This window comes from Hermetia illucens, chromosome 2 (assembly GCF_905115235.1).
Source record: "Hermetia illucens chromosome 2, iHerIll2.2.curated.20191125, whole genome shotgun sequence".
NCBI lineage: Eukaryota > Metazoa > Arthropoda > Insecta > Diptera > Stratiomyidae > Hermetia > Hermetia illucens.
In genome coordinates this window covers 111,446,941-111,591,119 of record NC_051850.1, presented here as the reverse complement: position 1 = coordinate 111,591,119, position 144,179 = coordinate 111,446,941, and the positions used below count along the sequence as shown (strand labels likewise).

The following is a 144,179-nucleotide window of genomic DNA, read 5'->3' as shown; positions in this document are numbered from 1 at the left end:
CGTACAGTCTGTTGCATACAATGCAAATGCAACGAAATATGATAACACAAAACCCTTCCTGAGGGCGAAAAACAAAAGAAACTCTATTTCCGTATCCAAAATTGAAACCTGGACAGTGCCAAAGAATCGTACTAATAACATTAAAAACTCAACAGGTATGAAAGGTTTTGTGTATTTCTCATATAAAAACATTTGAGTGTGCATTTGCCCCATATTATGTGAGAGTATCCAATTTCGGGTGATATTGACATTCATATGTAGTCTTGAATTTGAAAAAAAACGGCAATTTTGACCTTTCATAACTTTGTTAGTAATAATACGATTTAAACCCAATTTGGTAGGATCATGCTCTATGTTATAGCTTACATTATTTCGTCGTACTACGGTGAACTTAAGGGGGGTTTTGCAGCCAATGACTAAAAATAATAGCAATGTACTATTATTAACTTTATTTGAAGGGATATCGGTATGGAAGGTATTTCAGAGCCTAGGCACCATATAGTGGCAGCTTCTTGATCTTTTTCAGATTTTTCGGTTTGGTGGTTTCTGAGAATGGGCCCGTTAAATAAATGATCACTTTCGACCCCCTGCACCCCCCACCTTTCCAACAAATGTCAAAACTAAGACAAGCTTCGAAAAGTATTAACCGAGACTTTTCTTTGATACTCCATATGACTATAAAAAAATGTACACACCCCTTTGGCATGTATGAGAATGTACATAACTCACTATATGCGTGTATATTCACAGTTCCCACCTTTCCAAGAAATTTGTTGTGACTCGCTATAAACGTCTCCGACAGACAGGCAGACAGACACAATTTTAAAAAGGTTTTGTTTTACATAAAACCTTAAAAAGTTTTTTCGAAAACAACGCATTAAAATTTTTCATTTTGTATGCACGTCAACATGCCTCGTGCTCCTCTATTCGCTGCAACTTGGTAAACATTTTAAATTTCGGGTTGAAATTTCCGCCGTATACTCCCAACATATCCTGCTTTCAAAATATATATAAACAAGTCGGGAAACCGGAAGCTAAACGCTTCAGGTACGAAAGGTTTTGTGTATTTCTTTGTACGTAGCACGTAATATATCCATATATTATGTGAGAGTATCCACTTTCGGGTGATATTGACATTCATAGTCTTCAATTTTCAAAGAAGCAAGAAATTTGAGGTATTATAACTTTGTTAGTAATGGTGGGATTTCCACCAAACTTGGTAAGATCATGCTCTATATTATAGCCTATATCACTGCAAAATTTAATGGTACTAGAATGAACTTAAGGGGGGTTTCTAGCCAATTACAAAAAATGGTAGTAATATACTATTATTAACTTTATTTAAACAGATATCGGCATGGAAGGTATTTCGGAGCCCAGGCACCATATAGTGGCAGCCTCTTGATTTTTTTCAGATTTTTCGGTTTAGTGGTTTCTGAGAATGGCCCCCTTAGAGAAGTGATCACTTTCAACCCCCCGCGCTCCCCACTCTTCCACCGAATGGCAAAACTAAGATCGGCTTTGAAAAGTACTAATCGAGACCTTTAATTTGATACCCCACATGACTATATTTGATGAAAAAAAATTGTACACACCCCCTTTGCATATATGGGGACCCCCCCTTAAATTCGACGTAAAAGGATGTAATTCACTGCATGCGTGAGCGTTCACAGTTCCCACCTTTCTACCAAATTTGGTGTCAATCACTATAACCGTCTCCGAGAAAAATGCGTGTGACGGACAGACAGACAGACAGACAGACAGACAGACAGACAGACAGACAGACAGACAGACAGACAGACAGTAAACCGATTTTAATAAGGTTTTGTGTTTACACAAAACCTTAAAAAAAGCAATTACAGGAAATCGTTATATTGAAAAACCCCCTTAAATTCTGTTGTTTTTGTCACATCAGTCATTGAGGTTCTCCTTACATTTCAGCATTATATGTATGATATATCGCAACTCCATGTTCAATACATTTGACTGTGTTCATGATTTCGAACTATTACAATGTTAAAAATAGAATTGAATTTGCAATAACGATATCATATTCAATTTTGCGATAAAAAAATCGACCGCTCACTCCGACCCAGCACATATTCATCAAACGAATCATAACTGGAAACGAGGTATCGATTTAAGCGTACGGGGATTCTGTATCCCGATGAAATTTTTAAGACTAGGCTGACCGTGACTAATGTGCTAGGGCAAATAAAGACAGCAGGACCACTCTCGAGATCATTGGAAATCAACAGCGATCCAAGACAAGGAGATGCCCCCCTCCCCCTAACTTAGCCCCGGGAAAAATGATTCGTGATGCTGCGCTAAATGCGGGTGGTATCATCCTCTTTAAGTCCACCGTCATTGGAAGAACAACTCAAGACGTACAATCTACCTTCTTTCAGATCGAGATGGCGGCGCGAGAGCTTGGGCTTCACATTAAGGAAGGCAAGACGAAGCACATGGTGGCAACGTTAGCACCAAAAACCAAAGAGGAAAAACATCAATAACGCATTGGCTGACAGCATTGACTCGAGATATTTAAATCGCTCAGTGTTGTCAGCTTCAGTAACCTGCCCAGAACTGAGCGAATTAAATATCTCGTGTCAATGCTATGCGCCAATCGAGAATTGCCTAATAAACCTGGATGAAGTGGCGTTCCACAACTGGTGTTCTTTGTGACCGCCGTATCGGCGAACGTCTCAAATCTTAAATTTACCGTAATGTCGTTCGTCCTATCATACTCTAGAGTTCTGAGTATTGGAAGACTATAAAAGACAATGAACGGCGTCTTGTGGTAATGGAGACGAAAATGTTGCGTTGGACTAGTGTCGAGACCCGTTGTGATCACATCCGAAATGAGGATATCCGCGATCGTTATGGGGTTGCACCGATGGTGGAAAAACTATGAGAGAGGCGTCTTCGATGGTATGGTCACGTAATTCGCGCCAACGAGAATTCACTTGCCAAGATTGGTCTGAACATCGAAGTCAACGGTAAGCGATCAAAAGGCCGGCCAAAACAACGGTGGCTTGATACGCTGGATGGGCATTTAAAAGCCTCGTGATTACATACAGATCAGGCATTTGCTAAAATAAAATGGCGAAACCGATCACGGCGAGCCGACCTCACTTGTCAACGGGACAAAGGATAAAGAAGAAGATGTGAGGAACGATGAGTGCATGACAGTTCCGTGTCACATGATTAAAAATTCCATTGCCCTCCATTTTTTAGAAAGCGATTTAAAGAAATCATTTAATGGAAAGTCCTGTATTGATAATAGTCAACATCATACGCTTCACACGAAGAATTTAATCCACAACAGATACAAAAAAGGGCCGGGGAGAATGAATGAATGAAATTTTAATACTTCATTCGAATGTCAATTCTTTTCATAAATGATGATGTCAGCATCTTATTTGTATGGCTTAGGATGCGATAAATTTGCACGAAATTGATAAGTTTGAACTGTTATAACTTTGACTAGGAACTAACATGTAATTTCAGAGGACTGTCCCCTATGCCAGTGCAAAATGTAGTACCCCTAGGATGAACTTAAGGGGGGTTTTCAGTCAATTTCTAAAAGTTAATAATATATTATTAGTAAGTTTATTTGAGCAGTTATCGGAATGGGGGTTTTTCAGTAAATTTGAGGCCTAGATTTCATCTAAGTGCACTTTCCTCTTTTTTTCGGATTTTTAGGTTGGGTAGTTTACGAAAATGAGTCCTATCTCAACTTAATTGTATGCATCTTGACTCCTTACTCGCGCACGTTGTAATTCACGCCAAAATTAATATTAGTTTCGGAAAGTACTAACTGAGAACTTGGTTACCCCACACGACAACATCCGGTGAAAATTTATTTTAAATCCCCCCTTTGCATGTATGGGGAGCCCCCCTTTCAACTCCACCTAAATTTATGTCACTCGCTGCATGCGTGAGATTTCATTTCCCATCTGTCCATCAAATTTCTTTCGGATCAGTTTAGACGTTTTGGAGAAAAGTGCGTGTGACAAACAGACAAACAGTGAATCCATTTTAATAAGGTTTTAATTTACACAAAACCTTAAAAATGACTAGTTAATACTCCGTATGGAGACTTTTAGCATCATATACATCCTTAACTGGGGCTCGGCTGGAATGTTTCTCTATTATTCGAGAAGATGTCTCATCAAGTTTTTTTTGTTCGAAATGAAACCTTCGCGAAGCAGGTTCCCAACAATATTGTAGTCCGTGGATTGTGGAGAGATTTTGAGTAGCTTTGAACAGTTGAACGTTAGCACATGCATGTTTTTAACTCTCTATGTTTGGAATTACTGTTTTAGCATATTTTGAATATTTGACAAATATCTAATTTCTCTGCGCAGGCAAGCACATTTTTATAAAATATCCATGCACATATTCGCATTCAAATACCTCATTACAAAAACCACATTACCCACACCGTCCGCCCACTTTACTGTGATTTTCGGATTTTTCGGCTAAAGTCTTGGCTTAGTTAGTTAGTTAGGCTTTCTCTGCGCTTCTCTTTTCCATTGCAGGAGAATACATCAAATTTAGACTCATTGGCAAAGAGTACATCATCCCAAAACATTTGGTCTTGAAAAGGGTAGTTCTGGCCAAACTCAAATCACTTTACTTGATTCACTTCATTAACATGAGTTTTATTTCGTGTCATATGTAAAACACATAGCGAGGGAAGGACTATGGTGGGCTGGCTGTTGCGGGCCGGACGGCGTAGGCAATGTGGTATTCGTGGAGGCGAATATAGATGCGAATTTGTACATCGATATTTTAAAAAAATATTGTCCGTCGCTAGCTACAACTTTTTTCATTTTGCTAGGAGAGTTCGAATACCGTTACGATAAAAGTATTCGCCTCTTGAGGCTTTCCACGAATCAAGTCATTTTTCGATTACTTCGTATGAGCGGAACTGCTGATCAGCCAAACCATGAATGGAACAAGTAATGATCGGACGGCACAACATCTGGGGAATATAGCGGGTGGGGTAGGACTTCCCACATGGGCGTTTCTGTGTGAGTTTTAATGGTTTTGGTAACATGAGGTGGCGCATTGTCATACAGTGGAATCACTTTTGGTCGCTTTTGCAGCTCATAATAGATCATACTGACCTGGTTCCACTAAACACACAACAAATTTTCGGGTTTATTCAGCCGAAGCAACGACATAGTAGCATGATCCAGCAGCCCCCATTACTTTCTTTTCTTTGGGTTGCTGTAATGGATCCATTTTTCATCAGTCATCTCAATGTGATAAAGAAAACCCTTCCTCCTTCGCCGCTGCAACAGTTATTCACAGGTGAAGAAGCGACGCTTAACGCTCTTTGGCTTCAAGTCATGAGGAGTCCAAGCTCCTTGCTTTCGAATCACTATCAACGCTTACAATTGCTTGAAAATGGCTTAGCGGGTAAGTCATAATACTCAAACAAGGTGTTTCTGCATTTGTCATGAATCCTCATCGATCACTTTCTTCCCATCTTAGAATGTTTTTGGCCTTCCTTTACAACATCGAAAGCGGCGAAACTAATCACGGCACGGTGTGTCACCTAGAGCAGCATTTCCATAAACTTTTTGTAACTCTTCAGCCTCCGTTTTTTTTTAATGAAATAAGAAAAGTAACACTTCCCGCAATGACAATTATTTGGCATATCAGACATTTTCACAAAACTGAAAATATGCGGTGTTCGGAGCTGAGTGGTTAGAGTACAAGGCTGTCGTACGGAAGATCATGGTTCAAATCTCACTGGTGGAATTGGGATTTGTGTCAGACGAGGGCAAAGCTGACCACGTTCCCTCCTATAGAGTACTGTAATCCTGTAGTGTACCGTTACGGTCTTGAATGAAGTGCTCTAACACAGTTCAATGCCCTGATCTAATATGGATTGTTCCGCCAACGATTATTAATAAAATTACTATATATGATACCACAATAAAATCACTGACACGTTAAAACGGCTTGCGGTTTGGTTCATGACATTTTAGATATATAAAAATCGACCAGCATTTATTGCTGGAGCCATCTATTAACAAACAGTCGGAAAACCGCTGGATGCTTCAGGTATGACAGTTTTGCTGATTTCTATGTAAGAATATTTGGCTGCACGATAATACCACTTATATATAGCTCGTAGTGTATATACGTTGAATATACTCAACATTCGATTCTAGGTGATACTGACATTATATCTCGTAAGGAGTAGTAACTTAACGTGAAGGGGACCAAACTTTCCAGTATGATGCCTCAGAAGTACAAATCGAAACTTTGCAGTTGATAGCACAGATGACTAAGAGGGGGGACCCAAAAAAAACGGGAATTTCGTCATAACTTCTTTATTTCTCAATATTTTCACACCCAGTTTTTATCACCTTCAAAGTATCCGCCTGTGACTACAACACACTTCTCCAAACGATTCTTCCATTGTTCAAAACATTTTTTAAATTCACTCATCGGGATGTCCTTTAAGACTTCCAGCGATTTTTGTTTCACCTCCTCCACAGTGGCAAAACGCTTTCTCTTCATATTCCTTTTGAGTCGTATCCATAGCACCACAATTCATCACCAATTCAGGGTTCTCTTCGAGCTGACTTTGAAGCTCAAAACATGCCTGAAGTCGACGCTCCCTTTTCTCATCTGTGAGAAGGCGCGAGGCGAATCTGGTTGCAACCTTTTCCATGTGCAAATCTCTGAATTGAACTCCATGACATTCCCGACATCTCACAGAGTTGATCAATGGTTCGGCGACGGTCTTCACGAACGAGGGCATTGATTTTGTCGACATTTTTATTAGTTCTTGACGTTGAGGGGCGTCCTGAACGAAGTTGGTCTTCAATAGACATTTCTCCATTTTTAAAACGTGAAAACCAATCGTAAACTCTGGTTTTACTTAAGGCAGCATCCCCATAAGCAGTCTTAAGAATTACAATAGTTTCCGAGGCCGATTTCCCCAACAGGAAACGAAATTTCACAGCCGCGCGTTGTTCTCGACAATCGTTTTCGCCGAACCGATGCACTCACAGCGACACAACTTTGCACACTGACGCAGGTGGCGTAACACTAACGGACATGTGATCAAGCAATAGGTTCCACCACTCTCCCTCCCCACCACAGCGTAATTCCCAGAACTTATGGGTCTCCGCTCGTATATTCGGAGAAAACAAATTTTTGGCGACCCCTCTCCGCCTTAAACTTAACGTAGAACGATGTTACCCACTGAATGCAAAGGGATTCACAGTTCTCATCTTTCCACCAAATTTCGTATTAATAGGAGGTGGGGAAATGGATGTGACAGGCCGATAAACAGACGGACAGACAGACGATTTAAATAGGGTTTTGTTTCCAACAAGACCTTAAAAAAGTTGATTATTTGTACAATGCATACGTGTCGAAATTAATTTTAGATTCAAATGTACTCCTACCAAAAATCTTGAAAGCTTCGACTAACTTCATAATTTTTTATTCAATCATTATATTCCAGTTCGGAATAATTTGCAAATGAGTTTGCTAGAAAGTGGGAACCTTATTTCATATTGGGCATATTTTCTGAGTTAAATGTTAAACATTTCAACCAGGTAATTTTGTGATTTTTCAAGTAAAAATTATTTTTGCACATTGATATTCTGGACATATGTTATATATTTTTAGGAAAACTGTTTAGCACTGATTTGGAAAGTACCTCGGTGTATGCATTGTATCATCTACATACGGTTTACGGATGATAACATTCATTCTTGGAAGCAGAATTGAAATGTTAAGAGCGATTAATATATTTATGTATATTCAAGTCAATATTTACGTATGCAAGTAACATGTATACATGAACAGAAGTGACAGCTTGTTTATTTGAAATCGATTGCTGGTCAAATATCTGCAGTCGATGAGGAGAAGCGAGAATAATGAAGTTCGATTTAATTTACTTGTACCTTATTAAATAAGATAACGGTTAGCAGTTCCGACATAATATAGTTAAAATGATATATTATGAGTAATAACATGGTTTCGTGTCATCTATACTTTTATTGATAAATGTGTGTAAAGATGACTAGACACCTAAAATGCCGGAGGCTAATCAGTGGGACTTTTCCTCATGGCACCCTCCAATAGTGCCGATTAAGAACGTTCGCTTTCAGCGTAACATATGACCATGACATACATAGGGTTCTCCCAATACTCTCATTCGATTAAGAATAAATTGTCTAGTTAGCGCTGACAAGCAGAAGTATAATAATAATGCTTTTAACGCTGTGGAACATCAAAGGTGGGTCAATAGGAGCCGTAAAAATAATTTGGTTATGTCCCACATAGCAATTATAGAAAGTGACTAATCACTTTTCAAGAAAAATGAAATCATATTGATTACCACCACTCTCAAAAAAGTAAAGCTGGTGAATTTCACCGCCCCTTTCCCAAAATATTTTCAGCTAGCTCTCCTTTTTCCCAGAAACCTGGAATATGAATACACAAAACGCCATTGCTAGGAAAAATAAAGGGTAATATCTGAAAAGTAATGGATACGCTGTTGATGGATACATAGTACAAAGATAATTTTTGAACGTATCAAAAAACACTTCAAAACCTTAGACGATGAATAATAGACTGACTTTCGTGAAGGAATCCCATGGGCCGACCACTACATAATATCACTAAATGCAATGGGAAGCATTTCGGGAAAGATTTTCTTCAGTGAAAATATATCAATAGTACCCTGTGAACGATGGTCACTCTTGATAAGTTATATGCCAGAAAGAAAAAGAAAAAAATAAGGGGATTGAACTAAGGATAAATATGAACCTTACGATGTAAATGTCACATAGAGCCAAAACCCTAAAAAAATTAAATTTTACTTACTTACTTACTTACAAATAGTGTCGAATTTCGTTATAAGTAAACCATATCCTTGCTTTTCATACAAATTATTAACACAATCAGTGCTAATTCGATTCCAGAATTGTGCACGTTGCTTTTCGTTGGGCCCAATATTAACGAATGTTACCGATCATTAGAGTCATATCTGCTTCGCATTTATCATTTCCGTAAAAATGGGAGCGGCGAGTGGTTAATGAATATAGAATAAAGTTTAGCAGCCACCTAAATTTGTCTTATATACGTTAATTCGGAATTGTGTGTAAGAAGAGAACCCCGATAGTTAAAACTTAATCGACACAAACACGAAACCATTTTTCTTCGCCAACGCCAGGCAAGAAAACAGAAAATCATAACACTAACAAATTCGTGAAAGACGAACCGCTACCGACACTGTACTGGGAAATATTGTGTGATATATCGAACAACACATTACAATACGCCTCTGTGATGTGTGATGTAATATTCCATCAGCACAGATATTAAAAAACATTGCTTATCACAAAAGTACTATAGCTATCCATTGGTTGATGTTGCGATATTTGCAACATATACAAGTGATGTGATATTTGATGAAGTTTGGGTTGCGTACGGTGGTGGTTCTGTGATATTGCACTGTAATATGATATTACTTTCGTGATGTTACAAATCTCAGCTACTCATCTCCAGTCAGACTGCTTTCCACTTCGATATTTGCCAAAATAAAATTAATAAGAGAATATAACCATAACATATTTTGTAAATTTACAAAAGTTTTAAGTTTATCCTAGAATCATATTAGGCCAGTTTGGTGAAAACCATACTGCCATTAACATGGTGTAGTAGGCCGAAATTCATTTCTGAATAGAAAAACGTCTTGTTTCGTTGATTCTAATTTTTTGGTAAGCTTATAATTATTCGACGAGCTAAATAAACTAAAGAAATCAGAAGGAGCTGAACCCAGACTTGTGAGGATGGAAATTGGCCAAGAACAATAGAACCGACTGCTAAGATATTGTCGTACTAGGGCAGTATTTCACGGAAATTACTTGCCGTGCATACTCTCTAGGGAATTCCAAGCTACGCCAAACCCAAGCGGAAAGCTAGGATTGGATAACACCCACTAAAGGAACCTCCGGCATAGCGGGCATTCGCATGAAAACGAAAACATCGTCCTGCTACCATCAAATTTTACAGTATTATACTTTATGGTATTGCTTATAAGCGTGTCATTTTCTTCTTCTACGTTAAACTTTAGAGGGGTTTTCCTTCAAATTTAGTAACATTAACTTTATTTGGCCAGAGTACCGAGATAGAATGTATTTTGAGGCCTCTTTACGAGTCTCACATTTTAAGTCTCGGCTCCTACGTTTTTCAACCGAAATTAAAATCAGTTTCGAATAACACTTAAGTAAAAAATTGAGCCCCCGGTCAGGACTTTGAGAAGGTCAGGTTAGTTTCGCAAGTTGGTTGTCATTTGGCCAATTCTGAACAAACTTGTGCTTAGGAACCCTATTCTGTGAGAAGACCCAGTATTTTCCCATCTTGTCATCAGCATGTAATAACATGTGCTTTCCCAAAACGTCACAATACATTGGTGATTTCATAACTACTCAACTTGAATCAATGGACCAACACCGTCTCAAAAAATGCGCCCTACAATAAATGTTGTTAGTGCCGAAAATTTCACACAAAACTGATAGCAGCCTCAGATCATTATGTTTCCATCCCCATGCTTTTTATAGGTACTTGGTACTAGGGACCGTTGCAGGCTCCACTTGGATGGCGAAAATATCTAATTCCATCAGTACCAAAAAGATTAAGCTTGCTTTCGTTGCTCCACAAAACGCGACCCTAATCGCAAAAGAACCTGAGCAGCTGGTCGATATTTGAACATTGTAAAATTCAGCAGCTCCTTTCGAACAAGTGTACATTTTTGTGCAGATTGTCTAACACAGCGTTAACCAAGGATATGCGCATTGATTTCATTAAGTTAGTTAGGCATCCATCTCCTTTTGAACGATCTACCGTACCCCTTTGCTTCCGTTTTTTATGGACTCTCGATAGCGCAGATTTTGTAACACCAAAAAGCACTCCGACTTCTCATAACCGAAACAATCACAAAAATAATCGAATATCGGAACCCGTCTGCCAAATCAAACAAGCCAATGTGGTAACAATGGTGTGCTTTGTACGTAGCCGATAATGTGTACGCATTTTCTATTTAACAAACATGAAACCGTAAGTCGTCTTCATCCTTCATTGTCCCTGAATGTATATGCATTTACATGTTAAGCTATTAACTTCTGTGTGATATTTATATTTAGTGTTTTAAGTTGTAATAACTTTACACAGAAAAAACAACTTTGAACTCCTATAACTTTGTCAATAATGGTGCGATTTGAGCAGATGTCGGCAACGATTGTATTTTAAAGCCTGGACACTGTGTAAAGGTGGTAGTTTCTGAAAATGCGCTTTCACAGTTCCCATCTTCCTACCAAATTTTGTGTCAATTGGTACAGCCGTTTCTGAGGAAAGTACGAACGATGGAGAAACCCAGAAAGACTTCAGACTGGTCTGTAAAAGCTTTTGATGAACAGACCTTCATAAAGGTGTATTTAGACTAGCCAGATATAGCAGACGCCTCTTCGGAAAGAGGTTTCCATGCTGCACAATGCATCCCCAAGGCATATGACGCGTCCAGACCTAGGAGGCGCTCATTCTTCAGTAGAAAACCAAACTTTCTGTGGAATAGTGAACTGGCCAGCCTTCGATAAGCCTGCTAGAAGAGCGCAGAGGACGGAAGGTGCAAAACCCACAATCTCTCCATTCAACGGAGGAAGAGGGAATGTTTTAAGGAGCTCTGTTCGGAAGCGGACGTAAGCCCATGGGGGAGCGTCTGTAAAATCATGATAGAGTGATTCATAGGCTGTTTATCTCCGCAGATGACATGCACTACCCTCTTGTCAAAAATCATCCACTTGCCGAGGGTTAGAGAGCCTTTCGGATCGGCAGTAGGGGTTCCGTAAAGTCAGACCAATCTTTCATGCCATCCAGTCAGTTTCTGGCGATTGGTAGTATATTTGCGTCGCAACCTGGACGTGAGAAATGCATTCAATTGAGCCAACTCTAACATAATACAAAAATCCCTAGCGAAGATTGGTATTTCCGCCTGATAATAATCGTTGGCGCAACAATCCATATTGGATCTGGGCCTTGAAATATGTTAGAGCACCTCATTCAAGACCGTAACGGTACACTACAGGATTACAGTACACTGTAGGAGGCAATGTGGTCAGCAATGTGCTCGCCCGAGATTATTACCTTGATTTGACTCAGGTACTCATTCACAGCTGAGTCGACTGGTCTCCGACGTCAAATCACGATACAAATTTAACTGACAACAGTGAGATTTGAACCGCGACCTCCCGTACGACAACCTTGTGCTCTCACCACTCAGCTATCCGGACAGCTGCTATTACCCACAGCTATTTACAAGAACGGAAACTCTCGTATGACAACCATGGCAGACAAAGGAGTACGTGTCCTACAGGACTCCGTAGTGGGCCCACTGCTGTGGATCGTCATGTACAGCAATATTCTTAATCTTGCGGTTCCAGAAGAGCCATGGTGACGGGTTACCCCAAGGATATAGTACTGGTTATGGTCACAAAACATTTCGAGTATGTACAGTGTTGGCTAGAGAGTTCTGGTCTGATGCTTTCGAAGACAAAAACGGAAGCGGTCCACATCACCAACCGCCATAAAGAAATGGGAAACACATGATCACTTCCAAGCCTGCCGTCAAATACACCAAATAGGAGAAATGCCAGGGTAGTTGAGGTTTTTTGAGTTCAAGGGATTTTGCCCCTGTACTGAATGAGCCCTGGGTCAGAGTCTTAGACGCCTCAGACGGGTGTTTTAGCCGATAGTTTGTCTAAGACAGGAGTCCGGCGCTTTGTGCGTAAATACATTTTACCTCAAATACTTCTGAGTGGTGATAGAAGCGAAACTCAGCTACAATGAATAGCCAGCACTTCAAATCTTGCTGCGTTCATAATCTCCGATTGATAACCTGGCAAAGTTTACATTATTAAAATGAAAAAAAAAAAATTAATAAATCCAAATTTCAACAATTAATTGGTTAAATACAATTTCACCATCAAAGGATTCACATTCTACCATATGAAATATCCTGAAGAAAAGGCTCATGATGGTACAGCTTTCCTTATGAAATCGCGTCTCCAGCATTATTTGCTTCAAAACTATTGTAACAATTACCTGCAAACGACACCTACTCGAGTAACAGAGATGTCCGAGGAAATACCTATATCATCAATTTATTGCCTTCCAAAATTCAAAATTAGCTCCAAACAATTTGGGGACTTTTTCGACTTTGGGCAATAGCCGCGGGAGATGACAACTCGAAACATGCTCACTTGGTCTCTAGGCCAGCCAAGATAAGGACCTTTGGAATGTTTTGAGTGGCACCAAGGAATAGGATTTCATTTCATCGGGCCGCAAAGTCGCCGTCGAGAAACGATTTCAGCTGAACCACGTTTCCAACTCTCATCCGATTACTCTCCTGTCATCACATACATGTTCGGATAGCGTTCCAGAGGAAGCGAAACGCAAACTCTAACAAGCAAATCTGCAAACTGGTTGAAATATTAGAGATACAAAGGTTCTTACTTAGCTAATGGATTACGTCTAAATACGAAGTTTCACCGACGTTCTGTATATGGTTGCACGACACAAAACCAAAGGATAACCAACCAATACAAGTCTATCCTAGAGACAATCCACAAAAAAAGGAAATCTGAGGCGTTCATGGCAAATACATTGTTCTCCTACGAAAAGCTCTGAACGATACGAACCAGCAGAATGTGCAAAATTACCTCAGAAGTTTAACTTCGACAGCGGGCATACACTATTCTCTTTGAAAAACTTGTAGAAATCTGAAAAGACCAAAACAACATTCACCAAAATTGCGCCTACGCCCGAAGTGGTGCTGAAAAAGGTGCGGTATTCCAACCCAGTGAAAATCAAAGTTCAAATTCCGCGATGCTCACCTCCGCTTCAGAGTTAACAAGTGGGGAAACCGGAAGCTAGACGCTATAGGTATGAACGGTTTTGTGTATTTCTTTTATAAAGAGATTTGAGTGTGCATTTGTCCCATTAGCATGTAGCACGTAAAATATGCTTATATTATGTGAACATTTCCACTTTCAAGTGATATTAATATTGGTAGTCTTGAATTTGCAGAGAAGCGACAGTTTTGACCTAGTATAACTTTGTTATTAATAGTGTGATTTTCACCAAATTTGACAGGATCATGCTCTATGCTGTAGCCTAAATTGCTGCAATTTTGTGATTCTAGGGTGAACTTAAGGGGGGTTTTCCTGTCAATTAATAATAATTATACTATAGTAATATACTACTATTAACTTTATTTGAACAGGTATCGGTATGTAGGGTATTTCGGAGCCTAGGCACCATATAGTAGCAGCCCCCTGATTTTTTTCAGATTTTTCGGTCTGGCAGTTCCTGAGAATGGGTTCGTTAAAAAAATAACCACTTTCAACCCCCCGCACTCCCCACCTTTTCAACGAAATTCAAAACTAAGACCGGCTTCGAAAAGTACTAACCGAGACCTTTGATACCCCACATGGCTATATTTGATAAAAAAAAATTTACACCCCCTTTTTGCATGTATGGGGACCCCCTTAAATTGGTCGTAAAAGAATGTAACTCACTATATGCGTGAGCGTTCACAGTTCCCACCTTTCTACCAAATTTGGTGTCAATCGCTATAACCGTCTCCGAGAAAAATGTGTGTGACGGACAGACAGACAGACAGGCAGACGGACAGACAGACAGTAAACCGATTTTAATAAGGTTTTGTGTTTACACAAAACCTTAATAATTGTGCCTGCATCATCAGAGAACTAGATTCAAAGAAAACACGTGACCACGTTGACACGAATTGGTTATTTCCCGAACATGTAGAGAACTTCTGTTATAGTTACGGTTGCCAAACCGGGAAAAGATCCGACACAAGTAGCATCATCCCGAACAGGTTCACTGTACCGTTTCGGCAATAAGACAAACTTTCAGCCATCTTTCTCTATATGGCCCAACCATTCGACAGAGTGCTACACTAATTATGCACGATAAGAAAAATCTATCTTTCAGCAAATATGTTATGATAACATGAAGTTCTACATATATAAAAGGTCGATAGTTCCGAGTAATATACAAAAGTTGCACATCCGCACTAGGGCCATTATTGTATCTGATATATATCCCCGATCTGTCAGTTGACCATAATCTGATTATATCTACGTTTAGGGACGACACGGTGATCCTTAGCTCTCGTAAAAATTCTGAGGATGCCTTCAAATCCCTGGAATTTTATTTGGTAAAACTTGAAAAATGGCTAATGATGGAAAATTCGTGCGAACGAGAACGAAAGCTGTCGTGTTACGTTTATTCTGAATCGGACCCGACCATTTCATCAATTTACTTATGATATACTTACTCAACTAATAAATATCGAGAAAGCCTGAAAGACCACTCAAATGTTTTTGATAGGAATTTATTAAATAATCCCCATCGAAATAGTCAAAATTAATCTATTCTTCACCTTAGAATACTGCTAAAGCCAGTCTTTTAACAATCATAAATTCCAAACGTTACCAAAGAAAGGGAGGGGAGGGAAGTTTCTTTTAGTCAATACACTTCGAATAGATATTGTTTGTTCTGCAAAAAGTGGAAGATACAATAATAAATGGAATTGGAAAAAAATAAAATCCTGGCAGATTAGATGACGAACATATACAACAAATCAAGAAGTGGTTGGAGAGACGATACGGAGAGATTAATTATAATCATTTTCTCACGAAGCATGGAGGATAACGCTAGTCCCTGCGCAGGTCACTGGATACCTCACTCGATTGCCCAAACTAGGAGAGAGTCCCAGAGGACCCAGAGCACGTACTTTTCTACTGTCCCAGATTTGTGGGAGAAAGTAAGAACCTAAGACAAACTCTAGGAGAGATGCTGGTATCTGAAAATATGGTGCCAAGAATGATACCATGCTGCAGTCCCCTTTATGCAATGCGATCAACTTCATGGTCAGGCAGACAGACATTGAACCGATTTTAATAAGGTTTTGTCTTAGACAGAACCTTGAAAACAGCTGACAAAAAAACGCAAGTAAACCTCTAAAGAGCTTTTGGAGCGCTTCAAACTCAAAGCGACGATTTGCTTCGCTCCGTTGTTGCTGGAGGGAACCTTAAACTAAAAGATAGTTACAAAATTGACGTCACATCTTTTCACCCTCCGCCAAAAAATTCTACAAGTACCTAGGAATTCTGCAAGGAACCCATGCTCGAATTGGTGATCTGAAGGATGCTCTGCTGTCCGAATTCCTGCGACGTGTAAACCTGGTGCTGAAATCGCATCTCTCGGGGTAGAGTAAAATAAGCGCGTTGAACGTATTTGCTATCCCTTCATCCCTTATGGCTAATGCATTCGGAATATTGTCGTAGACGAAGACCGATCTGGAAAACGTCCAGCGGCGGATACGGACAACTATGTCCCAATTCCGAATGCATCATCCATCGGAGGTAGGGTCGTGGTTGACGTGGCGGCACAACATCATCGCCAAGTCGACTCGCTGCGCGCTTATTTTTACCGCAAAGAACAGGCGAGTCCCTTGCATGCGGCTGTCTGTAAGGCAGACTGTGGGCTGACTCCACTTAATTTGAAGGATCGATCTTTCAATCCTCTGAGTGGGGTGAAGTCAGACCAAGAGCGGATCGATGAATGGAAGTCGAAGGTAATACCCGGTAAACACGTGAATTTTCTTTGCAGCCATTTGTCAATTTGCATTTGTCGAACAGATAGCTGTGTGCTGGGGAGCTCTTTGCTGAGATGGAGGGGTTCATGTGTGCCATTCAGGATGCGTGGTCGCCACCCGTGCTTATAAAAAGCTCATCTTGAAAGGAGGGGGAGAACGACCAGTGCAGAATGTGTGGTTCGGCGTTAGAAACGTCATCTCATTTCTGGCTGTACTGTTATGGCACCAGCCATAATGCTATATGTAAGGTTATCCATGAAAACCTTGCATACAACCATGGGCTGATCACGGGAGCATGTCCGGTTTACCGATATGAGCCGCAAGCAGTATTTGATAGTTCTGCTTACAGCATGTATTGGGACCGGCCAGTTCTGACTGATCGCCATACTCCACACAATAAGCCTGATGTACTGTTAGTTGACAAGACGGGTCGCTCCGCGTATATTATTGATGTTGCTATCCCCCATAATAGCAACATTGAGCGGAAAGAAGAAGGTGAACTATGAGCCATTGGCTCGAGAAATCAAATAAATTTGGCGTCTCGAGTGGTTGTAATTCCCATAATATTGTCAGCTACAGGTATTGTACCTAAATCCCTCACGGCTTCCCTTGATGTCCTGGGAAGTTCGCACAGTCTGGTTCAAACCATGCAGAAGTGCACCATTCTGCATACGTGCTCGATGTTGCGGGGAGTACTTGACGGATTCTCCCACTGACCTACCACCGGACACCATCACCAACGTCCCTTTAGTTTTTAATTAGGTAGGATCGTCCGAGCCTAAATGTTTGGCACTTAGTGCTAGTATTAGGTAAAATTCGGCATCTGCCGAAATTGTGATAACGATTATCAGTTGGCGCAACAATCCATATTGGGCCTTGAAGTATGTTAGAGCACTTCATTCAAGACCGTAACGGTATACTACAGAATACTGTAGGAAGCAATGTGGTCAGCATTGCGCTCGCCCGAGATTATTACCCTGATTTGACTCAGGACTGGTATCCGCCGTCAAGTCACGATACAAATCCCACTGCCACCAGCGATATTTGAACCGCGGCCTTCCTATGATAACCCAGTGCTCTAACCACTGAGCTATCCGGACACATCGGTATTTAGGGAGCATAAATATATGATGACTAAATGTTTGGCTTGCGGGGAGAGGTGGGATGAAGGGCAGGCAACCAAAACCACGAACCAACATCTGTATTCATTAGAATAAATGTTTTGAGTTGTCTCCACCTCTGGCAGTCCCCTAACCAGGCGCCTTTTCATAAGCTCTTATTTTAAATCATTAAAATATGGAGGTAAGGAGATCGTTTTCTAAACTAGGGACAAATCCGGAATATTTATGCTAATTTCAATATTTAGTGAGCCTCTCTCAGTGCTTATTAAATTCGTAATTTCTAGAGATAGTTCGACATGTACCCCGGCTACGTTCTCAAACATTTTGATTATGGTGGGGAGGCAACTGCTAACAAAGGGGGTCAACTGAACATCTGAAACAAGGATCAGTGTATGGTTTGGATGTGAGTAATTCTCAATGGCAACGGGATAATAGGTTTTTGGTGTGATATCCAAGGTTTAGATGTCCGCATGGCTCAAGTGGTTAGAGAGCTGGGTTGTCGTAGCGGAAGGTCGCGGTTAAAGTCTCACTGGTGGCAGAGAGATTTGTTATCGTGACTGGATTACAGATACCAGTCCACTCAGCTGTGAATGAGTACCAGAATCAATTCACGGTAGTAATCTCGTGCGAGCGCAATGCTGACCACATTGTAGTGTACCGTTACGGTCTTGAATGAAATGCTCTAACACACTTCGCGACACTGATTCAATATGGATTGTTGCACCAACGGTTATTATTATCTAAGGTTTAAATTCAGATTCACTCTGTTGTTCTTGCTTTTAGTAGGAGAGCACGGAGAGGATGTGTGTTCTATGTGGTGGGTATTTACGCGATTTATTTAACAGGAAGTTCATCAAAATATACTTGCTGAGGACTAAACGTTCCTCCAGTTGATGTAGGTCGTCAGAAGTTCAATAGGCCCCCCCACATTTGGAGCTTACATTTTAGTATAAATAGGAAGAGGGAAAAAAGAGAAGTGCAGAGGGAAAGTTAAGCAACAAATGCTTAGGGGTGGTATGTGGTTCGTTATTACTGTCGTTTATTTATTGGTCATAGTTAAACAGTACTTGATATTCGTATGGAAATCAACGTACCAGAATTTTGAAGATTTATGAGATAATTGTGGCATGATCTTTCGGGAAAACATAAATAGGGGTAGACGAGATTATAAGCGATTCAGACTTGAGTTATGTAGGCCCTTTTATTGAATCCTTTCTGTATTCTTCCGTAAGTAAATGTATACGATTTTGGAGGGTTGCGAATGATTTGGAAAGCTGTGCAATGCTTTATGGTGGGGGCTGAGATAATTTATCTTGTAATTGACAAGGAAAAGCATGAATAGTGAAAAATGATGAAAGCTAGTACGATGAAAATTGACAAATTGTGTTTGGTAATAGAGAAACCAACAATAGTCCGGGGTTGTACATGGATAGATTAGAGTGCATTCTTTATTTGTAGGTTTTCACGTCCACCGTTATCATTCCTGCAACTTGGTAAGTGCCGCTGTGTGCAAATGATGTTGTGGGGGAGTGATTTAGAAAAATGTTACCTGTTTGTATCCATAATTACCATTTGCCCAGCTGTATTCAATATGGTTGGGTGAGAAAAGGTTCACAATTAGTAACTCATGGTTTTATGGTGCTTGTGGTTTGTATTTGCCTTACTTTATATGTTAATCTAAGAACGATGTTTATAGCGTGGTGATGTGGGCCTAACGTAAGGCTTTCTGTTTTTACACCAGCAGAATTATCATTGTATGTTTGCAGGTTGTTGGTTTTTATTTTCTCATAGTGACTCACATTTAGACATGATTTATCTTAAGTTTATGATTAGCTAAAAAAACTGCATTAACTTCTTTGAAATGGGTGGCTATTATATTTGTTTGTCTAGCCCCCGTATTAATGGTGCGAGAAGGATTCAAACTAACTTAACCTAACATGATTTCCTAAAAACTATTTTCCATAATTAGTACATTACAATACATTAGTACATTTCCTGCGCTCATCCCCTATGTACTTCCACCAGGCAAGAAGCTTTAAAGCGGGAGAGGATCTGGGATTTAATGGTGGAATTCACTATTTGGCAGGGCCGAAGAAATCTGGCCAATGGAGTTGTTTTTCCTGGCGATGTAGTCTTCTAATGTTAGGATTTGGGTGGTTTTCCATTCTTCCGATGAACCTTTGCATGAGATTGATAACGAATCCTCTAAGTGATGTGACTTTTGCTCTCCGATATACATCGGCTTTCGTCCCGCACTTTTTAGTCTGGTTTAGTCAATTGTAAGACAATCCAGTGCAGTGTCTAATATTCGGCGTTCGAAGCCCATACACTTTCCATGGCTTCCGATGAGCATGTTGCATGGGTTATATAAAGAATCAATTTGGTTGTGGTACTTATGTAGGCCTACCTTGTTACGAAGAAGAAAGTAGATCCTACTCAATGCACCGCATACTTTACTAATAGCGAGCTTAGGGTGAGGGTTGAAATTTAGAAATTCATTGAGTTGGATTCTTAGGTACGATTCTGAACTGCTCATCGATTCCCGACTTTGACCTTTGGATGGATCTGAAACTAGGCTATCAAGATTTTCTCCGCAGACTTGGTCTTTGCCTTGTTCATTTTTATTTCCCATTTCTGGTAGTATTTGTAGAGAACTTTAACTGCCCAGTTGGACCAGAAATATGAAGAATAAACCAGATTCCAGGGGCACAACGTCAGCCGCGAAAATGAATGAATCCTTTCCGCACTCCAGATGTTACCGATAAGAGATCGAAAATTTCATTTCCGACGCTGACATAGAAGTTTCGATCTTCGAAAAAACTGATAGCAAATTATTTTCAATGTCAAGAGCGGAGGCTACCCTAGGTTGGTTTTTGATTTTTAGCCGGGTATTGACAGTATTGTGAAGCTAGCTTAGAACGTGTTGGGTAGAGTCTTTGAATCGGAATCCAAACTAATGGTTAGGAATAATGCTAATGAGATCACAATGCTGAACCTATTCGATTGTCTATGCTCTCTCAAATAGTTTACCGAAGTTAGCTAGTAAGGAAATTGGCCTATAACTCTCTGGTTCGCTAGAGACACCCTTTTTCCTAATGCTAATAATTTTTCCAAACGGATGGAAAATAACCGTTATTTATGTAGTTGTTTTAGACTGCACGTAGGAACTTGAGCTGATATAAATTCCCCATGGATTATTGCTTTCTTAGCATCATCGCAGATATGTTCCCTGCCAAAAAGAAGTTGTGGGATTTGTGCTTCCCGGGTTACCCTATTTTCCTATAATATTTGAACATATTAGCTCGAAAATAAGGTATTTAGACTTTTACTTGAGATTATTCAAGGCTTCCTTCCATCTATACAGAGGGATGCGGCCAATATCCGCCTATTATCCACTATCGCCCCCGCAGCGGAAAAAGTGAGCAGGCTATCAATGGCGACTTTCTCAAAATGATAGTCTTCCCTGACTAAAAGATCAGCGCCAGTCCTATTGCCATTCCGGATAATATTATATCTGGCAAATTGAACATTGTGGACATTGAGGATATAAGATCAGGAACGCAGAGTTGAGAGTTACGATGTTTTACTCCCCAGGTTGAGAATTACTTTAATAGCAGCGAATTGACGCGCCCATTTTTGGGGGCAGAAGCAAGCGCTTCAGCCTTGGTGGGTGGACAGCACTGAATTTGTTCAATTGACTTTACTTGTCTCGGTGGCTACGAATCATTAAGTACTGTGTCCTTAATAAAGAAGAGGTGCATGATGTGGCATTCAGCCGTAGCTCTTTAGTAAAAGTGAAAATCTTTCCATGGTCCATACCCTCATGTTTTTAGGGTTATTTTAAATCCTTTTTGCTTCAAAACCCACAATAGTTACGGTACATTCAAATTATACCCGATGCTTTTCGGAAAAGCGGCCTGATTCGAAATAGACTGGGAAGGGGATGGTGCAGCACTTACACTACTACTTCTTAGTTCTCTTTCTGCGAACTGCTACAAAGTAGAATGGGTCCTCATTCGTTGGTTCATACCCGTCTAGGACTACTTTTAGGGAAATTTTTTCTGCTGCTCCTTTTTCCGCGTCGATGTTAGATAATGCCGCTTGCTGCTGCTGCTACTGTTCTGGTCGCTCACGCTTTTCATGTTGGTAGCACTGCTGCTACAATTAAGCCTTATCTTCTCTGATGATTCGTAACTCCTCTTGAAGTTCAAGGATGAGTGTCTGCTGGTACTCAACTGGTGGGCCATGAAGATTTGTGGCTTCTTCGGCTCTTGAATATGACATAGGAGCCCTGAGTTCCCCTCCAACTTTTTTGCGGGGCCCTAACTCACCTCCTCCGACGACAACTTTGTCCTTTGTCTCTTAGCGGGCAATGTAATTTATGTCGATCAACATAAATCCGCTCGTTTCGACTCCTCAGAGCGAACTGTGTATGTTTGCATAGATGAATGAGTGCAATGTTCACAATATTTTAGCGGAGCATTGCTTTCCAAAAAATGTATTATTATTGTCTAAAATCTATTTATCCACTAATTCATATTATGGGCTTAACGATAATTGCACCTATGTAAGTAAATAGTGCAGCGTCAGCAATATTTTCCGAAGTATCCGATAGAATTATACCCCGCCATCCACATTCGGTTTGACCGGTCAGTTACGCCAGAGGAACCCGCAATGAACCTGGCCATCAGATGAACTGAAAGCACCATCCACGTACCGGCAACCCGCTACATCATTAGTTCAACTCTGGACAGGAAAGCCTTGAGGCGAGAAATTGAGATAATTTGATGTGTGAGCATTTATCAAAAATTTTCCCCATTGATAAAGATGACCATAAAATTCTCGTTTACAGCCTAAACAAATGTGTCTGGCGGGTTGGCCAAAACATTTTTCATCCTATGGCGGTCAACGATCGATTGAACAATCAAAATTGAAGACCAACTGAATCCCATTCATGTTGCGGCCACCGATCAGTTGTGAAATCTTCAGGCGTAACTGATACGCCACACTGGACGTGGATGTTGGAATATATATTAACTGACGACGGATTTAAGCCAAGACGCACTGTGGAATGAAAACGAAAGTAAATATCAATACGATATTTTTCAGCATTATTATATATTATGTAAACTGTAACACTAGAATAACTCCCTTAAATCAAAACCTCGGTTTCCCTAGCCAGGGAGAATTCGACTTAAAAAGCTTTACTCTATCTGGTTTTCTTTAACAATATTGCTGCTATTGTTATCTGCATCATTTTTAATGTGTTGTGTGAACACAAAACCTTATTAAAATCGGTTTACTGTCTGTCTGTCTGTCTGTCCGTCGCACGTATTTTTCTCGGAGACGGTTGTAGCGATTGGCACCAAATTTAGTAGGAAGGTGGGAACTGTGAACGCTCACGCATATAGTGAGTTACACCCTTTTACGTCGAATTTAAAGAGGGGTCCCCATACATGCAAAGAGGGGGGTGTAAATTTTTTTTCATCAAATATAGTCATGTGAGGTATCAAATTAAAGGCCTCAGTTATTATTTTTCGAAGCCGGTCTTAATTTTGATATCTGTTGAAAAGGAGAGGAGTGCGGGGGGTTGAAAGTGACGATTTTTTTAACAAACCCATTTTCAGGAACTACCCAACCGAAAAATTTGAAAAAAAATCAGGGGACTACCACTATATGGTACCTAGGCTCCGAAATACCCTCCATACCGATACATGTTCAAATAAAGTTAATAATAGTACATTAATATAATTTTTAGTAATTGGCAGGAAAACCCCCCTTAAGTTCACCCCAGAATCACAAAATTTCCTCCTCATTGCCCCACTGATACACACGCAAGCCAGCCTTTGGAGCTTATGTAATTCCCTGACTCGTGTGCTGAGTTCGGTTCTTTCTGCCCAGATTACCGCTCCATAGGTAATCATTGGCCTTACTATTGCAGTATATATACAAAGTAGTATCTTCGGGCTGCAACCCCATATTTTTCCTGCTATGGATTTGCAGGTCATCAGAGCCCTCGTGGCTTTCCGACAAGTGTTTCCGACATGTGTCTTACAGAGTAATTTTTGGTCTAGCGTAATTCCCAAATATTTGACCTCTGTTTCTCGTTTCACCTCCATATCATGTTATGTTATGTTATGGCTCTCAGGTGATGAAGCCTATGCCTCCTAGTGAATGGTACTATGATGGTTTTAGCTGGGTTGATCCGCAGTCCCACCTTCCTGCACCAGGCACTAGTAACTCTTAGTCCAGTTTGGATTCTATCACATAGGGTATCTTCATATTTGCCCCTACAGATTAAAACAATGTCGTCCGCGTAACTCCGGACTTGTATTCCAGTATTTGTTAACACGTCCAGGAGTTCATCTACTACCATACTCCACATCAGTGGCGATAGTACCCCACCCTGCATATGCATATATTATGTGAAAATATCCACTTTTAAGTGATATTGACATTTATAGTCTTGAATTTGCGGAAGAGCGACAGTTTTGACCTAGTATAACTTTGTTAGTAATAGTGAGATTTTCCGTTAATCTGGCAGCCCAACGGCATCCCTGGAGGTCCATCTGGGATTAACCCCTCTCCATCTGAACATACAGATGCAGGCAAGGAAATCAATATTCAGGATGGCCGGTAGTATGAGGGAGGCGGGGAGCTGCCTAAATCGAAGGAATATTGATATTCTTTCTAGGCGGTATCCCGAATTACTGATACCAAGGGATAACATGACAACGAGGTTTCACTTCGATAAGAAGTTTGGAACACGTTGGAGTAACAAGGCAAACTGCTTAAACCAGCAACTGATTACTTGGTACACTGACGGATCCCTCATAGCAGAGAGAGCGGGTGTCGGTGTCATTGGTCCAAGGAAAATGTACTTTGAGCCAATGGGCAGGTACACTAGCATATTCCAGGCGGAAATATAAGCCATAGACAAATGTGCAAAACATGGCTATTCTCACCGATAGCCAAAAAGCAATCAAGGCACTTAAGTCCAACCAAGTGAACTCTAAACTGGTATGGGAATGCCTTGAAAGACTGAATACACTCGGCTCGTCCAACAAGGTCTGGATACTTTGGGTTCCAGGCCATGCTGGGTTGGAAGGCAACGAGGCAGCAGACGAACTAACCAAGAAGGAGGCAGGAACCCTTCTGTGGAATCGGAAACGGTTTCATGGCTATGAATCTAAGAAATGAAGAGGAACGGTTGAGGGAACTGTACTGGGCGGGCCTACCAGGGATGGAGCAGTCCAGGGTGCTTATTGGGGGATACGAACCCATGCGCACAAAGGATTGCTTAAACCTCACCAAAAAGAACCTCCAAATCATAGTGGGAATTCTCACTGGTCATTGTCGGCTGAACTATCATCTAGGGAAGCTAGGGATATCTATGGACACTGCCTGCAGGTTTTGTGAGGAGGACGAAACCTCTATACACGTCCTGGGACAGCGTTCGGGACTTGTGCAAAGTAGTTCGAGGCATCTGGGAGAACCTTAATACCAGATGCAAAGCTGAAACATCTGGAAGTAGCGAACATACTAAAGTTCCTAACGGTTACAAGCCTGCTTGAGATACTATGATCGATAGGTACACTATAACCAGTAAAAGGGGCACAATAGTTCTTCAAGAACGCGGTGCGACTTTCCCTTAACAGAATAATAATGCATATTTTACGTGCTACATGCTAATGGGACAAATCACACTCAAATCTCTTTATATAAGAAATGCACAAAACCTTTCATACCTAAAGCGCCTATTAATAAGCTTTTACAGTGGATCTATAATAAGTAGGTTCTAAGCCCCTTGGTATGCTGCGGGGAGGCCTGTTTTTCAACATTACTGCCTTCGGCTTATTAGGTTTTCTTTCCTGAATGGTGAAAAAAGCATGAGCGGAATCATGTTGATCATTAACAAAACTTTCGTTTAGAGCGTCTAAGTAAAGTTTTGTTGACATAAAATGGAAAATCTAAAACAGTTTCCTTTTTACTTTTCTAAAAAATGTTTATTAATTTGCAAATATGCAATCCACACCTAAGCACCGAGGAAGGCGACAAATAGTCGCCAAAATATGCATATTTGCAAATTAATAAAAAAACGTTTAGTAAAGTAAAAAGGATGATGTTGATCATTTTTTAAGGTTTTGTGTAAAATAATACCTTATTAAAATCGGTTTACTGTCTGTCTATACGTCTGTCTCTCTGTCCGTCTGTCTGTCTGCCTGTCTGTCTGGCCATCACACGTATTTTTCTCGGCGAGTGTTATAGGGATTGAAACCAAATTTGGTAGAAAGGTGGGAACTGTGAACGCTCACGGATACAGTGAGTTACATTCTGTTACGTCGAATTGAAAGGAGTTCTCCATACATGCCAAAAGGAAGTGTAAATTTTTTTTCATAAAATATAGTCATGTGGCTACTAAAATAAAGGTAAGGATACTTTTCGAAGCTAGTCTTAGTTTTAACATTTCTTGGGAAGATGGGGAGTGTGGGGGTTGAAAGTGATCATTTATTTAACGGGGTCATTCCCAGAAACTGCTCAACCGCAAAATCTGAAAAAAATCAAGAGGTCACCACTATATGGTGGCTACGCTCCGAAATACCTTCCATACCGATATCTCTTCAAATAAAGTTAATAATAGTATATTACTATAATTTGCAGTAATTTTCTGGAGAACCCCCCTTAAGTTCATCCTATCCGGCACTATGGGCTATAATATAAAGCTTGATCCTACCAAGTTTGGTGTGAATCGCACTATTACTAACAAAGTTATAATAGGTAAAAATTGTCACTTCTTTGTAAATTCAAGATTTTGAATTTCAATATCACCTAAATGTGGATAATCTCACATAATATATACGTGTTACGTACTAGTAGGACAAATTCATACTCAAATGTCTTTATAAAAAAATATACAAAACCTTTCATACCTGAAGCATTCAGCTTCCGGTTTCTCGACTTGTTTGTATATAAATGAAAATGCAGACGTTTGTGGTCGTATAGGCTCTACTGGAAGCCATGTGTTGCTTTATTCAGGGCTCCTGCTCAGGGTTCCAAGGTGAAAGGTACATACTGATGCTAAACCCTCACTCTAAATATTGATGTAAGGTTCTGCACGTTGTGCCAAACTCCGGCGACACCAAGCTTTTCTCGAACTAAGTCATCGCAGAAGGGACTAATAATAGCTGGTACAACGTAGTATCTGCGAATCTCCCCGCGTTATGAATCAGCCTAAAAATTTGGAGGATCAAGCCAGAAATTTCGAAACATGAATGGAAATCTTTCAACAAAGAAGAAGCCGGAATAGCCGTCATATGAATTATGGCGAATTAACAGCGCCAGGTGTTAATTAAAGTTGTTCTAATTGATTTATTCAAAAGTGTGTCATACCCGATGACTAGTTGGTGAATTTGGTTTGAGCTTTAAAAAATAGTTAAATGATGTTGGACGTTAATTTTAGTGTCAGTTTTACGGAGTATTTTGTATTCTTTCTCCCATCAATATTTTCAAACGGATATCACGAGATTCCGATTCATGTCCGCGATTTATTTAAGCATTTCTAAATACGTTTGAAGGTCACGCAAGAGGCGAGCGAAACATGACTGCAACTTATCCAATTTTTCAATCAGAGAATGCTCACAAACTAAATTCCATGCAATTCAAGATCAAATTATTTCATATCGCAAAGGAAAACAAATCGTCAATAAAATTGGGGCAACGACTCGAATCTCAAAACATTCTAATTTCATCGCATCCGCCACGCAGGGTCCCAGTTGCTGAAAATACAATTGGCAATCATGATCTCAGTGCACGTAAATATGTAGCAGGGAACTGTAAGTGCTTTGGTCATACAAATCAATTCTGCTAAAATGAGATTAAATGTTTAATCATACCCACATAATGTATATAAATTTATACATAATCTCTTACCACGCTTCGCCTCGAAATCATACCCCCTGTTCCGGTGTCAATATCATCATTCCATCATGTTTACGTATATATGTACGTACTTAACTCGTTATCTAAGCAAACAGATTGTCTTGGCGTTACATTTACTTGATGGTGGCACACTCCCAGTGACAATCCGATTTTATCTTAAAATTTATGTAATCATTTGGCTGAGCTAAAACTTTTTCTTTCGGAACAATAACTCATACCTGGGCTAGAAAAAAGCAGTTAAGAACATTTACATCCTCACCTCCGTGGCTTTTGTTGAATGGAATTTTTCGGCAATTATGTGCGTCTATTTAAATTTGAAATAATAATCTGAACAAGTTCTCGTACGTCTGCTGAATTTTCAAAAATTAGATGTATGTTAGCTGAGAGTCCAAAGATGCAAATAGTAGTGAAGAGGAGGAAAAACCGAGCGTGGTAGATCACCGACGTACCCATAAAGTGCTATTACAAAAGATTATATCTGATCTTAGTATCTTTAACACCATGAGGCTATGTGTAGATAAATTTGTTCTGACAGCGTCTAGAAATCCATGCAAATTGGATGAAGTTATTTTAGACGAAAAAACTACTCTAGACCACTTTTTCCAATGAAGCATTGTATGTATATACAGGAGCCTCTCTCAACAATCGAATGGTGGAAAGTCCATCATGTGCCTTCTCCGCATACAATATAATCTCGAACCTGCCTATAACAAGCACCTGTACTTTTTGACTATCAAAGGTTGCAGCGGTTAGTTCATAAAAACTTGCAACAAATCGTCGTAAACATTTTTTAGTTGAAAAACTTGCTTAGTGCACCTACGTTACGTTAAACCGTGACGTTAAACCCTGAATTGGATTGTCATGCAATACAAAGGTCAAGTAAGGACGAATGAATTTTTTAATCAAAGTATGTATGGATCAAAATCCAGAATGGATCTCTATTCCGTTGATTTACAGTCGCATTTTTGAACTTTGGAATGTGAAACTCTGGTTCGTTTACAAAAACAAAGTCTAGAATTTGTTAGCTTGAGAAAAATATATAGTTAAAGTAATTAAAAGGGTTTCCCATCTTTTGGCCTCAAAAAACAAGCTTATTTTGTGATTTTTTTAGTGATATGCAACGACTCCTTTTGGGTTACGATTATACTCGTACATTCTTACACATTCATTTTTATTAATATTTCCATGTCAGTAATTAATTATAAAGTTATAGAAAAAATGCTTTGAAGCATTGTAAAAATCTCCAGTTTGGATGATGTGGAAGCGGAAAATCAAAAAGATTTATGATTAGTAAGTAAATGGCTAACGCGCCTACTTTAATCAAATTTTGCATGCTAAAACGAAAAAATCAGGATAATCCGCTGTTTTCCTTCTACTCACTTTATTGCACAGAATTTGTAAATTTTATAATTTAACTTAGGGACAATAGCCAATAGTGGTCAAAGGGTAGTATAGGTCCTAGGGTGAAACGTGGTTTGGTACCCACGATGGAGCATAAAACTTGGGAAACGCCTGCTGAAACAACACCAACAGTTCCACTACCAAATTCTATCTCCACCCCCACGTGGTGACCGCCGGGAGCTGTTTCTTAACGAAAAGCTGCACGCGGAGAAGGATGAAGGCGAGTTTCCCGGGCCTAAAAACGGGACAAATTGTACCAACTGGTATTCCAAGTTAGGGGTTGGGTAGGGCCACAACACGAGCTTCGGACTGGACGGATGACACAAAGAAGAACACGGCAGCGACAAAGGAATAACGAGTTGCGCATTTTCTCATGGAACTTGCGCTCTCTGTATAGAGATGAAGCTGCTGAGCAGCTGGCCGATACCCTGCCTCAATATAGGGCTGATGTAACAGCGTTACAGGTGATGCTTTGGACAGGGACCGGTCTCCTGGAGAAGAGTCGCTACAACATATATTATAGTGGCCATCCAGTAAACCATGTGCTCGGATTAGGTTTCTTATTCAGCCAAAAAATGAAACCTGCAATTATCGGCTTTCAAAAGATAAGCGAACGACTGCGCTTGCGAGGCAAACATATAAGCGTCATTAACGTTCATGCCTCTACAGAGGAGACTGGAGAGTCAGAAAAGGGTACCTTCGACGAGGCAGTAGAACGAACCCTCGAAGCCTGTCCCAGATATGATAGCAAAATCATACTTGGGGATTTTAACAGCCAAGTAGGGAAGGAGCCCGTATTCAGGCGATACGTTGGCTCCCAAAGCGTACACCAAAATACAAATGATAACGGACTGCGGATCATTTAATTAGGAGAGTCACACGAAATGGTTTTTGGAAGTACCTGCTTGCGCGGAAAGCGGTCCACAAACATACATGGGCCTCCCCAGACGGGACCACTTTCAACCAAATTCACCACGTGTTCATCGAACGCCGCCGCCTCTCAGCCTTGATGAATATCAATAGGGGACAATATAAACTCGGATCACTATCTCGTTGGCATGGTTCTCCGAGCTTTAATAACATCACCCCCCAGAATCGCCTCTGACAACCAGGTGAGAGCTAACACTGAAGCCATCCACAACACAGCCCTCCGCAATACCTATAAGAGGATAAGGGAGCAACCGCACCAGGCGCGGAAGTTTTACCAACAAGTCAGCAGGATGAAGCCTTATACACCTCGATGCTCACCCTGCCGAGACAAAGAGGGAAATCTGATTTGCGATAGAATGGGCATATTGGAGCGATGGGTTCAGTACTTTGATGAACTACTGAACAAGCAGAAGATCGGCGAGTTGAAGGTCCCGCCAACTGAAGACGACGGACAAATACTGCCATCACCAACTATAGAAGTAACAGTCCATGCAATTCATCGGCTTAAAAATCATAAGTCGCCAGGGGCCGTTGGAATTACAGCCGAATTGGTTAAATATGGAGGCGACCAATTACACCAAGTGGTTCACCAACTTGTGCTCAAGGTGTGGGACAGCAAATCAATGCCTGACGATTGGCAAGGAGGCATTATCTGTCTCATACATAAAAAGGGAGATATCACACAGTTCAGCAATTATAGAGGTATCACGTAGCTGAGTGCCTTCTATAAGATACTCTCCGCTATCTTGCTAGGCCGGATAGCCCCATATGCCCAGAAAATCATTGGAGCATACCATAGAGGCTTCACTCCAGGCAAATCAGTAACAGATCAGATTTTCTCTCTGCAGCAAGCGATGGAAAAACTGTTGGAATATGGACATCAGTTGCACCACTTTAAAGCCGCCTATGATAGAATAGCCAGGGTAGAACTGTATAGGGCCATGAGAAAATTCGGTATCCCGACAAAATTCATAAGACTGATTAGGCTGACCCTGACCAATGTGTGCCAGATAAAAGCAGCAGGATCACTCTCAACACCATTCGACATCAACAACGGTCTACGACAAGGGGATGCCCTATCATGCGTCCTCTTTAATCTGGCCCTCGAGAAAGTGATCCGTGATTCTGAGGTCAATGCAAGAGGTACGGTCCTCTTTACGTACGAATGAGCGTCTATGAGCGATACCATGACCGTCAATTTGCGGATAAAATCCGGCTCAATAGGTTACAGTGGACGGGTCACTTAATCCATATGGATAAGGATGATCCAGCCTAGAAAGTCTATAAGGACAATATCTATTGTAGGAAGAGAAGATGAGGCAGACCCTCCCTGAAATGGAGCGATGGCGTATGTCACGACGCCAGACAGCTTTTAGGGATATCGAATTGGTGGACCTCGGCGCAAAACCGGGATGTCTGGAGTTCCTTATTAAGGCAGGCCTAGACCGGATACCGGTTGTTGCGTTGTTGATGATGATGATGATGAAAATAGCCACACATGTATAGAGTAGGTAGTGAAGCGAATCGCCCGATTAGTTCCGAAAAAAATTACAGCGGAACCTTCAAAAATATTGTTATCAGAAAAACCTGTTTAATTTTTTTTTTAAGAAAACCTTGGATAATTCCAACTTACACCAACTTACAACTTACGACAATGCTTACACCATGGAGCAAATCTTCTCATTTCCGAAAATTTCATGTTTGTGCATTGAGCCTTGCTACTTTTGAATAGTCAAAGCCAAATAGCTCACAGATGTATAATCAAAATAATCCTTGGCACGACAATCCAATTGGATCAGGGCATTGAAGTGTGTTAGGGCACTTCATTCAAGACCGTATCGATACATTACAGTACACTGTAGGAGGCAATGCGATCAGCATAGCGCTCGCCGGTAATTATTATCCTGATTTGATTCAGTTACTTATTCACAGCTGAGTCGACTGGTATCCGACATTCAGTCACGATACAAATCCTACTGCCGCTAGCGGGATTTGAACCGCGAGCTCCCGCTACGACAGTCTAGTGCTTAACCACCCAGACAGAACACCAATACAGACGGTTGTTAGAGTTATATCAGTACTATTCGGATTTTCATGAAATTTTAGCATAGTACATTCAAATGTTAACACTTTTGATAAATTGAAAATAAAAAAAAAATATTTTTAAAAAGTGGTAGAATGTGAATCGGTAATATACATGTTTATTGCCACTTTTCCATTAGTTATTATTTCCTCCAAAACATTTTCCATTTCAGTTTCCTCCACTTTAAATAAAAATTCCAGTGATTGATCCTTACGAGCGTTCTGGAATATTTCTCAGGGAAAGAACAAAGTTCAATGCCCGAGCTTCAATTTTAACAATTTTGACATCCCTTAGAAATATTCTCGCCACCGGATTGACTTTTATTAGAAGAAAAAGTCAGATATTTGGTGTAAGATTCTCAACACAGCCCAGAAGAAAATTTATAAAATGTAAAGTTAGGTCTTCAAATAGGTTACTTGAAAACTTTGATTTTTGAAACTCCCCCTTGTCTGATTACTGCGGACAAATTCTATTTTCTCTGCAGGTCCTCCATGTGCAGGGTTTGCCAGCAAGGGTTTTGTTTTTTTCATAGAATTTCCCATTCCGATGTATAGCAAAAACCTACGATTTGTTAAAATGTCTTAAATTTTCTTGGAAAATTGCACTAAAATAATGGAAATTTAGGAGCGGGAAGTAAGGGTGACTCCTTTCCTCTTTTTTCTTTTTTCTTCGGTTCGATTTTCAACACCTCGAAGAGACGAGGTATGCAGAAAAGAAAGAGGGCCCCTTCCCTAAAACCGTTGAAAATTGATAGCGGTCACTTCCTTTAAAAGGTGCGGATCCTTTATCTATCCCACCCCTCGAACTTGACAATTACACATTTTAGGCCATACAGCGGAGGGGCCGTTCAGAATATTAGATTTTATTAAATTAAAAATTAAAATAAATATAAGAATTCATTAAAATAAGTAGAAGGCACCGCCATCCGTATTTTTTCGACAATGAGGTTGGTTCTGCTTTGTGGTCATTGAAGTTCGTTGTAAGAATATGACAACTACTTTTCTATGACCCATTTAGGATGCAATGGATATGAAAGCTTGTGATATTAACAACATGGAACTCGGTGCCATGCAATACAGGAGACAATCGATTTGTTGAAAATCAAAATTAAGGGACACCTAATTTCACGGGGTACCCATATGGTTTAAGGGGTTAACTCCACTTATGATTTATAAGAAAATCGATTTTTCAGGTTTTGTGTAAAACAAAATCGATTCACTGTCTGTCTGTCTGTCTATCTGTCTGTCACACGCACTTTTCTCCAAAACGGCTTAACCGATCCGAACGAAATTTGGTGGACAGATGGGAACTATGAAATCCCACGCATACAGCGAGTGGCATAAATTTAGGTGGAGATTAAAGGAGCGCTCCCCATACATGCAAAGGAGAATTAAAAAAAAATTTTCACCGGATATAATGGTGTAGGATATCAAATGAAATGCCTCGATTAGTACTTTCCGCAACTGATGTTAGTTTAGTCGTGATTTGGAAAGTGCGCGAGGGAGAAGTCAAAATGAGTTAAAATGAGCCAGGATTCAAACTTAACAATTTCGAGCGATTAACTGCTTCCAAAGCCATGCAAATAAAATGCTGACGTCATAATTAACGGGAATAATTGACATTCCTGTAAAATATTAAAGTCGCATTTATGAAGAATCCACTTCTCTCCGAAGCCGTGCAAATAAGATGCTATATTACCAACTTTTAGAAATTTACTGAAAAACCCCCCTTAATTTCACTCTCGCATTGCTAAATTTGGCACCGACATAGAAGACTGACTGGTCAAAACACATGTAATATCTTATGGAAATCCGACTATTAGTGTCAAGGTTATAGCAGTTCAAACTTATCAATTTCCTGCAAATTTACTGCATCCTAAGCCGTACAAATAAGATGCTGGTGTCATAGTTAACGAGAATAATTGACATTCGAATGAAATATTAAAATTCCATTCATGAGGAATCTACTTCTCCCTGGCTTAAAAAGTTAAGGCTTTGTTTGCAAAACAAAACCTTATTAAAATCGATTCAATGTCTGTCTATCTCTCTGCATGTCTGTCCGTCACACGCACTTTTCTCAGAAACAGCTATACGGATTGACACGAAATTTGGTAAGAAGGTTGGAACTGTGAACGCCCAGAACGCCTTCTACGTTGAGATTTAGGGAGGTCCCCATACATGCAAAAGAGGGGTGAAAATTTTTTTTGACCGAATATGGGCACGGGTATCAGATGAAAGGTCTCGATTAGTACTTTTCGAAGCCGGTCTTAGTTTTGAGATTTGTTAAAAAGGCGGGGGGTGGGAGGGGTGGAAATTGATAATTTCTTTAACGGACCCATTCTCAGAAACTACTCAACCGAAAAATATGAAAAAATCATAAAGCTGCCTCTCTATGGTATCCAGCCCTCAAAATACTCTTCATATCGATATCTGTTCAAATTAAGTTAATAATAGTATATTACCATATTTTTTAAGAAATTGAGTAAAAACCCCCCTTAAGTTTATCCCAGAATTATAAAAATTTGCAGTAGTATAGAATATAATATAATGAATCATGTTATGCCCAAGGTTGATCTAAATCTTACTATTACTAACAAAGTTACAGTACCTCAAAGTTGACTTTACCGTGTAAATTTACTGCAAATAAATGTCAATATCACACTAAAGTGAGTAGTGTGACATGCTAATTGCAGATACATAACGGGCTACGTACAAATGGGATAGTTCTGCACTCAAATGTACTCACAGAAGAAGCAAACAAAACCTTTCATACGGAAGCGCCGACCTTCCGGTTTCCCGACTTGTTATTGCATTTTATGAAGTATAACTATCTGAGAATACGCCCTTCAAGTTTCAAGTCGATCCGAATAAAATGGACTGAGTAAACGACCTAAGTTGAAACTTTAAACGTGTTTGCTGTTTTTCTACAAATGTCATGTTTGAAACCGGTCACTAAAATTAATCGGAAACGCTTCAAATACGGGACACAGAAAACAAGTATACTCAATTTGTGTAGGCTTAAAAAAATTATTCAGAAAAAATATATGGTTAACCTCGTACGTATGTATTTTTCAACACAGTCGGCTTCCATTTCGAAGCAGATGGTCAGGCGAGATGTCAAATTTTTTCCATTGCGTTACTCTCTTCTTCACGTCCCTCTTTAATGCTTTGTTCATTAAATCCACCTTCCCTTCAGGCAAAGGAATAGATGGTAATCTGAAGGCAAGTGGTCAGGAAAATGCACCGAGCTGTTCAACACATTCCATCCAAACAAGTCCAGAAGTTATTTCATGGGATTGACCCGATCTCGAATTGATGCGCATCCATCCGTATTGATGGTATCCTCCTGAGCCAGATATTTAATCAAAATTATGCCTTTATGGTTCCAAAATACGGATGACGTATTTTTTTCGCTAAAATTGTGGTTTTGGTAGAAGCTTAATAGGTATGATACCATTGTTGAGACTATCTTTTAGTTTTAGACGTTTAGTGAGCAACCGTCATAGACAGTTTGAAAACAAAACGGCAGAAGAAATCAATATGGGAATACTTTAAATCCTATATGTCGTCCAATCTAAATGACGTATTCTATCCCCCCCCCCCCCCTTTGTTTATCCAACTTACAGCATGATACCATTTAGCGCATACGTCAGGGATCACAGTTTTGAAAGCCGCACCAGATTTCATATCAAGATAAATCGGATATAATAAACAAAGAAGCAGTCAGTGATTTTACTGAGCTTTACAAATCTTTGAAAGTAATATTAAAAATAAAAGCCCCCATATATATGGATTTTTAGTACCTCTGACTCTTCACTTTATTGTGGTACAGATATATATACATATATGCATGCATACCTTTTGATCCCAACAATCACTGCTTTCACAAACTATTCAAGAGTCGAGTATAGACGTGGTGGTAATCTGTGAATTATACCAAAATTAAGGTAGCCCAACCTGAGAGAATTATACCGCTGGTAATTTCATGATATGGGCATGTGGAAGACACGCCATAAAAGAAGCAATGACATTCTTGGGAGCCGACTTTGTCAGGGAAAAAATAATTGAATCTGTATCTACGGGTATTACTGTGTTAAACAGCTTAGTATTGGAGCCTGGAGACCACAACCCTAAAAAAATTGCCGACGATTTCAAAGTGTAGGACTAGGGAAGTCGAATGATGAACACCAGGGTCCAAATCCTCCTTTAAATTTTTATGGAGCTGGATATTGTACCAGCCAGCCCTAGCTTGGTGCCCACTCTCAGAGGTAGAGAGCTTAGCTCGACAATCGATCTCAGTACCTTATTTCTGAGAGCAATGATTTGGCGGTGAATACTTCAGTCAAGTGATGGAAAACGGAAGAAGCGATACCCAAAATCTCTGTGGAAGTGAAGAAGTCGAAAATCAGCTCAGCGCTTCAGACATTAAAGATTTTGTGCATTTTTGATATAAGAATACTTGCATACCGCTGGCCCGTTTGTAGGTAAATCGTAATGTATACGCATTTAGTATTTCAGACTATTCACGGTAGTGTGGTATTGATATTCACTATTTTAGGTTGCAGTAAAATTACACAAAGGAGAAAATTTTAACTCATTATGACTTTGTTAGTAACAGCAGGATTTTCACTAACCTTGTCAGTACAACGCGTAATGTCAAAGCCTATATTGCTGCAAAATTGTATGAATGTAGAATGAACTTAAGGAGGTTTCCAATCAATTTCCCGAAAATATAGTAGATTGCTTTTGTTAACTTTATTTGAGCAGATATCGATATGGTATTTTGAGACCTAGATATCGTATAGGGGCAGCTTTATAATTTTTCCGTTTGGTGGTTTCTGAGAATGGAACTGTGAAATAAGTGACAATTTTCCAGACCACATATTCCAACTTTTTACAATTGATGCCACAACTAACTCCACATTTAGCTCCTTTTGCATGTAAGAAGACCTCCTCCCCTGAAACTTATCTTGGAATGATGTCAATTTCTGCACGCTTGAGAACTTGCCCATAGAATTTCGTATCAATAGGTATAACCGTTTGTGTCCAACAGCAGACAGACAGATAGACAGTAAACCGATTTTAATAAGGTTTTGTTTTACACAAACCGTAATCTTGTCCTGACTGGGATGTGCATGATGTTCCTTGCAGTGTGCCCAGTATGGAGCCCTGTGACTACCCCACAGCGAAGCGTGCATCATACAGGATCCTCCTTCCTTCTAAGTAGCTATCGACAATAGAAACGAGACAGTTGGAAGTACCGATCGCCGCCAGGGACCTCTGTGTAAGGCTTCATTGCGTACCATTGAATGCGTTCTTTGCATTTAGGGTCAACATATCCGGGTGTCCGGATAGCTGAGTGGTTAGAGCACTAGGCTGTCGTACGGAAGGTCGCGGTTCAAATCTCACTGGTGCCAGTGGGATTTGTATCGTGATTTGACGTCGGACACCAGTCGACTCAGCTGTGAACGAGTACCTGAGTCAAATCAGGGTAATAAACTCGGACAAGCGCAATGGTGACCACATTGCCTCCTACGTTGTACTGTAGTGTACCGTTACGGTTTTGAATGAAGTGCTCTAGCACACTTCAAGGCCCTGATCCAATATGGATTGTTGCGCCAACGATTATTATTATTTCCGGGTGGTACCCTTTTCGTAAATTGTATTATCGGCCAAATAAATCACCAATTTAGTGGCGTCAATAATTGACTGGCTTTAGAGCAATCCAGGCCCCATACGTTGAAATCCCTCTTCTACTTAGTCATACTTGATGGTGCACAGCTACTATTCACATATTCGTTTCTAATAGACCGACTCACTCATGCTGCATTGTATGATGTCACCTCCACACGGGATATAACCACTCAATCAATCCAGCCTTGGTGATTTCTAAAGGCCTTCGAAAGGTCTTGCCAATTGAATTTTTAACCTTGTTGGTACCAGCTTTGCTCAGTATGTGGCATCACCTTGGAATTTCAGGTTTTATATTGTAGTTCGTTTTCGCATTATAAGAGGTGTGGACGAATATAAATGTATTTCATTTCTTTTACTTATCTGAAATGGATTTAAGTAGTCTCGCAAATCCTTCCCCCAAATAGTAGGAGCAAATCCACTATAATTATTGTCCAGCTTTCAGTTAGCAAAAGTCACAATTGGCATTTTATAACCAAATCTGTTGTTCCAAATTTGCTTTCTGCATAAATTCTTTTCCTCGTTGATCGCATATAAATTCTTTCTTCCACAAGACCTCAATCAATCTTTCCTTAATTACTTCCTGCTGTCTAAGGAAACAAGGCAAAGTTCTCAGTTGATCTCCGGTAAATCCCTGCCAAGTATGTCCGAACCCTATGCAGTGGAAGTCAAACTGGGATAAAGCAGTCGACGAAGTAATCATTCTGGTAATAGATACCATTAATACGGCTACACGCAGAAACACGAAGCTTATTAAAGTCGATGATTTCTAGTACAAATCACATCCCCACGACACCTGAAGACCAGACAGATTTGGGGCAAAAATCTTAAGCGAATGTTCCATAAGCACAGTGATAGAGTTAATGTTGAATATAAAGCATTACTCTGCCGGATCAACTGCCTCAGTAGGTTAATCTGCGAAATGGTAACGAATTTTTGTTACCAAAAGCGGATACCAGGCCCGGACCAAATATGTTCCAAGACATATATAGGCTAACCGGGAAACACAAACCCCGCAACTTTGTTCTGACTCAGAGCAGGAAACCAGAATCTTTTAAGCGACAGCTCAACGAAAAGACCCAACCCTCACCTGAACTTCGTCATAAGAAACCTCCCCGCGGTCTCAATCAAGTTCCTACTTGCATCTTTTGCAGAAAATCTAGATACCCTGATTCTAGATGCAGTCACAAGAATTTTAGACGCTTAAAGCTCAAAGTCGGGAATACTTGAGTGACTAGATCGAAATTGATCAAGTACTTAGGAATCCAACTTAATGAATTCCAAAAGTTCAATCCTCACCTTAAGCTCGCTATCAGTAAGGCACGCGGTGCATTAAGTCAAATCTACTCTCTTCTTCGTAACAAGGTAGGTCTAAGCACCAAAATCAAACAGATTCTATATAAAACTCTGGTGTATGTTACGGAGCTCCAACGTGAATCACTTGCTGAGTGGAAGCCAGGGAAAAGTCTATAGCCTACGGCTATGGTCGGATATTAAGACACTGCACTGGACTGTCTTACAAATGGAAGACTCAAAAGTGTGGCCGGTACACCGAAGTATATCGACGAGCAAATGTGAAGTCACCAAAACCAACCAAAAATATTAGAATACGGCACCTGCAAGATAAAATAACCCGCTTAGCCAGTTTTCTTCGATCCTGCCATGTAGTAAGTTCCACCCTTAAATCCTAAATTCTCTCCCTCTTTGAGACTCCTGGCCTGGTGGAAGTACGTAGAGGATAAGCGTAATGTAAAGTGCTAATTGTAGATAATAGTTTTTAAGTAATCATGTTAAGTTAAGTTAGATTAAGCAGTCTTTTCTGAATAGATAAATTTCTTTAAATAAAAAAATATTAAGTTTGATGCAACAAACACACAAAAAATAAAGCAAATTACAGAGGAGGTCGGGTTGGCGAAACAAATGTAATAACCACCCGAAGCCATTTGAAATAAGATAATTTTTTAAATAATAATAAATTAATATTGAGAATAATCATGTCTAGATGTAAGTCACTATCAGAAAATCAAAACCAAAACAAATTCTTTGAGGCCAGAATGTATCTTTGATCTGATTTTTGGTTCGGTTTGGTTCCCAATCATTTATCACAAACCTCCCATAAAAACATTTGCTCTTGCTCATGACTCCTTAAATCTGAATGCAAAGACACTGTATTCCTAAAAGCCTTCGGACAAATCGAGCACACGCAACATTACCCGCATTCTTATGTTCTTCATGGTGCTTCACTTCTATGGGCGGATTCAGCGGTTAGAGCGCTAGACTATTGATGGGGAAGGTCGCGGTTCATATAATCGGGGGCAGAGGGATTTGCGTCGTGACTGGATCTTAGATACCAGTCGACTCAGCTGTGAATGAGTACCTAAGTCGGACACTGGTGAATACGATGTTGACCACATTGCCTCCTACAGGGTGTAATCCCGTAGTGTACCGTTACGGTTTTGAATGAAGTTCTCTTACACACTTCATGGCCCATGCCAACGATTATTATTGGTATTTCATGGGCGGCTCCTCTGATATGCTTCCGCTGGATATTCCTTTTGAAGTTCAGAGCTTTGAAAAATGTTTTCGAAATTTCCTCATTAGATGAACTCCTCTTCAATAGGCACTACCGAATTGGGGGTAATCACCAAGTTGTCCGAAATGACACTCTTCTCGAGTCAGCTGACTACCGGTCCAACTTTCTCAGCTGCCCAATATCCTGCTAAGTTTGCTTCTAATAATATGCATCATGAGCAGCCAGCAGTAAAAGCAGCAACAAAAAGATTAATGATGATTTTCGGAATATTACAAAAATTGTTATATTTAAATGGATAAAAATTATCATTTTAAAATTTAATTTTTTTTATATAAAGGAACTTTGAGATGGGAATTTCTCATTAGCGTGACCCTGGATATAGCGAACGAAATGTTGCACATACCGAAGTGGCAGACACTACCCATCTCATGTAAGGTAGCTAAAAAGTACAAACTTGAAATTAACTCTGTGCTAGTAGCAGAGATAGCAGTGGGTGGATCATACACTGCCAAATGGTAACAATTTCATTGAAAGCTATGACATGCAAGAGACCTCGCTATCCCAGGATGAACAGCATGACCAGAGGTCGATAATAACGCTGATCGTACGTGCGAGGGCAACAGATCATTTAGAATTTCTCCCTTTCGTCGTATAATTCAGAATACTAACCAAACCGCAAAAACCTTCTGCATTGATATAGAAAGCAACAAATCGTCAAACAATAATTCTTTCAAGGTTAATGGTAGCGAATCACTGCTCAAAAGGCTTTGTAAGCGTTTATTTGGAAAAGAGTCTCGTCCGGAATTCATTAATATTGCTCAGTTCTCTACATATAAATTCCCCATAATTGAGTAGCGGTGGTCAAAGGGCAGTATAGGCTCCAGGGCGAAACGTGTATTGGTAACCACGATGGACCATAATAACCTGGAAAACCTGCTGAACCAACACATAGACTCGGATCACTACCTCGTTCGCATGGTGCATTCTTAAAGAACACGGGCACGCGACGAGACTTATCACAAACTCCGTCGAGCGGATAAACGACTTCACAAACGGAAAAAGGCAACTTAGGAGAACCAACGGGTCTCTGAACTCGAAAAGTTCAGTGAGCTACCTTACCAGGCCACGAAAGTTTTACCAACAAATCAGAAGGTTGAAGCTTTACACACCTCCATGCTCATCCTGCCGAGATAAAGAGGGAAACCTTATTTCCGATAGAATACGCATATTGGAGCGATGGGGTGAATATCTTGATGAACTGTTAAATAACCAGCACATCGATGAGTTGGAGGTCCGGCCAACTGAAGATGACAGAGAAATGCTACCACCAGCAAGTATAGTAGAAACAGTTCGTGTAATTCAGCGGCTTAAAAATCATAAGTCCCCAGGAGCGGAATTACAACTGAATTGGGTAAATATTGAGGCAGCCAACTACACCAAGCGGTTCATCAACTGATGCTCGAGGTGTAGGAGAGCGAATCAATGCCTAATGACTGGTAACACGGCATTATTTGTCCCATACATAAAAAGTAAGATATCACGCAGGCATCACGTTGCTAAGCACCATCTATAAGATATTCTCCACCATCTTGCTAAGGTAAATAGCCCTATACGCCCAGAACATCGTTGGCCCACACAAAAGAAGCTTCCCTTCAGACAAATCAACAACAGATAAGATTTTCTCTGTGCGGCAAGCGATGAAAAAATTGTTGGAATATGGACATCAGTTGCACCATCTTTTCATCGACTTTAAAATCGCCTATGATAGCATAGGAAGGGTAATGGTCGTGAGAGAAATCGGTACCCCGACGAAATTGATAAGACTAACTAGGCTGCCCTTGACCAATGTGCGAGGCCAGATAAAAGCAGCAGAATCATGCCCTATCATGGGTCTTCTTTTACCTGGCCCTGGAAAAAGTGATCCGTGATGCTGAAGTAAATGCGAGGAGCATGTTCCTCTTTAAGTCCACTTAACTTGCGGCCTACGCTGACAATGTCGACATCATTTGGGAAGAACAACCCAAGACGTACAAACTGCGCACATTCGGATCGAGCAGGCGGTGCCAGATCTTGGGCTGAACATCAATGAAGGCAAGACGAAATATATGGTGGCAACGTCAGTACCAAAAACCAACAGCATCAAATCGCATTAGTCCAACGAGATGAATAAAGATAGGAGACTACAACTTTGAGACTGTTGATAACTTATCCTATCTAGGGTCGAAAATTACGACCGACTACAACGATGATATCCGTGTACGGTTCTCGACTGCCAACAGAGCCTATTTCACCTTACAAAATCTATTCCACTCGGAATGTCTCACCATAGGGTCAAAGCTCTTACTGTACAAGAGTATGATGTTGCCAGTCCTCGTATATTCCTCGGAGACTTGGATTCTTAGGAAGAAAAATTGCGAACTTTTAGCCGCGTTCGAGAGAAGAATCCTTCCAAGAATCTTTGGCCCCCTACATGATGATGTACGATTCCGTAGTCTACATAATGGCGAAATCTATGAGCAATTTCATAACCATTAGGCTGCGGATAAAATCCGGCTCAATAGGTTACGGTGAGCGGGTCGCCTAATCCGTATGGATGAGGAAGATCCAGCCCGAAAAGTCTATAAGGGCTATGATAGGAAAAGAAGGCGAATTGGTGTACTTCGGGGCAAAGTCGGATGTCAGGAGTTCCTTATTAAAGCAGGCCTGGACCGGATACCGGCTGTTGCGCCGCTGATGATGATGATGATAATTGAATAGCACTAAATTTTTTATATTCTTCTATTATGATATTCCTTAATTTTGCAGATAGAAATTTAACCAGCTCTCTCCACTTGAAGGAACGAATAATGTGTGTCCCTTATAAGAAAGCAATTCACCTGACATATATTGCGTATATACAAAATACCAGCTGGGGCAGAAAAAATCACTCTATTAGAAAACGCTACAACTTTTGCAAATGGCGCCAACTGTCGCTCCGGTTTTGACATTTATAAAGTAAACAAACGTAGAATTTCGTCGCAGATTTCCTGGCCGTCAGATATCAACTGGACAAACACTACGGCGTTTGGCCACTCGCCTAGAAGAGACTGGGACAACACGAGATGTTCCCAAGGCAGACAGTTCATTAGCTTTTAGCTATTTACCGCTAAACGCGTCTAACCTACGCTCAAGCCATCCTGAATCTCAACGAAAGGGAGGACGATTTTTCATCGAAAATTATCATAAGTGATGAGGCTCATTTCCATCTTAGCAGTTACATGAATAAACAAAATAATCGTTTCTGAGGCCACGAAAATCCATGTATCACCCACGAGGAGCCACTACACTCGCTCAAAGTTACTCCTGTTTACGCTGAAGGAGTCATCGGGCCATTTGAGAAAGCCGCGTGTCAAATGACAACTGTGGGCGACGCTCAGAGAGTCATGATTACCGATTTTTTTCTTCCTGAACTGCATGAGTTGGGACTGGAGAACATGTGGTTTAGCCATAAAACAGGTGTCAATGGTCATCAACTCTGGCGGGTGCCAATGGTCATCAACTCTGGCGGCGGTCTCTTGGCTGATATAATTTTCTCGACTAGATGGAATGAATTCTAATGGAATAAACAAATTTCACAAGCAGAACCAAAGTTTTTCATTAAAAAAAATTACAGCAAAGAACATCAGGTGATTACTTCGGCCCACCTAGCTTCCGAAAAACAGGCAGTCATAGAGAAACCTCCTTAAAAAATTTGTTTAAGCCGAATCTATGAAATATGTTTACAAATTATTCTATAAAAAGGTGTTATGCGATCCATATGATCGAGATCATTATCAATCCAATAAATCAATGTCGGAGAAATGAATATGCTGTTCATGGTGTATTTTTGAGTATATGCAACATGGAAAGGCAAATATCTGACTCACACATAAAATTTTCAACCGCCATCGAATTAAAAAAAAATTGCAGCATAGCGTTAATTACAGAAAAAAAACTTCTTTGCAGTTCAAACTAGTTGAACCCAAATTATCCATAACAAAACTAGATAAAAAAGCTACTTAGAGAGTCCCCATCTATTCAGACATGTACGACTCAAGTAAATTAGAAAATGAGCATAAATCTTTTTTCACATTAACCTGTAACGAATACGGAAATGCAGAAGGGATTTCTCTTACCCTTTTTCCATTTCACCTCAACTAGCAATTTGAGCCACAATCACTAGCAACAGCTTGAAGTTCATTACTAAAGACCTACACGCTCAGGTAAGATGACCCCAACGTGTCATCACTTTATTTGGGCAACCACAGGCCAAATACGGAACCATAATAACAATAACACTTCGAGTATTCATACTTCATAGTATCAATTCATCCACTGGCAGTAAACTCTCCAGTCCATAAGTCCATACCTAGTTATCAAAGTAATTGAGTCTAGCAGAAATCATAGTGAGCCTCGTTTAGCAGACATAGCCGCGGATCTATGCCTGCTTACTCGCTGGCTCGAAACTGCGGTGAACAAAACCAACTGACCAAATGGCGGCTCCCTCAGTTCTTAATTGCAAGCCGCTGTGGAAGCTTCGAACATTGAGAAAGTTGGGGAATCTGTTAATGAAAGTGATACCTTCTTCAGTGGTCAATCCAAATTTGGATTAACAATTGGAAAAGAATTTTATTTAATTGCAACCGTCGCCACTCGACGTTATAATTGGGTGTTAAGTGTTGTTACCGCGGACGTGGTTGGATAGAGTGCGGTTGGAACCTTAGAGTAAAACCACTCGATAAGTCAAGAATTGAAAAGTGATTCCCAAAATAGGATTAATTGAAGATGTTGAACAGGAGAGGCCAACAGTTTTTAATCATCGCTCTGATATTAATCTCAGGTGAATACTAGATATGTTAAACTGCTTTGATGCATAGTACGAATATCAATGAGAAGGAAAAGTCCTCGAACTATCGTAATAGTGGAGAAGAGTGATTTAGAAGGATATCAGTATTCTCCACGGTATCATTGGCTCCCCACGTGTACTTATTGGAAAAATCATTTAGTTTTTCCTACCTTATATATAAGCTTTCATGTAAATTCCCCCGTGATTAGATACAAATCTTCGTTTCTATACCCCATTGAGAATTGGATTTTTTCAGGAATGTTTCTTATTAAACTGTCACAGATTGATTAGGCCGAATCTATTGAAATGACGAGTCAGTTGTTTTCCCCACTCCCCAAAATCATAATCCAGAACCCTCAGACGCTTTACATATGTGTAGAAGCAAATTTAGTCCTTGCCCAGGACAGTGTTCGTGTTAATGGGGCTGGAAAAAATTGTGCGGTGATCAGGATTATTGTCAATTAAATCAACGGAGTATCCTAAATATCGTACCTTTTCACCCCAAATATGATTTGTTAAGCACAACTTTCAGATATCTTTCTGTTCAAGGTGGGTTTTCTCGATTTTTTCAATCGTCTGTAACTTAAATGCTCAATTACTTAATGAAAAGTGAATTCACTGTAACGACAAATAATGAGCACTCACAAAGCGTTCTAACAACAATCGGATATGAATCGTTTGGATAACGAATGGGCCACGGCTAGAAGCTAACCTAGTGCTCCTCCATTTGCTATAAATAATTTTGATTGAACAAGTACCTAACCGACTGACACTCAAATAGATTGATTGTAAACATCCGTGTTTATGAATGGAAATTAGCAAATAGGTATTATCCACTATTCCCACTGATTCGTTTGTTTTACACTTAAGTGTTGCGATGAACTGCAAAATATTCGCTAATCCAATACTGGTAGCTTTTGTCTGACAAGGGAGTACTGCAGGTTTCCACACTCCAGGGTTTTAACACGTTACACGCTACTATCCAGCAACTAAATTTCTGTAACCTTCATCTAGATAGAGAGCACCACGTGCCTATCTTAAGTATTTATTTGTGGAAGTTTTCCGCTTTTAGGGAACAATCAAAAATGAAAAACATCTCAGGGGTTGAACCCATTCGTTGTTTGATTTTGAAATTTTAAAGGTGTTTAGCTAATTATTGCAAATTTGTTCATGGCCAGTCAATATATGAGAATGGGCATAACCGCAGAGAAGCCACTATTGCGTGTTTGGAGCCTATCATGCCCATTACAACAAGTAATGCTTATTGTAAGTAAGTAATGCTTATTGTTACATTAGAACTAATTGGATGACATTCCGCTGCGAACTACGTCAACTGATTTTATTACTCATATAATTCGGTTCATTCATGAGTTTTGTAATCACAGGGCAAACATATGTAAATTCAAGTGAGGTTCTATATGGAGTTTGGTATGGCTGCATGTTAAATGCCGTTAGCGGCGATGACTCCGACCCTAAATAGATGGTCTTCCCCTCTGCCAAGAAATAAAAGTGAACTCTCTTAATAATTTTTCATAGAACTCATCGGCGAACTATCTTATCTGTACTTTATAGAAGAGTTTATACATCACCCATTCGGTTTTCTGCAAGCAATACCATTTTAGTTGTAAGACTAAGTTCAAAATTTAAGTTTCTAACTTCTACTGTCAACCTGAAAGAATCTCTCCTTAAGCAGAGAAAGGAAACAGTAAATCTACCATCAACGAAATACGCTTCTTCTTCATTTTTGGTGATCCGGCTAGCTAAGGCGGCTAGTGTGAATCGGATTCACAAATTCTCTGGTTCATAGGCCTGGTCCTGCTGGATTTGAAAGATTCTCAAATCACGGTCTAACGTATCTTGCTCTTCCTGCGGGTGTTTGGGTCATTTCCCATCCACTTGCATGTTTCAGTTAATCTTAGCTAGCGAATTATCACCAACGCAGATTACAGATCATAGCGCCAAAAGTGTTGCATGATGGCATCAAGTTACATATGCTGAAGTCCATTGTTTGTTGGTTGCCCAGCAATTGGATAGAAAGAAGGTGACAGGGCCAACGACACAATGGTAGATTTTGCACCTTAAATGTAACTTGTGGGGTGTCACTTCATCCGTATCGTATCGGTTTCATTTAAGTCGGCCATCAGATGTTCTGTCTTCTTCAAATTTAATCGATCAAGCCAACCATCCGTTTATTGGTTAGAATGCTAGACAATTGCAATATAAGGTCGCGGTTCGAATGCCACTGGTGGAGGGATCTACATCTTGTTTGGATGTCGGGTACCAGTCGACCCAGCTGTAAATCGCAACTTAAGTCTAACTCCCAACGGGCACAATGTTGACCGCCGTTACTACACTTTTAACGATAATGTCTCTATTTCTTGATGGGTGCTTTTCTTAAGGGGTTCCAGAGTCTGCGACTTATTCAACTAAACCCATGAATTTGAAAACCACACCGACAGCAGTCTGGGACAGTTAAATCTGGCGAACAAAAAGGCGATATAGAATAACTTGGACAGGATGGAAATGGAAAACTCCACTTTCCTTTGGGACAACATGCCATCTTTTTTCTAGCTGAGGTATATACGCGATGCTAAAAGCAGTAACATGGATGATGGACAAGCATTTAAAGGGCAGACGCATTGCAATCTGCAGCGGTAGTAAAGCTACACTAAGGACGTTGGACGTCTGATCACTTCAAAAATGTTTCAGAAATGTAAAAACCGAGTAAACTCGGTGGAATTACTTTTGGTACCTGGTCGCTCAGATGCCTTAGCAAAAAAGTTTACACTTGCTCATACAAGCGCCGGAACTAGCAATTAAAGTACCAAAAGAAAGTTCCAATATGCCCAGAACCCAGAATATTCAAATTTCATCGCGCAAACCAAAGGTTTTAAGTTTATCAAGACGCTCCCATACCAGTTTAAAGTTCACTTAATTGAATTTAATTTCCTCAATGACCCACTTCCAATGCTCTGCTTCCAGCAGGTCTTTTGAAAAATCTTTATCTTTAACTTATGTTTCCCTTTGAAATACTTCAATGGCTTCCTTTGAAATACTCCATTGTGCCCACCTAGAAATAAGTAAGTTCACCTTTGGGCCAAAAGTAGGTATAGGAGTTTCTTCTTTCTATGCAAGGGACGCGTCCGCATGAGGGATATCATTTGTTAATTTATGTTCTCCGGCCCAGACGCACTCTTCTGCACCAGTTGCTAGTTTTAGTTCTAAGACTATATCATATATTTGCCCATATAAACAATACTATGTCATTAACATTAACTTCAACATTCTAGTATTTGTTAGTTCTTCCAGAAGTTAGTCCAATACGATAGTATCCCATTTGATTCCGGCTCATAAGTACTGATGCATTCACTGCACTTGTGCAACGATAATGAACGTTCTGTATTTCCACCGGCAATCACATATATATATGTAGATAAAAGACGTATAACACTGAAGAAAAAAACCAGTTGTCTACAAAAAACGGCATATATGAATAAAATTACCAATGAGTAACAAGAGCAATACTGCAATTTATTTTTTTAAATTTCTATACACGTTATATATGTCTTCAGCACAAATAATCTTCAACAAACTGGTTTTTAATATCAGGTATCCTATTTATCCAACTGGTATCCGGTCTAGGCCTGCCTTAATAAGGAACTCCAAACACCCCGGTTTTGCGCCGAGGTCCACCAATTTGATATCCCTAAAAGCTGTCTGGCGTCCTGTCCTATACCGTCGTTCCATCTCAGGCAGGGTCTGCCTCGTATTCTTTTTCTACCATAGATATTGCCCTTATAGACTTTCCGGGCCAGATCATCCTCATCCATACGGATTAAGAGACCCACCCATCGTAACCTATTGGTATCGCTCATAGATTTCTTCGTTATGGAGGCTACGAATAGTTCATCCTCATGTAGGGGCCAAAAATTCTTCGAAGGATTCTTCTCTTGAACGCAGCCAAGAATTCGCAATTTTTCTTGCTAAGAACCCAAGTCTCCGAGGAATACATGAGGACTGGCAAGATCATAGTCTTGTACAGTAAGAGCTTTGACCCTATGGTGAGACGTTTCGAGCGGAACAGCTTTTGTAAGCTGAAATAGCCTCTATTGGCTGTCAACAACCGTGCGCGGATTTCATCGTCATAGCTGCTATGGGTTGTAATTTTCGACCCTAGATAGGAGAAATTGTCAACGGTCTCAAAGTTGTAGTCTCCTATCTTCATTGTTTTCGTTTGACCAGTGCCATTCAATGTTGTTTCTTCTTTTGATTTTGGCGATGAAGTTACCACCATGTACTTCGTCTTGCACTTAATGTCGAGGCCAAGATCTCGCGCCGCCTGCTCGATCTAGATGAAGGTAGACTGTACATCTCGGGTTGTTCTTCCCATGATGTCGATATCGTCAACATAGGCCAGTAGTTGGGTGGACTTGAAGGGGATGCTGCCTCTCGCATTTACGTCGGCATCGCAAATCACTTTCTCCGGGGCGAGATTGAAGAGGACGCATAATAGGTCATCCCTTGTCTTTGACCGTTGTTGATGTCGAATGGTCTTGAGAGTGATCGTGCTGCTTTTATCTGGCCTCGGATATTGGTCAGGGTCAGTCTAGTCAGTCTTATTAATTTCGTTGGAATACCGAATTCTCTCATGGCCGTGTACAGTCTTACCCTGGCTATTCTGTCATAGGCGGCTTTATGTATGATTTTGATATCATACCTGAGACAGGCTTCAAGGGTCCGCTCAACTGCCTCGTAGAAAGTATCCTTTTCCAACTCTGCAGTCTCCTCTTTAGGGGCGTTTATTATTACCTGCTTATATTCCTCATACCGCCCCTAGTAATATCTCAACCTTGCACCAGCACTATAGCAATGTTGTAATTTCTACAGATGCAGCCTTTGCATGGTAGAAGTATATCGGCGCAATTCTAATGCTGGATTCAGTCCATTATAATTGGAAGCTTTCCTTCGAAGTCAAACTTCGTCCGTCCTCATCCGATATAATTGAGACTCACTGTTCTTGAGCCTTACGATACCAGCGACAAGGTTATCTATTTGTTCTTCCTCTCTAGGCAGCAGGTCTTTCTTTCTGCCTTTTCGATTTCTATTACCTTAATGATTTTTTTGGGATCTCGATAGCGTTTTTCCAAAAGCTTCTCTTTTCGGTTTCTACTGATAAACATACAATTGTAAGCAATTAGTCCTTTTCTTCCGCCTTGCATCCCAATCAATTAGAACAAGGTCTGGGGGCTTCTTTGTTCGTAACTTTGCTGTCTTAGGCAACACGTTTACTACTGGTAAGTCCCTTTTTCTTGGCAGTTTAGGAATAAGATTTTGAGAAATTATGATGCCTCCTCCAGAATACAGTCTGGCAGTATACCAAGTAACATTCGTGAGAAAGCACGCACTCGCCTTTATTGGAAATTAGATAAAAAAAAGTCGCGGTGAGTGACGTCACCTCGCTAAGCTACTCACGGCCTTACAATTAAGGCCCAAACAACGGAGTGACTGCGTGCGTGGGGAGTGAGAGAGCTGTTAAATGAAGTTCATTATACAGAATTGTATAAGGCAATATACAACAGGCCCGATCAGTGCTAACAAATCTTCATCAGTGCTAACAAATCTTAGCACTGATGAACGGAACATGTGTTTCCCGAAATATCGGTATTCACAAAATATAAATCAACACTTACGAATAGGAATATCAAGTTTTTATTATTTTAAATAATTTAATCGCTAGAAATTCCCGCGGAATGTCATGCAACATGGCGACGCTTTTCGTTTTTATTGTTGAATGTAATTAATTTGAATGAGTTCGTTTTGAGAACAGCGGAAGGCAGTATTTGCGTTGCAAGTGCTAATTATTAATGTAACTTCTATTAGTTCCGTAGTTACCATTCAAAAAAAATTAATTTAAGCCGGAGGTGGTATTGTATTGTGATATTGTATGAAAATATATTAAGATGCATACACTAATTATAGAAATTTGACAATCGACTTGAGTGCATATTTTATGTTATGAAAATCATACAATTAAATGCCACTAAGGGTGCACATACCTCCGGCTTAAATTCAATTTTTAAGAATGGAAGCGACAGGACTAATGCAAGTGACATTAATAATTAGTGCTTGCAAACCAAATAGTGCCTTCTGTTGTTCTCAAAACGAATTCATTCAAATAATTTATATTCAAAAGTAGAAACCGAAAACGAAGAGCGCCGCCAAATTGCAAATGGCCTAATCTGTCATCAGACTGAACCTTGCCGAAGTGGAGCGAACTTTGCCGCCCTGAAATCTTCATTGTACATTGAAAGTGTGTGCTTTCCGCGGCTTCTCTCTTTCGCATTCGGCACGCGTCGTAATTCTGTTTCCTGCTTTAGTCAATAACTTGTCGCACCGTTTAAAACGTTCTTTTTGATAAACATTCCCCATCAAAAGGGACTAAAAGTGCCGAACAGCTTTTTAAGGTTTTGTTTACAAAACAAAACCTTATTAAAATCGGTTCAATGTCTGTCTGTCTGTCCGTTTGCCTGTCTGTCTGTCTGTCTGTCACAGGCACTTTTCTCAGAAACGGCTAAACCGATTGACACGAAATTTGGTGAGAAGGTAAGACCTGTGGAATCCCAGACATGCAGTGATTAATATGCTTCTACGTTGAGATTTAGGGGGGTCCCCATACATGTAAACCGGGGTGTAAATTTTTTTTTTACCAAATATAGTTATGTGGGATATCAAATAAAAGATCTCGATTAGCACTTTTCGAAGCCAGTCTTAGTTTTGAGATTTGTTAAAAAGGCGGGGGTGGGAGGGGTGGAAAGTGATGACTTCTTTAACGGACCCATTCTCAGAAACTATTAAACCGAAAAATCAGGAAAAAAAATCATGAAGCTACCTCTATATGGTGCCCAGGCCTCAAAATACTCGCCATACCGATATCTGTTCAAATTAAGTTAATAATAGTATATTACCATATTTTTGGGAAAATTGAGTAAAACCCCCCTTAAGTTTATCTCAGGGTTATAAAAGTTGGTAGTAGTATAAAATATAATATGAAGCATATTATCCCCAAGTTTGATCAAAATCACACTGTTACTAACAAAGTTATAGTAGCTCAAAGTTGACTTCCCCTGTAAATTTACTGCAACTAAATATCAATATCACATTGGAGTGGGTAGTCAGACATGCTAAATGCAAATACATAACGGGCTACGTACAAATGGAATAGTTCTACACTTAAATATACTCACAGAAGAAGCAAACAAAACCTTTCATACCTGAAGCGCCCAGCTCCCGGTTTCCCGACTTGTTTTATATACGTCATGAAAAAAAATCTCAAAAAAATGTGTTTTTATCCTGAGTCCGTCAACTTGGAGGAAGACCAATTGGAAAGAAATTTTCTCCCATTTCAGCATAAAATTGAATATGTAACCAAATACCTGTGGGGAGAATCCGGAGCTGCTACGATATGCCCTGCGTAAAAGTTTTCTTCAACCTTGTGACCTTGCTGCAAATTTTTTTGCATGATTGGAATCTATACTTTTCAATCATTTCTCGCATGTGACTATGCAGCTCCGTCCTTTTTTAATTTCGTCTACTCGTCACAAACTATTCCTGGTTTTCCCTTGCTTTATAAGAACATACATTTTCCATGCTTTGATGCAATCCAGTGATAAGTGTGACGAAATCCCACCATAGCGGAAAGTAGATACTCGCATTAGCCAACCTACGCAACGCAATTTTCAACTACCTGGTTCATATTGGAGAAGTCGACTCTTCGTTAATCATGACGCTTCGATGGTCATTGCAGTCATATTTGCATCAATGTTTACAGACTTGGAAACTAAAATACATAAGAAAAATATTTACTACATTTTAGACAATAGAAGATACCCCTTTTAAAAAGTTCAACAACAATCAACTTCACATTTTAATTGCGTATGTATATTATTCATAGACATATAAAGTGACTATACGAAAGTTTGCCATCTTAAAGAAAGGTTTATGAACGGAAAAACCAAGTATCAAAAATTAACACTGTCGATTTGTAAATTGGTTGCAATAAAATGGCAAACCAACTAATCAAGTGAAGCCCCTTTTCTTAAAAAAAATTAGATACACTCTGGGAAGCAATATGTAACAAATTAAATTCACCTCTAGGTGCTTAGTGGGTACTCAATAAAAAGTCTAATGCTTCAATGTTTCCGCAAATGCACAATTATCGTCAATTAGACGGCTTGAAAAAACAATCTACTACGATAGAATGTGATAAATACTTTGCCAGCGACTTCTAAATGTATTGTCCAAGTTCATTCGCCCATGGCATGCAGAAATAAGCTTGAAGTGAAACCGAAAGATATTAAGATGAACATTGAGAGTTATGCTCTGGCTCGGAACGATTTTTTAGATTATTTTCACACTAAAATTAATAATTTGCACAAAATTTAGTAGACATTATAAATGCGATATCCATAAAAAGATGAAAATTTGTTGCATAATGTAACACTTTGTTTGCTCAGATTGCTACCACTTTCTTCAATGAACACTTCATAACCATTAACATAATCCTGAATTCAATTAAGTTTTTGATTTTTGGTACTCACTCAAAATCCTAATCAGAGTTGTTCCTTAATAATTTTCTACTCACCTATTTTTGCACCGATCGATGACCGCATTAAATTTTCTTGATTTCCTAACACGGTCTCTCGTATTTTGCGCACTCCCGTCATGAATTCGACACTAGTTGCTGGTCGAGGGAGTCAACTGGCTTGATTTTCAAGTTAAACGTCACTTTCCTGCTATCGCCCTGGCTTTGCAATCATTGCATAACATATAATGATGAAATCTCTCCTAGTATAATTCCTACATGCGGACATTTGTCTGACACAAGCACAGATATTTGTCTGACACAGAAATTTGTCTGAAACAATCATTTAGAAAAGACTGACATTTGTCTGCTACAGACATAGGCATTCGTCCGTCTGATGTCTGACGCATGCACAGACATTTGTCTGTCTGTTGTCTAAGGTGGCCGGCGACATTTGACTACTTTTCAATATGTAAGCCTTGCAAAACACTTTATCATGAACTAAAATAATATCCTTTATTTAGCACATTTTTACGCGATTTTCCAATATAAGATTCTATTCTAATGACCAGTAAGCTTTCGATATCTATCGTTAGTTTATTATCTTCTGCCTTCCATGATCACCGTCATGATGTATACTCTTCTTTCCTTTTTATTTTAACATTTTTCTTGGACCCTTCATGGCATTCGCTCTTGAATCCTTTCTTTTCAATTCTTTATGTCCACCTTCTGCCTTCTGTGCCATAATCTTCGTCACATTGAGAAGTACTGCTCACTTTGTTTCAAAGCGATGGATTCTAACTAACCATAGTTCGCTGGAATATGCCTACCCTAAACGTGTCAATCTCTTCTGCTACAAGGTCCTGCAGTGTCTCGCCAGCTCCTTATGCCCTGTACTTTGACTTTATTGTTAAAACTTGTTGTCTATGTTCCGCTCGCATTTTCCGCAAAGTACTGCTACGATCACTATATGATTATTTCGTTCCTCACTTGGAATCTTCTGAAATGCTTCGCTGCTGCACTTTTCAATTCGACTATCAATGCACCGGGACACAATGGTCAATTCAATGAATTTGTACAGTTTGAATTTCAAACTCATGTCAAAGGTGGAGATTTTAAATTTTGGTTCAAACCGTTCAAACTTTACTTCTACACTGTTATTTAATTTTGAAGGCTTATATATTCCATAAGGGAGACTGCCGCAATTTCCTTCCTTCAGCATGTTCTCCTCTTGTTGTCGTTTTACAAATTGCTTCTGTTCCTTTACATTTCACCTATACTTTTAGATCCTTCGCTCTCTCATCACACCAACTCTGTGACTTCTAATCCAGCTGAATTCAAAACTTTCAACATACTCATGTATTTTTTCACACTTAGAAAAATCAAAGTTATCTACGATGCTTTGCCGCTTCAGGTGCTGCCTTGTCCTGATGCTACGAGTTGTATGTATGATCGCAATCGTCCTATAGCGGTTTTGCATTGAGCTCATGGAATGTCCATAAATAAAACTGACTGAAATGACATAAGTGGGAAGTCCTCTCCATAAGTATCAATAAATGCCACTTTAGCGACCTCCGACTCCCAAGCTGCTTTGACAGTGGGCGACAGGCATATATTAATTAAACCTTTATTTTAGATGTGTACATCCAGTAAATGCAATATAATGAGATTCCCCAGTTTATCTGTAGGAGTCCGGAAGCACCGAATTTTGATATCGTAATTTTCACATTCATGAATATGATCAAACCAAATTCTCCTTCGGATACCGTCTTCTCAATTTTTGATACCAAATCGTGGAGTACTGTCTTCATAAACTTTTCTTTTAATAAGCGTGCTATCTGGAGTAAAATGGTCACCTGGAAGTAGTGTCACTCCTGTTCTTTTAGGCGTTATCTCAAACTTTAAAAGACACCATCTATAACAACGCCCGTCGAAAGAAGGGGGAAGGGGAGATTCCCAACAGGCCTAAAGCTTTCTCGGGAAGTCAGAATGAAAAATTAAATAACAAAATAGATGATTCATTTCTAACCTGGGCCGATTTTCCTCCTTACATCCCTACATATAACTGACCTCGTACTCTTTTCGAAGTTTCCTGAACTCCTTAGAATCAATTTCAGTGTTCTGTTGACTGACACTTTAGAGCTCCGTTAAGGATTAACTTTATATTTCTCCTGTGTTTAGCAAAGTCTGGTTTTCATCATTAGTAAGCCGAAGGGGCAAAGATTACCTCTGAGTTATTCCAATAATTCCATCACTGGATTTGATGCATTTCTCAGGAATCATGACGCAAGCGCTCGGTACAAATTTGTACGTCCCTCTATTAATCTCCCGTAAATTTCGGAATATGTAGCTAACCTTAACAGCTGAAGTTAGGAGGTTGTTTTTTAGCCTAAGATTAAACTATATTAACAGGTGGAGAAGGGTATTTTAAGTTGTGTCGTTAAAACAAATGTACTGCATTTCGGGAACCAACTGTCCCCTTCAGTGGAGAAAAGAGAGCATACTTGAATAGCACAGTTAATTGGTGTTATCTGCAATGCAGTACAAGGTCGTGAGTGTCCACAAAATCGACAAAATCGCGCCACCCTCATTGTGGCCTTCAAATCCTCCCCCCCTTTCCGAAGAGCTCTTGCGAATTCCTCGGTCTTTCCAGTGAAGGTGTCAGCATGTAGACACGGATCCCTTTTGCTCGAACTAACTTACTTTCTTTTGAGAATTGTGGGGTCCTAAGTCCACATCAACTTAATGCCGGACCGGACATATAAACGAGCATTTACCATCTGCGAGCTTCTCCGGTCACGTTGCTCCCAGGGCAGAGGTGAGGCAGCGTCGGACGATTTACCTCTGCCCTGGTAAGAAACCGTAAAGCCGTCATCGCCTGACATTTTTGTAATTTACTTTCATCCTAACGCCTTCCATGCGTCAGGAACCCTTGCCCCAGGATAAGGGCCCGTTCTGCCTCATCGACTGAAGCGGGCGCCCTAGCATCTCCCCCAGGCTAAAGATATCCCAACACTATGGTTTTGTTTTTAACAACATTGGATGCAATTTCTGCAGTGCACTATTAGACATCAGGTAGGATTTAGCAAGGTGGTGTAACCCCAACTATACTTTATTATATATTCAATATGGGTTCACGATGTTTCTAGCGAAAAGATTAAACAATTGAAACGCCACACTGCCTCCGGGGCTAGTAGTTGATTTTTTAATTTTGCAAATACCTATATTTCGGGAAAAACTTGTTCCTTTCTTCAGTGCCGGATGTCTACCTTATTTTATTTATCTCCTTCCTTCATCGCAGCACTTTATTTTGTTTTACTAAGGACTGTACAAAGTACGTTGCCTCAAATCCTCTCCATTTATCTCGGCTTGGGAGCAACATGCTATATAGATAACATGACAGATTTGTGCGTTGTTGCTTTTTATGCGTTTGGAGCCTTACTGAAGCAGATTTTGGATAAAAGTTTTGATTATTTCAGGAAGTAATCATGTTGGCAGTGATTCGCGTGTACGAAAGTGTTTCGAAAATTGGGATTTTGAAACTTGACGCAGTCGAAATAGTTTCTGTTCTCAGACTTTACTGACATTTAAAAAAAGTTGGTGATTGCTCGTATTCCTCTGGGCCATAAAATGCAGCTAGTGAAGGTACTCCAAATGTCATGCAACATAGTGCATAATGCGTCGAGAAGCATCTGTTTAGAGAAGGCGAATTGTCGTCTCAACTAACACAGGGCATAAAAGCTGCATCGCCTGCCGAATATGCCTCATAATCGCTTGATATCTCGATTTATTACTAACCTACTTAGATAAGAATAGTCTCTATATTATTTATCCAAGACAGATATTGCATGGGATTCCCATCGAAGACTTTGAGGTCCCATACAGAATTGGCAAGCTTGTAAATAGATTCTTAGTTTAGCGAGGGCAATTATTCACAAACTCCTCCCAATTAATAACATTCTAGAACTTCATAAAATTAAATAACATTACATTTATTATAAACCTGGTTCAAGGTTAATTCAGTAGGAGGTTAATGAATCTTAGAGATTTCCTGGACTTCCATAAGAATCCTTTTTGGTGCCGGTCATTGTTTGTTTGGTTGATCCAGTGCCTACTAAGTACGGGTCTGGTGACTCAAATTTCGGTTGCTTTCGGCTTTCCTTTGGATTATTACCGTTCACCATATTGTGATAATTTTCTTCCCTTTGAAGTACTTGAACATTGGTTACAATCTTTGTATTATACCAGTTACTAGATTAGACTCGTTCTATTTGGTGTGCTGCAACAATAAAACAATTATCCTCTGAAAATAGGCGATAACTTGCTTTTTGTTTAAGGATTGGTGGATCCTAAGTCCGCAGAATTTTTGGTTATTTAATTCTATTAATGTTACTCCTCTAATTAAGGTTGTCGAAGTTTCTAACAATACTCCAACGCTCCATGTTGGAACCCAGTTTTGAGACGGACAGTCAATTTTATAACAAAGATCTTTACTTGGTAAAATTTTAAATACAACCGGTGTTACCTCAACTTTTGTTGCTGATTTTAGTATATTTTATAATATTATGGGGGAAACAATGAAAAAATGTGGTGTTGCGGTTCAATCACTCATTCTGCATGTGATATAAAAAATGCTCAACTACCACCCGTTATAGTAAACGAGTGTTTGTTAAGATAAATATTCGCTCAGACTGCTACAAATATTTATCACAATATAAAAACAAACGTCTTGTTTTTGAACGAGAAAACACAAATCTTGATTGAAACATTTTTTTGATTTTCTTTTTTCTTTATTCGATTACCTTTAATTTTCTTCACCTTTTTTTCTTTTTTTCTTTTTCGATATGATAAAGTCCAACCCTGATAGTTAAAAAAATACTGTAAAAAAATGTAAATTACAAAGAAATTATAAGGAGGTTAAAATGCTCAAAACGGAGAGGGACGGTGGCTATATATTTCCGTCTTAAGGTATATACCATATGTAGAACAAGAAAAACTATGTAAGACATAGCACATAATCTTTCTTTAATGATCAACCCAATACCCCAAATTGTTTCAAGGTGTTGTAGTATTTTACTAACTTATGTAGTGAACGCTGCCTCAAAAACGGAAAAAGAATAGGCGGGTGGTTTCACTTGGCCAGAATTCTCTCAGAGACTTGACTGGCCATTATTTATCAAAAGTATCAATTTTTGGTACATATCGACATCCATACATACCTAGAAAAAGTAGCGTATAATATGTTAACAACTCCGAACCACCTAGTTCAGTAGTACAATCGGTACTATTTTAAATAAATATGCCTATAACGATATATAAAAAAATCATTTTGCTCTAATTTCCTAAAAGAAAACATCACTGGAACCTTATTATGATTTAATAAATTATGGTTAATAAGTTTATTAGTACTCGCATGTAATCCAATAATTATGGCGATTCCCTTGAAATTTCATAACAAAGCAAAAATGATACTCAACCAGCGAACAACATCTCAATTAACCCAAATGAAATTACACAGCCCCATGCCATCCACTTGACCATTTTTTAACACACTTATGTTAACTTGGAGACTTTATCATTGTTTATAATGCAAACAGGCTTTGTTATCACAAATAAATAATTGCTAATGAGACGTCCAATCGATGAGTTCAATGTCTGCAATTTCAGTTTAAAAGCTGGGATAGTCTATCTTCCAACGGCAGATTACTATTCGTTTGAGGACAAGATTTATGCATTTACATGAGAAGAAGATTAATTTCAAATATTTCCAGGCTATCTCCAGTGATTATTTGATTGGAAGTTGCTAATTAATTATACGCAAATTTTTACTATTTCAACAATTACCAGAATATTTCCTGTTTTTTTTATCACTGAAGATACTTTACTCTGATTAAACATTCGGTCATGTGCCGTAAATTCCGCGCACCCCCTAAAAATGAGATTTTTATGATTACAATAAAATAATTGCCAGCAATAATTTTAATCTTAGAATGCTCAATTTTCCCGTAAGTCATGTGCAAAGACGTAAAGTAACAATACGCGAAATACGAGCAATTTCATGTGACTAGCAAAAAGATCAATTTTAAAGGTCATAGTTTTTCTAGGCTCTAATTTAATTTACTTGCTGCTTAGACAGTTTGGAACATGATTCAATAAAGTTGATATCTGTGAGGTGTATGAGGTGAATTATGACCGAATGTGTGCAACTGAAAGGGGTTGTCAAGCAAAAGTGCATAAGTTCCAGAAGGTATTTCTCCGTACTTATTTTAGTCAAAAATAAGCCACGAAAGTAATTTTATGGTTCAAGTTTATACAGAAATTAAATAATTACTTTTGGTAGTCTAAATGGAGAATTTCATGCTTGAAGAAATCATCATGACTTGAAGCAAGCGCGGGTAAGCTTCGTAGATAAATCCTATGTTTTGCTGTTGTACTTATTAATTTGCATGTGGCTGCCAAATCAGCGCAAGTTCTTACCGCGTGGTTACAATTGTCTGTGGAATTAAGTTTATGGATGAGATATTTTTAGTTAATACGCGTGGTAGATTTCGAGTAATTCTAATTTAATTCACGCACGAAAAAAGCCAGAAAGGGTTGTTTTTGTTTGAACGAGACTATTTTGATTTAAAGCAGCCATTGGTATTTTCTTTTCAAGGCCGCTACTCCGTCTGATTTTTTTAAAATAATAGCTTCTGAGGAAAAATAGAAAATGAAACGAAAAATGTTGTTTTATTTTGAGGACATTCTTTTGGCTAACGATACCATTCAAATATGTTTTATTAGCATCCCTTAACATGGATGACTATTTCAACGATATTCAATAGATTTTAAAAATAATCTCTTAACCTTTCGGAACTTTTTATTATCGTTCGTTTTCACGAGGAGTAACAGGAGATTTTCAAAATATTAGTATCGCACACAAAAAGTATAGTATATTTACCATTTGGGCACTATTTATGAAATTTAAAAATTTTATTTGTGCAAAAATTATCAAGTTTCTAATCAAACCTTCCCTTACCGGAGATTTTGACTTCTGTAATTTGGAAGAAATTAAGCTGAAATAAAAATTTGCACCTCGTATTCTATTGTTGTCTAATTTCCACACTACTGGTCTGTAAAAAAGTTGAATGTTCAATTATGTTAGAGTAACGGTCAATGCAACACCCCTATCGATTGGGGATGTCTTCATTTCGGATGTAATCATGTTACGCCGGTAGTCCAACGCAACATCTTTGTTTCCATTACTGCGATTTCCGGTCCATTGTCATTTACAGTAGGCCATCACTGTTTGAATTTGGAAAGCTCGTTAATGGGGTCATCCCGTGTGAAGGTCATTTTTTTTCGCTTCTTTACAAATTTTTTGTGAAGAACTGGATAAAGATACAAATACGATTTTTTCACCATAGATTTATTAATATCTTGAGCGTGCATAGTAATTTTGCCAGGCCGATCGCATAGTTGGTTATTGAAATACTGGGCAATTTATACATCCATCTCCAAAAAAAGGTGTTTTTCTGCTGACACTCTAGAGGGCGCTGGGATCATCTTAGAGAAAAAAGTAAACGGCACTTTAACGTACAGACTTAACTACAGTCTGCAAACTAGGATTATTAAAAAATATTAAAAACTAAATTTTTGGTGCCTTGTTAAACTTTTTTTGTTAATTTTGGTGTTTTTTGAAGCTCCTTCAATGAATAAAAAAAAACTTCTGAATGAATCGCAATTATCCTAGTTTGCGAACCGTAGAAATATATTCTGAATAAGTCCTAAAAATTTCAGAGAATTTGGTTGGATAAATTTTGGGCTATAGTGGCAGCCGATTTTCAACATGCAGTTTCGAGAAAAACGCATTTAAAAAGTAGAATGCGATATTTAGCCACAATACCTTAACTGACCATTAATATGCTATACCTAATCGATAAACCTTAGCTTTCTTGAAGAAACACATGTATAGCCTTGGTTTCAATTCTTGTCCTTTTAGCGAAGTCATTCGAACGTCATTCGGACCGATAAATACAAGCTTTATTACGGCGATCGACATAAATCTGGCATGTGACTTATCACGTGTTCAACACTATAATTTCCAAACAACTCCGAATATCAAAAAATCACTTTGGCCATATTGATGCAAAAAAAAATTCGATTCTGCGGATCCGACACACGGGATGACCCCCGCCTCGATTACAAAGAACGCTAGTAGGGGAACGTCATTTCATCCAAGTTGCGCTGATAAATGAAGCAATTTCATAACGCAGTTCACGGTTGGCTAAAAGCATTCGGTTGAATTCAGCTCTAAATTTTTCGAGAAGTGTCTGCACCTTTTTTTGAAATGTGTAGTATTCGCTTATCCCACCATTGTGCTTCTGCTAGCCTACGTCCAAGTCGCCTTCATTTTAAAAGCGGTCCCAGAGTGAAGAAATAGAAAATCAGGTTCATATCATTATAACTATCTGCGAGTTTTTAGAACAAATTCTGAATTTGTCGCTGGTTTTAAAAATCTCGTGTGCCATCCATATGTTTCGCTTTGTTTTCACACATCGCCATCGTTAAGTATCACGCGATCGGTCCCATTTCAAGAGCGTAACAAAGAAAATTCCAATTCTCCACAAGGAAAAAAGTAGAAGACTGCATTGTCAAAAAAAAACCTGACTTGACCTGGTTGTGAAGCGGCAAGCACCATAAAATAATGATCGATAATGGAAATCAGTAGTAACTTTGGTTCCAAGGTGGTTTCCGAAAGGGTATCGTCTTCATAGTCAACTAGTAGTTACACTCGTAGGCATGGGCAGAGAAGAGTTTGCCAGTTAAAGTGTACTATGAAATGTAAGACATGAGCACAACAACATACAGACGCAATTCAATACAAATGAGGAAAGACTACATATCATCCGAAAGGACGAAAATTGAACCATTATTAGGAACAAACCCGAAATAAAAACTCCTAAACCTGAAGATTACAGCTTGAACCTTTTCTTTTTCCAAACAATCTGGACGCGCATGATCTCCATGCGCCCACTTCTTCAAATTACCAGAAAGTGGAAACAGGGCTAAATAATTCGAACGAAATGAAGCTGCCGATATTGACGGAATATCCGCGCAAGTGTCAGTTACTCTATCAACCAATCAAATTTTTAACTTGCCGTAAAAATATGAGCGACTGAATAAATAAACATGACAATAGGCATGGGGATATCAAATTAGAAATTTAAAAAAAACTAAGAACATGGTATTGACCTGCGCCAACTCTTTGTTCTTTGTTTTGAGCCAGCAATATTATCGATTGTAATGAACTTCACAGGATGATAATCAAATTAGAAATGCCTGCAAAACTTGTTTGTTTGGGAAATGTTAGGGTAGAAGGCAATGGGAACCAAGAAAAATACAACATCAATTAAGAAAAAGTTTTCCAATGGCATCACGACTCAGGAATCTGGTCATCGAGCACTTCGGAAATGCCCATCGGAAATAATCGCGCCATTAAATACTGATTTGACAAAAATGTAACTCGCAATGAAAGTAGCACCAGCAAAAATTCCGTAGTAGTTACTCTAGGTAGATACCCTGTAAGGCGGGATTGGAGAATACAATCAAAGACACCCCTGCTTCTCGTAAAAGGCGAATAAAAGGATTGAAATTTGTGGAGTTAGCAACCTGCGAATTTCGAAACTTTTTTTGCTACCGAAACATCAACAAGGCCTCGTATAGGGACTGATCGCAGCCGAAGACCTTTGGATTTCGAAAACGAAGAAAAATTGGTTTCTGGAATGTGCGCACGCTCCATGGTAACGTATCGAGGTTCTTCAGAATGCGCGACTTCTCCAACTCGAAGAAAAATTCCAAGGACTTAAGCTGGACATTCTGAACCTATGCGAAGTAACATGGTAAGACTTTAGGGAGTACTCCTCTCCATCTTCCTACACTTATGGCAATGTGCTTTTGTACTCTGGAAACCAAGTGATAGCAAAACCGGTTGTTTCGCACGGCTATCTCAAGGCGCGTTCTAGTCACCTGGGCTGACACTTGCGTAGAAAAAATCAAAAGCCACTCTTATGATAAAATTAAGAGACATTGTTCTTTCCTTAAAATTGATTATTATTGATTATTATCTCCAAAACGGTCATCAAATATCTTGAACTGTAAGTATAATAAAGCGCGAGTATGGCTATAGCAAGGATAATAGCAAAGAGAAGACCTCCTTTGAATAATTTTAAACCTCGGATGATGCAACATTCGTTATGGTGAAAATAAAAATGACGAATATATATGGTGAAAACTCCTCATCACCGCAGATAACTATTATGCAATAAGTTCAAACTCCTAGCTTAAAAGGTTTTGTGAATCCTTTATGTAAGAATATTTTATTGCACGATGGTTTTATCTGAACACAGCTCGTAGTGTGCAATGATACTAATATTTATATCTATCAGTAATTTTACGAAAACGTGACTACTTTGGTTTATAGATGTCATATTCAGACAACACCGCGATTTCCTGTATAGGCAGTTTCTGGGAATGGACCCTTAAAATTAGTGACGTGACTCCCCCTCCTCTGCTCCATCTGATATCAAAAATGCTTTGGAAAACATCAATTAAAACTATATATTTGGTGGAAGCTCAAGATAGAACGATGTCATTCATCACATGCAGATCCTTTCGTTTTTCATGAATTCGTTCACGTTAAAGCCTTATAAGGAACAATTAGAATTTTTCATTCACTGTCTGACCCCCTGACAAAAATTGTATATACACAACATCGTTGTAATCGATAAAAACCATCAATATCGTTTACTTTTTCCTCTGAAGACTAGGTGCTTTTTCGGCCTTGGCTCATTTGGAGCATATAATTTACTCGCCTGATATTTGGATTGCGTATCGTATTCCCCACAGTAGATCTACTATAGGCAGTACCCTTACTAAAATGACCCCACTTGCGAATGTGCTTGCAGAAGCTTATCTGTACACATCAGAGACGCTAAACAAGGAAAAGGCATAATCTTCGTCAAATCGTATTGGTAAGAGAGAGATCAGTGAGCTTTTACTTTTCTGGTACTACGGCGTGCTCACCCATATAGCAAAAAGTTGTTTCACGTATTCACTTATACATAAGCAAAAACTTGCCAATCTCACCAATATATTGGCAAGTCCGGGCGGTATGTCAAACACAGCTGATCGGATTTTCGTTACATCTCGCTCATGCTCAAGGGCAAAACAATTTGAAATCGTGTGTACTCGCACTGATTTCCCCCCTTGAGGGGCAAGGGGGAGTGTGGTAGCTGTCTAGTATCTAACTGTGGTATTTACAAGCCCACGTCTTGTCTCCAGTTGTACCTCGTTTGATGAATATTGGATTGAATTCACCCATGGCGTCATTTTCACAACTGTTGAGCTATGATGCTGAAAATTGCAGTAAATTTCAGTAACCAATGAGGTAACCTAACAAAAAAAATACAAATTAAATCGGGTCTGTGATTAGGCCACACGGTAGTACTATCGGGAAGTTTATAATCAAGGTAGTGTAAGATAATCTCGCTTTCAAAGAAGAGGGGAGGGAGGAGGTGCAGAAAATGGCCAGATCAGTTATAATTTTAAGTAGTTCCTCACGAGGCATGGAAGATGTCGCAAATGATTCTGCTAGATGAAACTGAATTACGGGTTGCGTAATTCGTATTGTTTCTCTCCTAGATTTATAAATATGGAAACTCTAGATAAACTGGTGGCAACCCCCAATAGCATAGAGGATGGAGTCGCAAACAACTCTAAGCTAACTAAAATCCGGATCAAAAGGTTGTAATATGAGGGTCACTTAATCCGTGTAGGTGCGGATAATCCACCACCACTCTATTGAAGGAAAAAAAGACGCAACAGACCCTGCCTCAGGTGGAGGGATGACATAGGTAGACAGCTTTTAAGAATTCGTAACAAAACCGGGATGGCCGAAGCTTCTTACTAAGATAACCCTAAACCTGATACCGATTATTGCGCCGTTGATAATGATAATGAATGTTTTTTCAGGTACGAATTATTTTCGTGCTTAGTATAGGTTTTTAAAAAAATTTTGGCTGTATTGGATTCAACTCTCCAATGTCCACGAAAAAATATAATTCTTTCTACGGGGAGATCAAGGTCTAGGAAAATCTAGTCAACCGCTGCCTTCACTTTGACTTCGTATGCAAAGCGCCCATACCTGTCAAGGATAGATAGATATGAGCTCTAGTTTGAAGACTTGAATCGTTACGGCAAAGATTTCGTGAGCACGGAGAGAGGAGCTTTACTTATGTTCACAACATTTATAGGAGCCCACATATCTCCCCAGAAATTGAACCCTAATTTGGACAATTGCACAACAGGATAATTCTCGCGCATGACGTACACCACACCATAACAGCCCTCAGTAATAATGATAATAGCACAACAACAATGTTGATAAATTATTAATACGTATATAATGAATTTTTCAAAGTAATCGAGTCTAAAGACGATAGTAAAAGCAAGAAAACTTTTTGCAAGTACAATATGAAAAAAAAATGTAAATGCTAATGTTATGGAATATGGAAATTTTAAACTCCGTTTAAGCGGGGAAACTACATTAGAAGGCCTATTTTCGCGTACGCTGTTAGAATTTTTTAGGTGTGCACATGAGAGTACGAGTACAGTGGAACCAAACCGCCTTGTAGAATTGAATTTACCCCCAATGTTCTAGAGGAAAAGCAGAAGGAAGACGACGTTGGTCGCGTGAAAAATGTCTCAATAATGATTGTGTTTAGTAGTACACTAAATAGTAGCTGATCTAAACAATCAAGCATATATAGCATTCGCAAAATGCCAACTCAACCCCAAAATTTTGTTGGTAACTCGTATCAAAACAATTCCTGCACACCGGGCGTCAATGAAAAAAGAAAAATGTCATAAGTGGTTCTCCATCGCAGTGTATCGGTTAACAAAATCAAACAGTCGTGATATTAGGAGTAATACTTAGATCATCAAAGATGTAGAAGTTTTGAAAAAGTAAAATAACACTATTTGATGGACCTGTTAATTCATATGAATGTTGAATATGTATCCATACTTTGCTTTGACCTGGCTTTAAAATGAAGCCAATACCAAACAAAAGCTCACAAGGTTCGAAATTTAATCTTTCAAATGCTTACATTTCATATTAACTCTACAGAGCTTCAGTTTGAAAATTAACTCTCTAATACTTCGGGCTTATAATACCAATATACGTTGTCATATCTTCATATTCTGTTTTTCACCCCATAACGAAATTCCCGGGCTCAAATACTGTGCGTCATATATCGATGTCTATAAATGTTGAATATCCTGTTTAAGTGGATAACATTGCGGTGAAATTAATCGATTATCTGGCTCGTCCTTTATGTCCAGTTAGTGGAAATTTTTTTACCAGGCCCTCCATTGTGTTGTAAACGTGATTACTATCCTTTCACATGCTTCATTTGAACGGCTAAATCACCAGAGCTTAGTAACAATTTCAGTATATGGTTCATATCACAATCTATGCCGATAGTCCTTTAGCCAAGCGTCATGAATGCTGGCAGACACAATATTCAAAGTCCAATATTATATTTCAACCGCCCCCTCCCCTTAAAACAGATAATCAGAAGTCAATTTTAACGTTTTCCATCCCCAACTGTTCATTTCGAAGCGTATTGCGTAAAGATATAATAACTTATCTAAAAACTATTTTACATGTCATTATATGAAACTATTAAGAATTTGCAAGTGTTTTTCCACGTAACTATTCAAAAAGCAACCCTAATTATAAAAAACAAGCATTTACAATTTAGCTTAATAGAAACCTTTGTAAGTTAAAATTTTAATACGCAAATCATCATTTATATTATGACCAATAAATTCATCCGGAAAAGTAGTCGGCATTTCTTTGTATATTGCAGAGTGAAAAAATCTTTATGAAATTGACAATTTCTCTGCAAAAAACACCCAGAGACATTAATATTTACTTCCAGGAATAATAAAATTTCTTCCAACACTATCAATTCCTTGGCAACTAATTTTCCATTATATATAATAGGTGTCAATTCTTACGTTAATCAACATGAAAGTGTGTGCTCTTTTATACTGCTTGTCCCGTGGTTTGGAGTATTTACCCGGTAATCTTATCGTTATTGTTAATTATATAAACAATTTATCATGACTCGGCAACTTTCTTAATGGGAACGTATTCGAGCGCACGGTTGTATATATTGTAACATTTTGAATGCAGATTTAGCTAGAAAAATATTGAAGTCCACTCCAATAAATCTTGGGACCACGCTTTTCTATTGGCTTGAAGAATTCGAATGAAAAGATGCTAATATGAAATCTATGTTACTTGAAAAATTCGAAAGGTGTATCGATATTATTTCCAATCATAGCAAGTTCCAATTTATACTAGGATTAAATTTCTTATAAACTATATATACTGCAGAGTGATTTTGATTTCATTCTTATGCAGTGACCAGAAAGAAAATGAAAATTGCATCAGAAATGATACTTCTTTGTTTATTTCAATAAATAAATGATGTTAGACCTCAATTGTCAAGGTAGGCTTGAACCATGGAAAATAATCATGACCGTGAGAAAATGTGGGTACCGTTTATAGCCCTCTAAATAGGAATTAGGCATGCATTCATAAACATTGACTATCGAATGTGCTGCAAAAGGATAGATCAGTATTTTTTTTTTTTTGAGTACTCGTTACGATACGTCGCGGGGCAACCATCTAAACACCTCCCCGTCAACAGAGAACTAGCCTCGAACCGTTTGACACATTACCTCGGGCCCGCTCCCACTCCCACAGCTTAGGGAGCCTTCAAGTCAAGGAATTCACCAACAGGAGGAGAGAAGAGAAAGGGAGTTATTAGTCCAATCTTCTTTACAACAAAAAGAACCCGAATGTAGCGCTTCTCAGTATCTCTCTGATACCTGGAGAGAGTTCCCTCTCTGTCTGCATAAAGTTGCTGACGAAACATCTCTCAAGTTTGACAAGAGAAAAATGTTCGGTGGCGTCCACCACTCCATTACAGAAAACACACACAGGAAATAGTCTCACCATGTTTTCGGCTCAGCCACGGATCTAAATTGCCCACCACGCAGTCCATCTGCCTCTTGATTCATCTTGCCAAGAATATTGCCACTCGATAAGTATGCGCTAACGTTCTTCACGGGCAGCCACCTCTTTTATGGGGTTAAGCCAGCGGCCAAATAAATAAGCTTATTTTGGGATTTTTTGCAACGGGACAATGAAGTAAATTTAAATTCTGATAAAGGAGCTTCATTGTACATATGAAAATCTGTATAAATTATTTTTTTAAAAGCAATGCAAAAGACAATGGGGGCTACATAGCTTTTTTCCGACAATACTTTCATTTTCGAAAGTGCCGCGGCCGAACCAATTTCAGCTACAATTTTTAATTTACGGTGAACAAAGAATTTGATTAGAGACATACACAGCCAGAGCAGCACATAAGATATGTCGATTTCCGCCACTGTTTATTAAAAAAATAACTAAAAAGACTATCGTATTTATCACGCAGAATGTAATTACAAATAGACAAGAATCTAAATAAAACAAGTCGAGAAACCAGAATGTGCACACTTGAGGTATGAAAGGTTTGGGTATTTCTTTTATAAAGTCATTTGAGTGTATATTTGTGACAGTAGTACGGAGTGCCCAAATATACATAGTCTTGAAGCGATAAATTTGACCTATTATAATTTTGTTAGCAATAGTGCCATTTCAACCAAATTTAGTAGGATCATGCTCAAAGTTATAGTCTACATTAGCACAATTTTGTGGTGCTAGGATGAACTTAAGGGGGGTTTTGGAGCCAATTACCAAAAATTATAGTAATATATTATTATTAACTTTATTTGAACAGATATCGGCCGCTGCAGTACAAGCAATATACCCTAGTTGCCTTCTTGGATATAGAGTAAGCTTTTAACACCGTTAGTACCAATGTCATCAAGGGAGCCTTGACCGGTATTGGATTGGAGGGGTATCTCTCGCATTGGATTATATCCATGCTAAGTACCACGATAATGCTGTCGAATCTGGGAGGCAACCACTTAACCAGAGCTGTGAACGGAGGCACGCCCCAGGGTGGCGCCATCTCACCGGTGCTCTGGTTAATAGTAATGGACAAAATTTTACGTACATTGGACAGCAGCGGGGTGAAGGTGGTGGCGTATGCCGACGACTTGGTGATATTAGTATCAGGGATGTTTCTGTCCATTATGAGCGACATCATGGAAGAAGCGTTGCGAAAGGTGTGCCTGTGGGCCGCAAGAGGCGGACTCAGCATAAACCCAACCAAAACGCAACTCATGCTATTCACCACCAAGACACGAATACCTGAATTCCATCTACCACCGCTGAATGAACAAAGATTTGTTCTTTCCTCTAATGTAAAGTATCTGGGTGTAATCCTGGATGCAAAGCTAAATTGGAGATTGAACATAGAACTGAGGGTTAAGAAGGCCTGTATAGCCTTCTATGCCTGCAAGAGAAACTTTGCAAAAAATGAGGTCTCCGGCCGCGGATGGTTCTCTGGATGTACACCCCTGTATTGCGTCCGATCCTAACGTACGGCTCTATTGTATGGTGGCAGGCTTGAAGAAGAAATACAATAGAACGAAGCTTAATAGGATTCTAAAAACCGCGTGTGCAGGTGCTACGGGGGCTCTGCAGTCCTGCCCGGCAGATGCTCTCAATGTACTCCTGCATCTCCTCCCCCTTGACCTTCACATCAAATATGTTTCAGCGTGCAGTGCCGTCAGACTACGTGAGTCCGGATGCTCGGCAGCGAAGTCCTACGGCCACAGCAAATCCCAGACGAAGTACCTAGGGAAATCTGAATATTCCCTACGGATTATGCCACACGTAAGCTGAACTTCACGAGAAATTTTGCTGTGGACTTTCCAACCAGGGCAAAGTGGAAGACCGGCGGCGTATTGCAAGGTTATGACACAGAATTCTTTACGGACGGATCAAAAATGGCCTGAAGAGTCGGCGTGGGGGTTTTCTCGAATACACACGGTTTCACCAGTGTATTCCAGGCGGAAATACTGGCGATATTGGAAGTCTGTCGATGGCTGGAGCGAGATTCGAGCCCCAAGGGTAACATAGCAATTCTGACCGACAGCCAAGCGCAATCAAGACTTTGTACCCAGGGATGCCATCTGCTGTTGGGGCAGTGCAAAGATGCACTAAACCGTTTGGGCGGCACGGCATAGGAACATAGAGGGGAATGATCAGGCTGCTGGATTGGACATACGAGGCTCTGCACTTGGCAGTCGGTGTTCCGCTGGCGGCTGTCGTGAGCCGAGTCTACTCGCACTACCCAGCAGCCGCGGGCCTAAGATGGCGAAGGCTTACGAGCTGTGCCAAGTCAAGGTGAATGCTACAATAGTCACGGTCTTAGGAGTTTGTGGCATCAAAACCGCGCACCACAGCGCTAATTGGGCTCCTCGGAGCGGCCACTGATACCTACCTACCCATCGGTATGTAAGCAATTTCGGAGGCTAGGTACCATATAGTAGGAGCCTTTTGACTAGTTTCAGATTTTTTGATTGCGTAGTTTCTGGCACAAGTTGTGCCCTTCCTCAGTACCTGGTCAACTTGTATCCAAATATGTATTTGCTAATGAATAATCTATCTCATTTTAGGATGAAATCAACTGTTTTTCAGCTAGATTCTAGTAGAAAGTGTGGACAAAAGCGACAAAATTGAAATTGGTGTTTACAAACATACAATTCAAATGTCAAGTCAATCAAAATTTGTTCGAGTTCTGAATCTGGCTAACTAGTTTCGACATTCGATTCTGAAGGTGTTTGGGCATTCTTTCAGTAAAGAAAACAAAAGTCTTCGCCCTTGATTTGTAAATGGGTTTACGTTCCTTAGCAAGGAGGGCAACAGGGATCACACCCGCGATCAGTGCGATAAGCAGACGCCACTCGCAAAGTCCCGAGTATTAAACCAAGGTATTTAGCTTTCGAATGGCATATAAAAAATGAGCTTAATTATGAAACATTTACGAATATTAGACATTAAATATAGGAATACGAAATAATAATAACAAGAACACGAAAGCTCACATAATAGGGCAACTATTGTCAACTTTGGAGGTTTGTAAGCTTAAAGCACCGTTATAATATTGCATGTTAGATTTAGATAAAATATCGGTTTTGAAAGTTATACCATACTATTTATATGGAATTTTAACTATTTTCCGAAAATGGTGTCAAATGTCGTATTCAATGACTGGAGACGTGGACAATTGTTAATTTGTTTGGTAGGTCAAGCTTTTTGACACTATTCCCGGAAAAAACTTTAATCCTGCAACTGTAAAAGATAGAGTGGCCATTCCTTGAAACAGTTAAAATGTCTACCATCGTCAACGAAACACCCTTAGCCATCGCATCAATATGCCAAGTCTGTCTTGTGCCTGTTCAATAGTCCGGCAACAAGCGCCGCAACGTCGTCTATATAACCGGCTAGGCACGACTCTTCTGGCATGTGGAATCTTACCAAAATATCGTAGGAAGCCTTCCAGAGGTTTCACCCTAGGATGGATCTCTGAGCTTCTCTCGACATGTTCTCCATCCTCCCCTGGCCTAGAGGGAACATTTTTGTTGATCTTTTTTACATATTTTGATCTGTATCTGTTTAAAATTTCAAGTCAGTATTTAAATTCACCTTGATTTTACATCATGTGGGGGTTGAAGCCGGGGGAACTTGATTGCCAGTCGAGCACAATAGATTTATTTTGTAGTAACTGCTTCTTTGCTATTTACGGAGAAGTATGTTTTTGATCGTTATTTTGTTGAATAACGTCAAAAACTCCTTTTTGTTAATTTTGCATATTACCCTGCAATTTGTTCCTCAAGACGAATTTCACAGTTCTTTCCCCCAACTCTCTTCCATACCTAATACTTTCCATCCGAATAACTTTTATTTATTTTGGTTTCGTCAAATTAAATTACTTTTAACCAGTCGTCTAGAATATAGTTTTTATACTTTTTCGAGAAAACCAGATGAAGTTCATGATGCCGCCCTGTAAGTAAGATCTCCCCAACCTTATCGCGTCCATGAAAATGGTTTTAGCACCATAATATTTGTACACGTTGTGTTAAAACCGTTATTCTGGCATTCTAGTAAAGATCACGGTCTTTTTAAGATTGGATTTTTCCCTTGTTACACTCCATTTTTTCTGACATTTTTTAACAAATTTTTGAAACCGCTCCAACAGAAATGCCTAGTTCCTCAATAATTTTATGATGAGGGTGTTTTTAATTTTATTAGCCGCTTCATTTCCTGGGCTAGAAAGGAGTACCTTCAGTAGTGTTAACGGGTTGCAGGATCCGCATCTGTGGACGAAAAAAATCATCCACTAAAATGCAATACCATTCTTTTTCACGTTTGGCCCTTTAGCGTCCCTATTACATTCCTTCCAGTTTTGTTCATATTTCTCATCCCCACATACATTTCCCATAAAATATTAAATTTAAAATGATAATTTTCATTCCCAACTTTATTTACAAAACTCTCTCACCTTTTAACTTTCCACAAAACCCTAAATTCAATTAAATATTTTCAAGGTTAATATGGAAATTTTCTACGATTTCGAAATTGTTCATTAACCTTCTTTTAGGTTTCGTGTAAAACAAAACCTTATTAGAATCGATTCAATGTTTGCCTGCCCGTCTGTCTGCCACAGCCGATTTATTCAGAAACGGCTAAGTCTATTATCACAAAATTTGGTGAGAACATATAGTCTGTGAATCCCTTTACATACAGAAAGTGACGCGATTTTGTCTTGAGTTTAAGGGGGGCTCCCCGTACATGTGAAAAGAGGGTTTACACTTTTATCACAGAATATAGTCGTGTGGGGTATCGAATGAAATCAAATGGCTCGATTAGTACTTTCCGAAACTGACCTTATTTCTGGTATTAAAAAGTGTAACAGGTCTCGTTCTCAGAGCCTAATCAACCTTAAGTCTGAAAAAAATTGCAATGGTGCACCTGTATAAAATCTATGCCTCAAAATGCATCCCATTCCGATACCTGCTCAAATAAAGTTGATAATAGCATATTACCATATTTTAGAAATTTACTTGGTTGGTACCATCAGACGTAATAATATAATAATAATCTATTCCGGCTTGTTTATTGAATTATAATGACATGCAAATGAATCAAGTTCTTTCATTTGAGAGCTCGCTCTCCCCTCCTCCTCTTTAACCCGCGTGACGATGCCAATGCAAGATGGAAAACCGAAAGGGCTTTGCCATGATATTAGAGGCCAAGCGTATCATCAGACTCTTCAATTTTTTAGATTTATCTACAAGTATGCATATGTAAACACGTAAATTGTCTTTGGCGGCCATTTGTCGATTTGCATTTATCGAACAGATGGCTGTGTGCTGGGGAGATCTTTGCTGAGACGGAGGGGTTTATGTGTGCCATTCAATACGGCGTAGTTGCCACCCGAGCTTATAAAAAGCTGCAGTGCAGAATGTGTATTTCCGCGTTAGAGACTCATTTCTGGTTGCACTGTGTTGGCACCGGCGCAATACATCACCATGCATAATGCTATATGTAAGGTAATCCATCAAGACCTTGCATACAAGCATGGGCTCATCACGGAAACATGTCCGGTTTACTGATTTGAGGCGCAAGGAGCACTTGATAGTTCTGCTTACAGCATGTATTTGGACCGGCAAGTTCTAGCTAATTGTCATACTCTACACAACAAGCCTGACGTACTGTTAGTTGACAAGACGGGTCGCTCCGCGTATATTATTGATGTTGCTATCATCCATAACAGCAACATCGAACGGGAATACGTGGAGAAGAAACTATGAGCCACTGGCTCGGGAAATCAAAGAAATTTGGCGTCTCCAGCGAGTGGTTGTAATTCCCATAATATTGTCAGCTACAGGTATTGTACCTAAATCCCTCACGGCTTCCCTTGATGCCCTGTGACTTTCACACAATCTGGTTCAAACCATGCAAAAGTACACCATTCTGCATACGTGCTCGATGCTGCGGGGAGTTCTCGACAGATTCTCCCATTGACCTACCACCGGGATCAGCCCTTGAGAAGGACAATATAATGTATATTATAAAAAATCTTTCAAGAAGTATGTTTTAATAAAACTCGAATTTAGTAAGAAATTCGGAATAAAATTCCTTTCGCAAATATTTTATATATATTATTGTCTTTAAAAGATATCTACTTACAACAAGAGAATAAAAATATGTACTTACAAAAGGAAATAATTCATAATTCTCATAAATCACAGTTCTTGTTGATTCTTAACACAATCATCAATAGTACTCCAATTCATGTCTTTAACAGTAGCAGTTGTCGCATACCGCAGGTATCCTCATGCATATGTAAATAGTTCGAATAAATTAGCTAATCGATTTACTAGTCTGACAAGTTTGTTGAGTCCACACCAATGTACCTGGATAATTAACTACAAACGAACTATAAATATCGCAATTACATAAATAAACTTAGACGTAAAGTACGGCAACGTGATTAGCATTTCTGAAAGTAATATCGGTCCACGATTCTGACACTTTGGCAGAAACAATCTTTATTAGAAATAATCGTAGATTCATCGTGCTTAACTATACTAAGCCAGATACGTACTAGCTGGTAAAAGATACGCACCTAATCAAGATAAATCAATTCGAGCACTCACTTAAATTTTATGCAAAGTTGAGTGATGATGATTTTTTTTCGATATAATAATAAGTTATCATCTGCGAGGAAGTTTGAATATTGAACGAAACAGAAAAGATTTAAAACTTGATTAAGTAGATAAATTCATTGTTCGTTTTATATTAGATTTATACAGTTTATTTTTATAGATGGAAACTATTTACGAAATAGTTTTTTGTTTTGTGAATAACTCCTTTTTTGAAGTACGTTATTGTATCTTGCTAACAAGTTTGCCACTATTTTCAAGTATTTTTCTATTTATTTATGCGTCAAGAACCGAATGGGTAGCAGATTCAAGAACATTGTTATCTGCTAATAAGGGCTAACATTCTTTCATGTTTTTGAAGGCCATCAAGAATCTTAACCTTGCTTACTACTTGGCAAACTCTATTTGTTATTATTGCTTTTTCTTTATGATTTCATCAATATTCTTTAGCTTTGGTATTTCATACGTCATTAAGTAATGAATCTGCATAAACAATATTTGGTTTTCACTAGCATTAACTGGCCTGAACTGTTGAAATGACTCGTTAAAAACTGCAATAAATAAATATATAACGATCCCTTTCGATTTGATGCCTATCAACTTTCGCTTAAAGCATGACCATGTTTCAACTTCAGGAACGCGTTAATTATTAGCTACCTGAATTTTCTTTTATCTAGATAGAACGGGATTTAGCATTTGCATGGTAGAATGGCACTTAGCATAATATACCAGTATAAACCATTCTACGTGGTTAATAAATAAACATAAACAACACTGACAGATTTTTTTTTAAATAAAAGAAGTTGAGCATTCTGTTTAGGTAGTAAACATGGACAGTAGATTTTTATTATATTTACACGAAAGAATTTATGTTTTACTGCATGTTGCATGTTGCTTGTGTAGAATGCAATATGTCAGTAGCACACTTTCACTAGAATACCTGACGTCACATTATTCTATCTCTCTCGTATGCTTCTTTTGTGGAGTACTGTGCAGTCTCTTCTTTACTATTATTATTCTCCCACATTTTTAAAGTTTTGTGTAAAACAAAACTGGGCGGGGGTATAAAATGTTTTTTCACCAAAAATAGTCTCGTCACGAGTGTCAAATGAAAGGTCTCGATTAATGTTTAGTAAGCCGATCTCAGGGGATTAATAAAAGTATATTACTCTACTTTTTAGTAATTGACGGCAAAGCGCCCCCTTAAGTTCATTCAAGAATCATGAAATAAATTATAGTTCATACCTGAAGATTCCAGCTTCTGTTTTCCACATTTGTTTCCTTTTCTGAAACTTGGAATATGTTGACTTCCTAGGCCAGGTGAAAATTTAGGGAAACTCAGTCTTTTCCTCGCCTAGTATCAACTTCAAACAGAATTTGTTTGCAAGTGAGAAAGAAGCTTTAGTAGTGCATTTCGTTATAGTGCTGTAATATAGGCTATAATGTAGAACATCATCCTACCAAGTTTGGTGGAAATCACACTATTACTGTCGATTCAGTGCAAATTCTAAGACTGAATGTCAGTACCACGCGAATGTGAATATTCTGAAATAAGATATGCTTATATAATACATTACGCGGTAGGCACTAATGGGATAAATCTCACCTCAAATGTCTTTATATAAGAAATGCACAAAACCTTTCATACCTGATGCGTCAAGCTTCCGGTTTCCCGACTTGTTAAGGTTTTATTGAAATCGCAGCACTATAAAATCGAAAGAACGAAATATTTTGCTTGTTGGGCAGAAATAAATTTTGGTTTCCGATGTTTATAAAGCTTAGACGAACTTAAATGCATAGCTTCTTCTTTTTACAAGTAAATTCAATTTTTGAAAATAAGTACTTATATCGAGAACTACTTACTCCCTTTTTCAGTACTTAGTTACCTAAATAGCGTTTAAGTTCTGAACAGAAATAAGTTTAAAGTCTTAAGGCAAACCCCCCAGTTCAACCGTCAAATTCCACATGCAATGGCTTTCTGTTGCTGCAACTCCGTCTATAATTTTCAGAGGAACTTGCACTCTGCTTCGACTGTTCAACTGTTCTATGCCACGTAATTTTTGGACGACCATTTCGTAGTATAGCCCTTTCCCCAAAGAATGGCTTATTCACTCTCACTTTCTTGTTCTGTTCAATACGTCCACGGGTAGCTGGCCCACGCGTTAAGGAAATTCTCCATTAGTTAGTGTCTCACGCTGAAATTCCCAATGATACACCCCAGTCATGCATTGATGGGAGCCTGGAGCTTTTCAGTAAAAGTGGAAGTTACTTTCAATGTACTGCTCTCATACAGTAGCATAGAGAGAATAATGACGCTGGACAATCTCACCTTGATGTTCAGATAGTTAAATTTCTAGATTTTGGACAAAACAGCGAAACAGCAGATTTTCAACGACATCAATTTTAGCGCCGTCGTCAACAGAAGAGTGCTACATGGCATTATCTTTTGAACCCCTCCGAGTCCTCCGGCCAAGATAGAACGTCACCGAGAACGAAAAGAAAAAGTATCGGTAACAAGATGCAACCTTGACAGACTCTGCCTTGTTCTTCAAATTCCTTTGAAATTATACCTTATGTGCGTCGAATTCGCGAAATCGATTTTTTTTTTGCGTCAATTGTACCTAGATATAGTGTAGAATATATGGGTAAAGTGATTTTTTGATATTGGGAGTTGTTTGGAAATTATAGTGTTGAACACGTGATAAGTCACATGCCAGATTTATGTCGATCGCCGTAATAAAGCTTGTATTTATCGGTCCGAATGACGTTCGAATGACTTCGCTAAAAGGACAAGAATTGAAACCAAGGCTATACATGTGTTTCTTCAAGAAAGCTAATGTTTATCGATTAGGTATAGCAGATTAATAGTTAGTTAATGTTTTATGGCTAAAGATCGCATTCTACTTTTTAAATGTGTTTCTCTCGAAACTGCATGTTGAAAATCGGCTGCCACTATAGCCCAAAATCTATCCATTGAAATGCTTTAAAATTTTCACGACTTATGCAGAACATATTTCTACGGTTCGCAAACTAGGATAATTGCGATTCATTCAGCAGTTATTCATTGAAGAAGCCTTAAAAAACACCAAAATTCACAAAAAAAGTTTAACCTGGCACCAAAAATTTAGCTTTCAATATTTTTTGCGAATAGTAATTAAGTCTCTACATTAAAATGCCGTTTACTTTTTTTTTCTTTAAGATGATCACAGGGACTCTAGCGTGGCAGCAGAAAAACACCTTTTGGAGATGGGTGTATAAATTGCTCCACATTTCAATAACGAACTATGAGATTGGGCTGGAAAAATTACTATACACGTTCAAGATACTAATAAATCTATGGTCAAAAATTCGTATTTGTATCTTTATCCGGTTCTTCACAAAAAAATTCTAAAAAAAGCCAAAAAACGGCCTCCACACTGGATGACCCCCTTAATGTAGAACACCACATTTTTCGCCATCATATGTAGTTGTGATAGCAGCTACTTACTCCTTAAGCAGCTAAGCACTGAGGAAGAGAGTAGGCAGCTCCCAAAATATTTACGCTGTCGTTTAGTCGCAATTCTTCCATTCGCCCCAATGCCGTATAAAACGTCTGCTGTTTCGGCGCGCTCCCTTCAAGTGGAGGAGAGGATTCAGATTCATATCTACATCGATAGTAGGTAGGTTTCGCAGTTTTACGGAAGCAGTGAAAATCCAAAACTGACGTTATTGCTTAGTCAAAATAGATTCGATTGAAACTCAGATCGACTCTGAATCAACAATGAAAAATAATAATTTTCAGATAGTTGATCTGAAAATCATTTGCAATATTTACAATTCTAGCATTAAATATGTTAATATAAGCAGACAGACAACCTCACCCTCCGGAAATAGAACAAGATACAATGGCGTCGTCACCAGCTCCTCCTCCGAGATGACCCTCTTCTTTAGCAGAGTGTCTCAAGGATGTCGACCTTAACTGAAAAGTAGCGAAACTATCTAAACTCAAATTTCGCGGTCCACATCAGTATAATTCATACGCTTGTCCGGTTTGAATTTCAATTTGAAAAGAGTAAATAATAGCCGTAGCCACTTTCGATAAGGCATTCATAACATTCATAAAAATTGAATTTAAGCCGGAAATATGTGCACTCTTTGTTTCATTTAATTGTATGAATTTCATAACATCAAATAAAGGAAGATGCATAAACTAATTGCACAAACTTGAAGATTATGTGCAATGCCATGATTTTGTGTGCGGACAACCGACTTGCTTGCGAATTTTATCAAATCATACAATTAAATGCCACTAAGAGTACCCATACACCTCCGGCTTAAATTCAATTTTAATTAATGAAAGCAACAGGACTAATGATAATGACAATAATAATTGATAATTAGCACTTGCAACGCAAATAGTGCCTTCTGCATTTCTCAAAACGTCCTCATTCAAATTAACTACATTCAAAAGTAACAGTCGAAAACGGAAAGCGCCGCCAAATTGCAAATAGCGCAGTCTGTCATGAAAACAAACCTTGCCGACGTGGAGCGAACTTTACCGACCTGAAACCTTCATTGTACATTGAAACTACGTGCGGTTCGCAGCTTCTCTCATCCGCATTCCGCACGCATCATAATTGTGTTTCCCATTTAATGGATCTGCACGTTGAGGACAGAGGTTTGACAGAAGCCCCCCCCCCCCCCCCACCCCCATGTTGTCGATGACACTTTAGTTAAATGGCTCTATGCTATTCTAACTCAAAGATTGTTGTATGCTGAAGGAGGTGTGATATACCCACTTTGTGGAATATGTTAACTGACTTTCTTCTATTAGAACTGCGAGATCTGGCAATACACTCTTATGCGGATGCCGTGGTTCTGCTAGTTGTTGGTCGAGATCTCGGACGGGGTATAGAAATAAACAGCGTGCCGGTGATTTGAGTAGTAACTGATGCCTCAGGCATACGTTCTCAATGTCAAGTGAAGTAACAGCACAACGGTATCATTTACTAAAAGTAGTAAACTGAGTGTTCTTTGCCTTCCATAGATGAAGGCAATAACCCTTCAACTGTCCAAAAAAGGAAAATATCTGGGAGTTATTTTAGATAAGAATCTTTATTGAACCAAACAAACTAAGGCAAAGCAATAGCCTTTATACATTTGAGAAAATAGTTTTCTTGGCCAGGTTTGAAATAACATATTATAGTTTATGTTACAGCTTTGAGTTTATGGAAATTTTCGCAGAGAAGCAAGAAGCCATCCTTATTAGGCAGGAGATGTAATGGTGATGTCCACGGGGTGCCAAAGAGTAGTACCCCATTTTCAGAATCGAAATCCTGTTTAACTATCTTAGTCGTACTGAGCGTTGAGTTGCAAAGGTGGGTTAGTCACATTGAGGAGCTGATTAAACAGTATATGGTAATCTGAATCTTGCGACACAGTCGCCACCGTCTGATACTCTGCACCGCGAAAATATCTTCGTATTACATTTTTCATGTGCGAATCGATGATCGATTTGCTTTGCATGTCTATAATTAGACCAAAGTGGCCGATGAAATTAGTTCCGAGAATTGGTTGAGCTACATGAATGATCGAAAGTTTCCTAGACTAACAACTAAATTTTTTAATTCGAGAACCGTTTGCTACGGCAAACTTAGCATCATGAGACTACGAGTTACGCTTCACATTGCGATGACGGATGTCTCCACTCATTGTCTACCAAAAAGTTAATCCGTGAAAGGTTGTATTTAATATAAAGTCGGTTCTATTTATTGGTACTTTCGTTCACCGAACACGACAGTGTTGAACTTAGTTTTCCGCATCGGTGCGTGGTGATACCCACCGGCATCTCTTCTAAAGCTTATGCGGTCGGATTGTATGGCCTTTATAAACGCCTTGAGCGACTGAAACTACGACGAAACCTTGATCTCCTTACCGACGAACAATCAACACGCCCACATACTTCTGCCAGCTCTTTCAAACTCGTGCGCTTAAGGTGGGTAATAATTGCGGGTCGCGAATTTCAGTTTCTTCTAAAACTAAGTAAGCAACTGATGTAAAACTAAGTAAGCACTGATGTTACCCGTCCAAAGGCGTCGTAGCAGTCCCCATCTGGGGCTATTCGACGATATCCACAACTTGACTGAATATTTCGGGATAGAGCTGACTTACTACTTTGTCAAACCTAATCATATCCTTGTTGATCCCGTGCGGAGCAATGTTGTGGCCGAAAAGATAGCGGGCGCCACGAAAGCGGTGAAAAGCGTTAGAAAATATGTCTGACATCCACCTCGAAAAATGGGCGTGCGGATAACCGCGCACTGCGGTCCGCATCGAACCTGCCTTCGTTGATACCATCGTAGATTTGCAGTTCAGCTCACTGAATTTAGCTCACATAAGACTTTTTCGTAGCGGTTCATATTGACTAACATCTGTGGCCCCATATTAGGCGCAGATTTGCTGTGTCGCCATGGGCTACTGGTGAATATGAAGCATGAAATTCTGATAGATCCCATAACCTCTTTTAAGTCGTCATGGAAAATTTTAACATATGCATACAACAGGCATTCCAACATTTTTGAGGACCTTGCTAATCCATGTATTCGGACGCTTCTCCAAAAATATCGAACCATTACTACCGAATGTAGCTTTTCTCAGTCAGTTAAGCTTGATGTTCAGCACCACATCAACCCTATTGAGTCCCCAATCTTCTAGAAGGTGCCTTTTCTATCACCCCCAAAGCACTCATGGAAAGAGTTTGAACAACTACTTATGCAGACAATGCAACACCAGTTGGTCATCTCCACTCCATCTGCAACCTAAGCCCAGTGACAAATGGTTTTCCATCAAATCCCTGTAGCCCCCGAAGATATTTCAAATACAGCAATTTGCTAAATTTTCGGACACTTTGAGTTAGCACGGATAGCTTTTGACCTGTGCAATGCGGTGCAAACGTTCCAAAGATTCATCGACTCTATATTACGAAACTTGGACTTCTGCTCCATCTACTTGGATCATAATCTGGTCGCATCTTCTACCGAGCCCGAGCATTTGGCACATCTCAAATGCATATTTTAACGCTTCCTTGACAATGGCCTAATTCTTAATTTAAAGTCGGAAAACTGGAAACTAGACACTTCAGGTATAAATCGTTTTGTGTTTCCCTATGTGAAGAACGATGAGTGCGTGGCAGTTCCGTGTGTACATAGTTAACAAGCTGGGTAACCGGAAGCTAGAGGCTTCAGCTATGAAAGGTTTTATGTATTTCTTTTATAATGAGATTTGAGTGTGCATTTGTCTCAGTAGCATGTAGCACGTAATATATGCATATATTATGTGAAAATATCCCCTTTCAAGTGATATTGACGATCAAAGTCTTGAATTTGGAAAGAAGCGATAACTTTGAACTATTATATTATAACTTTCTTAGTAATAGTGAAATTTCGACCAAACTTGGTAGAATCATGCTCTATATTATAGCCTACATTGCTCCAATTCGTGGTACTAGGATAAACTTAAGGGGGGTTTTCCAGCCAATTACTAAAAATTATATTAACACACTATTATTAACTTTATTTGAACAGATATCGATATGGAGGGTATTTCGGAGCATGGGCACAATATAGTGGCAGGCTCTTGATTTTTGGTTCGTTAGTTTCTGAGAATGGGTCCGTTAAAGAAAGAATCGTTTTCTCTCTCAGCAAATTTCATGGCAATTGGTTTAGCCGTTTCCTGGTAAATCGAGTATGACAGACAAACATACATTGAATCGATTTTAATAAGGTTTTCTGTGTAACATACAAACAAGTCGGAATACTGGAAGCTCGATGATTTAGGTATAAAGGTTTTGTGTTAATCGCAACGGATTCTGCATCGCCATCTTATAGTCCTCTATGTCTTATTTGAAAAAGAGCAAAAAGAAAAATGATGGTTTCGTGAAGTTATAGGCACATATATGTATGTTTTCAAGTACCGTACACACCCTGTACATATACACACACATGCCTGTCTCCAGTAATTGATAATGATATTCAAATAACTATCATAGAAAAAAGCTAAAAAAAGGCAAGGGGAAAGTGTCTCTATGAACGCCGCCGTTTACATAAATTTACATTATACGTATGATGATGACGATGCGAAATGCAACATTTTGACTTTTAATAACTTTGTTAGCAATAGCTTGGTTGCCTTCAAAATTTGCTGAATTATGTCCTATATTATCACCTAAACTGGTGTCAAAATTTATTTGTACAGATAGCGGAACGGAATGCATTTTGAGGCCTAGATTTCATATAGATACATCACTGTGATTTTTTTTCAGATTTTTCGGCTGGATACGTTCTGTGAACGAGATCTGTTTCACTTTTTGGGGCACACATTTTGGGCCATCACTTCCCTATATTTCACCCAATATGAGAAACAACATCAGTGCCTGAAAGTACTAATCAAGCCCTTTCATTTGATACCCCACATGACCATATTCGGTGAGAAAAAAATTTACCCCCCTCTCGCATGAATGGAAAGGCCCCTTCACGCTCAACACAAAATGGCATCACTAGCTGCATGTAAAGCGACAAACAGCTGACATATTCTCACCAAATTTCGTGACGATCGGTTCAGCCGTTTCCGAGTAAATCGGGTTGTGGCAGACAGACGGACTTTGAATCGACTTTAATAAGGTTTTGTTTCACACAAAACCTTAAACAAGTCGGGAAACCCGGAGCTCGGCGCATCAGGTATGAAAGGTTTTGTTTGCTTCGTCTGTGAGTATATTTGAGTGTAGAACTATCCCATTTGTACGTAGCCCGTATAGCATTTAACATGTCTGACTACTCACTTTAATGTGATATTGATATTTAGTTGCAGTAAATTCACACGGTAAACTCAACTTTAAGCTACTATAACTTTGTTAGTAATAGTATGATTTTGATCAAACTTGAAGATAACATGCTTCATATTATATTCTATACTACTACAAACTTTAATAACTCTACTGCTACTCAACATGACTATATTCGGGGAAAAAAGATTTAAGCCCCCCTAAATCTCAACGTAGATGGATATCACACACTGCATGTCTGGGCGTCCACAGTTCCCACCTATTCACCAAATTTCGTGTCAATCCGTATAGCCGTTTCTGAGAAAAGTACGTGTAACAGGCAGACAGACAGACAGACGGACAGACAGAACCGATTTCAATAAGGTTTTGTCTGGCAGACAAAATGAATTGAATTTTAGTATTTCACTCGTATGTCAATTATTTTCGTTAAAAAATTATTGGCGTGGGGTGCACTGAATTAACAGGAATTCGTCGCGGACCGTAACTTGTATTATCCTTAAGGGACGTGGCCAAAGTCGTGTTTCTTGTTTAAAAAACTAGAGAGGCAGCTATATATAGCCTAGCTGTACAGATCGACCTTGATAGCAAAGTCTTTATGCATATACTCCTGATTGGTATATTTCCACGTAATTATCGGAAATTTGTGGAATAAGCCGATAATACTTATACGCCTCCATAAGGGTAATAATTTTAACGTTCACAAACTTTCTACTTCCTTGCAACCTATAACATTTGTTATCTGTCCGATTTTCATCGCGGATTCACCTCATACTCGATTTTCTTATCCTAAATTTTCCCATAGCTACTAATAATCAATATCTATGGAATAATCTACCTATATATACATATGTAAACCGTAACGCATTCCAAGGTTCCTAAAGTAATAAGTGGGTTCTATTTTGAAAATAATTTTACCTCATGGACAAACACGTGCCTCGATCCTTGATTGGATAATCGGGAGCTGGTTTTTATTGGATAATCACACGTCGCTTTGATATCAGCATGTCGACAAAGGAAATTTCTAGAAATTTTGCCGGTGATCTAGCTCACTCTATCATTAATATAAATTTGTGACTGCCATCTCCCACAAATTGGGCAATTTGCATACACACACGTACTTGAGCATACATAATTTTTGGACAATTGGAATTTATTTTATATCTTGAATAATTTCTTAATTCCCATTATTACTCTCCATACATCACATAAAGTATACATATGTCATAATTGAAGCATCTTAACACATCCATTTATAAGGTTACCTTCCCATAAGTGTAAGTGTATAAAGCTCAACATAGTCATATGATGAGTAATTGCAATCTAATTATCTGACACGATATTATCTAATGAATTAATATTGATCTCTAGGAATTTAGTCGTGTGCGTCTCGCTTCCTACCGTCACTGCTACTACAACTATTAATTAATTGAGATAGTGTAATAGCGTTGATGATATGCTTGACCAGCATTGACCAGCAATGAAACACCTTTAACTCCACACATTCGAACATGCTAACGGAAAAGTTAATTAAGTTCTACGTTCAGAGTGAGCAAATTATCCGTTGACAATAATCGTTAACTAGCTCAAAGCGCTTCAACAATTATTAGTATCAATCATAAAGTACGCTTGATGCTGCAGCTCTGGACCATTGCAATTCATTTTATGCATTCAAGTCAAATTAAACATTTTTTTTTCTAGCAAGGTAGGAAAGATAAACGCAAGCTGACGACATTTGAAATTACGTGGAATGGTCAATTGCTTCTCTTAATTATTGTTGCTGTTAAGTACAGGTAGATACTGAGATATTTAGATATCGCTGAATATTTTTTTCCGCTGGACGTTAATGATATTAGGTGAACCACGTGAATTTCACTTAATCATGTAGTTATCATCGACGAAAGCATGTAACAGTGGCAAAGGGGAGTTTAATGATACCTGTAATAATTGTGGGAAGTTGTTGCGTTTGCTATATTGGTTTTAATTATACAATACTATCTAGCACATTGTGCCACTTGGGAATGCGTATTGTTACCTATAATGAGGAGTAGACTTTTTCTATTTACATGGGTGTTTACCAACCTACCCCCACTTTCTCACTTCCAGCAGACTTACTATAATAGCCGATCTTGTTGTTGGTAACTGCGGGTCTAATTGTGTCTACAATAGGCTTTCTCAATTACAAATGTATATTTTGTAGATCTACGCGAAATTTGAGCATATTAGCAAAAACAGCTTTAAGGGACTATGCAGCAGTCAAGGCATATAATATTCATCATCACCAACGGCGCATCAACCGGAATCCGGCCTAGACCTGCCTTAGTAAGGAACATCCCTGTTTTGTGCCGAATTCTACCAATTCGATATCGATATAAGCTGTCTGGCGTCCTGACCTACCCCATCGTTCCATCTCAAGCAGCGTATGCCTCGTCTTCTTTTTCGACCATACTTTCCGGGCTAGATCGTCCTCATCCATTGAGCCGGATTTAATCCACAACCAGACAATCGTGGTATCGCTCATAGGTTTCGTTGGTATGTAGGCTACGGAATCGTCCATCCTCATGTAGGGGGCCAAAAATTCTTCGGAGGATTCTTCTCTTGATCGCGGCCAAGAGTTCGCAATTTTTCTTGCTAAGAACCCAAGTTTCCGAGGAATACATGGGGACTGGCAAGATCATTGTCTTGTACAGTGAGAGCTTTTAACCCTCTGATGAGAGGTTTTGAGGGAAACAGTCTTGGTGAGCTGAAATAGGCTCTGTTGGCTGCCAACAACCTTGCGCGGATTTCATCGTCATCACTGTTAACGGCTATGATTTTCGACGCAAGATACGAGAGATTTTCAACGGTCTCAAAGTTGTAGTCTCCTATCTTTATTTTTCCCGTTTGACCAGTACGATTCGATGTTGTTCGTTTTTTGGTTTTTGGCGCTGACGTTGCCACTATGTACTTCGTGTTGCCTTTATTAATGTGCAGCCTCGCGCCGCCTGTTCGATTTGGATGAAGGTAGACAATAATGTTGATATCGTCACCATAGGTCAGTAGTTGGGTGGGCTTGAAGAGAATGGCGCCACGCGCATTCACATCTGCATCACGAATCACTTTCTCCAGGGTCAGGTTAAAGAGGACGCATGATTGGGCACCCCCTTGTCTTAGACCGTTGTTGACGTTGAATGGTCTCGAGAGTAATCTTGTTATCTGGCCTCCCACATTGGTTAAGGTTAGCGTAGTTAGTCTTATCAATTTCGACGGGATACTAAATTGTCTCGTAGGCGGCTTTAGAGTCAATGGAAAGATGGTGCAACTAATGGCCACATTCCAACTGTCTTTCCATCGCTTGCCGCAAAGAGAAAATCTGATATGTTGCTGATTTGCTTGGAGCGAAGCCTCTTTGGTATGGACCAATGATGTTCTGGGCCAATGGAGCTATCCGCCTTATAAATAGTACTCAGCAACGTGATACCTTTATAATTGCCGCAATGCGTGATATCTCCCTTTTGATGTATGGAACAGATAATGCCTCATTACCAATCGTCAGGCATTGATTCGCTGTCCCACATCTTCAGCATAAGTTGATTAACCACTTGGTGTAATTGGTCGCCTCCATATTTAACCAATTTGGTTGCATTTCCTCCTCCTTCCGACTTGTTTATGGGTTTCATCTATACTTAATGGTGGCAGTATTTGACCGTCATCTTCAGTTTCCGGGACCTCTAACTCGCCGATATTCTGGTTGTTGAGCAGTGCATCAAAATATTCAACCCATCGCTCTAATATGCCCATTCTATCGGAAATCAGGTTTACCCGTTTGTCTCGGCAGGATGAGCACCGAAGTATATAAGGCTTCATCCTACTGACTTATTGGTAAAACTTTCGCGCCTGGTGCGCTTACTCCCTGTACTTTTCGAATTGACAGACCTGTTGGTTGTCCTAGCCTTCCTTTTCCGTCTGTAAAGTCGATTCTCCGCTCGACGGAGTTCGTAATAAGTCGCACAGAGTGCGTGCCTGCGTTCTTTGAGAATGTAACATTACTCGGTATGCGGCATTCGTTCGTTCCGTTGCTAGCTTACATTCGTCGTCAAACCAGTCATTCCAACTTTTCGTGCGGCTGGGTCCAAATGTGTTTCTGGTCGTATAAATGATAACATTCTTCAGGAGGTTGTAAAGATTATTTGTTTATGCTTCATCTCCAAGATCTCTGCGGACTGCGGTTATTGCGATATCCATTTCCCCTTTATAGGTGTTACGGAGGGTTATGTTGTAAATAGTTTCAATATTCACTCTCACCTGATCGTCAGAGGGGATTGTAAGCGGCGTTGTAATTCGAGCTCGGAGCACTATGCCAACGGGGTAGTGATCCGAGTCTATATTTGCCCCCCTGTATGTTTTGACATTCATCAAGGCTGAGAGGTGGCGCCTTCACCCAGCACAAGGTCAATTTGGTTGAAGGTGGTCCCGTCTGGAGAGGCCCATGTATGTTTGTGGACAGCTTTCCGCACAAACCTACTACTAACTGAATAATGCGCAATCCGTTATCATTGTTATCCCTATGTAAGCTATGGGAGCTGACGCTCCGCGGTCCATTGTCATTTGTATCCCTATGCTGCTGCTGAGTAGCATTCGGTATGTACAGGGAGCGCACGTTCCATCAGACAATGCGCAAATCGTTAATCCGTTGTGGTTGCCGCGCTCAACGTTTTAAAGTCCATCCTGTCCGAGGCTCCTTCTGTGGCTTCGCAACATCGGTTTTCGGTGTAGGCTTGTCAGCCGTACCCAACCCCCAATCTAGAGAACCAGTTGGTGTAATTTGTCCCGCTTTTATTCACGTGAGATAGGGCATACAATACAATGCCAAAATCGTCATAATGAGTACGTAGATTCCATTCCATCCAATTGTGGGCTCAGTCACTCCTTGATTTTGCTCAATTATTCAACTAGATTTTCTCTTTTCCTTTACCGAATAGTGCTTCTCACTTACTCACTTCTCACTACCAAGCCCACTGCCTTAAAAGCATACACCGCATCCTTAATGGGTTGGAGGGTGGACCAGGACTATCTTTCTCTAATTAAATCTTGTAAGCAAATGCCTCAACGAATGGCAGATATGGATATAAAAACTTGAAACTGTCAGCATAGCATAATGATACCATGATATAGCTATAAGCCTCGCTCGCTGGCGCATGTCGCATGTGGATGTGGCAGTAATCTGTAACTTTTTTGTAAGCTTAAATAGCCTCTGTCGGCAGCCAACAATCATGCGCGGATTTCATCGTCGTAGCTGTTATCCATTGTAATTTTCGGCTCTAGATAGAAGAAATTATCAACGGATTCAAAGTTCTAGTCTCCTATCTTTATTGTTCTTATTTGACAATTGCTGCTTAATGTTGTTGCCTCTTTGGTTTTTGATGCTGACGTTGGCACCATATACTTGTTCTTCCACTCATTGATGTGGAGCTCAAGATCTCGTGCCACTTGCTCGATCTGAATGAAGGTAGATTGTACGTCTCGGGTTGTTCTTCCCATGATGGTGGTAGAGTTAAAGAGGATGATACCACCCGCATTTACCGCAGCATCACTGATAACTTTTTCCAGGGCCAGGTTAAAACGGGTTCACGATAAGGCATCTCCTTGTCTTATACCGTTGTTGATGTCGAATGGTCTCGAGAGTGATCCTGCTGCCTTTATTTGCCCTCGCACATTAATCATTGGGATACAGAATTCTCGTACACTTAAACCGTCACCTCGTTTCCAGTTACGATTCATTTGATGAATATGTACTGGGTCGGAATAAGTGGTCGAATTTTTTTAACGCAAAATGGATTATAACATTCAATTCTATTTTTAATATTAGAGAAGGTCGAAAGCATGAACACAATCAGATGTATTCAACATGGAGTTGCTACATATATGTTAACAAAACAACAAAATTTAAGTGGCTTTTTTCAATATAACGGTTTCCATTCGTCGATTTTTTCTTTTACATATATTTTGAAAGGAGGGTATTTCACAGTTGCAGCAAACAGAAGAGCATGAGGCATGTTGACGTGCATACAAAATGAAAAATTTAAATGCGTTGCTCTCGAGACCCCTTTTTAAGGTTTTGTGTAAAACAAAACCTTATTAAAATCGATTCAATGTCTGTCTGTCTGTCTGTCTGTCTATCTGTCTGTCACACGCATTTTTCTTCAAAACGGCTAAACCGATCCAAACGAAATTTGGTGGACAGATGGGAACTATGAAATCCCACGCATACAGCGAGTGGCATAAATTTAGGAGGAGTTTAAAGGGGAGCTCCCCATACATGCAAAGGGGGGATTCAAAAATTTTTTTCACCGGATATAGTTGCGTAGGGTATCAAATGAAAGGTCTCAATTTGTACTTTCCGAAACTGTCATTGGTTTTGGCATAAATTGCAAAGTGCGTGAGTAAGGAGTCAAAATGTACGCACTTGAAGTGAGACAGGACTCATTTTCGGAAACTACCCAACCTAAAAATCCGAAAAAAAATCAGGATGATGCACCTAGATGAAATCTAGGCCTCAAAATATGTCCCATTCCGATAGCTGCTCAAATAAACTTACCAATAGTATATTACTACTTTTTAGAAATTTATTGAAAAACCCCCCTTAAAGTCATCCTAGGACTTCTGTACCAGCATAGGGGACAATATTTCGTATATATGTGCTAAATTTCATGGAAATCAGGCAATTAACGCCAAAGTTATAGCAGTTCAAACTTCGCAATTTAGCGCGAGTTTACTGCTTCCAAAGCCATGCAAATCGGATGCTGACGTCATAATTACCCGGAATAATTGACATTCGCGTGGAATATTAAAGTCACATTTATGAAGAATCTATTTATCTGCAGCCCTTTTTAAGGTTTTGTGTAAAACACTTATGTGAAATCTAATCTTCGAGAGATGTCCCATTCCGGTATCTGCTCAAAAAATTTACTAATAGTATATTATCAACTTTTAGAAATTGACTAAAAACTCCCCTTAAGTTCATCCTAGGTGTACTAAATGCACCGACATAGAGAACGGTCTCGTGCATACACATCCCAAGTTCCATGAAAATCCAACTATTAGTGTCAAAGTTATAGAAGTTCAAACTTATCAATTTCGTGCTAATTAATAGCATCCTAAGCCATACAAATGAGATGCTGACGTCATAATTAACGAGAATAATTAACATTCGAGTGAAATATTAAAATTCCATTCAAGAAGAATCTAATTCTCCCTAGCCCTTTTTAAGGTTTTGTGCGAAACAAAACCTTATTAGAATCGAGACGGTGTCTGTCTGTCCGTCTGTCTGTCTGTCTGTCTGTCTGTCTGTCTGTCTGTCTGTCTGTCGGAAACGGCTGGACCGTTTGTCACGAAAATCGGTGGAAGTATGTAATCTGATGTTCCCTTTACATGCAGTAAGTGACGCCATCTTGTGTTAAGTTTAAGGGGGGGCTCCCCATACATGTGAATGGAAGGTGAAAATTTTTTTTTCACAGAATGTAGCCATGTGGGGCATCAAATGAAAGGCCTCAATTAGTACTTTCCGAAACTGGTTCAATATTTGATATTGGGTGAAACATAGGGGAGTGAGGGCTCAAAATATGACCCCAAAAAGTGTAACAGGTCTCGTTCTCAGAACCTATCCAACCGAAAAATGCGTTGAAATTTCTTACATAAGATGAACACAAAATCCTTATACCCGAAGCACGAGCTTCCGGTATTCCGACTTGTTTATATTTGATGTTGGTTAAATTGTTTTAATTCGCTAATAATATTAAACTCAGAGCGTGAAGCGTATGAGGTTGACCATTATCAACACAGGGCTTTCCATCAAATGATTTATTGAAATCGCTTTCTAGAAAATAGGGGGCAATGGAATTTTTAGCTATATTACACGGAGCTGTCGTGCACTCATCGCTCCTCACATCTTTTTCGTTTTCTTCAGCCTTCAGTTCACAAGCGGGGTCGGCCTGTGGTGATCGGTTTCGTCATTTTATTTTATCAAATGCCTGATCAGGATGTAATCTTGAGACCTTTCAATCCTCATCCAGCATATCAAGCCACCATTGTTTTGACCGGCTTTTTGGTTACTTACCATTGCTTTCGATGTTCTGATCAATACTGGTTGTTGAATTCTCGTTAGTGTGAATTACGTGACCACACCATCGAAAACGCCTCTCTTGCAGTTTTTTCACGATCGGTGCAAACCCGTTCGATCGCGGATATTCTCATTTCAGACGTAATCAAAACGTGTCACGCCACCAGTGCAATGCAACATCTTCGTCCCCATTACCGCAAGACGCCGTTCATTGACCTTTATAATCGACCAATACTCAGAACTATAGAGAGCGGCAAACGGACGACATTGCAGTAAATTTTAGATTTGGGACGTGCGCTGATACGTCGATCACAAAGAACACCAGTTGGGGAATGCCATTTCATCCAGGTTGCGTTAATGTGTAAAATAATTTCATTACGCAGTTCTCCATTGGCAGATATTTAAATCGCTGAGTTCTGGCAATGGCAGTAACCTGTCCCTCGAGTTATTTAAATCGCTCAGTTCTGGCAATGGCAGTAACCTGCCCAGAACTGAACGATTTCAATATCTCGGGTCAATGCTATAAGCCAATGGAGAACTACGTTATGCTCCTCACATAGGGAAACACAAAACCTCTTATACCTGAAGTGTCAAGCTTCCGGTTTCCCGACTTGTTTTCAATTGGTGGGAAACACAACCCAAATTCTGCTCAACTGATGGGGCTGAAATATCCTACACATCTGCAGTTCTAGTCCGAACCACGATTATGCATTTTCGTTAATGATTATTCAGAATTCCATGAAAAATTGCCCCGATGTTTGAAGCATTTGCTTTACAACTTCGGCATTTTAATATTTAATAGTTTGAATTTTTGGTTTCAAATTACTACAGATGGAGATGGCCTTCCCATCAGTAACACACCCCTTTTAGAGGAGCCCACTTTGACCATTAAAAACAAATACAAAAGGCTATTAAATTCGCCAAATGAAAATTTTGTATTATAATTCAAGACGTCAACAAAAACATAAAAAGATTGAAAAAATTACATTTATTTTTATTGCCAAAAAAAGGAAAACCCCCATTAAATCAGGTGCATAGGAGCACCATACGGAGGTAAATTCAGGAGCTTCTTCATCAAGGTGTTGTACCATTAAAAGTACCCGTGGGAATAATTTCTACTACCGCGTTGTTGTTTCATACAAAATACCAGTAAACTGACTTGTCATATCGTGTCAAGCCAGCGCAATATAATATAATTGCCGTTCTGCGACACCCTGTTCATGCTACTTCTTATGAGCACCGGTAATAAATGGATAACGCTTTTAGATATTCCGCAGTCAGGCACGCCTCCGTTTTTCGAGTACAATCGGAGGATGTTATCATTTTCTAATAAAAATAGAACCATTCCGTGGAAAACCCTCATGTTGCTCATGAATCCAGTGCAATCAATATTTATCGTTCGATTTGTGAAACTCGAGCCGTTTTGAATTACTTAGTGAACGTCCACTTGAATTACGGCGTATGCAAGTTCAAGAGTATGCAATTTTTTACTACCACTTTAATCGTTGTAAACTATCTCCCCATGAAACGTTCGGAATTCACAACCAATTTAGATAATTACGGTTTATGCAATATGGATTTATGCAAAATAAAAGGAACTGGAAGTGCAATTTATTCTACAGTTGATATGGTACTTCAGTTTCATATTCGTTGTCAGTTACAATTCCAAAACACACCACGCAAAACAGCATGTCATATGTGTGTAAAGCAATTAATTGCAGATACGTAATAAGTGCTGTTCGAAATGAGAAATTATAAATAAACGTATATAGGATACGTATTAGTATATAGTAAAATAAGCGATATATACTAAATTATTGAAACCAATCAGGTTTTGTAATTACTAAAGGAAAGAAAGTTATTAGATGCACATGGAAGGTACCTAAGTAAAAATATAAGTCCGCACATGGGAGGATATTACCTCAGATACTCCCATGGAGCCTGTACGTATTGTGCGAATGCATGTAATGATACTAAAACAATAATTTTTAAACAATTAACATTAAAATGGAAACTCAATGATAATAATGTAAAAAATCAAATACATTCCACACATTAGTTACTGACTGGCGATTAAGCCAATTGAAAATGTATAGAATATTTCACGCAGTCATTATCCATAGTGTAGAATAATCACGAGAGAAATCGACATCATTCTTTAGTAATCAACCAGAAAAACTAGCTGCATTGAACAGTTATTGAATATTGGTGAACGCGACAATAAATGGGTCCCATAAACATAAAAGAGGGACTGTTTTAACCGAATATAGCCATGCGGGGTATCAAATGGAAATCTCGATTACTTTTCGAAGAGGATACTATTTTTGACATTAGTTCCAAAGGGGAAGTGTGCGAGGATCCGCAAGATGTGCATTACTTCGAGGACCAGTTTCTTGGGAAAAGTATGGTGGTTCATCCGCAGGGTATCTATGTCTCAAAATACTCCGTTGCGATATCCGCCCAAATAAAGTTACTAATTGTGCCCCTTTGGCGTCGAACTACTACTCCCTAAAAGGTAAAATTTCAGAACCACATCAAATCGAATGTTGGCTACATTCCAAATATATACACTACGAGCTGGGTACAATTGGAATCATCTTACATAAAAAATCCACAAAACCTTTCAACCGTCAGTAATAGTGAGGAAATGGCGATCTCGAATTAGAAGCCATTAGCTGAAAATGGGGTGCGACCTCCGAATTCTTTCAGTCAAAACCGATTGACATAAAATTTGAGGTGGAGTTAGAGGGTGGCATAAGAAACAAGAGTTATATAGCGCGGATGTGCGCCTCCCCTCCAGAGGGGTGTGTGAGTTTTAGATCAATTTCTACTAAAAGTTACTGGTTTTGTGTTATTTGACCTTGAAAGTATTAATTTTTTGTTTGTACATTGCACTTACAAGAAATAGAAAAAACATTCTTTTTATTCTATTATTTCTACATGGAATACATTGTTTTCGTGTTATTTGCGAAAAACCGTTGAAAAAAGTTATTTTTTCGACATGTTTGAATATAAATAACTCGAAAAATACTACTTTTACGAAAAATTTTCACTAAACACCATTTTATTGATTTCTGTAGTATTTCGAGAAAAATATTTCCACTCCGGAGGGCGGTGCCACACCCCTCGCGGGGAGGCGCACATACGCGCTGTATAACTTTTATTTCTTATACTACCTTCTACCCCCATCCAAAATTTCATGTCAATCGGTCTTGACTGAAAGAATTCGGAGGTTTAAACTAGTACTAATAGTCGATTTGCGTCTTTATAATGAAAATCATTGTGAAATGTAGGAAAATAAGAAAACCCTTTCACAAATTCATAGAACCGGTTACTGTCTCCCTTTCCACTTTGTCAAAAAGTACCTATCTCGATGTCGGGCCGAACTGTCTGTGGCGCATAAAGAAAGAATTCAAGCATGTGGTCAGCTCATGTAATAATTAGCTTCATCAACTAGTCATTAAATCGATCGACTTCTTCGATGACGCACCGAAAAATCTCAGACATGGTGTATTACCAGTAGAATCCCGATAATTTGTATGTTCAACGATCTGAAGATTTGGTACGAATTATCGGGATTACCAATTATCGGGAATGCAAAATAAAGAAAATTAACTCTGGGGACCAACAAATTTGCACGAATTAGTCGAAAATACGAATGTACGAATTATCTACATACAATGTTGTTGTATCCTCTTTGGTTGGCGGGTCTTCCGTGCGAAAAACGCTAGAAATTATACCAACCAGTCCTCCAGGTTGGGGGTTAGGAAGGGCTGACAACCCTACGCGAAAAATCAGGCCTCTTCAGACGGGACCTTTTTCAACCAAATTGACCACATGTTGATTGAACGCCGCAAACTTTCAGTCTTGATGAATGTCAGGACATATAGGCGGGCCAATATAGATTCAGACCACTATCTCGTTGGCGTGGTGTTCCGGGCTCGAATAACAACATCACCTAGAATCCCTTCTGACGATCAGGTGAGAGTTACAACCTATCCACAGCGCAGCCCTTCGCACCAACGGGAAAAGGATGCCGCAATAACTGCTGTGTATCATCTATAAGATATTCTCCGCTATCTTGCTAGGTCAGATAGCCCCATACGCCCAGAACATCATTGGCCCATACCAAAGAGGCTTCACTCCAGGCAAATCCGCAACAGATCAGATTTTCTCTCTGCGGCAAGCGATGGAAAAACTGTTGGAATATGGACATCAGTTGCAGCATCTATTGATCGACTTTAAAGCCGCCTATGATAGCATAGTCAGGATAAAACTGTTTACGGTCATGAGAGAATTCAGTTTTCCGGTGAAAAAGGATCATTCTCGAGACCATTCAACATCAAGAACGGTCTAAGGCAAGGGGATGCCTTTTCATGCGTCCTCCTTAACCTGGCCTTGGAAAAAGTGATCCGTGATGCAGATGCTAATGCGAGAGGCAAATTCCTCTTTAAGTTCCCCCAACTGACGATATCAGCATCATGGGAAGGCGGACCCGGACGTACAAATTGCTTTCATCCAGATCGAGCAGGCGGCACATCAATGAAGGCAAGACGAAAAATATAGTGGCAACATCAGCATCAAAATCCAAAGAGGCAACAACATCAAATCGCGTAGGTCAAACGAGAATAATAAAGATTAAAGACTACAATTTTGAGACTGTTGATAACTTCTCCTATCTAGGGCGGAAAAGCACAACCGATAACAGCAATGACGATGAAATCCATGCACGGTTGTTGGCTGCCAACAGAGCCTATTTCAGCTTACAAAAACTGTTTCGCTCGAAACATCTCCCCATAGGGTCACAGCTCTTACTGTACAAGAAAATGATCTTGCCAGTCCTCATGTATTCCTTGGAGACTTGGGTTCTTAGGAAGAAAAATTGCGAACTCTTGGTAGCGCTCGACAGAAGAATCCTCCGAAGAATTTTTGACGCCCAACATGAGGGTGGACGATTCCGTAACCTACATAACAACAAAATTTATGAGCGATACCACGACCATTTGGTTGTGGATAAAATCCGGCTGAATAGGTTGCTGTGGAGGGGTCACTTAATTCGTATGAATGAGGATAATCCAGCCCGGAAAGTCTATAAGGGCAATATCTATGGTTGAAAAAGAAGACGCTTCTGAAATTCTTTTTGTTTCCGAAATATTCTGCTTGACTGTTCAACGCAGTAATAAACTCCCTTTTGTCACAGCAGTTATATCGTATAACATACCATATATGCAGCGATCATCAAAAGTCTCAGCTCTTCCTATTGATCGCCCCCTAGCCCTTAAAATATGTTGATCTTACAGCTATCCAATATGTAAGGATTTTTCTCTCCTCCTTTCTCAATCTAAGTTGGGAGTTTCTTTGGTAGAATTATTTGTTATTGCGATCCCAACAACACGGAAAGTGTCAGTTCATTTCGAGACTGTAACAGTTCATTAGAAAACAATGCCGCATTGCGCTCACCTGTTCTAATTTAATCTTATTCATTCTCAACTGAGTTATCTAATATCCAATATCCAGCTAACGAAACAAACCCCTAACCACTAGTTATATTTAAACATGATAGTAGCGCGAGAACTACTATACATAAGGATCACTGGACATTTTACAATGAAAACGGCTGAAAGTTCCCTATAACTTCAAGATAACTTTTTCATAAATAATTATAACGATTTTTAATTTTCTGTTTTTTTTTTATCATTCTAGATTTGAGGAGGATATCGTGTCAAGATTTCACATATGATGGGCCTCTCGGTACGTAATTTCCAAATATCATCGTAACTGCATATTACAAACTACAATCACTCACTTGCTCCTTTGCATATTCCAGGACCTATGCACTGGGGAGAACAATATAACGGCTGTGACGGAAAATACCAGAGCCCCATTAACATTGACCCCAAATTTGTTAACAAAGTTAGTTTGCCACCACTTTCATTCAGTGGTTTCAAAACATCGCCCGCTTCAGCAAAAATAACAAATAATGGCCATACCGGTAAGTAGAAGATTTTAATTTAAAGCATTCCAGAAGATACGGAGGAAGCTATTTAAACATAACATATATTTCCTCGATAAAGCTATGGTTACGATGGATTTCAAGGAAAAAGCAACCGTCACTGGAGGACCATTGGATGGCGAATACGAATTCGTCCAGTTACATTTCCATTGGGGCGATCATGACGGATATGGCAGCGAAAGTCTCATCGACCATAAAAGCTTTCCAGTTGAACTGCATATGGTTTTCTATAAAACAAAGTACGATTCCTTTACAAATGCATTGGACCACCCAAATGGAGTAACAGTTCTAGCCTCGCTATTCGAGGTAAATTTTCTAAAATCATACAATCTTTAAAGCAGAAGTTTGCTCAACAAAGTCATTTTTGAAGGTCGCTCCAGACCCAAATCCAAATTTTGAAGAGCTTACAATTCTTGTGAACGACATTGTTAAACCAGACACTGAAAGAGAATTCCTGAATCCTCCGAATCTCTTGGAATTTTTATCGCCGGACCTCATTCACTATTACACATACAACGGATCATTGACCACCCCACCGTGCAGTGAGGGTGTTACATGGATTGACTTTGCTACTCCAATCTCGATCTCATCAAATCAGGTAAGCCTTAGAACTAAGTACACAAAACTCAACCAACAGTGCAAAATGTAGAAAAAATTTGTGTGCATTACCCATCAATGTGCGTCAATTTTGAGAAAGTAAAGTCAATATTTCCTTCCATTGACGGCATGATTTTTGCAGCTACTAAAAGTGCCCAGAAATAATATTTGCTCCATTGAACACGTAAAGACTTAAAACCTATGACATGGTCGTGAATAAAAAAAGATATTCAGTTATCCTCCGCACAGTAACAGCAAACAATAAATTTCATTGAATATACCAAATTAATGAACCTATCATCCCTCATGTAGATTACCCTCATTATACCCCGCCGGCGAATTGACGCTAATAAAATGTGCTAATCTCACCTTTCCACTAATATCACGGGAGAGTTACATGCATAGGAGATTAATTAGCAAATGCAGTGAATTCTTTATGCTCGTGCCATTAAGATCCAACCAAACTTAGTCTTCCATAATGTTATACGAAGTGCTAATCGAATGAATACTTACCAAAAATAGTTGGACAATTCTGGCTTCAAATTTAGCACAAGACTTTGGACCTATTTTTAGCAATTCAAATACATGGACTCTTACCTTAGATGCAAATATTGTCTAGACATATTAAATCGGAAGAGGTAGACACACTTGTGTATGAAATGCTAAGTGGAAATTGAATAATTGCATCAAATGTTTGTGTTCAACGTCGACAACTGTTCTCTACAAAAATGTCCACAAATACTTAAAAAGATAAAAGAGGAACTTTCTAAAATACATCCGCTAACTTATTGCAGTTTTCAATATCACTATAATCTAGAACAGAAAGAAAATCATAGGAGGCTCGGGGGATCTTGCTATACCAGGATCTCAATTTCCAAGGGTCCGTTCGATGTTGTAATCTCTTAGGGTACAGCTGGAGTTGTCATTTTTGCGCCTACAAATCAGACCTTCTTAAACATTACCTCTTCTTACTGTAATTGTCTTTCCTGTTTTTCGTAAAAGACGACTAAAAGGCAAAAACATTTGACTGCTTTACTGAAAACGGGATGTGTGCACCCTCAGCGAAGTGAGAGGGTGGGGGCCGCGGAAGAATGTTCCTCTCTCTTGCCGCACCAATTGCAATGTGCTTATGTACTTTAGAAAGCCAAGTTGTAGCTGACGCAAATCCGGTTTCAGATTGTTTCTGCTATCCTCAATGTGATCTCCATTTTCCTCTAGTCCTCTAGCGTGCAGTCTTTTCCATAATATGTCAATATCCCCCACAGGTAACCTGGCACAAGAAAGAAAAAAGATTTTTTTAGTATCGAGCATTTTTCGTCAAGATCGACGATTGTACGCCTCCAGAAAAGCATCCACTGGGGAACTTCCTGTTCTAAAACCGAACTGTCCCAACAGTGACACCCCGGAAATATGTATTGTCTTGGCGAGTCCACTCCTGATGAGCTTTCCAAGCAAGATAGTTGGTATGCAGATAGCAGCACAGAATCTCATTTGCTTGTGCAAGTCTCGCCAACTTTCAGCGACAAAGAAAAATGTTCCCTTCTGGCAAGTGTGGAATACGTCAAACAGAATACTCGGCCGATGCTGGAACACCAGTTTTCGTACCTCGTCCAGGATGGCATCGGGTCCTGGCGGCTTCTTATTCTTCATATGGAAAGTTGCGTTTTCCATCTCATTCACGGACCCGATTAGAATGCACAGAAATTAATATCCATACAATGAGGTCCATCTTTTCGGCATACAGTGAACACGGTTTTTGCAGTGCCTCCAATTTTCAGGTGACCAGTTTATAACCGACTCCCCATGGATTCCTATCCACCTCACCCACAGCGAACTTCGCTTTTATTTATCTCGTTGCGGAGTCCCCTTTTAGCTGATTTATACTTAGTCATTCAGTTACTGCTAATGATACTCCCTGAAATATCCTCCAGCATGGCTCTCCCCGTTCCAAGAGTTTCGACGAATTTCTAAATGTACATAGTCGCGACATCCCAAATACAAAGGGGACATCAGACTACTGTACAGCGAAAAATAGCATCGACGACTTCAAATGCGTATGCGATATATTGATGGTTGCCTACCGAGAAGTGATTTCGACACCAAGGTCACATTTGCAATATTTCGCCCACAGCTTGAGCATTGGAGGGTCCGCCTGTTTTTGGTGTTTAAAATTATAAGCCAATCTGTCCGCCATTTCCAGGATGTGAGGTTGCAGAAAACTATTCAACAGATATACCGATAAATCTAGCTTTCGATATTTTTTCTTCAATTTCTAATGTTCCCACTTCTTCTTCTCTTCCAGCAAAATTTTTCAAAACCGCAGCTGACCAAATAAATATGCCAGCGATCAGGATTCTCAAAACCCATCCGTTGCTGTTTCCTCCATCTCCAATATTGTGGAAGGTTTTGTAGCCACTGTGGATTCACTCAACCACCAGAACAACACCTTCACCAAAGGAGCATTGACATACCTTGCGTCAAAAGCTGAACCACATTTCAAAAGCAAATCAGTTCCAAAAATGTTGATGTGGTGGAAAATAGATTGCGGTCTAAATTCAACTCACGAAGTAATTGGGAGAAGATATATGAAAATATATTTGCAATTTGAAATCCATTATTCTGAGCTGCTACCACTATGGTATACTATGTATACTGAATTCTACTACAAAGCGCAGTCAATATTGATTCTCCCAACTCTAACTAATCCTTCCATTGGCATTCGACCAGTACGCCAACACAGTTCTTAGTGTAAGATTCATTCAAATGGTATAATACCATTTAATTAACGCATAAGTCTCCAGTTATATGTTGTCACCTAGTGTTCATCAACTGTAACCAATTAATGAAATTATTGATTGTTGATTCATCGACAGTGTCAGCGAAAACAAAAAATTCCTTAACTCGGCGCTTACAGAGGATCACTAGTCTGATATCCAACAATTTTTGGCAGTGTGTCTACTTCTGAGTCCACTGACTACTCGTTGTGAAAGCAGCTAAGAAAATCAATAGGGAATCAATAGAACATTCACAGGTCAACTGGAAGAAACATTTAGCCCAAGTAATCCCCAAACCCCGGTTGTCCAGTCAATGCCAAATTGAATCATCTGCAAAAAGCCTTCAAGAGGTCAAAAGTTTCATTAAGGAAAAAGTCGACATTAAAAAAACTCCAGAGTATGCATTAATCACTTCTTTCATGTTGAAACAGTTGCCTGTAAAAGTTTTCGCCATGGAATTATGGCAATGATTCCAATATCTGGAAAGGATGCCACTCCAATAAAATCGTGTAGACCGATAAGTGTTCTTGCTCCAGAAACGATTGCCAATCCTAATAGAAAAAGAAAAGCGATACCATACTGTCCATTCCTGGTTAGGAAACAAGTTATTAAGAAAAATCAAACGCTTGACCCATGGTTATTTATACAAACTATTAATATTTTACGAAACGCAGATTGGTAGTAAAATGCAAAGATGTTCTCACTGAACAACGTAAGATCAAGGCATGGGGAACTCAATGGAGTCCATACCATCGAAAGGGTCTCCCTCGTTGATACTTTAATCACAAAGAACACTAGATGTGAAACACCATTTTATCCAAGTTGCGCTGATGCGTGAAGCAATTCCATAGCGCAGGTCACCACTGGCTGATGGCATTGTTCATTCAAATCGTTCAGTCCTCAGCAGGTCGCTGCCAGTGGTAGTGCCAGTTTCTTTCGATGTTCGTCTTGCATGAGCCAATCATTCCACTTTAGGACAAGTTGCTCGAGATCAGCTTTATTATGAGGCGCTAAAGAAACATCATCTACATAGAGCAATGGGTAAGACACTAGACATCGGATGTCCTGTGTGACAGTCTCCATAAAAAGAACAGAGAGAATTGCTGAGAGGACGCTTCTTTAATGAACACCAACAAAGACATAAAGTGGTTTTTATATATCTGCCACACTTCGAACTTTACTCTTTGGATGGCAGTAGAGCAATTTAACCTAATGTACGAGCTCATCTAACACTAGGTATTACCGCAAAGCATATCAGATGGCTTTGTGCAGCACACCGTCGAAGGCCTTCTCTAAATCAAGAAATACAATGCAGCGAGAGCGATGCTTCTCACGGTATTTCTCCCTGAGTAACCGCGCAGTGAGTATTGGATCAATAATTCCACGGCTCTTGACAAACCCGACTTGTTTCACGGTAATGTGAACGATGTCGTGAATATTGTTGTCCTGGTATGGAGTTGGTTGGGATATCGTCAGAAGTTCCGCAGTTCTTGGCAAATCTGGCCCAGTTATTTGAACGGATATCTCAAATGCGATTGTTAAGAAAGCATTCAAAAATCTTCATGGATACCAAGCTGATCGGACAGTTAGTTGAACATTCCCCTGGATTGCCTTTCTTTTTCCATATTGAAAAAGTCGTGTTTTCTTACCAGTTGCTATTCTACTCTCGTCAGTAACCCTATCGGAGACATCACTGAGCGAGAGTATTGGAACTTTCACTTCCAGAGCTCATTCACGATGTGGTCAAGGCTTTTTTCTTCTTTCACTCGATTGCTTCCTCGACATCTGTGGCGCTGACAGTTAAGTTTTGGTGGTTTAATGTTAAGTTCCTGCCGTATAAACTTAATCTCACGGTCTTGTTAAGACCGGATTGATTTCGTCACCACAGTCAGAACTCCGCAAATGCAAGCACAACGATACCAGTCTATACTGAGTGCATGGCTCAGCATTCATACGGATCCCACGACAACCTACCTAAATCTCTACCAAACCCCGGAGTACGATATCCGAGTTGCAAAGCAACTCCAATTTTGAGACGTAAAGGTTTCGTGTCCGCTTGGGCGTCACCCACAAACCCCATGAAACTCCCGCTATGAAGCTAACCGCTACAAGCAAGCTGAAACAAGCTGAAAAAACATGAACCAGGATTCTTCCTGAGACATGTAAAGTTAGAGGGCTACTCGGTTCCCATGGTACCAATATACCTCTGGTAAGGTTTCGTAACCGAGGCCACTTCACATGAATCCCCGTACAAACTCGCCTTTAATCACTCTAATTAAGCGTTGGAATATTCTCCAACTGCATCACTACCAAAGTGGGTATAGCAATTCTCGGTGCCAGAAATTCTCCTCGACCACGTGGTCTTGGTCTAACCGACAGGGGTGCTGCCCGCCATCTGCCCGTCGGGTCTGTTCGATCAGTAAGCAAAGTACCATTCTTGTCATAAACGCAACATCAATCGGAATCGTCGTGTAACGAGATATTCTCACACATGAAATAGACAAAATCGTTCATATCTGAAGCGCCGGGCTTCTGATTTCCTAATCATTTTACTTTGATCCGATATTTATGTTTTCGACTGATGGACTCCTCTATTCTTGCCGAGCTTGGAGCCTTCACAGATATATTACTGAAGTTTTCTTCAGTTAAAAGTTTTTTTCCCCCCTTTGATTTTCATCTCCCTGCTTCGTTAACCAGATGTTCTATAAACCTAAATAGCGGCAGCAAAACTGGTTCAAACCTACTATCGTTAGCATAATTTTGCCAAGTAGTAGCATGAAAGTTAATTTCTATTTTATGCGGGACTTTAACGCATGCTAGACCGTCCAAAATAAAAATGTTACCTTGGCATGATTTATGTGATCCTTTTAGTACAATAAATATCCAAATTAATTTCTGACTATACTACACTAAACCAGTGCCTCAAAATTACTTACTTAAAAGAGGAAACCACAGAAGAATTAATTGGAATTCGATCAAATTTGGACATTATATTACTCATATTTTGAACAATTTTTGAGAATTTGTTTGGACATTTTTAATCGAAAATCTATAGGTACATAGATTTTGAATTTTCCAAACTAATTTCAGACCTTTCCAAATTAATTTCAGACTTCTCCAAATCATTTTCGTAATTTTTCATTTCAAATTCAGATTTTTCTATTCAAATTCACATTTTTGCATTTCAAATTCATAATTTTTCCAACATTTTATTGTAAAGTTTTTTACCAACTTTCTACCACTGGATAAGAATGAAATTGGGATATTTTGAACAAATCTGAGCTGCCCATCAATTTCCTATATACTACAAGACGAAAGTGTTTTTAGAAAATCGATTTTTTTTTAAAAAAGATACCGGACGGCCCCCTTAAATCAGCACAAAACTTTTCCTACTTAAATTGCCCAGATGCAGATATATCTTAGCAGTGGCACTTCGTACTTAGCTAGATTTCGAAATTTCCAAACTCCTGGAGTAGGTTGCATATGATATCCAAATCAGCCAGTGAATAGTTAGGCCTAATACATTTCTGCGCATGAATGTGTGATGCCGCGACCAATAATATCCCATACAAGTTTTATTATTTAATAGATCAATTACTGTTTTACAGATCGCCAGTTTTCGTCGTATCCGAGATCACCATGGGCTCCTTTTGAAGCATAACTCTCGTCCAATACAACCCTTAAACGGCCGCACTGTTCTATTCAATACAGAGCCCAACGACATCGAAAGTGACAAAAATAAATACGACATTAACGATATCAGATATGATTTACAAGATCTTGATAAAGCAGAAAGTAAATATGAGAAACATACAAATAGTGGTAAAAACTACTCACAAACAATCCATGGCGCAAATAAACTTGTCACACTTTTGTATGTTTTAATAATTTCCCTAATTATCCGGGAGTAAACCTACAAGGATCTTAGCACATAGCAATTAAGAATAGATACTCCCTCGAAGGAAGGATCTTCGATGATTTTGGACACTAGCTTTAATAAAATTACGCTTATTACTTCTACAGTACCGAAACGGTATTGAATTTACTTTGTTTTAACTCTCGAACAAACAATCTCTAGCGTCTTTATTTAATGGTAAATTATATTTAGTTTTGACTTTATTACATTATTTACAATAAGAAACTCTAATATTTTATAATATAATGAAACTCAGAGAATTTTGCAAGAAAGTACGTGCATTTGTACGAATAGGAATTAGCAATCAATCGGTTTCGAATTATTGGAATCAAATCGCAAGTTGCACATACTTTCTTGTGATGCTCACTAGATATTCATTCGCCATTTAATAGTATAATTTGGGTAGATATTAATTCTGCATGAAGTTTATTTAAGGGTGCAGACTAATGTGAATTGTAAGTCTCTAGTATAGTAGAATATTTATAAGAATACGATCAGCTCATACAGAAGGAATATTAATAGCAATAATTAAGGTTTAAAGAATTGAGTTTGTTTTGCAAGGCTAAATTCACGGTATCCTGTTTTCTAGGTTTAGTTTATTTCACATAATATTCGAAACTTTAATAAATTACTAATAAATTACTTGCTTAATTGCTGGGAAAACGCATGTTTTGTTAAGCATGTCCTAGAATATTGGGATATATTGTAATTTATGGACTTTCTAATTGGAAGAAATAAACTAAGTATCTAATCGAAAACATCATCCAGCTAATTCAATTATCTGGTCATCAGTGTTTGGCATTGCTATGATAGTAACAATCACTAACACATTGAAAGAAACAATTTTTCCAGGACAATTATAGGTATGTTGCATTTTGATCATGTACATCTAAAATATAATGGAAGGCAATACCACATAGTGGAGATTATATATTAATTTCAACGATGATCGTATATTGTTTTCGAACTGATAATTAAGCAAGTTGAAAACGTTGTTGCCAATACTTTCATAAACTATGTGTATTTTCTTTGCGGTAGCCACTGAAAAATTGCCGCGCTAGGGGAGTAGGTTCATCCAACTGAAGAGGATCTGTCTGCCTGCTGCTCATGTATTAGGAGCAAGCTTATCTGGTAGGAAGGATGAATCGAAGCAAAGGCCCGAGAATCGTCTTCCCTGCACTGAAAAAGGAGCCAGCTGGACCCCAAACCAAAATGGAGCAGAATACACCAAGAACTGCGTGGTCAATGGGGAGCTTGGTCTTTAGTATCTGGACTCTGAATATCTTGGGCAGTTTCAAGTTCAGTTTCAAGTACGACCCTTACCCTAGTGGCTGTGCTAGCCCAGGCGCAGACGAACTAGTTGTTTCTAACTTGAGAACCACTATCGTCGAACTGAGTATAGCCATAGTATTTATCACCCAAAACCACCAAGGAAGCAGACTTCCGATGCGGTCCTGCTCAAGAGCCATTATCAAAAAGCCATACACATTCTGAACAAGATTACGAAGAATACAAGTCGGTGCGCTTCAGGTATGAAAGGTTTTGTTTGCTTCTTCTGTAAGTAAATTTGAGTGCAGAAATATTCCATTTGTACGTAGCCCGTTATGTACGTGCATTTAGCATGTCAGACTAGTCACTTTAGTGTGATATTGATGTTTAGTAGCGGTAAATTTACACGGTAAAATCAATTTTGAGCTACTATAACTTTGTTAGTAGTGGTACGATTTTGATCAAACTTGGAGATAACATGCTTCATGTTATATTCTATACTACTACAAACTTTTGTAACTCTAGGATAGACTTAAGGAGGGTTTTTACTCAATTTCCCCCAAAAATATGGTAATATACTATTATTAACTTATTTTGAGCAGATATCGATATGGAGAGTATTTTAAGGCCTGAAGACCATATAGAGGCAGCTTCATGATTTTTTTTCAGATTTTTTGGTTGGATAGTTTCTGAGAATGGGTCCGTTTAAGAAATCATCACTTTCCACCCCTCCCACTCCCCGCCTTTCCAACCAATGTCAAAACTAAGTCCGGCTTCGAAGAGCACTAATCGAAACCTTTCATTTGATACTCAACATGACTATATTCAGTGAAAAAAAATTTTACACCTCCTTTTTGCATGTATGGGGACTCCCCTAATCTCAACCTAGAAGGATATTACTCACTGCATGTCTGGGGGTTCACAGTTCCCACCTTCTCACCAAATTTCGTGTCAATTGGTATAGCCGTTCCTGAGAAAAGTACATGTGACAGACAGACAGACGGGCATACAGACATTGAACCGATTTTAATAAGGTTTTGTTTTGCAGATAAAACCTTAAAAATAGGCCGGTATTGTCGACAAACGGAATGAAAAATATTTCGCTAAATACAAAGCGATGGTGGAAAAATACAACAGCAAACGTCTGGAAAACCAGCAGATGAAGCCCACCGGCTTTAAACACAATCGATCTCAATCATCAGTGAGCAAAGGCTTGAACGCTAATCCACCTCTGCAAACAAGTCAACAGTAACAGCGGGCCGACGAGACACGAACTTCGTAACCCATCGGCAACGTGGAATCACTTACGTGTGATGGAGATGGATGGTAATTCCGCGAAAGTCAGGTGTGAACCTGTGTTGAGGCCAGGCTGTCGAAGATGATCATCGAGCATATTCTGGATGGCAAAATGGAATAGAGGGGATTCATCCCAGGTACCCGTTGGTTTCCATATCATCCGCGTTGCTAAGATTGCCGATGCCTGGCAGGGTGTAGAACTCAAGATCATTCCGTACGACGAGATTCCTAGGAGACCGGTCATTCGCATCTTGTTGCCGAAGATTCGAATCGATAAGCACAAGCTCGTCCTATCCTAGCGCCAGATGAATAGTCAATCTTTTCTGCTTGACATAAATGAAGATTTTCTGGAGACACTGGAAAAGGCGGATTATAGAGTACGGTTCGGAGCCAGGAATGCAAAGTTGAAAGTGTTTCGCTTCACGAAACCGAAGATGAACCTGCAGCACTCCAAATGCGTCTAAATTAATCTGCTGATATTGACGTCACCCTAATATTGAAGCTCTGGGTCGGAGAAGGCGGAACCATCAAAGGACTCCAACGCAAATATTACATGTCCCAACAAATAAACAGATTTTAATTTCAAAATTACTTCCGCAGCAATTGGCTGCCGACATACGTATTCGAAAATCAACGAAAGTCATTGCCAAAAAAGAAATTAGAATCTGTTTATTTGTTCGGACATGAATTCTGTCAATGCAAACACGTCGGGCGCAACACGCAATACATAATTTACGCAATATTACAATTTATTCCACGGCATAAGCTTTCCCGTGCCCGGCAGTACAGACTATTGTAAAAATGTTGCAAACACCACCGAATTTGCGAGATTCAGTAAAATTCTGGTCAAGGGCACAGGAGCCCATCCTTTCTAAATAAGTGGAAGGCTCCTGGATGGAATCTTTTGGTGAAACCTTGAAGCTGCTAGTTCAGACGCACTTCCCCGAAAGAGAAGAGGACTATGAGTTAGAGCCTTGCTTGAAGAGTAGCCAGCTCCAGCCGAATGAAATTATCAAATGATAAAACCGGCTGCGTTAAAAGCAGCTACTACGCATATAAATCTCCCGGCCTAGATCACATAGCCAGTCACTCTACCAAAACAACAAAATAGGATATACCGTGGCTTATCGAAATTTAGAGGACCTGTATTTCTTTAGGATACTTGCTCCATACTTGAAGACACGCGCGGTTGGGTTCATATCGAAAATGGGGAGGTCATAAGTCCGCCACCCAATCAACTTTGTTGACTTGGTTCTACTCCTTCAAATTAAATTGGCTCTTTGGGGCCAATGAATATTGTTATGCGCTTAGGCAGTTTCACCACAAGCTTTAAAATAGCAAAGTCTTGATTACTTAGACAACATTAAAGGTTTACTTTATTGAACATAACTTATATGCTCAAATTTTTCTCGTTTTAAAATTCTTACCTATATTCATAAAAAATGATGTATTGTGCCTCGGCCAAAGTTCAACTCCCAACAATTTTCCATACGCAAACAATATTGTATCTCTTACTGTACAAGACAATGATCTTGCCAGTCCTCATGTATTCCTCGGAAACTTGGGTTCTTAGCAAGAAAAATTGCGAACTCTTGGCCGCGTTCGAGAGAAGAATCCTCCGAAGAATTTTTGGCTCCCTACATGAGGATGGACGATTCCGTAGCCGACGAAATCTATGAGCGATACCATGACCGTCAGGTTGTGGATAAAATCCGACTCAATAGGTTACGGTGGGCGGGTCACTTAATTCCTGCCCGGAAAGTCTATAAGGCAATATCTATGATAGAAAAAGAAGACGAGGCAGACCCTGCCTAAGATGAAGCGATGGCGTAGGTCAGGACGCCAGACAACTTTTAGGGATATCGAATTGGTGGACCTCGGCGCAAAACCGGGATGTCTGGAGTTCCTTATTAAGGCGGACCGGATACCGGTTGTTGCACCGTTGATGATGATGATAGGAGGCAATGTGGTCAGCATTCCGCTCGACCGAGATTATTACCCTGATTTGACTCAGTTACTCATTCACAGCTGAGTCGACTGGTATCCGACGTCAAATCACGATACAAATTTCACTGACACCAGTGAAATTTGAACGGGGAACTTCCTTTAGAAAGGCTTGTGCTCCAACCACTCAGCTATGCGGACACCGGAGAAAATGTTAACCTTTATTATACAAAAGAATTTGAATAACTTTCGAACTAAGAACGGAAGAACGAGAGTCAATTTGTGTTTGCAATATTCGCGAGTTTAATTTTCTTACATGATTAAATACCTACCTCCTATGAGTTAGCTTTATACGGATTTAAATTTTTATAATTTATATAGATAAATTACTCCTTTGTTTGTATTCTTAAGTAATTATTTCTATTTATGATGTTTAATCCTAAACAAGCCTAATTTTTTGTACCCTAGACCGCGTCCTAGACATTCATTTAAAGACGATCATGATGAGAACCCTTCTCCAAGTCTCACCGCAACTCCCTCAAAGGTAAAACCACAAAAACTGCTCTTCGCGTGATAATTAACACGTCAATATACTCTGCTGCTCTGCTTTCCTGGATATGGAGGGAGCATTCAACAAGGTTAATACCAACGACATCAAGCAATCCTTAACCAGAATAGAATTCGAGGGTATCTTAAGCATTGGATAATATTCATACTAAGTACTTGGATAATCCAGCCCAATCTAGGATGTTGCCAGCGACCAAAGCTGTGCGCAGTGGTAGACCCCAGGATAGCACTATCCGTCCGAGGCTCTTGTTTGAAGTAATGGATGAAATTCTACGCATATTAGACAGGAACGAAATTATTGTGGTGGAGTATGCCGATGACTTGGTAGTATTGGGGTCATTGATGCTTTCCTCCGTGATAAGCGAAATCACGGAAGGAGTATTAGAAAAGGTGTACCTTTGAGTTACAAGGTGCTGACTCGTCATAAATCCAACCGAAACAGAGCTGATGCTATTTACCACCAAGATATGGATGCTGCAGTTACCTCCCAGAGCTAAGTGAACATATATTGGTTCTTTCCACTAATGTAAAGGATCCACTGTGTGATCCTGGATTGGAGATTGAACAAACTAAATCTAAGGGATAAGAAAGCTTGCACAGCCTTTTATACCTACAAAAGGACCTTTGTAAGCAAATGGGTTCTCCTGGCAAAATGGTTCTCTGGAGGTACACAACCGTTCTTCGTCCCATCCTAACGGACGGTTCTATTGTTTGGTGGCAGGGGCTGAGCATAAAGTTCAATAGAACGAAGCTTAATAGGATTCAAACGAACGCGAATGCGCTCTGCGGCCCTGCCCTCCTCCCTCTGGACCTCCAAATCAAATACGTTCTAACGTTGAACAACGAAGCCCTAGTAGTAATATTCTAGACAAAGTACCTAAGAAACGCTGGGTATTCTTATTTTTGTCAATGTCGGATTTAGGGCTCCCTCAATTCTTAACAAAAATTATTTCAGTTTCATTTGGGCAGAAATACTAGTCGGCCTTTTCCCTGGATATAATTCGCACCCATGACATGTTTGCGAGTTAATAAAAAGGAGCGGACTAACACTGGCCATTCCCTACGGGTTACGCCACATGCAAACCAAGCTTGACAAGCATCTTTGCTGTGGTTTTTCCAACCAGGGCAGAGTGAAAGACCGGCGACGTGTTGCAAGGTTATGACGCAGAGTTTTTTGCCAAAGGGTCTACGATGATGGGTTCAGTCGATGCGGGAGTTTTCTCGAATACACAAAGCGTAATCAAAGTAGTGCAGCGCAGATTGGGCTCCTCGGAGGGACCACTGATACCTACCTACTGTCCTCAAATAGGAATAATTGCAGATAATTTCCTCTGCATTAGTTAACTTCTGTGGTGCTTATAAAAATGTTGTAGAAGTTAAATAAGTAGTTTCTCCTTCTTTACAAATAATTCTTATCGACCTTCTTGTACCTATTCTTTTGATTGAAAGATTAATTAGGCTTGAACAAGAACGAATATGGAAGAGACAGTCCCTGACCATATTATTAGACGCACTGCAGATTCTATGCAAAATCTTAATTATCGGGTGTTTTTCAGCTTTAGAATTTATTAATAGACACATTTATGTAATTTGTATGTTTAATATACTTAGTTACCTAATTGTTAACAAAAATAAAACATCATCTTTTGAGAAAAAATATGTATTTATTAACTACTAAAGAAGTTTGAAATGTATGCCATAAAATATTAATATTTTGTTAAGCTACCTTTTGCCGCTATGATAGCTTCAATTCTGCGCGGCATGCTGTCAATAGAAGATTGTACTGTATCCTGCAATTGAGGATGATGGTTTCACACATGGTTTATTTTTTCCAGGAGCTGAGTTTCTGTTGTGATCACCTCTTTAGCCACTTCCCTTTTCATCAGCTTCCACACATTTTCAATTGGGTTCATATCGGGGCTATTACCCGGCCAACCCAATAGAGGAATATTCTGCTCTCGCAAATAAGTTTTCACAGATCGCACCGTGAGACAGGAAGCCACATCCTGCATGAAAATGAATGGCTCCCCATTCGGAAACCACTCTTTGAGCTGGGGAACCAACCGAGTTTGCAAGACTTCTATATACTGATCTTACCTCATTACGTCTTTCACCATGTACAAACGTCCAGTACCTTTGCTGCTGATAACTGACCAGATCATAACCTTTGTAGGGTGCTTCACAGTTTGAACAACGCAGTCAGGATTAAATTTTTCTGCAGGACGATGGCGAACAAACTGAGTTCTATTCTACAAAATTTCAAATGTGCTTTCATCTCTAAAGCAGACCCATCAAGAACAGAAAAAATAAATGAATATCCTAAGTATCAATGCTTATCTTTTATTGTTTCATAGTAAATGATGCATCTAATATCAACGTAACGATCTCCAGAAGTTGAAATCTTTATCACGCCGCTGTGTGGCCCATTTCCGACGCTTGGCTTTAAACGTAAATCCTTTAATTTTCAACGTACAGTGCGCTCAGATGCAATTACATTAGCATCTTCCAGTTGAGATTTTATCGGTCTTGTGGTAGCACATCTGTTTTCTCGGCAAATTTTCCCTAGATACCTTTCTGACCTGGTAGTAAAAATGGGTTTACTCCTTAAACAGTAATCTTTACCTACTTCAAAAAAATGTTTATCTTGAGGAAAGATTCTAATGACTAGCTAAATCATTATGGTAAACAAAATATCCCTTTTTGGATATGACTCAAAACTTGGCTGAGGCATATTTTTAATGACATGTCACTTAATTTTTTTGAGCCACGGCTCCAGCGCCCTGATTTCAAATGGCACTAGCATTTCATTGTCTTATATGTGCCCAACGCCATCAAGCAAGTCTTAACTAGAATAGAATTGGAGGGGTACTTGTATAATCCACTCTGCTCTGGGAGGTTGTCTGTGAGCAGAAGTACATCTCAAGATGATGCCATCCATCCGGTGCTCTAAAAACACTTTATGAAGAATCATTTGACTCAAGAGATGTACCAGGCATATGCTACGTACGTAGATAATTGACAAAGTGTTGATGAAAAATTTGAAATACAATTACTATCATGCAAAGTTATGGGTCTACTATCAGAATTTCTTCTTCTTTAACAATGCAAAAGATAAACTAAAAACAATTGTCTTAGCTTAAGTAAAATATGAGGCTTACAGGTTGGAAAGCTCAGATTTGAAATTTTTAACACGTTTAAGGATGCTCCCGTCGAAAGGTGCAATGTCACACTTGGGTTAAATAAAAAGAATATAGGTAAACCCAGTTGCTTGATTCAAACAGGTTAAAATTGTCAGAATAGAAAAACAGGAAAAGGGGCATGTCTAAACGTTGGAACTTATTTCTTTCCCCGGAACTCCCTTTGAATATAAACTGAGATGGGGTTAAGTTTGGTAAGTTAATTTATTTGCAAAAAATTGCATCATCGTAATATGTATATGTTGACTCCAATATAGGGTAAAAGGTGATAATTTCGCGACTTCGAGAACATAAAGGATTCGAGAGGTTCAAAGGACAACCACTTTTCGAAATACAAGGCAGTTTCGTGAATAGTTGAAATGTTGCACAAATCCAGTTTGTTATGTTTTGTTATTATGATGATTCGATTCGAGAGGTTCAAAGGACAACCACTTTTCGAAATACAAGGCAGTTTCGTGAATAGTTGAAATGTTGCACAAATCCAGTTTGTTATGTTTTGTTATTATGATGAATTGTAACTTCAAAGACTTATTGGTAATATATCTACATATATTCGAAACTTATATTTATTTGTGATTGATAATTATCATAATTACTGCCTCAGATGCTGTGGTTGCATCTTCCTCTGGTACGTCTAGTCTGGTACACACTGAAGGTTAAGTTAAGATGAAATGAAGTGTCATTGGAAAGGGAATGCATCCACACTTCTCGAGGCAGCAGTCAATCATTACTTTTTATGCATTCCTTTCCCGCTGGGTACTTCAGTTTCATTATACTACAGCAGAGTGACAAAGACTAAAAAACAGTTGATTATGTACTGAGGAAATGCACAATTGGTGCCCGAAATACGTATACACCAACAAAATAACATATACCGTATAGAAAGAATTATCTATTTTTATTTATTTTGGCACATTCGGATTTAGTTCAAGTGATAAACTATCATAAATAGACTCTTAGAGTGAGTCGACAGAAGATTAGTTGCAAAACCTGGAAAGAATTGACTGCAATAACGAGTTTTAAATCTTATAAAAACTAAAATGTTAATGAGCGAATCATGCAATGCAAACGTAGAAAAAAAGTATCTTTGAAGATAAATTGGCATAGCTAAAGGCATCCTTGGAATAACGGAGATGAGGATTTTGAAAAATCGTGCTGGTAGACGCTTTCAATGTGTAATCTTAAAAGCTTTTTATTTTCTGATGAAAACCGTCATTAACAAAAAGACTAAAATTTCTTCAATAACAAAACTTCAGGTAGATATAATTTCTGCAATTTTTCTTCGACAAAACCTTCGTGGACGGCGTTGATTGGATTCCTATCACAGAGAAAAGCCGCTTTCGAAAATTTAACTGATTCGCCATCCGATTGCGCTTCCACTCCATAATATTTGCAGTCATTCACAACACTACCCCGATCTGAGTAGAGAAATCCTGTTTGCAGCCATTTGATTGGCACAGTTAAATTTTTGCTATTATATGCTACTGAAAAAACTTGATATAGTTCTCTGAAAAAAAAAAGAGTAAAATGAATAACGATTCGAAATCTGCTTTACATAGTTTATGGGTGGAATCTACGAGAATTTACCTTCTTAAAACAGGTAACTTCAATGAAGCAATAGCAGCTAGAATATGAGGCAACCCCTCCATTAACTTCATCACTTTGTAGTAGTTCCTTCTATACATTTCAAGCGACATTTGTTGCGCTGTACAGAATATTGGATCCCTGCACAATAATTCAAATTTTTTTCCATGGTAATATTTAAAAAAACATATCTGTTTATGCAGCATTTATACCTGAAATTCATAGGTACTTTCAAACTCCTCTGCAGCGCCTCATATGACCCTAGATTAAACAGCTGATACAAGGACTCGATAAAACTTCGTCTTTTCGTCATCAATATTGTAAACGGGCGCTCGTCTTGTAAACTTAACTCATCGTAGCAACATAGAGTCTTCTTCAAGCATTCTTGAAGGTGTTGATTGCAAATGGCAGGATCGAAATTGTCTACTGCTTCTGTGCATAATCTTCAAAATTGAAAAAGGGGCACAATTCTAGTGTACTCCAAGCTATTTATAACATACCGAGAAACTAAATCATTACCTATAACGACAATATGCTAAAAACATAATTGTCGGCTCCAATAAACTTATTGTGGTCAGCGTGTCGAGATTCTGCATAACAATTTCTTGACGAACACATCTCAGTCTGTCGAATATAAAGTCGTAGACGAAACATAAAGGTTTCCGCTTATCCATAAGAATACTAACAACGAGAAAATAAGAACCGAATTTAGGATTAACGCCGATAAATATGTTGGGTTGTTTTCAATTACTCTTTTAACAGATACTCAACAGTCTTTTGCAACGCTCTTGGCGTTCTGAGGTCAGATTTACGAGGCGTTTTGATACCAGCCGCTGAACGAGAGAATGATTTTACCACTATACCTGGTACATTTTTTTCACCTTGTTTCCGCTCGAAGAAATGTAGTAAATGTTCTTTTGTCCGCCTAAAAGAAGACGTTTATATTTATAACAGATTCAAATTTTAATGATCTAATAATAATAAAAAACAAGTCGGGAAACCGGAAGCTAGACGCTTCAGGTATGAAAGGTTTTGTGTATTTCTTTTATAAAGAGATTTGGATGTGCATTGTCCCATTAGCATGTAGCACGTAAAATATGCATATATTATGTGAAAATAGCCACTTTCGAGTGATATTGACATTCATAGTCTTGAATTTGCAGAGGAGCGCAGATTTGACCTAGTATAACTTTGTTAGTAATATTGCGATTTTCACCAAATTTGGCAGGATCATGATTTATACTGTAGCCTACATTGCTGCAAAATTTTGTGATTTTAGGGTGAACTTAAGGGGGGTTTTCCTGTCAATTACTAAAAATTATAGTAATATACTATTATTAACTTTATTTGAACAGCTATCGATATGGAGGGTATTTCGGAGCCTAGGCACCATATAGTGGCAGCCCTCTGGTTTTTTCCAGATTTTTCGGTTAGGTAGTTCCTGAGAATGGGTTCGTTAAAAAAATGACCACTTTCAACCCCCCGCACTCCCCACCTTTTCAGCAAAGTCAAAACTAATACTGGCTTCGAAAAGTACTAACCGAGACCTTTAATTTGATACCCCACATGACTATATTTGATGAAAAAAAAATGTACACCCCCCTTTTGCATGTATGGGGACCCCCACTTAAATTCGTCGTAAGAGAATATAACTCACTATATGCGTGAGCGTTCACAGTTCCCACCTTTTTACCAAATTTGGTGTCAATCGCTACAACCGTATCCGAGAAAAATGCGTGTGACGGACAGACAGACAGACAGACAGACAGACAGACAGACGGACAGACAGACAGACAGTAAACCGATTTTAATAAGGTTTTGTTTTACAAACAAAACCTTAAAAATGACCACTGATTCTACGGAAGTTTTTCAATGAAAGAGAAAAATGCAAATCCACTAGTTCGGCTAAAGCAATAACATGAATCTAAGCCAAACTCAGAAAATCTATTTTCAGTAAAATCCACCATTATGTATACACTAGTAACTAAAGAAGCGCATAATAGAAATTATTTCTGAATTGGGAACTGTTAATCTCTTTTTAAGGTTTTGGCTGTCACACGCACTTTTCACCAAAACGGCTATACTGATTCAAACGAAATTTGGTGGGCGTATGAGAACTATGAAATCCCACGCATACAGTGAGTGACTTAAATTTACGTGCCGTTTAAAGGGGGGCTCCCCATACATCCAAAGCGGGGATGCAACAATTTTTTTCACCATTTATAGTCATCTGATATTTGAAAAAAATCAGGGTTATAGGCTTATACGAAATCCAGTCCTTAAAATATGTCCCATTCCGATATTTGCTCAAATAAACTTACCAATATTATATTACCAGCTTTTAGAATTGACCGAAAAACCCCTTTAAGTTCATCCTAGAAGTAATAAATTTTCCACCGGCATAAAGGACAGTCTCCGGATGGCTCAAGTGGTTAGAGCGCTGGGTCGTAGCTGAAGGCCGCGATTTAAATCTCACTGATTGACCTAGCTGTGAATGAGTACCTGAGTTAAATCAGGTTAATAATCTCGGGCGAACGCAATGCTGACCACATTGCCTCCTACAGTGTACTGTAGTGTACTGTTACCGTCTTGAATGAAGTGTTCTAACACACTACAAGGCCGCGATCCAATATGGATCGTTGCGCCAACGATTATTATTATCATTATAGAGGATAATATCGCACAAACCCATGCCAACTTCCATGGAAATCGGGCTATAAATGTTAAAATTATAGCGTTTCGTACGAATTTTCTGCATCTTAAGCCATGCAAATGAGATGCGGACGTCATAATTCACGAGAATAATTGACATTCGAGTAAAATATTACAATTACATAAAGAATCTATTTCTCCCCAGCTCTTTTTTAACAAAACCTTATTAAAGTCTATTCGATGTCTGTCTGCCTGTCGATTTACTTCTAAACGGCTAAACCAATTGTCACAAAATTTGATGACAACATGAGGTCAATGAACCTTTATACAACGGTTGGCATCATTTGGCACTAGCTCCCTATACATGTGAAAGGCGAGAGTGAATTTTTTTCACTGAATATAGTCGTGTGTGGTATCAAATAAAAGAGCTCAGTTATTATTTTTCGAATGATGATGATGATGATGATATTTTCGATACCGGATGAAGCATAGAGGGAGTGAGGGTTCAAAATATGTGCCCAAAAAGTGTAACAATTCTCGTTCTCAAAAACTCAAACGAAACATCTGAAAAAATCACAATGATGCATCTATACGAAATCTAGGCCTCAAAATACATACCATTCCGATATCTACTTAAATAAAGTTAATTAAAGTATATTACCATATTCTAGAAATTTTCCCAAAACCCCCCTTAATTTGATCCTAAAAGTGTAAACGTAGTATGGTTATAAGTAATAACATAATGCATAATTTTGGAAAGTTTGACAAAAATCAAACTATTTTGAACAAAGTTATAGAAAGTCCACGTTATATATTTCACGTGAATTTACCGCACTCTAAGACGTATATGCCGCCATCATTATATAAAGTGAACTCATATGAAAGGCGGAGTTAGAGTGTGGAAATACATTTTTATATCAAGGAATATGAATTGGAGGTATACGTGAATGGGAAATAGGGAATTTCTCATACAAGATAAACACAAAACCTTTATACCCGAAACATCCAGCTTCCGGTATTCTGACTTGTTTGTATCTGTTGTAGGTTAACTTCTTCACATTTGCAAATAATATTGAATATTGATATACAGTGCTTTTCAGATAGTTTTTTTTTTGTGTAAATGGATCTTTACAAGATAGGAATGGTTAACTGCACACGCGGACTTGTCATGAACTCATCGCTCCTCACATAGGGAAACACAAAACGTTTTATACTTGGAGCGTCTAGCTTCAGCTTATTTTTAATTGAAGAAAGGGGTCCAAATCTACAAAAATTTATTATTTATTTTAAAATGCATTCAGTGCATATAGCTAAATAATATTAGGTTGGGAAAAAAGTAATGTTGTATTTTGTCAATAGATGGCGACACATATATTGTGTTGTACTTATCGCATCATACTATACGGCGATCTGAATACGGCAATCTGTACTATAAGTGTCTCTTTGACAATGTTGTGATCATACGTTTCAGTCTCAAGTTATAGCGCGTCGAAGATGAAGTCCACCAAGCAAGAAATTCGTCATATTTTACCTTTTCACTATCTGAGAGGTAAAAATGTAACGAAGGCGGCCAAAAAAATTTGTGAAGTTTATGGGCCCGATACTGTAACGATTCGCATAGCACAGCGTTGGTTTGATCGATTTCGTTCTGGTGTAATGGATGTCGAAGGTACACCCCGTACTGGTAGGTCAATCGTCGTAGAAACCGATAAAATCGTCGACATAATCCAAGTAGACCGGCATGTGAGCATTCGCTCGATTGGCCAGGAACTGGGTAAGGACCATAAAACCGTTTGGAACCATTTGCAGAAGATTAGATTCCAAAAAAAAATGGATGTTTGGGTGCCACACGAGTTGACGCAAAAAATCTCTTGGACCGAGTCAACGCCTGCAATGCACTGCTGAAACGGAACGAATTCAACCCATTTTTGAAGCGGATGGTGACTGGTGATGAAAAGTGGATCACGTACGAAAATCTCAAACGAAAAAGATCGTGGTCGAAGCCCGATAAGCCGGCCCAAACCATCGCCAAGCCCGGATTGACGGCCAGGAAGGTTTTGCTGTGTGTTTGGTAGGATAGGAAGGGAGTCATCCACTATGAGCTGCTCAACTATGGCCAAACCCTCAATTCGGTCGTCTACTGTGAGCAACTCGACCGTTTGAAGCAGGCAATTGACCGGAAGCAGCCAGGGTTGGTCAATAGGAATGGTGTTCTGTTCCACCAGGACAACGCTCTGCCTCACACATCTTTGATGACCCGCCAGAAGCTACAGGAGCTCGGATGGGATGTCCTATCACACCCACCGTATAGTCCGAACCTGGCACCAAGTGAATACCATCTCTTCCGGTCCATGCAAAACGCTCATGGTGCTACTAAGTTCGCCTCAAAAGAGGCTTGCGAAAACTTGCTGTCTGAGTTTTTTGCAAATAAGGAGGGGAATAATGGAGTTTCCTTCTAAATGGCAACAAGTTTGCGAACAAAACGGCACATATTTGACTTAAATCGGATAATTCTAAGTAAATAAAGCGTTAAAATTCGATCACAAATACGATATTAATTTTCCCCCAACCCAATTTGTTTTGTATACTAGTGAGAAATGCCTTCTTATTCGAAAGGTGACTTTGCAAACAATTATTTTTCAAATGTGTTTTTCTCAACATGACCGATCATTACAAAATTTGGAGATATGGTTCTTTATAAAATGACCAAGAGTACGAACCAACATTTAAAATTAAAGCTTTTTGGCTTCAGATAAAAATTGTGGTCGCTACACGTCCCGCAGTTGGATAACTCTTGTTATGACCTTCATCGGAATAATGTCGTGTAACTTTTTTATTCTTGGCTTATATTTTTCAACAAAAAAAACCCCGAAAATACTTCAAATTATGTCTATTATAATGTCCAAATTTGATTGAATTTCAGTTGAAACGAAGAGTTGGGACCCAACACTGGCTTAGTTAATTCTTCAACCGGGTTATTTAGTTGCTGTCAAATACCATGAAGATTTTTGAACGCATTCTTGACAATCGTATTCGCGAAATCGTTCAAATAACAGTGAATCAAGCAGGGTTTGCCAAGAATTGCGGAACTATTGACGCAATACACGGTGCGTCCTTACTCATGGAGAAACACCGTGAGAGGCATCATCCTTTTTATATTGCATTTCTGGATCTAGAGAAAGCCTTTGGCCGTGTTGGCCCATTGTACTTGCCACCCCCGTCTAATGGAATATTCCGGATTCGTTAACGTATAGCAGGATTTCCGTTAGTGGAGAACATCGGCACCAAAGATCTCATGCCTGATGCGTCCATAGGCGGGGCATTCACATAGGAAATGCTCCGTGGATTCCGCTTCCTCATTACAGGAGGGACACGTATCATCTTCGGTAATTCCTATTCTGAACATATGCCCAGCTAGTGAATTATGGCCTGTCAGAATGCCAACAATACACCTGCAAGTCCCCCTGCTTTTCGACAGAATAAACTTTGCGGTACGTATGTTCGGTTCTGGCAGGAAAAGTTTAGTGTGTCGAGCAGCATTTGGGCTCTGCCACCTGTCCTTATGGGAAGCTTGTTCCCAGTTTTTGAAAACAGACTTAGCCAATGCTACTGATATTCCAATTGCTGGCTCCGGTCCCGGCATAGGAGAGATTGACCCCTCTTTCGCTAAAGCGTCCGAGATTTCAATTCCCTCTACGCCACAGTGACCAGGTACCCAGACTAGTTCCACCGTATTGAATCTAGATATAGAGTTCAAACGGTTTCTGCATTCCTGAACGATTTTCGAAGTGATCAAAGGACTGCTCAATGCCCTCAATGCAGCTTGGCTGTCACTGCAGATTGCGATGCGCCTGCCCTTCAACCGCTCGTCAGTCACCCAGTTTGCCGCCCTTAGGATCGCATAAACTTCGGCTTGGAAAACCGTTGCATATTATCCCAAAAAAAAAGTCCACTTCTCTTTTTTATTCGAGAGGTAGACTCCAGCTCCAGAACCCTCTTCTGTTTTTGAGCCATCGGTGTAGAAGACTTCCGTATATCCCAGTCCTCTCCACGCTTCAGGGTAACTTCATATCTTCTACCAAACAGATGTATGCGGACCCGAGAATCGGAAGGCATTGTAAGAACTAAATTCAGTCCTCCCAGTAACTCTTCCAATGCTCTGTGCCCCCCAGATCCGTTGTTTGCCCATAGACCTAATCGAATTAGTCTATGGGCTGCTCTAATTGCAATGCTTTGAATGAATATATCCAGGGGCTGCAAATTCAGTTGTGCACTGAGAACTGCGCCGGATGTCGTGTTCATGGCACCAGTGATACCCAGACACACAGTTCTTTGCAGTGCGGCTAGTTTACGGTGAAAACCTTTTTGTCTCACCTTCACCCACCACACTACGGATGCATATACGAACATCGGCCTAATGATGGCAACGTATATCCACATTACGACATGAGGCCTGAGTCCCCATGTCGAGGCAAATGTCCGTCTGCACAGCCCATAAGCTGTGAGAGCTCGTTTCATCTTTAGCTCTACATGTTTGTTCCAAAGAAGTTTTTTATCTAGAGTGACCCCCAGATATTTCACTTCTTCGGAGTGTTGAAGGGTAGTACCTCTCATCTCAGGGAGGCAAAGTCCATCCAATTTTCTCCTTTTTGTGAATAAAACCATCGTGGTTTTATTTGGATTAACTGACAGACCATATCTGAGGCACCAGCTGTCTATATTCCTACACACCGTTCCAAGATCCCGGTCAACAGCAAGTACAGCCACGTCATCAGCATTAGCTTGAGCGTGTATTGGCAAATTTTGCAGTTCGCATAGTAGTGAGTGGATCAGCATACTCCACAGAAGTGGAGAAAGCACACCTCCTTGGGGGCAGCCCTTCGTTGCTTCTGCCATCAGGTAGCGATCGACACCTACCTCAGCGCACAGCAATCTCTGCGTTAGCATAGCATGGATCCACTTAATTAAAGCTAAAGATATAACAGTAACTTAACATATTAGACCGACGATATACAAAACATAAACATTTCCGACTTTCCGAATGTTGCACTCTCTAAAACAGCACTGAAATTTACAGGTTGCCGACTCCCAACTTATTTTAGTAGGTTTGTACTGGAAACAGGACAATTCCGAAGAATGTCTTCCTGGACCATGTTATCGGTGATGAATAATCGCTACAGCTACTCCCTGGCGTACCATGGTGATCCGACTAAAGTGATGATTCCCCCGTTTTAGTAGGTTAAAGTTTGTAAGAAATCCCTCTTAAAGACCTTACAATGGGAAAGGATCCGCCGAACTATCCAACTCGCTGAGATTCGAAGATTGTGATGACACAAAAATCCCTGTGGCAGCTGCTTTAAATATGCTAATTTTGCAAAGAGACTCACAATTTTATTTCATGCTGCGGACACATATCCTCACAGGTCCCTTGCACAAACTCTGTCATTTCCTTTTTTGTTGTTTTCGCCAAATCAATCAAACAAAACTCGCGACAGCTGAATTATTGTTTGACATTTACAGCACACGCAGCAACTTGTTGAAGTACATGGGTCGTTGCTGCTGTCAAATCTGAGTGGTGTGTGTTTCTTTCCCAATCAAATAATTGGAAATTCTTGAGTTAAGTGAATGATCCGTTTACTACAATTCGGCTTTTAATATTGTTACGTTTTAAGTGGATATTTTTAAGTAAATACTTTTTTCTGCATTGCATGTATAGCCGAGATTTTTGCCAAAATTTATATATTCAAAAACTGGCACTGCATATCCTAGCTTGACAGTCAGCTGTCACTATCCCCACAAGAGCTACCTGGACACTTCGTTCGATTGTTCTCGTCGATCATTTCGAGAGAGGCCTTCTGTTTACAAATAGAATTTTCGAATCTTCTTAACGCGGACGTCTGTTGTGTGGAAACGAGGTGACTGATCGACAAGAGTTTCGTGTTTCCCGTTTGAAAGTGAATGCCAACAGCCTGAGAAATGCAGCGCGCCAGCCCCATGACTATTCTGGATCTTCCCGACTGCATGCTCGAGAACATTTTGGAGTACATGAGCTACGATGAAGTGGCTCGCAAGCGGATTGTAAGTAGCCCGACTTTCATTTCCCCGTTCACTGTCTGCCCAGTTTATGTAATTGCCTTTGTCATGAATTAACTGATTTTCCACGCCCACCATGCATGTTTCCAGGTTTGTCGGCCGTTCGACAAGGCGGGTCAGCGGATCCTCAACAGGGGGTTCAATAAGATGATTAGGACTCACGCAGCGCACTTGAAACGATTGAAAGCTTTGCTGCCGCGCCGCGAATCGGAACGCAGGTAAGGAACTTTGCAAAGTAAGCATGCGCGATAGAGGCAGTGGCGATGACCCCAGAATGCAATTATTCACCCGTGGGCGCTCCGTTCAAAATGCGCATTTGAAACACAAATAGACAATGTTGACTTTATTAGACTCGCGTCCCATGATTCATTTGAGCGGATGTTCCTAGCTCAGTTCGCCGAGCCATCTAGAAACTTTGTAATGGCGAAGAACATCTGCAGAATTAAATCTTGGAATAATCAAAACGGCCATTGATGGCGTTGAGTTCTTGTTTTGGTTTCGGCTTAAGAAACTCGGATTAAGTGAATTTGAATAAAATTCATAAACTTTCAACAATAAGCTCGAAATTCCTTACTCTGGACTAGCGTAAACACTTGACTTGAGTTAGAATTGGGGAAAATACAAAGCAGAGCAAGAAATCTCTTGTCGTTTCTTACAGAATCCAATTACTCCATTTAAAACCAAAAGTTAAAACAAAAGCAAGTACGGCTGACATTTCCCACATTCAACGATATTCAATATTTAAAAGCATCTGGAAATCTTAATTTCTCCACAAAACCATTCACGATTAACGCTTATAAGTAATGTGAAACTGGCAACGATGTCGGCCCCCAACCATTTTCTGAATTTCATATCTTAACTGCTTCAAGAAAAGTTTGTTGAAACCCTGTGTACGATTCCCCTGTAGTTTAGTCCTGGAATGAAAACGCGGTTGCGTCCTTTGGATATTAAGAATATTTCGAGAGATTCCGGTCCAAGTTAAGGAGGAGGGAATTTCCAGAGAGACGCATGACCGTATGATTGGCCGCCTTTCCACGCTGCAATGGTGTCGCGTCTATATGCGTCATTGGCCTTCCGTTTCACCTCCAAGTGAATGGGGGGTAGATTTAGGATAGCTTAAAGTACCGCAGTTGGCGTAGTACTCATTGCTCCAGTAATACTTAGGCAACCAAGTCTCTGAATCTGCGTTAGTAGCTTCCTGCTGTTAGCAAAGTCCAATCTTTGCCACCAGACGATGCACACATATATCGCAATGGGTTTTATTATGGATGTATACATCCAGTATATGCGTTTTGGTGAAAGTCCCCAGGTCTTACCTATCGCATTCCTACAGCACCAGAGCAATCTGCCGGATTTCTGATATTGTGCTTCCACGTTAACTTGAAGTCGAAATGTGCTCCTAATTATTTGACTGTTTGTGCCAGCTGGATTTCCGCCCCTGCTAAGTTGGATAGCGTACAGCTGGCCCACCTGACGTTTCTAGTGAACATAACTAGTCCAGTCTTCTTAGTGTTCACCGTAAGCCCATTGCGGGGACACTAACTGTGGATTTCATGCAGAGTTGCATTCAAACAGTCACTGTGTCCCCAAACTTACCGATAATTATTACGGCTAGATCATCTGCAAGTGCTTACCCGAAGATTTTTTACTCCAAGAGCCACAGCAGAGTATATCTATTACCAGGAGCCATAACAGCGGAGAGAGAAATCCTCCCGGAGAGAGAAATCCTCCCTGAGAACAAATATCACCTTCACATCACGCCAGTTAATTGAAATATAAGCGTGTGCTAGGCATGCAGGATATATATTCCGGATATTTAGACCCAGGGCATTCATTCCCTCTATTACTAGCGCGGGAATGATGCCATCCAGACCTGCAGACTTGTATCTATGGAACGAGTTAAATGCCTATTTTACTCACTCCAGTGATGCTACTTTGCATGCACCTGTCGGCCCCGAGATTAGATTTTGGATGCCGCCTGGAAAATGCACTTCAAGCAAATGGTTTGCCGTTTCTTTATCGCTTTCTGTGCACCTTCCTTTCTGTAAACGTAAATAGCCCAGTTTCTGGCTACGTTCTTTAACAAGAATCCGGTTCAGCTTTGAGCTTGCCTCCAGAAAGTTAGTCTCTTGGCAAAAGCGTCTCCATGATTATCGTTTAGCCAATCTTATGCTCTTCTTTAGAGCCTTCTGTGCCTCTTTAGCGATTCCAGCCAGCAGCTGAATCACACTTCAGAGCACGACTGAGGAGCAGGAGTGTTTTGCCAAATTTGAGTTCCATCATGGTGTTTTACCCTTCTTTGGTATCTTGAGTGGGCAGCTTTCTTCGAAAGCTTCTTTCATGCTAGTTGTGATCATTTGGGTTGTCTTCTCAATTCCAGCAACGGATTTGATTCCCCTCCCAGGGATCGAGCGCTCAGTTCTATTTTATACGTCCCCCAATCTGTCTTCCGCGGATTCCGAAATGGAGGGGGTGAAGGTGTATCCATGTCCATTACGAAATCAATGCGTCTGTGATCCGAGATTGAGATATCATTTGATAATCTCCGACCAGAGCCGCGATGTCGATGACCTCTCACGTGGCCACGTTGAAGAAAGAGGGGTCATTACCAAAACTAAGGATCTGCAAATCGGTTCCTACTAGATACTCCAGTAGTCTCGATCCTCTTGCGTTGATGTTGGAACTTCCCGAGCATATGTGGTGAGCGTTGACATCACGTCCTGATATTACCCCCACGCCTTTACTTTTGGCATATTGGGTAGCTCTCATGAATGTTCCACTGAGAACTTCTTCTACGTCATCGGGGACTTTTTATGGCTAGTTTAGCCAATGTGGTGTCGCCATCACACAGGTGTTAACCAAGTTAGTCTGGAAGTCTTGAGACTACCATGCAGGAGCGGGGTCGATCACTTCCATTGGAATACCCCACCAACAGCCCATGGTTCTTGTACGAGGTATATAAATGTCTTGCACCTATTGATCCGACGACGGATAAGTGCAGTCGCCACTTTACAATGCTGCAAATTTATTTGGGAAATGTTGCACCAAATCTACGCTTCAGATGAAGATGGCAAGGGCTGCACGTTCCCTGCAATGGTTTTAGGAGCCGACAATTGTAATATGACGGTCCCTAGCCTGTAGTAGAGTTGGCAGCCCGATTGTTCCCGAATCTTCTTAGCGTTAGGTTCGGGGACGCCGATAGTCAGAAAAGTTCCCGGCCTATCGGCTCTCTCTCCTATTTTGCTGAATAACAGCATCCAGGTGGAGGTGGTGAGGTTATTCTGCACACCAAGTTGTTCCAGAACCCGTGAACCATTCCGCTCTTCTTCTGGAAACCAGAGGGACACTTTTTGAACGATGGCATCTGAGAGACCCTTTTCAGGGTTAGTCATGCGCCCTCCCATATACCGTTGAGGGAGGAGCAGTACTGCCTGATCACTCGTTAGTGTCTTCGTCGACAAAGTTTAACCGTAACATTTTACGGTATACAGCTACTGACTCAAAGCGAAGCTTAATGTCTTGCGAGGATGCAGTCCTTACAGCAAGGAAGAGTTTTCTCCTAAGCGTTTTGCACTGCTCAGTATCGTAACCGGATGGATTAGAGTTGTCATAGTAGACCCATCCAAAGGCTGCAAATGAATGCCTAACCGATGCCAGCGGAGTCCCCTTTGCTGCCTTTTGTGTCGAAGAGTTAGGATCGTCCGAGGACCGCTGCCGCTTCGGTTTCCCTTTAGCCGCAGGTGCCCCGTACGATTCTTTCTCCTCAACATTTGCACAGCTCATGGACAGGTGCTTACCCATGGGTAAGACTTTAGCCTCAGCAAGTGACGCCGATTGGAGCCTCAGGTCGGGAGTGCTGACAGAAGGGGTCTGTTTAGGCTCGTCCGTTAAGGACTGGGTCCCAATTAGATTGGTTCCCACTCAAGTAAGTGGAGAATATGAGTCTAGACTTAGGTTCTCCATCGATGAGCTTAGGGTTGCCTCTTCACTCGGGGTTGGATCGTCAGGATCGAGATTTAATTGTAGTTTTTTAAAAGGTTTTTTTTTGCTTTCTCATAATTGGCTGCCATGGCCTCAATTTTATCGGGAAAAGTACGTCGATCTCGGCAGAGCCCCTTTTTGCCACGACAAGGGGATCCCCTGGTATCCAGAGTTCACCGTTTATGGCCACAACTTAACCTCTGTGACCATTCAGCCCTCGGCACGGTAGTCACATCTTGGGGTTTTGATTATCGCTTCGCTTCAGGTGTCACCTCTCGTTTCCTGGAGGATCTTTCTTACTGGGCTCCCTCGCCTCGACAAGGTAGGTAATCGTCGAGGAAGAAATTTTTATTTTCGGCTTTAATGACTGTACCATCTGGGAATTTAAGGGGTCATCCCGTGTAAAGGATGTGTTTTTTTGGATTTTTTTTTTTTTTTTAGAAGGACTCAATAACTATAAAACGCGAATTTTTCACCATATATTTATTAACATCTTGAACATACGTAATAACTTTTTCAGATCGATTTGACCATTGTTATTGAAAAACATGGAACTTATCCACTCATCTCTAAAAATCTATTTTTCGGGTGCCGCGCTAGAGAGCAGCCTTGTTTCTAATCAAAAACTTAAATGTGTTTCAATTTAGTGTTACATTGTTCTTTGTTCTGCCGAGTCTACTTTTGTTTATTTTGAAATTTGTGAAAATTAGGCAATGAATTCTTAAAAATCAAATTTCGATCTATTTTTACCCCCATTAATGGGACATACCGCGTCAACTACGTCATCTTTTACTTTCTGAACTGTTCTTCAGTTCCCCCAAGAATTCCCGAGACTGTTCTTCGCCATGTGTTAATAAGGCGACCCACTAGGCGACCATCTGAGATAGTAGCTTCCACTACATATCGTAGCCAACATTGCAGTTGTTATCCTCTCTTAATATATGACCTATACACCGCCACTTTCTGGTCGACATCGACGAGTAACTGGCCTACGCACCGATCGCAACTAAGTTCTTCGTTCGAAATTGATTCAGGCAGAGCACCCCGGTGACACTTCGCAGACAAGGGGTAATGCAAGGTTAGGGGTAGCCTTGATGTTGGTATTGCGATAACTGCATTTCCACGTTTTAGCAATGCAGCGAAGGTGAATCTAACACTGTTAATGCTTCAAATTACATCAAGTTCGGTGTCACCGTCGGCAGAAACGAGGTTTTCGAGATATACATATTGGTTGACGCCTTTGATGTTCTACCCATTAATACGCGTAGGTAGTGCACGATGAGTAATAAACCTGAGAATCTTGGTTTTGTTGGTGTATATCTTCAGCCCAATTTCAGCGCAGTTCTCCAGCCTCGCGATATGTGGCGGATGCAAAACACTAGCGAAAGTAAGTTACCACGAAATGGTGATCCCTCGCCAGGTGGATCTTAGTGCCTCTTTCTCTACTCTCTACTGCTAATTGCAAAAATGGTCAATCTCATTGCTCGTACGATATCGGTCAGTTAAATCCCAAGTAACCTTATTGCAAGCTCTCTACTTGAACAATGTGCCACCAATGACAATGGTCTGAAGCTACAGAAATCCACAAACCTGCTACCGTTATTGCTACGGTCGCCAAGACCGTGTTTGCCTACCACATGTTCGAGCAAGTAGTTCTCAAAGGACATCTTGACATTCAGATGATTCATTACGATCACAATGTCACAGGTGAACTGCATGTAATTACTCGAAGAGAGCATCTTTCTCAACTATATCGGAAATCTCCGTTGGTGTGTAGCACTGTACAATTGACTTAGACCGGAATCTTATCAGAAACCATCTCTCCCCGGCCAAGAGGGCACGCCTTGCGGTAGCCGTTAGAAGCAACGCGACACCAAATTCGCGTTTGCTATTGGTTTTCCAGAGTATATCCCTTTTATTGTCTTTTACGACAAGCGGGGAAGACTGAGTGTATTCCTAAGCCCCAACTCATAGAGCACAATGTCAAAAATGCATTATAAAATCTTCATGATTTCGGACAATAATCGAATTAAACGTTGCAGTGAACATTTTGCTGAACTGCCTTTCTTTTTCCCTATTGAAAACGGTCGTGATATCTTGCCAGTTAACTAGTATTCTGCGGTCCTCAGCAACAGTGCTGGATCCCAACTCGTGACAAATCCTTCTCCTTTATCTGGGCTCAGGACTAACGTGTTATGTAAATAACATGGCGATGTTTCAACGGGGTTCAGTGAATCAACAAAATCGTTCAATAATCACAAAAGGTATGCACTCAAAGTCACATTTTCACTTTCTTTTTTCTTTTTCCAGAAATCATCCCCTGGCACGTCATACGGACATTCTTACGTGCATTGAGACCCGAATTTCAATGCTCTCAATGACTTATTCAAAGTACATCGATTTGAACTTATGCTGCTTCATACCTGGCAAGGTAATTGACGAAGTGTACAATATCTTCAAGTTGATAAAATATGACACGAAACCGTTGCGTGCACATGAAGTTCTTCAAGAACTTCGGGACATCTCATCGATGGCCATTGAACATTTCGACGAGAAAATTGCCAATGGTTTGAAAAAGTCATATATGAGCGCAAGTCCCGGAAGATTGTCCGTTGCCGGATGTGAGTTAAATCATAGCTCCCGACGGTTTTTTTATTCAATATCTTGCATTTTTTTAGCCATAGGTTCCGGAAGCGATCTTTTGCATTTAACGCCACCTTCATTGTCAGTAGACGACATGGGCGAGGTAATGCCCCGTCGTTGTGATGGAGAAAATAATTGTCGCCAAGCCCGAATGAATAAAATGGCACTAGTGCGCATGGAAACGAAATACAAAAATGCAATCAAGAAGGTGAGGCCCCCAACTGAGCTTATCATTCATTACTCCTTCAAAATTCAAATAACTACCCAATTTTCCGCAGTTCACTCAGATGATTCAAATTCAGAACAAGCAAATGCGTCACTTGCGATGCAATTCTCTAAGGATTTCGCAATTGACCTCAACAGTAGCTGACCTCAAGCGTCAAATCGAAGAATCAGAGGCAAAAAACCGTGAAATCAAAGCCAACATAAGTCAGATTGCACAGGAAGCTGGTTCTTCCATATCATCAGCACCAGTGCCAATGCGCAATATCAAGCCTCGTGCAGCAACAATCATCCTGAAGCGAAGAATCACGCAGTCGATAAACGACACAACGGACTTCCCGGAGATGAAACAGATTAAATTGGATGAGTATAAAGACGAGCAGCAGGACGACAACATGCTTATCTGTTAAATTCGTTGCGTTATGAATTGTAATATATGTGATTTTGCTTGCGAATTGTTTACTAAGCAATAATGAAAGTTTATTGGCATTGATCGTAATAATTAAGAATAGGATAATTTATGAATACTCACAGAATAGTTTTTTGCTAAATGGATTAGCAAAGGATCAAAACCCGTCTGAAATCGGAGAAGAACAAAAATGAAGCAAACTTCGATACCTCTCGAACCATTGTAAAATGAAATTACGCATTGAATCATTTTATATATTATACAAAGTAAAGAGAATGTAGCGTAGTTGTATTTTTTAAGAAATTGATGTCTATCGACTTCGCACATTCTTGTGAATTTTATACCTAGAGAAATCTTGAATATGCACCCTCTTATTGTTTATAAGGACTGAAATTAGTCACTGGACATGTGTGGAAACTGTCCATCATTGCGGTTATGAATATAGGTTACAATTTATATATTTAAACTTCTTTCTACATTTAAAATAAATGAATGATGAGCCTATTCTTTGTGAAGTTTCGTAAGTTTTTTTTCATAGCGTTAGGAAATGGCATCAGAATGCACCTGGTCTAGCCATTAAAACCACTCTGGATTGTTCAGGAATGAAAAGCCGGAAAAGAAACAAATACGATTTGAACGGCAGCTTATTAGCTGAGCTGAGCTTCCGTATTTCTGATCTTTTTCTTCAGCCTTTGTCCCGTTCACAAGCGGTGTCGGCTCGCCGTGATCGGCTTCACCATTTGGTTCTATCGAATGCCTGATCTGGGTGCAATCTCGAGTCTTTCAAATCAAGCCACCATTGTTTAGGTCTGCCTTTTGGTCGTTTACCATCGACTTCGATGTTCAGACCAATCGTGGCAAGTGAATTCTGGTTGGCACGAATTGCGTGACCGTACCATCGAAGACGCCTCTCTCGCAACTTTTCCACGATCGGTACAACCCCATAACGATCGCGGATATCCTCATTTCGGATGTGATCTAAACGTGTGACGCCCCTAGTCCAACGTAGCATCTTCGTCTCCATTACCGCAAGACGCCGTTCATTGTTTTTTATAGTCGGCCAACACTCAGAACCATAGAGAGCGACTGAACGGACGACATTGCGGTAAATTTTAGATTTGAGACGTTCGTTGATACGTCGAGTATAAAGAGCATCAGTTGTGGAACGCCACTTCATCCAGGTTGCGTTAATGCGTGAAGCAATTTCATAACGCAGTTCTCCATTGGCTGATAGCGTTGACCCGAGGTATTCAAATCGCTCAGTTCTGGGCAGATCACTGCCGCTGACAGTGATTGTGTCTGTTTCATGGGGATCGGTCGTCAAAAATTCAGGTTTGTTTAAATTCAATCTGAGAACGTGCTGCATGAGGCGATCATTCCATTTTTGAACAAGTTGCTCGAGATCATTTTTGCTAGCAGATGCTAGAGAAACATCATCTCCATAAAGCAGTGTGTAGGGCGCTGGACGTTGGGTATCCCGTGTGACGGTGTCCATAACAAGAACAAAGAGGAGTGGTGAGAGGGCACTTCCTTGATGAACACCAACAGAGACACGAGGCGGTTTTGATACACCCGCCATACTTCGAACTTTACTTTTCGGATCGTGGTAAAGCAATTGAACCCAGCGCACGAGTTCTTTTGGAATAAAGTTTTGTCGCAAAGTATACCAGATTAGTGCGTGTGGCACACGGTCAAACGCTTTCTTTAGATCCAGAAACGCAAATGTAAAGAGGGCGATGCTTCTCACGGTGTTTCTCCATGAGTAATCGCGCAGCATATATTGCGTCAGTAGTTCCGCAGTTCTTGACAAATCCAGCTTGATTCACGGTTATTTCAACGATTTCGCGAATACGGTTGTCAAGAATGTGTTCTTCATGGTATAGGAAAGTAACCGGATCGGACGGTAATTTGAACATTCTGCTGGGTAGGTAGATAGGTATCAGTGGCCGCTCCGAGGAGCCCAATTAGCGCTTTGGTGCGCCGTTTTGATGCCACAAACTCCTAAGACCGTGACTGTTGTTATAGGAACAGGGAAGCAGAGTCCAGCTGGCTCGGATCTTCAGAGCCAGCCCATAGCATTCACGAAGGAAAGCAGCTCTCCGACCCTGCAGCTAGAAATCTCACTGAGGTCCCCAAAGAATGGTTTACCCAGCGTCCGCAGCCTGACTCGAGCCAGAGCCGGGCAATCGCAGAGAAAGTGCATGAGGGTTTCCCTTCCTTCTCCGCAGGTTCGGCAATGTGAGTTGTAGGGTAAGCCGAGCCTAGCGGCATGGTCCCCTATGGGCACATTCTGCTGGACTACCTTCCTTTTTTCATATTGGAACAGTGGTATTTTCTTACCAGTCAGATGGTGTTCTTCCTTCCTGAATAACCCGATTTAAGAATTCATTGAGCCACAGTGTTGGGTCCCGGATCTTCGCTTTCCAGAGTTCAGATGCGATTTCGTCAGGTCCTGTTGCTTTCCCCGACTTCATTTGTTTTATTGCCTCCTCAACTTCAGTTGCGCTGACTGGTGGAACTGGTTCAAATGCCGACAATGATTGTGGAAGTGGAGGATGCGTAAATTCTGCAGTTGAAATCTGCTCGAAGTATTCTCGCCATCTATCTGTTGCGGCTCGAAAGTACCGTTCTTGTCATTAACGCAACAGAAGTGTTCGATATCCTGTATACGTTCGTTACGACTTTTAGCAAGTCGATACAGATCTCTCTCGCCATCCCAGTTTATCGTAAAGATTTTTGTAATGGTTCGCTCGGGTGACAGCGGGCCGCTTTCTTTGCTTCCCGGTTGGCGTTCTTATAAATTTGCCAATTAGCAGGCGTTTTATAGTCGAGAAATTTGTGGTAGAGGCGTTTCTTTTCACTGACCTTCATTTCAACATCATCATTCCAAAGCCAAGTATCTCGGTAGATGTACCGCTTACCCGGCTTGGTAACCCTGAGGGTTGCAGAAGCCGCTTTGTGGATCGTGTCTTTCATTTGGTTCCACGATTCGTCCACATTCGTAATGGTCGGCAATCATATGAGTGAGATCGTTTCTTCTCACCAAATCACCACCATTTGATGCGCCGCGGGCCAGTGCGTTCCTCACGCTGTTTTATCGGTGGCTTAATTCGCAGTACAGTAATCAGCGGCCAATGTTGAGGCGTGATGGTCTCATAGGGAACGACTTTGCAATCAGTGACGGTGGTAAAATGTCGGCGTCTTATGAGAATATAATCGATTTGCGTTTTACTGCTCCCACTGTAAAATGTAGGAAGATGAGACAATCATTTGATGAACCATGTATTCATAATTACAAGGTCATGAGTGTCCGCAAAATCGATTATACGCTCGCCTATCGATCGACCAATAGTTTGATGGTATTTTCGTCGCTTCCTTCTTCCGGAAAGTTCAATGTAGTATGCTTCCCCACAGAGTTATTTATCGCCGCGTACGGAACCTTGATGATTTTTAAGAAGAAGAGAAGAATACCCATTTTGAGTGTAACAATTGAGTATCTGCGTGCTCACTGCCGTCGGAAAGATAACAACTAAAATAATCGGGGAACGCATTAAAATTTTGATCTTGAAATTTTGATCGACAGAGCAGGCTGCTTTCCGCTCCGGATCCTCCTGTATTGAACACATCAACATCCTACAGATAAAAATAAAAATGAGGAAGAGAGAGAGAGAGAGTAAGTAGCTCTCGAAATACATATTTACTTACTATTGAAATATATTGTAGTAGGATAAAGCTAGCTAGTTTTATTTTTATTTAGAAGAACTACAAGCATCGGAACGATAACTAATCCTACAGATAATTTTGGAACAGTGCGCAGAATTCTGATCTTCGCTTCACCTGAACAGGAAGTGTATCTGGAGTGCTCTACGCTGGAGGGGCATTCTGCAGAAACCAATAGCTATTATGAGTGCGGCATACGATGGCGCAAAATGTCTCATGCTGCTCCGAGGATTTTGAGGTCGAAAGTGAGGTTCGCCAATCCTGCCTCAAACACATCGACTACACTGATGATATCTGTTGGCTCTTTCACCGGATCATAGACCTTGGCCAAATGTCTCTGGATTTGGAAAGAGAGGCAGATAGAGTTGAACTAAAGATAAATACCAACAAAACCAAAGTTGTCAGTCTGACGGGTCATCGCACTTTATCTGCATTAATGGGCAGGGCATCGAAGATGTTGGTCAATTTGGATATCTAGGAAGCGTTGTTTTCTGCTGACGGTGGCATCGAACTGTATGTTGTCCGACGCATTAAGAGCGTTAGATCCGTTTTCGCTGCCCTGCCTAAAGTTGAGACTGTTCTTTCTGTTTTGCTACATGGGAGTAGCACATGGAAAGTGAACTCCTTCGGTGGCGCTACAGCTCAAATCGAGCCTAAGCCTCCCTGATGCATAGCCTCCAATAATCTCAATCCAGGGACCGCGTCCTCCAGTTAGAAAATCTTACAATTGATCTGTAATATGCGTCCACTGAGTCCTTCTAACATGCATTCGTTCGATGCCATTGCATTTTCCAGATTTTGACTAGTGTCGACGCTGCTGGGTCGTCAAATAATTCATACAATCCATTTACGGCTCCGAAAGTTTTTCGGAGAATTTTACTCTCGAAGATATCGATCTGCTTTTCCGACATGTTCGTCAAGGCCACGTCTCGCATTCATATAGCAGCACGGAACAAATTAATATCTCGTAGATACGTAATTTATTGCGTCTGTGTAATTTCCTCAATCTCATTATAGATAGGGTCCCATAAAATGCTTTATGAGCAGTAATAATCCGCCTTTGGATTTGGTGTTTTTTGTTCCTACCCCCTGGTGAGTAGGGCGCTTAGGTAGATGAATAGACCCGTCTATTCAAAATTATGCACGTCCATTGCAAAGTTCTGCATACTAGCAGCCAATGGATACATTGACCTTGAGCCCCACTTCACCCTCTGTTGACTTGAACCGCTCGAAGACTTCTTTCGCACGAAGCATCGATCGGGCAAGAATATCCACGCAGAATTGCGTACACCACCTGGAGTTGACCAATAACATACCTCTGCAATCAACTGATGACGTATCCGAATACCAAGTTAAAGAGGACCGAGCGAGACCATATCCTGTCTTAAGTCTTGACACTATAGCAAAGCTTTGTGTCAGTTCATTTTGAATTTTTACCTGGCCTTCGTTGTTAACCATTGTGGCTTTTTCTAGCCGGATTAGCTTCGGTAGGATCTTTAGCTTAATCATTATTCTCTATAGAGCATTGCGATTTACGCTATCGCACACCTAACAGAAGCCAACGGACAGTTGGTTATTTGAAATAATTAAGACTCGCCTTTTCTATTCGCTAGTAGTAATTTATTGAACTTGCAAATATCGAAAGTCTTAATTATTTAAAATAATTTAGTCGCTAGAAACACCGCGAGATTATACTTAGAAGAACAATTGGTGCACATCGATGTCATATTCTCATCACTTTTCAGACACCTGCTTAACTGCGAATATCTGGTCCGTCGTCGATCGTCCGGATCTGAAACCACCTTGATATTCGCCGATGATGTTGTCTGTATACTCTCTCAGTCGTCGTTCTATTATATTCGTCTGCAGCTTGTAGCACGTGTACAGCAATGAGATCCCCTGTAGTTTTCACAGCGTACACTTTTTCTCCAGTCGTCAGGTATTTGTTCGGTTGTCCAGAATCTGCTGATTAGTTTGTAGATTCGACTGGTGAGCTCTGTTTCCTTTTTTAAGAACTCGGCTGGGATGCCATCGATTCCCAGAGCTTTATGTGGTTTCTTTATTCCCATCACATGCCCGAGCAAAGGGTTATCAGACCCCAGCTTGGTATTCAGATCACCCCCACGATCATAGAGCCACCTTTAGGGAGCCTTCCCTGAACGGCGTGTAATTGCTCGCAGAAAGCACCCTTCTCCACTATAAGTCTACGTTGGTGCATAGAATGTTGCCGTCTGAAACCGGCTCCCACCTCAAGATAGCGCGTCTTGCAATAATTGTCAGAAATAAACCGACACTAGAATGGCGTCTGCTACCACAAAGTACAAAAGCACATTGCCATTAGTGTGGCAAGAGGGGGAGGAGAAGTCTGCAGATTCACACCATCTTACTTCCAGAATGTCTAGCTTACATCGTTATAAGTGCCGTTCGAGCTGGAGAAAGCGGACATTCTGAGGATTCTCGCTTCTCGTCCGTTTTCGGTAGTCGAAGGTCATAGCCGTTAAGTCAGTTCCTATCCGAAGCGTTGTTGATGTTTCAGTAGCAATAGCGGTTCAAAATATGCAGGTTGCTAGCCTACAAATGTCTATCCTTTTTAGTAGCTGTATTTTTAAGCCCCAAGCCACAGACCCCCGTTTGGTAAGCAATTGTAAAAGAGACTGTTTTCGATTTTGTTTTGAGCAGTCGAATTAAAGAACACTATTGAAGCAAGTCCTTTAAGTCAGTTTTCCTCCGCTTTTTGTCTGCTGCACTTTCTCCAGATATATTTTTCCCATGTCTTTTTTTGTTTGGGATATGAGGGATCCTAAGTCCACATCCAGTTGATGTTGGACCGAACCAAATGCGATTATATAAAGGAACGGTTCCCACCCATTTCCACTTTCGGTTACGCTGCATGTAGGGCAAAGGTGAGACAGCGTCTGATGAGTTGCCTATACCCTGGACGAAACCGTCAGTCTTTCTTTTTTTTCATCCCATGTCTATTTTAAAACCGCTATAGCTAAAGTCGCAGGTTCTGAAAGTAGGGCAATTTGCCTTTTTAGCACCTTTTTCAACCTTGTAGAAAGAGCAAAAGATTTTACTCCGGGTAGAACCACTCTAAATAGACACTATTCAGTAATTTCACACTTAAATGTGAAATATTGATTAATTTTAAAGATTTTCTTTGTAAAATTATCGTGAAAAGGTGGTTGCCAATTATTCAAAATATTATCCATCATTAGCCACTACTTTTTCTCATCTTTGTGGTAGCATACGAATTCCGCGTGAAAAAGGTTCCCCGGTTTTTGATGTAATCTACGAATTAACCTATTGTTTTCTTCTTTTGTCGTTGAAGCAGCTGTTCATATGTGTTTCTTGGCTTCAGTTCGTATGACACAATTTCTTTTTTTGGATCATTCCCAATGCTTTGAAACTAACGGAAATAGCTGATTGGGTCACTCCTGGTGATTCTCCATTTTTAGTTTTTGGTGTCGGCACGAATCTTCATCCAATGGTTTTTTGAATCCAGTGAGCTCAAACTTTTTTTTGCATCAATTGTATCTAGATATAGTGTAGAATATATGGGCAAAGTGATTTTTTGATATTCGGGGTCGTTCGGAAATTATAGTGTTAAACACGTGATAAGTCACATGCCAGATTTATGTCGATCGCCATAATAAAGCTCGTATTTATCAGTCCGAATGATGTTCGAATGACTTCGCTAAAAGGACAAGAATTGAAGCCAAGGCTGTACATGTCTTTTTTGAAGAAACCTAAGATTTACGAACTATGTATAGCAGATTAATGGTCAGTTAAGGATATATGTCTAAAAAAAGGCATTCTACTTTATAAATGCGATTTTCTCGAAACCGCATATTGAAAATCGGCTGCCACCATAGCCCAAAATCTGTCCAACGAAATTCTTTGAAATTTTCACGACTTATTCAGAACATATTTCTACGGTCCGCAAACTAGGATAATTGTGATCCATTCAATAGTTTTTTTTATTTATTAAAGAAGCATTAAAAAATCACCAAAATTCACAAAAAAAAAGTTTAACACGGCACCGAAAATTTAGCTTTTAATATTTTTCAATAAATCTAGTTTGCGGACTCTAGTTCAGTCTGTACGTTAAAATGATAAATAAATATTCAAGAATTCTTCGTTGGAAAGTGGTACCTCAGTAGTATTAATTACGTCAAATATATCCTCTTCATCCATTTCGTCAAAGTCTATAGTTTTCGCAATCTTAAGAATTTCTCTGTTGATTTCTGAATCGCTGCCGATATCAATGCCAAAAGGAGACTCAACCGCTTCTGACCAGATTTTACGCTAGGCTTTTTTCATTGTGCCACTAGTTATCTCTTTCCAAAAAGCTTCGATATTTTCAACAATCTTGAAAATATCAAATTTTTTTCAGATTTCTTTAATTGGTAATTGCCTATCTTTATCCGATGGTATTATATCGTCTAAACGTTACACCAACTGCCTGAAAGTTCGACGCAGATAGTATGCTTTAAAGGTACCAATTACACCTTGGTCCATAGGTTGCAGCAAGGAAGCGGTATTTGGCGGTAGGAAGACCACTTTCACATTTTCATCGCTTTGGTTGAGAGTTGCAGGATATCCAGGAGCATTATCGACTAATAGCAATACTTTGTGCGATAATTTGTTCTTCCTACAGTATTCTTTGACTCCCGGACAAAATTCATTTCTAAACCATTCAGTGAATAACGCCGAAGTAACCCGAACTCTTTTATTATGTCTCCAAATAACTGGCAGCGTGTTTTTCGATTTGGATTTTCCGAATGGTATACCAGTAGAGGCTTCAATTTGAAATTGCCAGCGGCATTTCCACCCAAGACAAGTGTAAGTCCGGCTTTGGATGTTAGTGTTGTAGGTTCTTCTTGGAAATAAATGTACGTGATGGTAAACGCTTCCAGTAAAGTCCTGTCCCATCGACATTAAAAACTTGTCTCGGGCTGTAAGCGCCTTCATCAATAAATAATACTTTTAAGCATGTCGGGAATTTTTTTCGCTTCTTCATAATCCCCACTGGCCGCTTCTCCAGTCAATTTTAAATTATGCAGACCAAATCTTGATTTTAACTTGTCAAACCGAAGGTCTCGTTTTCACTTCTGATGGTATTGAACACACTCTTCGTCTTTTCTTGGATGGCTGCAGTTGAAATTGGTATGTTTCTCTGTTTCATGTCGAGAATCCAGGCATACAGTAATTTTTCCGTCTCCTCTAATACAAAGGTTCGATGTTTTGTTATTATGGTCTCTTTCTAGTGAAGAAATGCCCGCCTTAATATGTTCGCGAATTTTTTCCGCATTCCTTTTTATCTGTCTGATAGCACATGCCTTCAATCCTAAGGAAACATCAGTTTGCGCGGCTCTTTCTCCTCCGTCCAAACGTTTAATTATTTATATTTTTGTTTTTAAATTAATAACTTGCCTCTGCCTCTTCTTTTTAGACTAGTTGTATCCTTTATCTATACTGCTATGTGGGTTTTGGATCCTTTTTCTGTTGAAAGAATTTCGTCGCTTAGAATATGAAGGTCCGTTTAAAAAGAAAGTTTCCTACCAAGTTTTAGTTGTTAATTTTTTCCTCGAAATCAAAGCAATATCGTAATCGTCTTTTAGTCTTGAGTTCTACCACCAAGATTAATTTAAAACTAACGAGGCTTCTTTTATTTATGTGTCAGAAAATTATGTACATAGTTGGATGGATTTCAATGTTTGCAACGTCCGATCCTTTCAGGTTTTATTTAAACAAATTCCTTAAATACAACAGATCCTTATCGAGCGTTATCTGAAAATGTAATTACCCAATTCGCTCTCAATGTTTATCTAAGAATAATCATCTAATGTTCTTGCGTTTTCATGTAAACTTGCAAACCAACCATACTAAACCAAAATAATTTGTTCAGATGCTTTCTTTTGTTCACAACACTTCTAATAATCGAAAACACCGACCACTTTTGTGAACATTCAGAGCTACATTTAATACATATGCCCAAACGGCGCCAGTAATTAGAAGAAATATTTGAACTTGAACATATTATGCACATTGTCTCCAATCCACTTTTATCAAAGTGGACGAACTGCGACAATGAAAGTGTGTAGAATTAAAAATATTTATGCACATAGTGCTAAAAATTGTGTGATAAGTCGAAGCATGCTCCTTAATTTTTCGAGTGTTATCAGTCCAAAATGATATAAGTCGAAGTGTGATAAGTCGGGGTATACCTGTACTCATAAGTTTGTTGCGATGAAGTTTCCCATAAACTTCCGACAGCAATCGATTACCTTAAGCTATTTTTAGGGTTTTGTGTAAAACGAAACCTTATTAAAATCGATTCAATGTCTGTCTGTCACACGCATTTTTCCCCAAAACGGCTAAACCGACCCGAACGACATTTGGTGGATAGATGGGAACTATGAAATCCCACGCATACAGCGAGTGGCTTAAATTTAGGTGGAGTTTAAAGGGGGGCTCCCCATAACATGCAAAGGAGGGATTCAAAAATATTTTTCACCGGATATAGTCGTGTAGGGTCTCAATTTGTACTTTCCGAAGCTGACATTAGTTTTGGCATGAATGCGTGAGTAATTAGTCAAAATGTACGCGCTTAAAGTGATACAACGCTCATTTTCGGAAACTACCCAACCTAAAAATCCGAAAAAAAATCAGGGTGGTGCGCTTAGATGAAGTCTAGGCCTCAAAATATGTCCCATTCCGATATCTGCTCAAATAAACTTACTAATAGTATATTACTACTTTTTAGAAATTTATTTAAATCGCTTTCTAAAAAATGGAGGGCAGCGGAATCTCTCACATCTTTTTCTTCAGCCTTCAGTTCACAAGCGGGGTCGGCTCGTCGTAATCGGTTTCGTCATTTTATTTTATCAAATGCCTGATCAGGATGTAATCGCGAGACCTTTAAATCCCCATCCAGTGTATCAAGCCACCATTGTTTTGGCCGGCTTTTTGGTTGCTTACCATTGACTTCGATGTTCTGACCAATACTGGTTATTGAATTCTCGTTAGCGTGAATTACGTGACCACACAATCGAAAACGCCTCTCACGCAGTTTTTCCACGATCGATGCAAACCCATATCGATCGCGGATATTCTCATTTCAGATTTCAGATCAAAACGTGTCACGCCACCGCCGTTCATTGTCCTTTATAGTCGGCCAAAGCTCAGAAATATAGAGAGCGGCAGACGGACGACATTGCAGTAAATTTTAGATTTGGGGCGTGCGCTGATACGTCGATCGTAAAGAACACCAGTTGGGGAATGCCACTTCATCCAGGTTGCGTTAATGCGTGAAACAATTTCATTATGCAATTCTCCATTGGCTGATAGCGTTGACTCGAGATATTTAAATCTTTGAGTTCCGGCAATGGAAGTAACCCGCCTCTCGAGATATCTAAATCCCAGAAATCTAAATCTAAATCTAAAGCCCAGAACTGAGCGATTTTAATATCTCGGGTCAATGCTATAAGCCAATGGAGAACTACGTTATGCTCCTCACATAGGGAAACACAAAACCTTTTATACGTGAAGCGTCAAGCTTCCGGTTTCCCGACTTGTTTTTCTTCCAATTAAAACAAAAAAACAATGCTCCCCGCAAATCACGTTCCGTTGGTTCAAAACTTGACATATTTGAAGCACAAAACCCAAATATGTTGTTATACTACAACAAAATGGCACTGAGATCTGAAGTCTGATGATGATGGCCCGACCTAATAAAATGAATGTCTTGCTTTGTAAAATCCTTAAAATTAATTTACGCACTTCATAGGAAAAATCGTGGAAATGCCTTCTCGATTGCGACTTAAAGGAGTTGTAATGTACGAAATATTTCCCCACAGTTACAAAATATACTGCGACTACGATGAATGTCCGACTTAACGTTCAAGTTAGGAAATGAATCGACTTAGAAAGGTTCCACTGAATTTCCTATTTGACTTTTAATGAGACTCCGCTCGATTTCATTTTCACCGCTAATGGTACGTAGATTTGATGGAAATAAATCGGGAGACCAGACACCAAAGCAAATATAGCCATGCCCTGAACCAAGATGCCGACATTATTTCCAAGTAAAACACAACGGATGAGTGTTAGCTCTTGATTTATGTGAGTTTTGGGTATAAGTCTTGCATTACTTATTACTTTCTGTGAAACATTCTTAAATCATAACTTAAACCTCCTTCAACGATATGAGAAATGCGATATTAAACGATTAAAAAAGATAAATCCATTCCGCGCTTCCGGCTCAGAGGCGAAAATATAAAATAGAAAGAAACGTTGATGAATAAATAGCACAAGAAGGAAGAGGTTCGAAAAGAACGACGAACGCGAAAGATTTGATCGGCAGCCAGCGGCCGGGCCTAAGCTCGAGTGGGGAGGAGACGCGCCTACTAGTTGTTAACCACTAAAACGTTCCGGTTGCCCTGCGACTCCTCCGGAACTTTGTCACTGTCCTGCTTTGCTTGACTGTTCGCGGGTTCCTGACCTCGGATGCGGATGTTGTGCTCCTCCTTGAACCGGTTCAATTCGAGGCCTTTGTTCGTCAGTTGCTCTGTCGCTATGCTGATGGTCTTCTCGAGCTGCTCCTTGTTCTCTATCAACTGCGGCAGGATGGCCCCTACGGTGCGCTCGCAAAGGACGCCGCCGATTAGCCGAAAGCACTTACGATTTTCGTCAATTGTTTTGAGTGTTTCAATCACAGATCTGCAAGTATAATATTCGGAATGTCACTGTCAAATGAAAACTCATTACAGCCCCGG

General features: G+C 39.7%; 4 protein-coding genes across 4 annotated transcripts in view; 2 read left to right on the top strand and 2 right to left on the bottom strand.

The window, feature by feature from the left end:
- The first annotated feature begins 44,920 nt into the window (after positions 1 to 44,920).
- LOC119649739 (carbonic anhydrase 2) lies at positions 44,921 to 106,485 on the top strand. The gene is made up of 6 exons (XM_038052021.1): positions 44,921 to 45,281; positions 98,226 to 98,273; positions 98,350 to 98,514; positions 98,597 to 98,841; positions 98,906 to 99,133; positions 105,515 to 106,485. The coding sequence occupies exons 1-6, from the start codon at positions 45,227 to 45,229 to the stop codon at positions 105,815 to 105,817; spliced, it is 1,044 nt and encodes a 347-aa protein (XP_037907949.1). The 5' UTR covers positions 44,921 to 45,226; the 3' UTR covers positions 105,818 to 106,485.
- An 8,774-nt stretch (positions 106,486 to 115,259) lies between these two features.
- On the bottom strand, positions 115,260 to 124,022 carry LOC119649540 (germinal-center associated nuclear protein). The gene is made up of 6 exons (XM_038051727.1): positions 123,719 to 124,022; positions 116,431 to 116,604; positions 116,199 to 116,360; positions 115,892 to 116,122; positions 115,683 to 115,820; positions 115,260 to 115,602 (listed from the first exon to the last, which is right to left on the bottom strand). Exons 1-6 carry the CDS (start codon positions 123,775 to 123,777, stop codon positions 115,323 to 115,325), a joined length of 1,044 nt encoding a protein of 347 aa, XP_037907655.1. The 5' UTR covers positions 123,778 to 124,022; the 3' UTR covers positions 115,260 to 115,322.
- Positions 124,023 to 124,158: 136 nt separating this feature from the next.
- On the top strand, positions 124,159 to 132,194 carry LOC119649539 (F-box only protein 28). Its single transcript, XM_038051726.1, has 5 exons — positions 124,159 to 124,409; positions 124,515 to 124,642; positions 130,716 to 131,026; positions 131,084 to 131,256; positions 131,327 to 132,194. The coding sequence occupies exons 1-5, from the start codon at positions 124,308 to 124,310 to the stop codon at positions 131,678 to 131,680; spliced, it is 1,068 nt and encodes a 355-aa protein (XP_037907654.1). The 5' UTR covers positions 124,159 to 124,307; the 3' UTR covers positions 131,681 to 132,194.
- An 11,310-nt stretch (positions 132,195 to 143,504) lies between these two features.
- Positions 143,505 to 144,179, bottom strand: part of LOC119649444 (probable prefoldin subunit 2) — a 974-nt gene continuing 299 nt past the window's right edge. The window contains exon 2 of the mRNA XM_038051595.1: positions 143,505 to 144,123. Within this exon, the coding sequence (XP_037907523.1) occupies positions 143,811 to 144,123 (313 nt within the window). The 3' untranslated portion in view covers positions 143,505 to 143,810. The remainder of the gene's footprint in view (positions 144,124 to 144,179) is intronic.

Excerpts from the sequence above, each read along its gene's own strand:
- LOC119649739 (XM_038052021.1), top strand. The coding sequence starts at position 45,227 with ATGTTGAACAGGAGAGGCCAACAGTTTTTAATCATCGCTCTGATATTA. Across the intron at positions 98,515-98,596 it reads AACAAATAATGGCCATACCG|CTATGGTTACGATGGATTTC; the intron begins GTAAGTAGAAGA and ends TCCTCGATAAAG. Across the intron at positions 98,842-98,905 it reads TTCTAGCCTCGCTATTCGAG|GTCGCTCCAGACCCAAATCC; the intron begins GTAAATTTTCTA and ends TCATTTTTGAAG.
- LOC119649540 (XM_038051727.1), bottom strand. The coding sequence starts at position 123,777 with ATGACAGAGTTTGTGCAAGGGACCTGTGAGGATATGTGTCCGCAGCAT. Across the intron at positions 116,605-123,718 it reads CCGCAGCATGAAATAAAATT|GCGGACAAAAGAACATTTAC; the intron begins GTGAGTCTCTTT and ends GTCTTCTTTTAG. Across the intron at positions 115,821-115,891 it reads AAAGTACCTATGAATTTCAG|GGATCCAATATTCTGTACAG; the intron begins GTATAAATGCTG and ends ATTATTGTGCAG.
- LOC119649539 (XM_038051726.1), top strand. The coding sequence starts at position 124,308 with ATGCAGCGCGCCAGCCCCATGACTATTCTGGATCTTCCCGACTGCATG. Across the intron at positions 124,643-130,715 it reads CGCCGCGAATCGGAACGCAG|AAATCATCCCCTGGCACGTC; the intron begins GTAAGGAACTTT and ends TTCTTTTTCCAG. Across the intron at positions 131,257-131,326 it reads ACAAAAATGCAATCAAGAAG|TTCACTCAGATGATTCAAAT; the intron begins GTGAGGCCCCCA and ends AATTTTCCGCAG.